The 144,179-nt window shown below is 43.3% G+C and overlaps 2 protein-coding genes and 2 pseudogenes across 3 annotated transcripts; 2 read left to right on the plus strand and 2 right to left on the minus strand.

Annotated features, from left to right (window-relative positions):
* Window positions 1–23,151: 23,151 nt before the first annotated feature.
* LOC139388140 (rho guanine nucleotide exchange factor 28-like) lies at window positions 23,152–102,530 on the minus strand. Its single transcript, XM_071134723.1, has 38 exons — window positions 102,330–102,530; window positions 98,232–98,312; window positions 97,923–98,095; window positions 95,720–95,813; window positions 94,476–94,626; window positions 93,670–94,080; window positions 89,177–89,360; window positions 88,791–88,965; window positions 84,736–84,820; window positions 82,319–82,365; window positions 78,983–79,046; window positions 68,908–69,017; window positions 68,357–68,619; window positions 64,998–65,169; window positions 64,657–64,780; window positions 61,555–61,597; window positions 60,484–60,585; window positions 59,187–59,310; window positions 57,787–57,934; window positions 57,112–57,167; window positions 56,899–56,935; window positions 56,473–56,602; window positions 56,238–56,353; window positions 55,987–56,127; window positions 55,370–55,620; window positions 54,906–55,031; window positions 53,416–53,533; window positions 52,845–53,099; window positions 52,606–52,682; window positions 52,135–52,313; window positions 51,932–52,023; window positions 51,490–51,675; window positions 51,068–51,318; window positions 48,088–48,135; window positions 43,091–43,279; window positions 42,560–42,862; window positions 37,777–38,131; window positions 23,152–25,299 (listed from the first exon to the last, which is right to left on the minus strand). The coding sequence occupies exons 1-38, from the start codon at window positions 102,528–102,530 to the stop codon at window positions 25,121–25,123; spliced, it is 5,841 nt and encodes a 1,946-aa protein (XP_070990824.1). The 3' UTR covers window positions 23,152–25,120.
* Window positions 102,531–116,554: 14,024 nt separating this feature from the next.
* Window positions 116,555–120,975, plus strand: LOC139388141 (piggyBac transposable element-derived protein 4-like; annotated as a pseudogene).
* Window positions 120,976–125,027: 4,052 nt separating this feature from the next.
* Window positions 125,028–129,803, plus strand: LOC139388351 (ankyrin repeat family A protein 2-like; annotated as a pseudogene).
* Window positions 129,804–130,712: 909 nt separating this feature from the next.
* On the minus strand, window positions 130,713–137,206 carry LOC139388350 (basic transcription factor 3). Of its 2 annotated transcripts, none has more exons than XM_071134965.1 (6): window positions 137,115–137,206; window positions 135,937–136,005; window positions 135,632–135,745; window positions 135,217–135,418; window positions 134,756–134,812; window positions 130,713–131,033 (listed from the first exon to the last, which is right to left on the minus strand). In XM_071134965.1, exons 2-6 carry the CDS (start codon window positions 136,003–136,005, stop codon window positions 130,987–130,989), a joined length of 489 nt encoding a protein of 162 aa, XP_070991066.1. In that variant the 5' UTR covers window positions 137,115–137,206; the 3' UTR covers window positions 130,713–130,986. The 2 variants fall into 2 exon arrangements, with proteins under 2 accessions (XP_070991066.1, XP_070991067.1); XM_071134966.1 differs by having other exon boundaries at window positions 137,050–137,162.
* Window positions 137,207–144,179: the final 6,973 nt, after the last annotated feature.

Here is a 144,179-nt window from a genome sequence, read left to right on the forward strand (position 1 = left end):
ATTGGCTGGCTTGCTAGCTACTTCCAGACACATAATGAGAGAACACCCAACTCTGACTATTTTACTCACCCTAGCAGAGCTGGCTAGGCTGTTTTATGTTATCCAGAGCATTGGTGACTAACTGTGCTGCTGGCAATTTAATTACGCTTTTTGCCGACGTTTACTGACACCGGCTATATTCAACGGGTTGAGCGTTCGTAAATTCATCAGTTATTTTGAGCTCTGGCACACTCAGAAGAGAGTGCTCTGAAATTGGAGTAGATGGCCAGACTGAATTTACGAACGCACCCAAAATGGTTACTTGCATAGTGGAGTCTTTTGTTAAGACATGTAGCTAGCTAGCTTGGTAAACAATGAACTCATGACGTTACTACCCTGCATGAATCGGCAGGTAGCTAATCAACCAGGTTCAATGTTAGCTAGCTAAGCAAATGGCTCTGAGATATGAATAATAAGGTCATACACGTAACGTTAGCTAGTGAGCCAGTCAGCTAACGTTAGCTAGCTAGCTAGGTAAACAATGAACCATAATCCCAACTCATGATGTTACTACCCTGCATGAATCTGCAGGTACCTAACCAACCAGGTTCAATGTTAGCTAGCTAACATTAGGCTATAGCTAGCTAAGCAAATGGCTCTGTCAAAATTAGAAACGTGTAATATCTGAAAATGTAGATGTATACAGTAAGATAGACTATCGTTCATTGATGGACGTTTCTCCTGTCGGATGTCATGTTTGCCCTTAGTTTGAAGAAGTAATCCGGAGACAGGTGTTTTCTCCATCACCTTAGCTATCATACTCGAATTCCACTGATTTCAAAACTCGGTCCTCCAGAAAGTGGAGAGCAACACTAATGCAGTTTTAATACACAATAAAAAAAATTAAAGCAGCGTTAGACAGGATTACCTAGACATACTGACCAGCTCAAATAGACAGATGCATGCTATATTGAAGACCAATCCAAACTCATCTCTCGGCACGCCCAGCCCACTCATTATCTCAGCCAATCATGGATAGCAGGAAGGTTGGTTTCTTTTTATATGGTTAAATCAACTAGTTTCATGATTTTGCAATGTTATTTGTATTTACAGATGGTTTGTTATTAACAAGTAGGTAACAACACATCTGCCACGCTCATCCTCAACACGGGGGCCCCTCAGGGGTGTGTACTCAGTCCCCTCCTATACTCCCTGTTCACTCATGACTGCATGGCCAGGCACGACTCCAACACCATCATCAAGTTTGCCAATGACACAAGCGGTAGGCCTGATCACCAACAAAGATGAGACAGCATATAGGGAGGAGGTCAAAGACCTGGCCGTGTAGTGCCAAGACAACAACCTCTCCCTCAACGTAATCAAGACAAATGAGATGATTGTGGACTATAGGAAAAGGAGGACCAAGCAAACCCCCATTCTCATCGATGAAGATGCAGTGGAGCAGGTTGAGAGCTTAAAGTTCCTTGGCGTCCACATCACCAACAAATTATTATGTTCCGAGCACACTAAGAACGTCATGAAGAGGGCATGACAAAGCTTCTTCCCCCACAAGTGACTCAAAAGATTTGGCATGGGTCCTCAGATCCTCAAAAAGTTCAAGAGCTGCACCATAGAGAGCATCCTAACTGGTTGCATCACTGCCTGACATGGCAACTACTCGGCCCCTGACCGCAAGGCACTACAGAGGGTCGTGCGTACGACCCAGTACATCACTGGGGACAAGCTTCCTGCCATCCAGGACCTCTATACCAGGCGGTGTCAAAGGAAAGCCCTAAAAATTGTCAGACTCCAGCCACCCTAGTCATGAACTTTTCTCTAAATAAATAAATATATATAAATTAATAACATGTATTAAAGTTTGAATAATTTGATAATACATAGGTAACTAAAGACAGATATGTAGCTAAAATTCATACATTTTTGTCATTATTTTTGTATTTCCTTGCTCATTATTTAATCATGTGTGGATTCCTTTATTTATTCATTTATTTATCAATTTATGTGTGCATTTATAAAAATAAAAACATCTAATTAATGGCAGGTTTGGTCCTTCCTACAGCTTGACCGGTTGTAAGGAAACAGAAAGATGTGAAAATGACCCAACATGATTATAATATTTCAGTTCGGCTTGGATGCATATTTTATGTGGTTGAAATACTTTCAGCTTTAATTATGCTGACAAAGATAGCATCTCTACAGATGTCCCTAACTGCGCATTGACATTCTCTCAAGATGCTGAAAGAAGGAAATCATATTTCTCAGTGTCCAGATTTCAGTTTCATGCCATAGGCCCTTTTGAAGTCTTTTCTTGTCACTGTCAAATTTGTCTTGCGCCTCACAATTATCACACATACTGTAGCATAGCCAGCACTGCTATCATCCTCTCTAACCTCTTCAACAAATCTTTCCCAAACATTACTTTTATGGCCGTCCCTTTCTTTTCAACCATCTATTTTGCAGCTTTTCTCTTAATAAATTAAACTCTGACATTGTCCTTTTTGCTTCAGTGGATCAGTGGACTTTTCTGCAAATTCCCAAAAGCATTTGGCGATTGGCATGTAGGCTATTTGGCGTGCATACACTTAGGCCCTAAAGCTTATAGGTTTACTCAGTAATTCCAGATACAGTGACGTGCATTCATGGATGCCAAGGGAAGCCTGTGTTTCATCAATTTCCTTCAATTCGCAAGAGGCTGAATGTATCTCACCGGAGAGAGCATCCAAGCGAGCAAAACAGTATCCCTCTGTCTCAGTATGTTCAGGCTATATATCTGATGCTGTCTGTGGTCAAAAAGAGTATTGCCACCCGTAGCATTGAATGCAAGGGAAGCCAGAGAGCATTTATAAAAATAAGAATAATAAAAAAATAGCCAATCAGCGTTGAGCTAAACCTAGTGAGCTCAACTGTGAATGATCCTGGTGCAACAACAAAAAGTGTCAAAGGCAGCCAGTTTCAATTTGGCTTCACCTCAATCACATCACATCTAAAGCACACGTCATTTAACAATTTAAAGGAAATGCTACCAAATACTAATTGAGTGTATGTAAACTTCTGACCCATTGGGAATGTGATGAAAGAAATAAAAGCTGAAATAAATAATTCTCTCTACTATTATTCTGACATTTCACATTCTTAAAATAAAGTGGGGGTCCTAACTGACCTAAGACAGGGAATGTTTACTAGGCTTGAATTTCAGGAATTGTGAAAAACTGAATTTAAATGTATTTGGCTAAGGTGAATGTAAACTTCTGACTTGAACTGTAGGTGTTTCCGTCTGAAACATTGGAGATTGGTGTGTTTGAGCTCAGATGAGAGGGGATCCAGGGTGTTCTATTGTGCAGGCAGAACAGAAAGACTAAATGTCAGCACAGTGTGTGACAGTGTGGTTGTGTGTGTGTGTGACAGAACTGGGTTCAAAAACTATTTGAAATCTTTCAAATCCATTGTACGTTTGCTTTAGCTTGCCTGAAGTGCCAGGTGGGCGGGGTTCATAATTTTGAGACTGTTCCATTGGTTCCATTTAAACAGGAAAGGTCAGTCAAGTCCAGATAGAGTATTTGGAATGATATCAAAATAGTATTTCAACCCAGGTCTGTTGTGTGACATGTCTGCCTGTAGCTGTGATGAGTGAGTATGTTTTTGAGAGAAGGAAGTTGGGTGGGGGGACACTTTAGGGGTGCTCTTCACTGTGTTCCTGCACTGTGACAGAGGGGTAATCCTTCTCAATAGACACACTCATTAGACCGACTCACCCACCTGCCTCTCTAAAGAGCCCTCATTTTGGAGCTTTGTCTCTGGTACATTACAGTGGGCGTGTGGGTGTGTGTGTGTGTGTGTGACGTTTTAGCTTTAGGTGTGTATGTATCTGTCCAGTACGCATGAACAGTTGTGTGTGTGTGATTGAGTACATGTATACACGTGTGACCTTACCCATTCAAGTGTGGGTTTCACAAGTTCCAGTGCTATCCCCCCTGGATTTCCTTCCTATTAGCAGGGTTGGGTCTCTACCAATAGCATCCCAGGTGTTGTCCGTCAACAGCTTGCGTGTCATGTAATAGTGCTAGCCCTCATAGCTTAGAGCTCACTCATTAAGGCTGGTGAAAACAAGGTCAGTCCACACCTCCATCCGCCTCAACACACACACACCTCCATCCACCTCAGAACACAGAGGAAGTGGCAATAACAGCTTTCAGGGGTCATCTACTGTTAGTCACGGCATAGCACAGCAGCCCTGCAGCACAACAGCTCTGTATTACTTGCAACTATAACACCGCTCTGTCATCACTGGGGAAGGTTAGGGTTTTTGTTAGGTTTAGGATTGGAATTTGGGTTAGGTTTATGTCTATGTAGGATTGGAGTTAGGTTTAGGTTTAGCGTTGGAGGGTTATTTTAACGTCTGTTAACTATCCATATGGGACTCTCCAAATTGATTAGTATTTCATATCAAGAAAAACACTTAAACACATCCATATATAATCCAACGAATAGAGGGAAATCAGACAAAGCTCACTCTTGTTTCTGACAGCATAATAAACAGTACCATATGGGAAGTCCATAATACTCCTAAATTATTTCCAGGAGAAACGGGCTATAGTTTATCCCCTAATAATCTCACATCAATAAACAGCTGTTAGCTTTGACCTGCTCTGCTCAGGGAAAAGGATACCCCTTGTTTGTTGTCTTTCCAACATCCAGTTCCCATCCTGAGGAAAGGAATCATATGAATGTGAATCGACAAACGTTATCGCATTCATTAACACTGTTCATGTAAGGTTGAGTGGCTCTCTCATTGGTTCTGAGATGCAGTATAGTAGAGGTGGGAATGTTTGAGCATGCTCAAAGTTGTGGTCAAACAATAAGAATGTAGACACACTTAGTTATTTAGAGTGCTGTTTGACTAGCTACTCTATTTTAGTCATAGTCTGGTCACAGAGTTAATAAGAAATTATTTGACAAGGTTATGGTAAACATAGTCACATTGTCAAAGACACAGAGTGACAACACACCAACATCGACAGGCAAACCTACTGAGGGAGTGGGCACTCAACTTTGATCTGTCAGCGAGGTAGACATGGACAACGTACATATTCACACTACTACATGGAGCATGTAGCATAGGTCATTCCACAAATAGAGTACATTTTGTGTAATGTAACTTGGTAAAAACAAAATATATATTAATTTCACATAATCACATTTTAATATTCTGTCATAAAGGGCACATGTGAAAACATGTTTTTTATGAAGTTGAACATCTCAAGCGGTTAAATAAATAAAAAAGTAACAGGGTTGACCGTAACAGGGTTGAGGATCTATTTCAAATATTTGTTTCGATGTCTCACATTGGGATTTGCTCAGCGGATCACTGGGCTCGAAGAATCAAATCATATCACTCCTCCATCCCGGCCCTACCCACCTATAGGCAGAAGCTAAAGCAGGACGTGCCCGTGACTAGAATATTCAACGCTGATCTAACCAATAGGAATCTATGCTTCAGGACTGTTTTGCTTCTGTGGACTGGGAAATGTTCCGAGTCGCCTCCAAGAATAACATCGACGAGTACAATATGACTGTCACTGCATTAACCAGGAAGTGCATAGAGGATGTTGTTCCAACGGCAAAGATTCAAAATGTTGTGTTTGTCCATTACATGAAATCCAAATAAAAATTGATTTAAATTACAGGTTGTAATGCAAAACAATAGGTAAAACGCCAAAGGGGGTGAATACTTTTGCAAGGCACTGTAAAGTAAGTGAACTAAATGACTGTCGCCCCATAGCACTCACTTCTGTCATCATGAAGTGCTTTGAGAGGCTAGTCAAGGACTTTATCACCTCCACCTGACACCCTAGACCCCCAACAATTTGCAAAATGCCCCAACAGATCCACGGACAATGCAATTGCCATTGCACTACACACTACCCTATCCCATCTGGACAAGAGGAATACCTACAGTATATGAGAATGCTGTTCATCGACTACTGCTCAGCATTCCACACCATAGTTCCCCACAATCTCGTCACTAAGCTCAGGGCCCTGGGTCTGAATTCATCCCTTTGCAACTGGGTGGTCCTGGTCTCCCTGTCGGCCGACCCCAGGTGGGGAGGCAAAAACATTTCCGTCACGCTGATACTCAACACGGGTGCCCCCCAGGGCTGTGTGCTCAGCCTCCTCTTGTACTCCATGTTCACCAAGGTGGTGCAGACCTGTTGCACCATATATAACCACTGATTATTATTTTAACATCTTGAAGGACGATCTGGCCTTAATGGCCATGTACTCTTATAATCTCCATGTGGCAGAGCCCCTCAGAGCCTAGGTTCCTGCCTATCTAGGGAGTTTTTCCTAGCCATCCTGCTTCTACATCTGCATTGCTTGCTATTTGGGGTTTTAGGCTGGATTTCTGTGATCTTCCTGTCTGGGTTGGCGCACCCCCTTGGGTTGTGCCGTGGCGGAGATCTTTGTGGGCTATACTCGGCCTTGTCTCAGGATGGTAAGTTGATGGTTGAAGATATTCCTCTAATGGTGTGGGGGCTGTGCTTTGGAAAAGTGGGTGGGGTTATATCCTGCCTGTTTGGCCCTGTCCGGGGGTATCATCAGGTGGGGCCACAGTGTCTCCCGACCCCTCCTGTCTCATCCTCCAGTATTTATGCTGCAGTAGTTTATGTGTCGGGGGGCTAGGGTCAGTTTGTTATATCTGGAGTACTTCTCCTGTCCTATTCGGTGTCCTGTGTGAATCTAGGTGTGCGTTCTCTAATTCTCTCCTTCTCTCTTTCTCTCTCTCGGAGGACCTGAGCCCTAGGACCATGCCCCAGGACTACCTGACATGATGACTCCTTGCTGTCCCCAGTCCACCTGGCTGTGCTGCTGCTCCAGTTTCAACTGTTCTGCCTTAATATTATTCGACCATGCTGGTCATTTATGAACATTTGAACATCTTGGCCATGTTCTGTTATAATCTCCACCCGGCACAGCCAGAAGAGGACTGGCCATCCCACATATGCTCTCTCTAATTCTCTCTTTCTTTCTCTCTCTCAGAGGACCTGAGCCCTAGGACCATGCCCCAGGAATACCTGACATGATGACTCCTTGCTGTCCCCAGTCCACCTGACTGTGCTGCTACTCCAGTTTCAACTGTTCTGCCTTATTATTATTCGACCATGCTGGTCATTTATGAACATTTGAACATCTTGACCATGTTTTGTTATAATCTCCACCCGGCACAGCCAGAAGAGGACTGGCCACCCACATAGCCTGGTTCCTCTCTAGGTTTCTTCCTAGGTTTTGGCCTTTCTAGGGAGTTTTTCCTAGCCACCGTGCTTCTACACCTGCATTGCTTGCTGTTTGGGGTTTTAGGCTGGGTTTCTGTACAGCACTTTGAGATATCAGCTGATGTACGAAGGGCTATATAAATACATTTGATTTGATGATTTGATTTGATTTGATGGCCACTCCAATACCTTGACTTTGTTGTCCTTAAGCCATTTTGTCCACATAATTTTCCTCCTCATGATGCCATCTATTTTGTGAAGTGCACCAGTCCCTCCTGCAGCAAAGCACCCCCACAACATGATGCTGCCACTCCCGTGCTTCACGGTTGGAATGATGTTCTTTGGCTTGCAAGCCTCCCCCTTTTTCCTCCAAACATTACGATGGTCATTCTGGCCAAACAGTTCTATTTTTGTTCCATCAGACCAGAGGACATTTCTCCAAAAAGTACGATCTTTGTCCCCGTGTGCAGTTGCAAACCGTAGACTGGCTTTTTTATGGCAGTTTTGGAGCAGTGACTTCTTCCTTGCTGAGCGGCCTTTCAGGTTATGTTGATATAGGACTCGTTTTACTGTGGATATAGATACTTTTGTACCCGTTTCTTCCAGCATCTTCACAAGGTCCTTTGCTGTTGTTCTGGGATTGATTTGCACCTTTTGCACCAAAGTAGGTTCATCTCTAGGAGACAGAACGTGTCTCCTTCCTGAGCGGTATGACAGCTGCATGGTCCCGTGGTGTTTATACTTGCGAACTATTGTTTGTACAGATGAACGTGGTACCTTCAGGCATTTGGAAATTTCTCCCAAGGATGAACCAGACTTGTGGAGGTCTACAATTTTTTTCTGAGGTCTTGGCTGATTTCTTTTGATTTCCCCATGATGTCAAGCAAAGTGGCACTGAGTTTGAAGGTAGGCCTTGAAATACATCCACAGGTACACCTCCAATTGACTCAAATTATGCCAATTAGCCTATCAGAAGCTTCTAAAGCCATAACATCATTTTCTGGAATTTTCCAAGCTGTTTAAAGGCACAGTCAACTTAGTGTATGTACACTTCTGACCCACTGAATTATATGTGAAATAATCTGTCTATAAACTATTGTTGGAAAAATGACTTGTGTCATGCACAAAGTAGATGTCCTGACCGACTTGCCAAAACTATAGTTTGTTAACAAGAAATGTGTGGAGTGGTTGAAAAACGAGTTTTAGTGTATGTTAACATCCGACTTCAACTGTATGTGCTGACACTCACAGGCACGCATGTATGGATGAAAGCAAGTATACACGTGCAATGGCACACACACGCACGCACTCTCTCTCTCTCTCTCTCTCTATGCTCCTGCCACCCCCATTTTCTGAGCTCTTTTAATAAACAAGTTGACCTTGATGCAGCCGATGCTCAAAGTCAATTTATACCACCACACACACTCAGAATCAGACACACAAAGACACCTCACCTACTGCCGCTAGCCATGGGCAGAAAAATTGTGTTGCAATGTACGCTCTCTCCTGGTCTGTCTCTCTCTTTCTTGCTCTTTCTCAAATGAACACACACACACAAAGATTTGGCATGGGACCATCCCTGGGGGCCGAGCTTCCTGCCACCCAAGACCTCTATTCCAGGTGGTCAGATGAAGGCCCTAAGAATTGTCAAAGACTCGAGCCACCCAAGCCATAGACTGTTCTCTCTGCTAACGCACGGAAGTGGTACCGGAGCGCCAAGTTTGGGACCAAAAGGCTCCTTAACAGCTTCTACCCCGAAGCCATTAGACTGCTGAACAGTAAATTAAATAATTAGTTATTAATAAATGATTATTCGTCTCTGAAAATTGACTATTTGAATTAACCTCCTTATTCTATTATGATTATTATTTGCACAGACACTTGCACAGATCAAAACAAATCAAGCTTTATTTATACAGCACATTTCAGACATTGGAATGCAATGCAATGTGCTTCACACTATTTAAAAAAAAAAAAAAACTGAAATATTTACTACACAACAAACATAAAAGGATTAAAAAATACAAGAATAACAAAAAAATGTCATGACTAAAAACCATCCCAAGTAAAAGCAAATAGAAAAAGGTATATTTTAAGATCTCAGTACATCCACTGTTTCAGCCCCCCTCAGGTTCTCTGGCAGGCTATTCCAGGGGCTGGGTGTATAATAACTAAAGGTTGCCTCTCAGTCCTGGGCTTTGGGATAGTTAGAAGACCAGTGCAAGAGGACCTGAGGGTTCCTACTGGGTACATAACTTAAAGGAATGTCTGACGTATTGGGGTACAAAATTGTGGATTGATTTAAAAACCATTAGAAGAAGTCATTTTAAAACTCACAGGGAGTCAGTGCAGAGACCTTAAAACCAGTGTAATGTGTGCCATCCATCTGGTCTTGGTCAGTATCCAATCTGCAGCATTCTGTATGTTTTGCAGTTGACCAATGGCTTTCTTGGGTAGACCAGACAAGAGAGCATTACAGTAGTCAAGCCTGCTTGTAATATAAGCATGGATGAGTCTCTCCGTATCAGCCTGAGAGAGAAACAGGCGCACCTTGGCAATGTTCCTCAGGTGCTAAAAAGCTATTTTGGTTCCATTCCTAATGTCAATCAATCAAATGTATTGAGAAAGCCCTTTTTACATCAGCCGATGTCACAATGTGCTCTACAGAAGCCCAGCCTAAAACATCAAACAGCAAGCAATACAGATGTAGAAGCACTGTGTCTAGGAAAAACTCCCTAGAAAGGCCGGAACCTAGGAAGAAACCTAGAGAGGAACCAGGCTCTGAGGGATGGCCAGTCCTCTTCTGGCTGTGCCGGGTGGAGATTATAACAGAAGATGGCCAAGATGTTCAAACGTTCATAGATTACCAGCGGGGTCAGATAATAATAATCACAGTGGTTGTAGAGGGTGCAACAGGTCAGCACCTCAGGAGTAAATGTGTGATTAGAAATTGGGTTCAGAATCTAAAATAACACTTAAGTTTTTTAACTGGTGTTTTATCTTTATTGGCCATGGTTCCAACAATAAATACCTGGGTCTGGTCTTGATTTAACTGGAGGAAGTTGTGATCCAGTCTAATAATTTATTGATGTACACTCGCTTGACCTTAAAACCTGTTACGGCTAGATGTTCCGCTAGCGGAACCACTCAACAACATCCGGTGAAATGGCAGCGCGCCAAATTCAAATTAATTTACTATAAATATTAAACTTTCATGAAATCACACATGCAATACACCAAATTAAAGCTACACTTGTTGTTAATCCTGCCAACGTGTCAGATTTCAAAAAGGCTTTACGGCGAAAGCAAACAATGCGATTATTGGAGGACAGCACCCCATCAAACAAACACAGACAATCATATTTCATCCCGCCAGGCATGACACAAAACTCAGAAATAACAATATAATTCATGCCTTACCTTTGAAGAACTTATTTTGTTGGCACTCCAAAATATCCCATAAACATATGGGAACATCATTTGTTCGATACATTCCGTCGTTATATCTCCAAAATGTCCATTTATTTGGCGAGTTTGAGTTCAGAAAAACACTGGTTCCAACTCGCGCAACATGACTACAAAATATCTAATAAGTTACCTGTAAACTTGTTCCAAACATTTCAAACAGCTATCCTAATACAACTTTAGGTATTTTTTTACGTAAATAATCACATTTCAGACGGGATATACTGTGTTCAATACCGGACGAAAACAAAGTGGAGCGAGCTTTCAGGTCGCGCGCCCCAACCACAACAGTACACTAGACTCGACCCTCGTTCTGAATATTTTTTTTTTATTTTTATTTTTATTTAACCTTTATTTAAAAACCTCTTCATCCTACCCCCTCCTTTTTCGAACATTCTGTTAAAAATCGCGCAACTTTTCAGCGTCCTGCTACTCATGCCAGGAATATAGTATATGCATATGATTAGTATGTGTGGATAGAAAACACTCTGAAGTTTCTAAAACTGGTTAAATCACGGCTGTGACTATAACAGATCGTGTGTTTCATCGAAAAGCGCAAGAAAAACTGCTCACTGAAAGCTAAAAATAATATCCATGCGTCACTTTCATGGGTTGTTAAAAGGGCACAAAATTAATTATGGACCTGCATGCAATTCCTACAGATTCCACACGATGTCGCCATTGTCGTCATTTTCCGGGGAGTTTTTTGTTGGTAAATCCAACTAACTGGATTCCATTTCTTCCGGTCTCCGCCAGGATGTTTTGAAGTGCACATGGTCAGCCATTGATTTGAAGACGAGGAGCTATTGAATACACATCGCCCTGTAATCATTTTGATAGATTATAAATGTTTACTAATACCTAAAGTTGGATTACAAAAGTATTTCGAAGTGTTTTGTGAAAGTTTATCGTCGACTTTTTTAATTTTAAAAAATGACGCTGCGTTTTAAAACAATGTTTTTTTCTGAATTACACAGCTTCCATAGATAGCTATTTTGGGTATATATGGACCGATTTAATCGAAAAAAAGACCCAATAGTGATGTTTATGGGGCATATAGGAGTGCCAAGAAAGAAGCTCGTCAAAGGTAATGAATGTTTTATATTTTATTTCTGCGTTTTGTGTAGCGCCGGCTACGCTAAATCTTTGTTTACGTCGCATTCAGGCATTTTGGGGTGTTGCATGCTATCAGATAATAGCTTCTCATGCTTTCGCCGAAAAGCATTTTAAAAATCTGACTTGTTGGCTAGATTCACAACGAGTGTAGCTTTAATTCAATACCCTGCATGTGTATTTTGATGAACGTTTGAGTTTTAACGAGTACATTTAGCATTTAGCGTAGTGCATTTGCATTTCCAGGTGCCTACTTGAGACATCTGCGTCTCAAGTAGGAGCAAGAAGTCAACTAGGCAAGTCAATTAAGAACAAATTCTTATTTTCAATGACGGCCTAGGAACAGTGGGTTAACTTCTTGAGCATACTTGACACGCAGACGTCCCAAGTATGCCCCTGGAAATGCAAATGCGCTACGCTAAATGCTAAATGTACTCGTTACAACTCAATCTTTGATCAAAATTCACAAGCAGGGTATTGAATTAAAGCTACACTCGTTGTGAACCTAGCCAACAAGTCAGATTTTTAAAATGCTTTTCGGCGAAAGCATGAGAAGCTATTATCTGATAGCATGCACCCCCCAAAATGCCAGCACGACACGTAAACAACAGATTTTGCGGTAGCCGGCACTACCCAAAACGCAGAAATAAAATATAAAACATTCATTACCTTTGACGAGCTTCTTTCTTGGCACTCCTATATGCCCCATAAACATCACTATTGGGTCTTTTTTTCGTTTAAATCGGTCCATATATACCCAAAATAGCTTTGTATGGAAGCTGTGTCATTCAGAAAAAATCATTGTTTTTAAACGCTGCGTAATTTTTTTAAATTAAAAAAGTTGACGATAAACTTTCACAAAACACTTCGAAATCCAACTTTAGGTATTAGTAAATGTTTATAATCTATCAAAATGATTACAGGGCGATGTCTTTTCAATAGGTCTTCACTTGCAAAAACAATGGCTTCTAATATCTCCCTCAACTGCATCCGGGTGAAGACTGGGAAACTGGAGGTCAGATAGAAGGATTTTCCAACAATTAATTCAATTGAAAATTAGGACAATGGCGCCATCGTGCGGAATTTGTATGAATTTCAGGCAGATCGCCATTAAATTCTGTTCTCTTTTAATAACTGGTGGAAGTGACTTATGGAAATTATTTTTAGCTTTCAGAGAGCAGTTTTTCTTGCGTTTTTCAATGAAACACACGATCTGTTATAGTCACAGCCGTGATTTAACCAGTTTTATAAACTTCAGAGTGTTTTCTATCCACACATACTAATCATATGCATATACTATATTCCTGGCATGAGTAGCAGGACGCTGAAAAGTTGCGCGATTTTTAACAGAATTTTCGAAAAAGGAAGGGGTAGAAGTAAGAGGTTTTAACTGCCTGTTCAGGGGCAGAACGACAGATTTGTACCTTGTCAGCTAGGGGGATATGAACTTGCAACCTTTCGGTTACTAGCCCAACGCTCTAACCACTAGGCTACCCTGCCGCCCCAATAGCCCTACTTCATCTCTCAAAGGAAAAACATCAACCAATTTCCAAAGACTGTTGACATCTAGTGGAAGCGAGAGGATCTGCAAGCAAGTGCCACAGAAATCTAGATCCACATAGAAAACCCATTGAAAAGAGTGACCTCAAATGTTCTTTTCCTGGATGGATGTTTCTCAGGTTTTGCCTGCCATATCAGTTCTGTTATACGCACAGACAATATTTTAAGTTTTAGAAAACACTCTAAATCTATATGCATATCCTAGCTTCTGGGCCTGAGTAGCAGGCAGTCTACTTTGGGCATGCTTTTCATCCGGACGTGAAAATACAGCGCCCTAGCCCGAAGAGGCTAACCAAACACTAACTACACTGACACTGCGACACATACTTACACACAAAACACATGCATATTGATGCCACACACACACACACACACACACATATTCCCTCACACTCTTCACATATGCTGCTGCTACTCTGTTTATTATCTATGCCTAGTCACTTTACCTCTACCTACATGTACATTTTACAACAATTACCTTGACTAACCCGTATCCCTGCATATTGACTCCGTTCCAGTACCCCTTGTATATAGCCCCGGTATTGTCATTTTATTGTGTTATTGTGATTTTTTGCACATTTTTCTTACTTACTTTTTTAAACTGCTTTATTGGTTAAGGACTCATAAGTAAGCATTTGACAGTAAGGTTGTATTCGGGCACGTGACAAATAAAACTTATTCTGTGAGACCATTGGCACAGAGCGGGTTGATGATAGGGCCGATGACAGCTGGGGGAATCGGGAGTGTGCTCCAATGGGAAAAACTACAGAAACACCACGTCATCAGCTCTATGGCTGAGTGTCCTAGCTTGTCCATCGGTCTATCTGACTGCATGCAAGCTGCTTGTTACACTGACAGAAATGTCTGGTGATGCCGAGGGCTTAAGAACACACGTTTTAAGTGTTAACAATGCTTAAAGGGATAGTTTGTGACTTTGGCAATGAAGCCCTTCAACTTCTTCCCCAGTCAGATGAACTCGTGGATACCATTTTTAAGTCTCTGTGTGCAGTTCGAAGGACGTTGCTAACCAGCGTCAGTGCAATTGCTAACTGGCATTAGCTCAATGACTAGAAGTACACTGAGTATACAAAACATTAAGAACACCTGCTCTTGACATGACATGCTGACCAGGTGAATCCAGGTGAAAGCTATGATCCCTTATTGATGTCACTTGAAAAATCCGCTTGAAATCAGTGTAGATTAATGAGAGACAGGTTAAAGAAGGATTTCTAGGCGTTGAGACAATTGAGATATTGTGTGTGTGCCATTCATAGGGTGAATGGGCAAGACAAAAGATTGAAATGCCTTTGAATGCGGTATGGTAGTAAGTGCCAGGCACAACGGTTTGTGTCAAGAACTGCAACGCTGCTGGGTTTTTCACACTCAACAGTTTCCCGTGTGTATCAAGAATATCAAGAAACTACCTCTTAACTTCCTTCATACTGAACGAAAAGACATAAAAATGGTATCCACAAGTTCATCTGACTCTCCAGAATCCCAAACGATCCCCATCTATTGCCTGTGGGGATGTCTGAAAACTAGCCAGCACGATCACAAAACCATATAATTATCATGATATTTTTAAGTGGTAAACGCACAGCCCGACCTCACCATTACTGAGACGCTTGCTTTTGAAGTCCACTGCAGACTGACATGCAGATAGCAGATAATCCCTCTCTTTCTGAGCGCCAGAATGTCAACCATTGGTTCATTACCTGGAGGGTAGGACATTGTTAAGGTTGAGAGTGATGTGACAGACAGGGTGCTGTTGGGAAAGATCACAGTTCTGACTGAGGTGGTGGTGATGAGGCTTCAGAGGATTAGAAAGTCTTAGAGCCTGGACACTCACAGGTGGAGAACAGGGGGACGGAGGATGATGGAGGGAGAGAGAGAGAGAAGGACAGGAAAAACAACAGAGAGCAGGAGAAAAAGGAGATGTGAGGATGGAGGATAAAGAGGCTGGGGGCATTTTTTTTAATTAATTAATTAATTGAACCTTTATTTTATCAGGGAGACATACTGAGACCAAGGTCTCTTTTGCAGATGAGCCCTGAATTACACACATTACAGAAAATACATAAATACAAAATAGAAACACAGTCATAAAAAACAAACTCATTCATCTGTAAAAAGGTCTTCAATCAGCTTTCTGAATTGGCCTAGAGGCACCAAAAGAACTCATTTAATTCCAGGAGCTGATTCAACAAATAAGGTGCAAAAAAAAATGTAGTAACTTGTTTGACATCAAAGAGGGCCAACCAACTTTCTGGTAGAGAATGAGGTGATGAGTACTAAAATTGTTGCCCGTAATAAAGCGCAGCGTGCTATGACACACTGCATCTAACGGCTTTAGTGAAGTGGCAGCTGCGTTCAGTCTAGGACCGATCAGAACATAGACTGAATAATGTACTTTCTACTATTTAGCGAGAGGCAGGACATATTTTTTTTATAGAAGCCCATTTGTATTCTCATCTTTTCATCTATCCAGATATGTTTATAAGAAGGGACACAATCAATATGGACACCATCCAAAGTACATATGCTTAAATCATATTTTTATGCACTCTAGAGAACATATACATAGTTTTACCTGCATTCAATACTAATTTCAGTTTAATACAGTTTTTCTGTAATACAATGAAGGCAGACTGTAGTTCAGACAGAGCCTGGTCAACCATGGGGGAAATAGCATACACAACAGTATCATTGGCATTCAAGTCCAGGTTACAATTCTTTCCAGACATGTAAGCAGTAAAACTTAAAAGTAAAAGGACAGAGAATCGACCCCTGCGGGACACCTTTCGTAATATCCAGGAAACCTGTTTTAACACCATCAGTAGATACACATTGAATTCCATCTGTCAAGTAATTTTAAAACCAGTTACATGCAGCCTGGTCTAGGCCAATTGAGTAAAGCCTCTGAATTTGCAATGAGTGGTCAACAGTATTGAAAGCATTTGACAGGTCTATGAAGAGAGCAGCATAATAACGCCTTTTATCCTTACAGTTAAGCACACAAGTTATAACTAGGGACACAGCAGAGACAGTGCTATAACCTGGTCTAAAACCCAACATTTAGAATACATTTCAAAAGATAAGAAAGATCTTAGCTGAGAATAAATAAAGGATTCTACTATAGCTAGGCAAGAAAGTTTAAAAATAGGCCGATAATTATTTAGGTCACAAGGGTCACCACCTTGGTGAAGGGGGGAGTACATGGGCCGCCTACCAAACCTTGGGGATAGTACCAGATATAATCATCAGGTTAAAAATATGTTCACAGGTACAGTATATGTCAGTCATTTGCGGTGACTCACGCCAAACCAAAGCGAACCCAGGGTATATCCTCTGGTGTTCCGCACCTCTGTGGATTATCCATGCGCTCAAAGCCTTTTCAGACATACTGTCATCTTAACCAATAAGAGGAATTAACAATCCTCTTCTTCTATTCAAAAAGGATCAACAACAAAAAATCTCCATTATGGTCTTTTGAAGGTGGAACTTTCTGTCAGAGAGCAGCGAGTGGGAACATGCTTTTGAGTGTGATCAAACATTAGGCTGTCACACGTGCAGCTCAGCACACAACATCTAACACAACACGGGGACACACCCTCTAACCCCTTCACATGACGCTCGATGGAGGAAGCTTTGGCAAATCATGTTTCCCCCTTTCAAACTAATTCCTGTGTGACAGCTTCTAAATGAATCCCCTGGTTCTGCCATGTAAACCTTAATGTTGTGATGACGTCGAACACAGGTCCATCACACAACGTTGAGAGTTGGGACAGGTCATCTGATATGAAAGAGGGGCGTCGGAAACAAAGGTGTGTGTTTGGGTATGTTTGTCTGTCTGTCTGTATATGTGTGTATGTGCGTGTGTGTGCGCGTGCGCGCGTGCGTGCGTGCATGCGTGGGTGAAAAGGGGGATCCCTCTGGGATCTGTTTCGCCACAGAATTTGTCGTTACATGCCATAGCTTTGAGAATTTCTTCCTTTATTTCATCAAAGCCACCAAATGTGTCTGTATTACAGTGTTTATGGATAAAGATTGCTGCACCTTGACACAGCTGGGGACAATATGTGTGTTAAAGGGGGCACATATGAGCCACTTTAAAGCCTATAGGTCCGAGGTCAAGATGAGAGGGTTGGTTAAAGGTCCATATGCAGATGTTTTCTCTCTCTCTATCAAATCATTTTTTGGGGAACAATTAAGTACCTTAAGTACCTTACTGTGATTGTTTTCAATTAAAATTGTGAAGAAGAAACAACATTTTGGTAAGACTGTCAGAGTAGTAATTTCAAACAGCTTTTACACTAAAAGGGCATTATCATATTTTTCACAATTTTCCAGTATTATTAAAACCTCAGTGTGGAAATGTATATAAAACACAGCATGTTTTGACATCACTGGGCCTTTAACATAACATCCCTCGCTTATTTGTCATATTACTTGATTTGCGATTAAAATAGAATTCAACAACTACAAATACTGACTGCTTGTCTGGAGGCATACATATACACTGAACAAAAATATAGATGTAAAGTGTTGGTCCCATGTTTCATGAGCTGAAATAAAATCCCAGAAATATTATTCACACATAAAAAGCGTATTTCTCTCACATTTTGTGCACAAATTTGTTTTCATCCACCTGACAGGTGTGGCATATCAAAAAGCTGATTAAACAGCATGATCACTTGTGCTGGACACAATAAAAGGCCACTTTAAAATGTGCAGTTTTGTCACACAACACAATGCAACACATGTCTCAAGTTTTGTTGGAGCGTGCAATTGGAATGCTGACTGCAGGAATATCCACCAGATCTGTTGCCAGAGAATTAAATGTTAATTTCTCTACCGTAAGCTGCCTCCAATGTCGTTTTATAGAATTTGGCAGTACGTCCCACCGGCCTCACAACTGCAACGTGTCACCACGCCAACCCAGGACCTCCACATCCGGATTCTTCAGCTTCGGGATCGTCTGGGGGGAGGAGTATTTCTGTCTGTAATAAAGTCATTTTGTGGGGAAAAACTCATTCTGATTGGCTGGACCTGGCTCCCCAGTGGATGGGCTTGGTTGCCAAGTGGGTGGGCCTATGCCCTCCAATGCCCACTCATGGCTGCAGCCATGCTCAGTAATGTGATATCCATAGATCTAAGCAATGGCAACTAATGTTCTCAAATTCCAAACCTTCATACTCCACTGCTATGACCATTCCTCATGTAACCCTGGCATGCCACCACAGCCCTACTGCCCGGGGAAAACTAGTTTATGGAAGTTGTAAAACGAAATAAAAAATAAATGAGAAAAAAATTGTTACACCTAAAGTTGATTTTCCTCCCATAAAGCTTGTTTTGATGCCAAACACACTAGACTGTAGTTATACCGAGGCTAGTGTGTCACCATATATCAGCCAGAGAGGAATCCAATAAGTTGCATAAATGCTGTATATTGTTGGTATCTCTAATAAAATCCCTCCTCAGCTGGATGTGTTTTAATGGTTGTTATTTATATTTGGTCTGGACAGTTTTATTCCGAACGCCCACAGAAATCATTACAGTTCCCCATGGGGAGGGCATAAGCACTCTGCATTCTCAACACTCCGCGGTTGTGAACACACACACACACACACACTCACACTCACACTCACACTCCACGTTCCTCTGGGGTAGATGACTCAGAAGTAGGGAGGTGACAAATGGATAATTTTTCTTAACGGACAATTTTATAGTTTTTCTGTTAAAACGATAAGAAAAATTTATAAAATTCCACGTGAATTCACAACACAGATGGTCTGCATCACACTTCCTGCAGAGAGAGAAAGAACATTTGATCATTTATGCTGCCGCTGCTCTTGCTTTCCACGAGAGTGGCGCGTGTAACTTGTTGTTGTCATCCACTCACAAAACATCAAAACGCATTAGGCTACAGTCATAGGAGCTAGAGACTCTGTGGCAAGTTATTAGGAGATATCTAGGCTAATCAATGGAAAATGGAATTAAAATTACAAAACTAAAAGTTCAATTTAAAAATGACAGGTTACAACACCAAGAGCCAACAGGCAAGCTGCTACTTAATAATCTGAATTGAGTTGTTGTTATTTACTGTAGGAAGGGGAGAAAGCACACAGTTAAAGTTATGTAGTCTCAATTAGCCTAGCTAACACTAGCTAGATAGCTTAACTAGCTTCTCTCGGTTTGATGCTGTCAAGACAGGTACTATGTGTAATTAGATGAGATGATAAATATCTAGCAATAAGTTAGCAGTGTTGTGTATTCATCGATGCCAAGGGAAGTCAGGCTTCCCCAAAAATGTACCAAGAAAATAAGAAAAATACATCACATATTGCATCTTTCGCCTCTGTGTTTCATAATTTTTTTCAAAATTCGTAAGAGGCTGAATGTATCTCACTAGAGTAAGCATCCCAGCGTGTGAAACAGCACCCCTCTGTCTCAGTATGTATAGCCCATCTATCTGATGTTGTCTGCTTAAAAAGAGTATGACATTGTTGCCGCCAGTAGCATTGAATGCATCGGGAGCCAGCGAGCATTTGGTCTCCCTTCATAAAAAAATGATAGACATTCAGCGTTGAGCTAAACTGAGTAAGCTATGAATGGTCCTGGAGCAAAACAACAAAAAAAACGTCAAGGGAAGCCATGTTGGATTTGGCTTCACAACAATCACATCAAAAGCAAAACGGAATTTACAGAAAAAACGTTAAATGTTGCATCTCGTTGGGTCATTGTCCTCCGGTGGCTAGCTAGCTAAAATCGTCCCTTTCCTAAATTAGCCATGGATGGAGATAGGAATGTGGACTTTTAATGAATTTTTTATTAAATCTCTGTACTGGCCAATGATTATAACAGTGATTCAGATCCAACAATTAACTCATACATTGTGTCCCTGGCAGGATGGAAGTTCAATATGTAGCTAGTTGTAGTAGGCTAATGTTAATTAGCTGTCCTGGCGCATCATTGCCCATAAAAGGAAGTTAGGCTAGCAAGCAAGCATTTTAGCCAGGTAGCCTTGGACAACAAAAACTAAAATCTTGTACTGTATGACATAGTCATAGACTGTTTCGTCAACATGAAAGAGAGGAGAATGGCATTGGCGTTTCTCTACAAGTAGGGTTAGTGAGTCAACATGTTTTTCTACTTGCTCGCACACACACACAAATCAGTATCATGGACAGTCACATCATATTAGCTTACTTTGATTGGACTAAATTGTTTTTGGTATATTTTAGGTGTCACTGTATTAGACTAAGCATAGGTGATTTGATGATGTTGAAGTTGAAATGGTGATGGAATAGTGGAGGCAACGCCTGTTTTCTTTGCAACTTGCGGTAACTCTCCGTGGTTCTAAATCATTAGTTGTTTAGTAGTCAGAAAATGTTGTAGGTCATGTAACTGTTTGTTAAATGCAATATGCTTTATGGACTTCACCAGACATATGTTGGTCTCCAGTTTTGTGATGAAACAACCTTTATTTTACTAGGCAAGTCAGTTAAGAAGAAATTCTTATTTACAATGATGGCCTTCCCCGGCCAAAGCCGGACGACGCTGGGCCAATTGTGCGCCTCCCTATAGGACTCCCAATCACGGCCGGATGTGATATAGCCTGGATTCGAACCAGGTACTGTAGTGACGCGACACCTCTTGCACTGAGATGCAGCGCCTTAGACCGCTGCCCCACTCGGGAGCCCAAAATATACCATGGTGGCAAGGCATACTTTTATTTAACTAGGCAAGTCACGGCCAGTTGTGTTACAGCCTGGATTCGAACCCAAGTGTAGCAGTAGTAGTGGAGTAGTGATGCCTCAAGAACTGAGATGCTGTGCCTTAGACCGCTGCACCACTCGAGAGCCCCAGGAAACAGTATGAACTAACAGATATAGCGCAAATACAAAGGTTGTTAATATGGATTTTATTCTGTCTTGGCTTCCCCACTGTTTGACACACGCACCGCTACTGTATGTTAGTCGACCAGCGCGAGTCGACTTGATTACTATCTCTCTCTCTCTCTCTCCCCTCCCTGCTCCCCTTATCACTCACATACACACACCACACTGCCCTTACCCCTCTCCATGCTTGAGCAGCTGCTTGGCTTCTCTCTCCCTCCTGCAATACAGGGAAAAAAAATTATGGTGATGGTGCAACGTTGAAAGTCACTGAGCTCTTCAGTAAGGCCATTCTGCTGCCAATGTTTGTCTATGGAGATAGCATAGCTATGTGCTCGATTTTATACACCTGTCATTAACGGGGGTTGCTGAAATAGCCGAATCCACTCATTTGAAGGGGTGTCCACATACTTTTGTATATATAGTGTATAAACAAACAAATGTAAACGATTTTACAATTACAGATCATATAAGGAAATCAGTCAATTGAAATAAATTCATTAGGCCCTAATCTATGGATTTCATATGACTGGCAATAAAGATATGCATCTGTTGGTCATAGATAAAAACATTTTTTTAAAGGTAGTGGCGTGAAACAGAAAACCGGTCAGTATTTGGTGTGACCACCATCTGATGTAAGGACTTAAGAAATACATTTGATTGATTGATACTGTATTGCCACTAGCAACTTTGGTCTCACCAGTTACCAGCCTAACAATGTTTTCCCTTAAATATCTCCATTGTATGTGTTTGTGTCAGTCCCCCATTGAGAGCTCATCTTTATTCAGACCTACATGCTGCTCTAGTGAACACACACACACACACACACACACACACACACACACACACACACACACCACACACACACACACTTACACAGTGCTCCAGACTCTCCTTCCGCTTCACTCCCTTTGGCAGCCCCTGCCAGGTTGCCATGGTAACATCCGGAAGCGAGTCCCTTTGTGAAGGTTCTGGAGAGTTAAACTAAAACAAAAGGAACATTTTCATTTTCATGCTACTCTCGCTTTCTGCTCCAGCTTCAACATACTGATACAGTACAACAATCCTATGCCGCACGCACCCACGCAAATCCAATTAGACTAGGTATGCCACCAGAGACTCAAAGCGCTGATATTGCAAAGACTAATCTCAGTTTGAGCTGCAGAGCTGGCTATTGGGAAATAAGGGTAATGGAAACAGTGGAAACACGAAAGAGGCTACCTGGAGAATAGAAGGAGATCAAACACTGGGACTAAACAAACCCATCAAGGTCAGCAAAAAGATAAGTCCTCTTCTACTACCCTCCAACTTCACTCCCAGGAGAGATTATAGGAGGAGAAAATAAGGGAGAGGGAGGGGTAGAGAGAGAGGGGAGAGGTGGGGGGGGGGGTTTGAGGTAAGAGGGCTGTTGTATATCTTATTCATGTTTAGGGAGACAGGCAGGCATGTCATACTAACCTTAGAGCCAGCGAGTGAAGTGATGCACCTGCTGGCTTGCCACCTGCCACCTCTGGCACCTGTGTGTCGATTCATCAAGGTGTCTGTGTTTGTACGTGTCTATATAGGGCGGATGACTGGGCCAGCTGAACACCATCTATCCCCACATAACATATTCCAATAACAGGCACGTTCAAACCACTAACTGGTATACAGAACTCTCTCAGTCAAGTCAACATGACTGAGGTAGTGTTACAGTGTACTGAACTGAAAGGGTTGTCAGTTTGGTGGTTTTACCCATAGAAGTTTAAATGAATTCTCAACCTATTCCTATGGTTTTACCCTCCTGTTACATTCGTGTTTCAGAAGAAGCCGTACAATAACAATACAAACATCAAACACATATAAATGATTTGCATTTATATTCCACGATATCTAATACAGAGTAATGTTGTAGACAAGATAATGTACATAACCATATCTCCGTGTTATGATGCACTACAGACCAATCCAACGTACAACATAACCCAACAAGGAGTACAAGCGATAAAGCTCATCGACTATAAATAAATGAAGGCAGTGAAATATACACATAAAATTAAATTGACTGTATCACATCGTATCGACAACAAAAATCTGAACATAACCATTGTGCTGTTTTATATGTACGTCGATGAAGCTACCTATTACAATACCCTCGTGTATAACTAGATACTACGGCCGACTTCCAAATGGCACAGTATTCTCTATATTTTTCACACTTTTGACCAGAGCCCCATGGGCCATGGTCAAACCTGGAGCACTATATAGGGAATAGTTAACCATTCAGGACACACCCTACAATGTCCTTTAGGTTTAACGCTTTATTTTTGTTTTTAATGGTGGCTGCAGGACAGCTAAAGGCTGACTTTCAGGACATCTCAATGGTCATTAAAAAACAAAACATATTGGCACTAAAGTAGAACATGAATATTCAAGTGCAATGGTACAGCTCTTAGTAAAAAAAAAAGCAAGGTCACCTCTTAAGTGCGTACAAGATTAATTTCATCAGTCACCCTTCAACCATAGCTTACTACCCCATTACAATATCATTGCCGTGCATCACATTGTGATGCTTTCGCTAAAAAGATGTGAGGCATCACAATGTGGTGCATATAAACTGATACCAGGCTGACTTTACTATATTAGCAACTATATGTCAGACAAAATCCTAAATGACTGAACACCAAGTACAAGAAACAACATGCTATGAAATATGTGCCTTGATGAAAACAATGTAAAAAAATGGACATATTTGGTATCATTCACATCCAAAGCATTGTTTACATATAGAGTGCACTCTGTCACAGATGTAATACTTCAAAGTTCATTGAACATACAGTATAGGAATGTTTCTGCCCTATGGTTTTTGACCCCGATATGCAGTTGACCCTAATAAAATCTGTACTTCATCATATAGGCGGTAGTAGCGCAGTGTACGCTACTGTATCATTGATGGATTGCTATTGTCACAACATTATTCCTTAAAATCACAAGTCCTTCAGATGAAAACAAAGGCGTAGCACACCAAATCCCTTCTGATCATGGCATTTCACCTCATCCTTCACATCTAATGTGTATGCCGCATCCCGCTCGCATTGTAAATAGAGCTTGTCTGATGAATGGGCGAGCAGCAGTTTATTCCGCCACTAGACAATCAACCACAGACCGACTGTAGAGATTCAGCCTTTCTAGTGATATCTGACCCTCTGCTCTCTCTTTTTCCCCTGTGGTAACAGAGTGGACACCATTTCATTTGGGGAGAGCCTAATAAATAGCGCTGGACGGATGGGGACTAAAGGACAAGGGAGGGACAGAGAGAGGTAGACTGAAGCAGACTTAGGGCAGTGTGGGCCAGGGAAACAGAGAGATGGAGACTGATACGGGGGTGAGGAAAAAGGGGGAAGGCACTGCAGTAGGGTTGGGCAGGGGAAACAGATAAATATATTATGTCAATGGAGGGCCTCAGTCACAAAGGCCCGGTGGTAGCCCTGGAGCTGAACTCTAAACAGAGACGGATACACACACACTGTACATTCATGGACAAGTATAAACATATAGCAGTATAAAAGTCTCTCTCACAGGCAACACTTGGAGACACATATGGAGGGCACCAGGCAAAGATCACGGAGGGCAGAGGGGCAAAGCATGATGGGGAAGGGAGATGACTTTATATGTGCCAGATCTGGTTCTTCTTAAAACCTGGCCTAGCTATTTACTGTCCAGTCTGAGCCATCAAAGTCAATCCAGTCTGTGATTCTGAGCCTTCCTAAATCCATATCAAGTCTTTTGAGTCCTGGATTTGAAGGAGAGGGTTTAAGGTCTGTCTGTCCAGCCTCAGAGGTACACAATGTTCTCCTCTCCCCCCTCCTCCCCATCCCCACTCTCCGTCTCCAGGGGGACCAAGGAGGAGAGGACCAGTTGGTGGTCGCCATGGTGAGGTGCACCCTGATACTGTCCAGCCACAGTTGCCGTCGAGGACCACGTCTCCCTCACATAGCTGTGTGTGTTTATATCTGTATGGGTATAAATACATTATGTTTATATTAATTCATATTAAAGAGATAGTTCACCCATAATACAAAATGACACATATTACAAAATGCCACAAAAGTATCTACAAGTGAAGCAAAACAAAATATTACTTATAGATGATTTGAACATACTGCGAAAAATGCTAATATCGGTCCCATGACTTGAATGGGATTTGTGCCACAAATGCTAAAACGTTAGCAAGTGGAAACAGTGCCAGGGAAACTAAACCAAAGCATGGATTGCTGTCATACCTTGTCAATAGGAAACCATTATGTAATTTGGATGAAGTATCCCTTTAAGCAATTAATCATAGATATTAATCATATATATTCAAACTTAACCAACCACCAGCATTAAAGGCCCAGTACATGATTTTCCTGTGTTTTATATATATTTCCACACTATGAGATTGGAATAATACTGTGATATCGTGAAAATTATGATAATGCCCTTTTAGTGTAAGAGCGGTTTGAAAAGACCGCCTGCAATTGGTGGGATGGAGTTTTGACCTGGCTGGTGACATCACCAGGTGGTAAATTAGTTAATAGACCGATAAAAAAAGAGAGTTCCAATAACAGCTAGTTTTCGGTTTTCCCCGCCAAACTCAGACCACTCCCAGCTAGTGCTGAGCGATTAGTGCTTTTTGAAGTTGGTTTCGGTTAGAATATTTTTTTGAATCATTAAATGCACTATGTATTATGTGGGTTGAATTCTGTAACGGCTCATCATTTATTAACCATTCAACGTACTTTACTTTTTTGTCGTTTTTTGTACTTTTACCCCTTTTTCATGATATCCAATTGGTAGTTAACAGTCTTATCCCATAGCTGCAACTCCCGTACGGACTCGGGAGAGGCGAAGGTCGAGAGCCATGTGTCCTCCGAAACACGACGCTGTGTGCCAAGAAGCAGACTTCGGTTGCCAGTTGTACGGTGTTTCCTCTGACACGTTGGTGCGGCTGGCTTCCGGGTTAAGCAAGCAGTGTGTCAAGAAGCAGTGTAGAACATTGACAATGACATGTCACACTGCTCGCTTAACCCGGAAGCCAGCCGCACCAATGTGTCGGAGGAAACACCATACAACTGGCAACCGAAGTCAGCTTGCAGGCGCCAGGCCCGCCACAAGGAATCGCTAGAGCGCGATGGGACAAGGACATCCCGTCAGGCGAAACCCTCCCCTAACCCGGATGACGCTGGGCCAATTATGCGCCGCCTCATGGGTCTCCCGGTTACGGCCGGCTAGCCTAGTACATCACCCCCAACGTAGCATTGCGGACTTCTCCATTGACAATGATTGACTTCCGCTGGAACCCAAAGAGTTTCATGCATCTGGTGGACATGAGGTGAAAGAAACACAGACCGGACAAGTAGCCACGTGATGGATCATGGTCATTTTAGTTCATTATAACGTTTTCTGCCATAAACTATGTAGAACGTTGTAGAACATCTGTTGGAAAATCCCTACTACATTGCACCGTTCGGGCATGATCTGATTTATCTCTAGAGAAAATGCAGTGCAAGGTGCACATTGAGCTCACAGAAAAAAACGGAAATAATTGAACCGACGTCGGTCAATTTGTTAAAAAAATAATCAACATTTTGGTTAATCGCGTAGCACTAGTCCTACTAAAATTGTTGCTTAAGCTTTTTTGTTTATTTTGTACCATTTTAATTGAAAACAATCAAAAGGTATTTAATTGTTACCCAGAAAGTATTGAGATAAACCTTTAACTATCTCTCTCACATACAACAGCCATACATGAACAATAATAATTTTAAACGAAACACACAGAGCCAGAGGAGAGAAGGGAAGGAGGGAACGACAAAGGAGAAAGTGGGATGAAGAGAAACCGAACAGGCAAGAAAATATAAAATAATAGAACAGCTAGCTAGATAAATAGCCCATCAGGATGGACCCGGCTGACTGCCCACTATAATGAGCTCATCCTAAAGTTGTTGAGCCTCATCCATCTCCTCTCTAACTACATACATCAACCACCGCAGCTGTGTGTAGGGGGGTGTGTGTGGGGGTGTGTGTGTCATACATCAACGACCGCAGCTGTGTGTGGATGTGTGTGTGTGTGTCATACATAAACCACTGCAGCTGCATGCAGTAGTGTCCTGTTTCCTCTCAGCACAAGAAATTCAATGAATAACACAGCCTCAGTTCAGCCATTGATAACATCTCTTTTCTCTTTTACTTAAAAAAGAGTTTCACTGACTGTTGTCATTTTGGCACTGTCATCATTATCATTAGGAACAAAAATGACACCTGCAGGCCCAGATGGGGCCCTCAGAATGAGGAAGGAGGGAGAGTGTGTGTCTCTGTGTTTGTGTTGATGTGTGCATCACAGGAGGCTTCTGAGGGGAGGACAGCTCATAATAATGTCTGGAACGGAGCAAATGTAATGACATCAAAGAAATGGAAACCAGGTGATCAATGTATGACACCATTCCACCTTTTCCGCTCCAGCCATTACCACAAGCCTGTCCTCCCCAATTAAGGTGCCACCAACAACCTGTGGCGTGCATGCAGTTGTGCATGTGTGTATGTACAGTGCCTTGCGAAAGTATTCGGCCCCCTTGAACTTTGCGACCTTTTGCCACATTTCAGGCTTCAAACATAAAGATATAAAACTGTATTTTTTTGTGAAGAATCAACAACAAGTGGGACACAATCATGAAGTGGAACAACACTTGGATATATAAAACTTTTTTAACAAATCAAAAACTGAAAAATTGGGCGTGCAAAATTATTCAGCCACTTTACTTTCAGTGCAGCAAACTCTCTCCAGAAGTTCAGTGAGGATCTCTGAATGATCCAATGTTGACCTAAATGACTAATGATGATAAATACAATCCACCTGTGTGTAATCAAGTCTCCGTATAAATGCACCTGCACTGTGATAGTCTCAGAGGTCCGTTAAAAGCGCAGAGAGCATCATGAAGAACAAGGAACACACCAGGCAGGTCCGAGATACTGTTGTGAAGAAGTTTAAAGCCGGATTTGGATACAAAAAGATTTCCCAAGCTTTAAACATCCCAAGGAGCACTGTGCAAGCGATAATATTGAAATGGAAGGAGTATCAGATCACTGCAAATCTACCAAGACCTGGCCGTCAATCTAAACTTTCAGCTCATACAAGGAGAAGACTGATCAGAGATGCAGCCAAGAGGCCCATGATCACTCTGGATGAACTGCAGAGATCTACAGCAGAGGTGGGAGACTCTGTCCATAGGACAACAATCAGTCGTATATTGCACAAATCTGGCCTTTATGGAAGAGTGGCAAGAAGAAAGCCATTTCTTAAAGATATCCATAAAAAGTGTTGTTTAAAGTTTGCCACAAGCCACCTGGGAGACACACCAAAACATGTGGAAGAAGGTGTTCTGGTCAGATGAAACCAAAATTGAACTTTTTGGCAACAATGCAAAACGTTATGTTTGGCGTAAAAGCAACACAGCTGAACACACCATCCCCACTGTCAAACATGGTGGTGGCAGCATCATGGTTTGGGCCTGCTTTTCTTCAGCGGGGACAGGGAAGATGGTTAAAATTTATGGGAAGATGGATGGAGCCAAATACAGGACCATTCTGGAAGAAAACCTGATGGAGTCTGCAAAAGACCTGAGACTGGGACGGAGATTTGTCTTCCAACAAGACAATGATCCAAAACATAAAGCAAAATCTACAATGGAATGGTTCAAAAATAAACATATCCAGGTGTTAGAAAGTCCAGACCTGAATCCAATCGAGAATCTGTGGAAAGAACTGAAAACTGCTGTTCACAAATGCTCTCCATCCAACCTCACTGAGCTCGAGCTGTTTTGCAAGGAGGAATGGGAAAACATGTCAGTCTCTCGATGTGCAAAACTGATAGAGACATACCCCAAGCGACTTACAGCTGTAATCGCAGCAAAAGGTGGCGCTACAAAGTATTAACTTAAGGGGGCTGAATAATTTTGCACGCCCAATTTTTCAGTTTTTAATTTGTTAAAAAAGTTTGAAATATCCAATAAATGTCGTTCCACTTCATGATTGTGTCCCACTTGTTGTTGATTCTTCACAAAAAAATACAGTTTTATATCTGTATGTTTGAAGCCTGAAATGTGGCAAAAGGTTGCAAAGTTCAAGGGGGCCGAATACTTTCGGAAGGCACTGTACGTGCACACACAAGTGTGTGCTTGTGTGTGTGTGCATGCGTAGGACAGGTGCATAGCCATGGCCTTGGAGTGAGTGAAGGGAGTGTTCGACCATTAGACCATTAGTTGGGGTGAGTTACGTCCAGAGGGGTGGATACTGTCTAGCAGTAGAGCTGGTGTGCTGTTGTGGCTGTGGTAAAAGATGGTGTAGTCTATAAAATCGCCTTATTGTGTTGCCACAGGAATTGTTTTATTTGAATTGAACCTTTATTTAACTTGGCAAGTCAGTTAAGAACAAATTCTTATTTTACAATGACAGCCTACCGGGGAACAGTGCCTTGTTCAGGTGCAGAACGACAGATTTTTACCTTGTCAGCTAAGGGATTTGATCCAGCAAACCTTTCAGTTACTGGCCCAACGCTCTAACCACTAGGCTACCTGCCGCCCCAGAATGTGTTTGACTGCTTGAATACCACTGGTGTGTGTGTGTGTGTGTGTGTGTGTGTGTGTGTGTGTGTGTGTGTGTGTGTGTGTGTGTGTGCCACTGTTAGCCATGATCTTAGGTTTTTCACTGGGTTCTGATAGACTGTAAAAGCATAGGACACAGACTTTCTTACTAGTCACTACACTCCTCACAGAGACGTGGGTCAGACTGATCGGAAGGCTACAAGAAATAAAATGCAATGGGATATTTTGAATGAATTTAACACCAAGTGTAATGTCAGGAGGCTTGTCAATTCATTAAAAGGCCAGTGAATCAGGATTATCTTCACACTAAGGGACACTCACAGAACTAGAATGAGATTCTATTTCTATGGGTCCAGGACAATAACTCACTACACCATCATACTGAGCACTCATCTTCATAGCTTTCATCATATCTTTAATTTCAGAAGCAAACTAGTATTCTGGTACATTACTTATTTTCAAAAGGCCATAATTATTCAACAGCTAGGCGAGATGAGAATATCTGATTGGAATCAGTGGATCAAAAGTCGTTTCAGGAAATTCAATCTTTCCAGTTTTTCCATTATCACTGTGCAGGAGTACATTATGGAAATCCTGAGAGAAGGAACAATCCCAAAGGCCCTGTGTGAGGGAGCAGAACAGTCCACACCTGGAGGAGAGGATGAGAAATAGAATCAAACTTCTGATAGCCCTGAGCAAGATATGGAGGATGGAGGATTTCCATCTGAAATAAGACCTTTTTTGAATCAAATACTAGTTAAATAAACGCTATATAAAAAAATATTCAAGGTGAGATATTGGTTTCCTGGAAGCTATTCTAGTTGTGTTGTGGGATGTGAGAGTTCTGTAATGTGGTATTGTATACAGACTCAGAGTGCACTAATACAGTATACCACCAAATAAAATGCATTAAATAGTAATGAATTATGCATTGTGGTTAGATCTTATACCGTCTATGAGATCAATAGAAGGTAAGAAGGTGAGATACACTGTATATACAAAAGTATGTGGACGGGATTCTGTTAGATGACTAATGTGGTGTAGATGGTCGACTTCACTGCTTCACTGTAAGTATAATGTATGTTTTATATGTGACCCATTTCAGGAAACAAGGCATATGTCGCAAGTTACTTGTCAAAATGCATTTTTAGGCAGAAATGCCTTCTGGAACATGTGAACTTTCATGTGCCTTAATAACAAACTTGTATGCAATCTGTAAATACAAATAAATAGTTAAATTACCAGCCATGTTGGTTAAGCCACAGAAACAGACACCAACCTTCCCACTAGCCATGATTGGCTGAGATAATGAGTGGGCTGAACATACCGAGAGAGGAGTTTGGAGTCTACCATATGGAGGAGTCTACCATATAGAAGGCATCTGTCTATTTGAGCTGTGTTGGTAATCCTGTTGAACGCAAATATAACACGTGTCTAATTTTGACAGAAAGTGGTTTCATTTCAAGCTAAAGTGTACTGTTAGCTAGCTAGCTCCCTAGCTAGCGTTACGTGTATGACATTATCATTCGTGTCCCAGAGCCGTTTGCTTTGCTAGTTAGAGCCTAATGTTAGCTAGCTAACATTGAACCTGGTTGGTTAGCTCCCAGTAGATTCATGCAGGGTAGTAATGACATGATTTGGCACTATGTTCATTGTTGTTTAACTAGCTAACGTTAGCTGGATGGCTCGTTAGCTAACATTACGTGACGTGTGTGAACTTACACATTGTTTACCTAGCTAGGTTCATTGTTTACCTAGCTAGCTAGCTACTTATTCTTAAGCTAAAGTATACAACACCCGTTGAATATGGCCGGGGTCAGTAAACGTCTAAACGTCGGCAAAAAAGAGTAATGAAATTGTTGCCAGCAGAGCTAGTTAGGCTGTTTTCATGTTATCCAGAGGTGAACAAATCATCGGCCAGATCGTCTAGTGTGCACTCTGAACGCTCCGAGAGCGAAGCGAGAAGGGTGGGGCTAAAGCTTAAGAGGGTGTGAACGATGTTGAATGGGTGTAGACAAAGAAGAGCTCTTCACTAAATACCAAAACATTCAAAAGGCCTTATTCTCAAAAGTAAGTTTACAAGTTTATCAACATTGAAAGCATAATTACTTTCCCATTATTCCTTAAAAATGCAGTGAATGATAAACCATTTTGTAGCTCTGGGTCTCTACTTTTGCTACATAAGACCCTTCAAATGACTGGATTTGGCTAATTTGGCTACCAGTTGCTCACAGGTGTATAAATTCAAGCACACAGCCATGCAATCTCTATAGAGAAACATTGGCAGTAAAATAGTCTTACTGAAGAGCTCAGTGACGTTCAACGTGGCACTGTCATAGAATGTCACCTTTCGACAAGTCAGTTTGTCTAATTTCTGTCCTGCAAGAGCTGCCCCAGTCAACTGTAAGTGCTGTTATTGTGATGTGGAAACGTCTAGGAACAACAATAGCTTAGCTGTGAAATGTTAGGCCACACAAGCTCACGGAAGGGGACAACCGAGTGCTGAAACGTGTAAAAAAAAAATAATCGGTCCTCGGTTGCAACAAACACTACCGAGGTCCAAACTGCCTCTGGAAGCAACATCAGCACAATAACTGTTTGTTGGAAGCTTCATGAAATGGGTTTCCATGGCCGAGCAGCCGCACACAAGCATAATATCACCATGCGCAATGCCAAGCGTCGGCTGAAGTGGTGTAAAGCTCACCGCTATTGTAATGGAAATGCGTTCTCTGGAGTGAGGAATCACGCTTCACCATCTGGCAGTCCGACGGACAAATCTGAGTTTGGAGGATGTTAAGAGAACGCTACCTGCCCCAATGCATAGTGCCAACTGTAACGTTTGGTGGAGGAGGAATAATGGTCTGGGGCTGTTTTTCATTGTTCGGGCTAGTCCTCTTAGTTCCAGTGAAGGGAAATCTTAACGCTACAGCATACTATTCTAGACATTCTAGATGACTCTGTGCTTCCAACTTTGTGGTAACAGTTTGGGGACTGGTCCTGTTTCAGAATGACAATGTCCCGATGCACAAAGCAAGGTCCATACAGAAATGTTTTGTCGAGATAGGTGTGGAGGAACTTGAGGTCAGGAACACCTTCAAAACCATAACGCCCTCCAAGATCATCACTAAGCTAAAAGTCCTGGGATTGAACACCTCCCTCTGCAACTGGACCCTGGATTTCCTGACAGGCTGGCCCCAGGTGGTGAGGGTAGGCAACAACACATCCGCCACGCTGACCCTCAACAGAGGGGCGCCTCCTGTACTCTCTGTTCACCCACGACTGCGTGGCTGACTCCAACACCATCATTTGGTATTTTATTAGGATCCCTATGACCTGTTGCAAAAGCAGCAGCTACTCTTCCTGGGGCCCACACAAAACATGAAACATGACAATACAGAACATTAATAGACAAGAACAGCTCAAGGACAGAAGTACATAAATTGAACAAATTACAAAAAAGGTACACGTAGCCTACATATTAATACATACACACAAACTATCTTGATCAAATAGGGGAGAGACGTTTTGCCATGAGGTGTTGCTTTTATCTGTTTTTTGAAACAAGGTTTGCCGTTCACTTGCAATTTGGGATTTTCAACACATTCATGTTTTTATAGAAAAGAAGAAGTAACGCAGTCAAGTCTCTCAACTCTTAGCCAAGAGAAACTGAGATGCATAATATTTATATCAGCCCTCTGATTACAACGAAGAGCAAGACGTACCGCTCTGTTCTGGGCCAGCTGCAGCTTAACTAGGTATTTTCTTGCAGCACTCGGCCACACGACTGGACAATATTCCAGATAAGACAAAACTAGAGCCTGCAGAACTTGCTTTTTGGAGTGTGGTGTCAAAAAAGCAGAGCATCTCTTTATTAGGGCCAGACCGCTCCCCATCTCTACCATTGGTAGCTATATGTTTTGACCATGACAGTTTACAATCTAAGGTAACATCAAGTAATTTAGTCCCCTCAATTTGTTCAACAGCCACACCATTCACTACCAGATTCAGCTGAAGTCTAGAATTTAGGGATTGATTTGTACCAAATAGAGTGCTCTTAGTTTAAGAGATGTTCAAGACCAGTTTATTTCTGGCCACCCATTCCAAAACAGACTGCAACTCTTTGTTAAGGGTTTCAGTGACTTCATTAGCTGTGGTTGCCGATGCGTATATGGTTGAATCATCAGCATACATGGACCCATATGCTTTGTTTAATGCCAGTGGCAGGTCATTGGTAAGTTTGCAGATGACACAGCGGTGGTAGGCCTGATCATCGAAAATGATAAGTGTGGTGCCAGGACAACAATCAATGTCAGCAAGACAAAGGAGCTGATTGTGGACTACACGAAATGGAGGGCCGAGCACACCCTCATTCCAAATCAAATCAAATGTTATTTGTCACATGCGTCGAATACAACAGGAGTAGACCTTAAAATATCTTAAGGATCCACCCCTTTTTTTCAATTTTCGCCTGAAATGACATACTCAAATCTACCTGCCTGTTGCTCAGGCCCTGAAGCAAGGATATGCATATTCTTGGTACCATTTGAACGGAAAGACTTTGAAGTTTGTATGGCAGCAGTGTATGTGCAAAGTTTTAGACTGATCCAATGAACCATTGCATTTCTGTTAAAAACTTTGTGTCAAGACTGCCCAAATATGCCTAATTTGTTAATTAATAACTTTTCATGTTCAAAATTGTGCACTCTCCTCAAACAATAGCATGGTGTTCTTTCACTGTAATAGCTACTGTAATAGCTATTGGACAGTGCAGGTAGATTAACAAGAATTTAAGCTTTCTGCCAATATCAGAAATGTCTATGTCCTGGGAAATGTTCTTGTTACTTACAACCTCATGCTAATCACATTAGCCTACATTAATGTCCCGTGGAAGGGACACTGATCCCAAAGAAGTTTTAATTTGAAGTACAAGCCCTTAAATTCTTATGGCTGCAGGGGCACTATTGAGTAGCTTGGATGAAAGGTGCCCAGAGGTGCCCAGAGTAAATGGCCTGCTCCTCGGTCTCAGCTGCTAATATATGCATATTATTATTAATATTGGATAGAAAACACTCTGAAGTTTCTAAAACTGTTTGAATGATGTCTGAGTATAACAGAACTCATATGGCAGGCAAAAACCTGAGAAGAAATTCAAACAGAAAGTGAGAAATCTGAGGTTGGTATATTTTCAACCCATGCCCTATTGAAATCACATTGGGATATGAATGAATATTCACTTCCTAGGGCTTCCACTAGATGTCAACCGTCTATAGAAACTTGAATGAGGCTTCTACTGTGTTGTGGAATTGAATAAGAGGGGAATGAGTCAGGCTGCTGGCAGAGAGACATTTCCTGGTCACGCGTATTCCACATGATATCGACTTGCGTTCCGTTCCTCCTCAAGACACACAGTAGTAAAATAACAAGCAAGGCTATATACGGGGGGTACCGGTACAGAGTCATGGTGAGGGGGCACCAGTTAGTCACATGGACAGGGCTGTAGTGGAGCAGGTCAAGAGCTTCAAGTTCCTCGGTGTTCAAATCACTAAGGACCTATACACACCAAACTAGTCGTGAAGAGGGCACGACAATGCCTCCTGCCCTCAGGATGCTGAAAATATTTGGCATGGGCCCTCAGATCCTCAAAACGTTCTACAGCTGCAGCATATTGACTGGCTGTATCACCCCTTGGTATGGCAACTGCTTGGCATCCGACCATAAGGTGCTACGGAAGGTAGTGAGCATGGCCCGGCCAAGTACATCACTGGGGCTGAGCTCCCTGCCATCCAAGACCTCTATACCAGGCAGTGTCAGAGGAAGGCCCTAAAAATGGTCAAAGACTCCAGCCAGTCATAGTATGCTCTCTCTGCTACCGCACGGCAACCGGTCCCGGAGCGCAAAGGCTGCTGAACAGCTTCTACCTCCAAGTCATAAGACAGCTAACCAGTTAATCAAATGGCTACCCTGATTATTTGCATTGACCCCGTTTTAATTTGCACCAACTCTCTTGCCCCGGCTCTATGCACATTCACTGGATTCTACCCCCTCCCCCACACACACACACACACACACATATTGACGCCACACACACTCCCAAATAGAATAGACACACTTTCACACCCTTCACATACTGTACACTGCTGCTACTCTGTTTATTATCTATCCTGACTACCTAGTCACTTTTATCCCTACCCACGTGTACAGTACATATTACCTACATTTTCTCGTTTTATTTGATTGATTTGAACACCCGTCAATCCTGCTGACCAGTCAGATAACATCCTGTACATCTCTAGCTGGACAGGAGCCGTGCATTATGGGGACTTTCTGGGGTCGCAGAGGGATGCATTGTGGGTAAGATGTCAGGTATGATCAGGCCCTGTGGTAGATGGGGTTAGAAGTATCCACACCTCTGTCTTCGTGACAAAAGACTGATTCTACGGTGGCTCATGTGTGGTCAATAACAGTAGGGGATAATAAGGCTATCGATGGAGAGAGAGATTGTGCTCTGGTCGCAATCTTTAGTAAACAATGCAGCAGCCTGTTTTGCTGATATTTACTATAGCGAAAACCATTAAACAGGCCATTAAAACAGTAGCATCCCTTCTAGTGTATATTCAACACGTGGCCCTCATTATAGATAGTAATACTTTCACCTCACTGGTGTAATGTACATGTCTACATGCACATTACACCAGTGAGGTATAACAGTTGAAACCTGTGAGACACAGACGCAGACAGATGTCAGCTGACACATCAGCAGTTAAATACAGATTAATATGTGTGTGCATCTCTCATCCCTTCCTCCCCTCCTCCTCCTGCGATGACAAATCGTGCTGTAATGAGTTTTGTAAAGATTTTTCAGATCAATGTTCCAACCCATCAGCCATGGGCTCTGAGCCGTGACTCACACGCTGTTGTCCGCCCCGGCCCCCGATGCGCGATAGATAGAGAAAACATAGATTTTTTTTCTCTCTCCTAGGCGAAAAGAGGCCGGGCTGGTGGGGTCAGGTTTGAGGGGGGTTTCTTTGCCAGGAGACACTGATTAACTGGGAAAGAAGGACAAACAAGGCCTCACATCTCTACGGAAACTGAGACAGGATGGGAGGTGTGTGTGTGTGTGTATGTCATACATCAACCACCACAGCTGCATGCAGTAGTGTGCTGAATTACATTTGCTTTCACGGGTGTGTGTGGTGGGTACAAAGGTTGTGTTTTCTCTCTCACAGGTAGCACTCATGATATCATGTGTTCGTTGACAGACAGACAGACAGACAGACAGACAGACAGACAGACAGACAGACAGACAGACAGACAGACAGACAGACAGACAGACAGACAGACAGACAGACAGACAGACAGACAGACAGACAGACAGACAGACAGACAGACAGACAGACAGACAGACAGACAGACAGACAGACAGACAGACAGACAGACAGACAGACAGACAGACAGACAGACAGACAGACAGACAGACAGACAGACAGACAGACAGACAGACAGACAGACAGACAGACAGACAGACAGACAGACAGACAGACAGACAGACAGACAGACAGACAGACAGACAGACAGACAGACAGACAGACAGACAGACAGACAGACAGACAGACAGACAGACAGACAGACAGACAGACAGACAGACAGACAGAGAAAAGAGCCTGTTATATTGCTGATGCCACATGTAGTGGTATTTAGCAGTCAATGATAGATCCCATCATATCATCCTGTGTGTTATCAGTCAAATTCAGCAGAGAAAGCCTGAATTCATCCTGTATTTAGGATTAGTGAATAAACAATCTCTTTAACAGACATGGATTCACACAACTTTACTGAGCTGGGTCTTACCGTTGGGTGTGTGCTCTGTCCCCTGTCCACCTGAGGTTGTGTAGAGGTACCTAGTGACACCGGCACCCCCAGCCCAGCACTGGGGTGTGTTTGTGTCAGGGTGGAGTGTGGGAGCCTTGGAGAGGGAGAGGGGTTGGAGCGTGTGTCTCTGGCTGGAGCGGGCCAGTATGGTGTTCAGGCTGTTGTGGGCTCGAGGGTCATCTCCGTACCCCAGGGTCCCACGTCTCTGGTGCTGCTGTATGTGGTGGTGCATGTGGCGGTTATTAAGCACCTTCGACGTGGTGAACGCTGCCTCGTTGACAAACATTGAGCCGGCGTTGTCAAGATGGAAGCCGGACTGACCAGGAAGTGAGTCCTATGGGAGAATAAAGGAGAAGAATTCCATGTTAACACAACTCTGACCATGATGACAGCACGAACATAAACATACAGGGAACATACAGGAAACCATTATGCAACACTATGTTATTGTGTACATAATGTTGCTGCTACCGTCTCTTATGACCGAAAATAACTTCTGGACATCAGAAAAGCGATTACTCACCGCGGACTGGAAGAAACGTTTTCCTTTAAGTCCAACAAGAAGGATATCTTGCTTTCACTGGAACAGGCCCAGATCCACGCTTTTTGCGTGAAGAAAAGACGCCGGAAAAGATTGAGGATCCTTTTGAGAATCCGTAGGCGAGCGAGTAAACTCCCAATGCCTGCCATTCTTCTTACTAACTTGCAATCGTTAGAAAATAAAATTGATGACCTATTATTAAGATTATCCTACCAACGGGACATTAAAAACTAACATCTTATGTTTCACCGAAATGTGGCTGAATGAAGAAACGGACAATATAGAGCTTGCGGGATTTTCCATGCACCGGCAGAACAGAGTGTGTCTGTTTGTCAATAACAGCTGGTACATGATGGTGCAAGAAGTTTCGAGGTATTTCTTGCCTGAGGTAGAGTACCTTATGATAAGCTGTCGACCACACAATTTATTATTTATTCGTAGCCGTCAATTTACCACCACAAAGCGAAGCTGTCACTAAGACCGCTCTCAACCAACTCTATAAGGCCATAAGCAAAGAAGAAAATGCTCACCCAGAAGCGGCGCTCCTAGTGGCCAGGGACTTTAATGCAGGCAAACTTAAATCAGTTTTACCCCATTTTTACCAGCATGTCACATGTGCAACCAACATTTTTGACATGTGTTTTTCTGGATTTTTTTGTTGTTATTCTGTCTCTCACTGTTCAAATAAACCTACCATTAAAATTATAGACTGATCATTTCTTTGTCAGTGGGCAAACGTACAAAATCAGCAGGGGATCAAATACTTTTTTCCCTCACTGTATCTTCAGAGTTCGTACCGTTACGAACCGTTAGGTGACATAAAATGGGATATGCTTAACACCCCGGCCATCCTACAATCTAAGCTAGATGCCCTCAATCTCACACAAATTATCAAGGAACCTACCAGGTACAACCCTAAATCCATACCCATGGGCACCCTCTTAGATATCATCCTGACCAATTTGCCCTCTAAATACACCTCTGCCGTCTTCAACCAGGATCTCAGCGATCACTGCCTGCGTCCATAATTGGTCCGCTGTCAAATTACCACCCCTCATCACTGTCAAACGCTCCTAAAACACTTCAGCGAGCAGGCCTTTCTAATCGACCTGGCCCAGGTATCCTGGAAGGATATTGACCTCATCCCGTCAGTAGAGGATGCCTGGTTGTTCTTTAAAAAGTGCTTTCCTCACCATCTTAATTAAGCATGCCCCATTCCAAAAATGTAGAACTAAGAACAGATATAGCCCTTGGTTAACCCCAGACATGACTGCCCTTGACCAGCACAAAAACACCCTGTGGCGTTCTGCATCAGCATGACTCTGTCAATCACTGCACTCTCATCGGCGATATGCAACTTTTCAGGGAAGTCAGGAAACAATATACACAGTCAGTTAGGAAATCAAAGACTAGCTTTTTCAAACAGAAATTTGTATCCTGTAGCACTAATTCCAAAAAGTTTACAGACACTGTAAAATCCATGGAGGATAAAAGCACCTCCTCCCAGCTGCCCACTGCATTGAGGCAACCAGGCATCCACTGTCACCACCGATAAATCTACAATAATCGCTCATTTCAATAAGCATTTTTCTACAGCTGTCCATGCTTTCCACCTGGCTACCCCTACCCTAGGTCAACTGCCCTGCACCTCTGCAGCATCTTGCCCAAGCCACCCTCCCCCGCTTCTCCTTCCCCCAAATCCAGACAGCTGATGTTCAGAAAGAGCTGTAAAATCTGGATCCCTAAAAATCAGCCGGGCTAAACAATCTGGACCCTCTCTTTCAAAAATCATCCGCCGAAATTGTTGCAACCCATATTACTAGCCTGTATCATCTGAAATCCCCAAAGCTTGGAAAGCTGCCACCGTCGTCCCCCTCTTCAAAGGGGGAGACACTCTAGACCCAAACTGTTATAGACCAATATCCATCCTTCTAAAAACCTTCGAATGCCAAGTTAACAAACAGATCACCGACCATTTCGAATCCCACCGTACCTTCTCCACTATGCAATCTGGTTTCCCAGCTGGTCATGGGTGCACCTCAGCCATGCTCAAAGTCCTAAATGATATCATAACCGCCATTGATAAAAGACAGTACTGTGCAACCATCTTCATCGACCTGGCCAAGGCTTTTGACTCTGTCAATCACTGCACTCTCATCGGCAGACTCAATAGCCTTGGTTTCTCAAATGACTGCCTCGCCTGGTTCACCAAATATTTATCAGATAGAGTTCTTTGTGTCAAATCGGAGGGCCTATTGTCCGGACCTCTGGCAGTCTCTATGGGGGTGCCACAGGGTTCAATTCTCGGGACGATTCTCTTCTCTGTAAACATCAATGATGTTGCTCTTGCTGCTGGCGATTCTCTGATCCACCTCTACGCAGACGACACCATTCTGTATACATCTGGCCCTTCTTTGGACACTGTGTTAACCTCCAAACGTGCTTCAATGCCATACAACACTCCTTCCAAGGCCTCCAACTGCTTTTAAATGCTAGTAAAACTAAATGCATGCTCTTCAACCGATTGCTGCCTGCACCCGCCCGCCCGCCTAGCATCACTACTGTGGACGGCTCTGACTTAGAATATGTGGACAACTACAAATACCTAGGTGTCTGGTTAGACTGTAAACTCTCCTTCCAGACTCACATTAAGCATCTCCAACCCAAAATTAAATCTAGAATCAGCTTCCTATTTCGCAACAAAGCCTCCTTCACTCATGCTGCCAAACATACTCTCGTAAAACTTACTAACCTACTGATCCTTGACTTCGGCGATGTCATTTACAAAATAAAAAAAATTAAACATTTTTAAATTAAAATGTATACAGTAAATCATATCCAGATCACTGCTGAGGTGGAGCTGGGTTCCCTCTTCTTGGCAAGGTGGTGTAAACACCCTCCTTCCAGAGGGGCCATCTCACCAGAGAGGATCTGAGGGAGGGAGGGTCGGTAGAAGTCACTGGATCGGTCTCTGACCCCCTGACCATCTCACCCACTGCCTGGGGCTAAATGTGAGCCCTGACTCCATACAGATCAGCAGGGAAACACTCAGACTGATCCCAAATTGCACCCTATTCCCTTCATAGTGCCCTACTTTTGACCAGGGACCATAGGGAATAGGTTGCTGTTTGGGATGTAGCCTGAGAGTGCACTGCTTCCATATAGATAAGCCTGCCGTGACTCCCTACTCCTATCACGCATGTTAGTGGTGGACTGCTAATTACGCCTGAGCTTTGAGACAGATCAAATGAATGGAGCAGGAGAACATCTTACCTAGCCTGGATATAGCATACAGAAGAGAAGTACGTAAATGAGAGAGAAAGAGGAGAGTGACACGCATATGAGACCCCCTCCATTCCACTCTCTACTCATTGAATCATAGCACCTGCTGAACATCACAACACAAGCTCAAGCCCACTGAGGCCTAGAGGGTAAATTCATGAGGTCATTGGTTTTAGCATACAAGGTCCTGTAGAGAGGCAGGCAGAGGGCCGGGTACAGGAACACTTCTCCTTATCTCTCCTCTCTCTCTCCCCTTTTCCCTCTCTTTCTGCCTCTCCTCTCAGCTCGGGGGCATATTTCACTGCAGGCACGCTCAACTTGCTTTTCAAACAAAGCATCGATATGAATAATTAAAGTTTTTCTGGAGAGGATTGATTGGTTTGCAGGGTTTGAGTGCCTCTGCTTTTAAATATTTTGTAATTGGAGCTTTTATTCACAGTGGTTTAATTATCATCAATCATTAAGATGTTTATTAGCGAACGGACCTGCTGAGCTCCGAGACGGATGCCGCTAAAATTCCTCTCATTACCACAGGTCGTATATCAACGGCTGGATTGAATTGTCTGTTTGACTGAGTAGGCCACCGTAGCTCTGGCTGCTGGCAATACTTTGTCCTGGGAGAAAGGCACTTCTCATTAATGCACTACTTACCCAGGGTGAAACATGCCCTTGGTTCACACACACATATACACACACTTACAGTATACGTACACCAGAGGAGGCTGTTGGGAGGAGCTATAGGAGGACGGGCTCATTGTAATGGCTGGAATGGAATGAATGGAACGGTATAAAACACATGGAAACCACATGCTCAGGATCTCTCATTCACACTCTCATGCAGTGGTTAGTAGCTACAGGCTAGTGGGCCTTTTGTGAGATACCTGAAGCCATCATCACACACACATACACACACATACACACTAACCCCCTCACACACACCTGATGACCATCCAGCGGTATGACCATGACAGGCAGGCTCCTCTGTCGGCTGTGTCTCCAGCTCTGCAGCAGCTTCTGCTGGGTCTCCAGCCTCTCCCTCTCCTTCCCCACGCTTCTCTGGCCCTCCCTCAGCCTCTCCAGGCTATGCTGGTACTCCCCCAGCTGATCTTCGAGCTCTTCCCACTCCTGCTTCAGCCTCTCAGCCTCCAGGTGACACTGTCTCTCCCTCTCCTCTAGCCTGCTCTCCAGCTCCCCCTGTTGGCTGTGGCGCAGCTGGCACTCCCTCTCCCACCGCTGCCTCTCCTGGAGAGCAGTAATATATTTGTTTTTCAGAATCAACTGGTTGATAGTTGCTAGGGCCAATTAATGGATCAATAGTCCAAATATGGTTATTTTTCACAAATCAGTCTGAGTTTTCCAAGAAAAATATAATAAGTGGTATGAGTGCATACTAGATGGATGCTTGCTTACTTATCCATTTCAAGGACAAAAACGCAAATCAAAAAGCTAATCGGAGCTAGCCACCCCTACCTGGCGCAGCTGACCCTGTAACCGCACCGCCGCCGCCACCTCCTCACGGCGCTTCTCCTGGTTACGATGCTTTTCCTGCTCCTGGAGACACGGGGGGTGTGGTCTCGGCGGGCAGGGGCCGGAGCGGTCACTTTCACGGAGGAGGAGCTTCTGTACCTCGTAGAAACTGTCTTGGATGGTTACCGCTGCCTGTTGACGGGAGACGAAAATGTGACGACAACGTGACTGAATAGCTGACTGGCTGGCTGACTGAACGAGTCCAAACTGGTCCAACTGTGGCTGACTACGAGATGCTCCAAGCCAAGGTGAATGGGGGCAATAGGAGCAGGTGATTTGAATGCCAAATCGGTTAGTCAACACTGTTTAACATTGATCATTAGTGTACTTACTTGAAAGGCTTAGCTACATGTTAGATCAACACACACACACACCCACTTCACATTAACCTACTAATACAAACACATACTATAACAGAATACCAAACAGAATAGACTCCATTTACATATCACATGCTCCCATGTGCAGTTCAAGATAAAAGCCTTTCCTCTGTTCTTACTTCCACTTAGGATAGGATAATTTGGGTCCTCTCTCTAGCCGCTTATTTACTGTCTGGCGGTTCAAGATTCAGACAATCCAGCTGATTTTTCTATCTGTTTATAGAAGCTGTTGTGCAGCCAAACGCGCGCACGCACACACACAAGCACACATGCAGTAGCACCTACTAGCACGCACACACGCAGTAGCACATAGTAGCATGCATAAACACACACACACAGTAGCACATAGCAAGCACGCACACACACACAATATAGGACGAAGGTGGAATCCTATTACACCGGCGCCGACGCTCGTCGCAGTGCTTGCAGACAATAACAGATTACAAAAAGAAACCCAGCCATGATTTGCCCAGCGATCCAGAACTCCCAAACGAGCTAAATGCCTTTTATGCTAACTTGAAGCAATATAAAATGCTGACCAGACCGGCCATGCGCGTACATGTTGATTTTGTCCCCGCACACCGGATGCAATCAGGGCACGCAGGTTGAAATATCAAAACGAACCAACTATATTAATTTGGGGATAGGTCGAGAAGCATTAAACATTTATGGCAATTTATCTAGTTAGCTTGCTGTTGCTAGCTAATTTGTCCTGGGATATAAACATTGGGTTGTTATTTTACCTGAAATGCACAAGGTCCTCTACTCCGACAATGAATCCACAGATAAAAGGGTAAACCGAGTTTGTTTCTAGTAATCTCTCTTCCTTCAGTCTTCTTCTTCTTTTTTGGACATTATATGGTGGTTGGCAACCAACTATAAGGTGCATTACCACCAACAACTGGATTGGAGTGTGGACCTTAGTTCATCTTTCAATCACCCACGTGGGTATATGCTCCTGGCAAGTGTCTTCACTGACATTTTCAACTTCATCCTGGCCGAGTCTGTAATACCAACGTTTCAAACAAACCACCATTTTTCCTGTGCCCAAGAAAGCAAAGGTAACCTGTCTAAATTATTACCACCCCATAGCACTCACGTCAGTAGCCATGAAGTGCTTTGAAATTCTGGTCATGGCTCACATCAACATCATCATGCCAGAAACCCTAGACCCACAGACCCACTCCAATTCGCATACCGCCCCAAGAGATCCACAGATGACCCAATCTCAATCGCACACCACACTGCCCTTTCCCATCTGGACAAAAGGAACACCGAAGTGAGAATGCTATTCATTGACTACAGCTCAGCGTTCAACACCATAGCGCTCACAAAGCTCATCACTAAGCTAAGGATCCTGGGACTGAACACCTCCCTCTGCAACTGGATCCTGGACTTCCTGACAGGCCGCCCCCAGGTGTTACAAGTAGGCAACAACACATCTGCGCCGCTGATCCTCAATACTGGGGCCCCTCAGGTGTGCATGGTTAGTCCGCACCTGTACTCCCTGTTCACCCACGACTGGGTGACCAAGTGTGACTCCAACACCATTATCAAGTTTGCTGACGACGGTGATGAGTCCGCCTATAGGTCAGAGACTTAGCAGTGTGGTACCAGGACAACAACCTCACCCTGAGCATGCCCCCATCCACATCAATGAGGCTGTTGTGGACCGGGTCGAGAGCTTTAAGTTCCTTGGCGTCCACATCACTAAGGACCTAACTTGGTACACTCATACCCGCACAGTTGTCAAGAGGGCACGGCAGCGCCTCATCCCCCTCACGAGGTTGAAAAGATTTGGCATGGGCTCTCGGATCCTCAAAAAGTTCTACAGCTGCACCGTCGAGGGCATCTTGACTTGGTACATCACCACATGGTATGGCAAATGCACCGCCCTTGACTGCAAAGTTCTACACAGGGTGGTGTGGACAGCTCAGTACATCACTTGGGATGAGCTCCCTGCCATCCAGGACCTTTATATCAGGCGGTGTCAGAGGAAGGCCCGTAAAGACTCCAGCCACCTAAGCCATAGACTGTTCACTCTGCTCCTGTCCGGCAACCGGTACTGCAGCATCGGCTCTCGGACCAACAGCTTCTACTTCCAAGCCATAAGACTGCTAAATAGCCAGACTGCTAAATAGCCAGACTGCTAAATAGTCAAGCAATGGCACCCAAACTATCTGCACTGATTCTATCTTGCACAGCACACACTCACTAGACTAAACTCAGCAAAAAAAGAAATGTCCTCTCACTGCAAACTGTGTTCATTTTCAGCAAACCTAACATGTGTAACTATTTGTATGAACATAACAAGATTCAACAACTGAGACAAAAACTGAACAAGTTCCACAGACATGTGACTAACAGAAATTGAATAATGTGTCCCTGAACAAAGGGGGTGTCAAAATCAGTGCATCTCCTCCTCATGGACTGCACCAGATTTGCCAGTTCTTGCTGTGAGATGTTACCCTCCGTTACTCTTCTACCAAGGCACCTGCAAGTTCCCGGACATTTCTGGGGGGAATGGCCCTAGCCCTCACCCTTCAATGGGATTGAGATCGGGGCTCTTCGCTGGCCATGGCAGAAAACTGACATTCCTGTCTTGCAGGAAATCATGCACAGAACGAGCAGTATGGCTGGTTGCTGGTCATGCTGGAGGGTCATGTCAGGATGAGCCTGCAGGAAGGTTACCACATAAGGGAGGATAATGTCTTCCCTGTAACGCATAGCGTTGAGATTTCCTGCAATGACAACAAGCTCAGTCCGATGATGCTGTGACACACCGCCCCAGACCACAACGGACTCCACCTCCAAATTGATCCCGCTCCAGAGTACAGGCCTCGGTGTAATGCTCATTCCTTTGGCGATAAGCACGAATCCGACCATCACCCCTGGTGAGAAAAAGCAGCAACTCGCCAGAGAAGAGCACTTTTTGCCAGTCCTGTCTGGTCCAGCGACGATGGGTTTGTGCCCATAGGCGACGTTGTTGCCAGTGATGTCTGGTAAGGAGCTGCCTTACTACAACAGGCCTACATTTACAATCCCTCAGTCCAGCCTCCCTCGGCCTATTGTGGACAGTCTGAGCACTGATGGAGGGATTGTGCGTTCCTGGTGTAACTCGAGCAGTTGTTGTTGCCATCCTGTACCTGCCCTACAGGTGTGATGTTTAGATGTACCGATCATGTGCAGGTGTTGTTACACGTGGTCTGCCACTGCGAGGACGATCAGCTGTCCGCCCTGTTTATTGCCCTGGCCACATCTGCAGTCCTCATGCCTCCTTGCAGCATGCCTAAGGCACGTTAACACAGAAGAGCAGGGAACCTGTGCATCTTTCTTTTGGGGGTTTTCAGAGTCAGTAGAAAGGCCTCTTTAGTGTCCTAAGTTTTCATAACTGTGACCTTAATTGCCTACCATCCGTAAGCTGTTAATGTCTTAATGACCTTTCCACAGGTGCATGTTCATTAATTGTTTATGGCTCATTGAACAAGCATGGGAAACAGTATTTAAACCATTTACCATGAAGATTTGTGAAGTTATTTGGATTTTTACGAATTATCTTTGAAAGACAGGGTCCTAAAAAAGGGATGTTTCTTTTTTTGCTGAATTTATATACACTGAGTATACAAACATTAGGAACACCTGCCCTTTCCATGACAAAGACTGACCAGGTGAATCCAGGTGAAGGCTATGATCCATTATTGATATAACTTGTTAAATCCACTTTAAATCAGTGTAGATGAAGGGGAGGAGACAGGTTAAAGAAGGATTTTTAAGCCTGGAGACAATTGAGACTTAGATTGTGTATGTGTGCCATCCAGAGGGTGAATAGACAAGACACAATATTTAAGTGCCTTTAACGGGGTATGGTAGTAGGTGCCAGGCTCACCGGCTTGTGTCAAGAACTGCTACGCTGATGGATTTTTCATGCTCAACAGTTTCCCGTGTGTATCAATAATGGTCCACCACCTAAAGGCCGTCCAGCCAACTTGACACAACTGTGGGAAGCTTTGGAGTCAACATGGCCAGCATCCTTGTGGAACGCTTTCGACACCCTGTAAAGTCCATGCCCCGACGAATTGGGGTAAAAAGGGGTGTGTGGGGGGGGGGGGGTTGCAACCCACACACATACACTACTTACACAAACACATGCACACTCACACACACACTTTTGTTGCTACTCTGTTCTTTATTATTATCTATGCGGAAGCCAAGTCACTTTACCCTGCCTTCATGTAGATAAATACCTCATACATTAATCTGGTACTGGTGCTCCCTGTACTGTATTTTATTTCTCTGGTGTTACTATTTTATTTTTTTAACTCTGCATTGTTGGGAAGGGCTCGTAACCAAGCATTTCACGGTAAAGTCTACACCAGTTCGGTACATGTAACAAATACAATTAGATTATATTTTATTTGAGAACACAATTGGTCTTTGTGGGAAATGGAAATGAGTGACTGAGATAGATACATAGATACAAAGTGTGTGTGTGTGTGTGTGTGTGCGTGCGTGCGTGCGTGTGTATGAGAGAGTTTGTGTGTTTGTGTGGGATGAGCTCACCTGCAGACTGCAGAGTAACTGGGTCAAGCTCTGGACACTCTGAGCCACCTGTTATTGAAGAAGACATCAAACAGTCAGTCTCCCATGTTGGTACAGTGCCTTGCAAAAGTATTCATCCCCCTTTGCATTTTTCCTATTATGTTGCATTACATGTAACGGACATACACAAAATAGTCGAAATTGGTGAAGTGAAATTTAAAAAATAACTTGATTCAAAAAATTATAAAAATAAATTTAAAAAATGAAAAGGGGTGCGTGCGTATGTATTCACCCCCTTTTCTATGAAGCCCCTAAATAAGATCTGAAGCAACCAATTACCTAAACATAATTAGTTAAATAAAGTCCACTTGTGTGCAATCTAAGTGTCACATGATCGGTCACATGATCTCAGTATATGTACCTGTTCTGAAAGGCCCACCACTAAGCAAGGGGCACCACCAAGCAAGCAGCACAATGAAGACCAAGTAGCTCTCCAAACAGGTCAGGGACAAAGTTGTGGAGAAGTACAGATATCATAAACTTTGAACATCCAATGAAGCACCATTAAATCCATTATTAAAAAATGGAAAGAATATGGTACTACAACAAACCTGCCAAGAGACGGCCGCCCACCAAAACTCACAGATCAGGCATGGAGGGCATTAATCAGAGAGGCAACAAAGAGACCAAATATCACCCTGAAGAAGCTGCAAAGCTCCACAGCAGAGATTGGAGTATCTGTCCATAGGACCACTTTAAGCCGTACACTCCACAGAGCTGGGCTTTACGGAAGAGTGGTCAGACAAAAGCAATTTCTTAAAGAAAAAAATAAGCAAACACGTTTGGTGTTCGCCAAAAGGCATGTGGGAGACTCCCCAAACATACGGAAGAAAGTACTCTGGTCAGATGAGACTAAAATTGAGCTTTTTGGCACCAAGGAAAACTCTATGTCTGACGCATACCCAACACCTCTCATCACCCTGAGAACACCATCCCTGGTGCTGTGGGGATGTTTTTCATCGACAGGGACTGAGAAACTGGTCAGAATTGAAGGAATGATGGATGGCACTAAATACAGGGACATTTTTGAGGGAAACCTGTTTCAGTCTTCCAGAGATTTGAGACTGGGACAGAGGTTCACCTTCCAGCAGGACCATGACCCTAAGCATAATTCTAAAGCAACACTCTAATGGTTTAATGGGAAACATTTAAATGTCTTGGAATAGCCTAGTCAAAGCCCAGACCTCATTCCAATTGTGAATCTGTGGTATGACTTTAAAGATTGCTGTACACCAGTGGAACCCATCCAACTTGAAGGAGCTGGAGCAGTTTTGCCTTGAAGAATAGGCAGAAATCCCAGTGGCTAGATGTGCCAAGTTTATAGAGACATACCCCAAGAGACTTGCAGATGTAATTGCTGCAAAAGGTACCTCTACACAATATTGACTTTGGGGGGGTGAATAGTTATGCACGCTTGTTTGTTTCACAATAAAAAAATATTTTGTATCTTCAAAGTGGTAGGCATGTCTTGTAAATCAAATAATACAAACCCTCCCAAAATCTATTTTAATTCCAGGTTGTAAGGCAACAAAATAAGAAAAATGCCAAGTGGGATGAGTACTTTCGCAAGCCACTGTAGATGACTTAATCACGTCACAAATGATATTCCTTCTATGAAAAACTGTTAAGGAGTACATGTCCTGGTTCTATTTCAGTGTGTTGGTATCTGAAGATGAACAACTTCTACAGTAGATGGCAAGGGAGTTTTAGTCTCCTAATACTACTGTTTATCAGTTGAAGCCAGCCAATACGGTCTTACACCCGGACTAGACTAGACTAGAGTGTAGTGGTGAGAGTATAGTATCTTCTCCTCTTATCACGTGGCACATTTTCTAAAGAGATTTGTCTGAGAAGTCTATGTGGTCATGTAAGTATATAGCGCCACTTTGTGGTCTGGTAGTGTCTGTGCACAGAATCTGTACACCAGGGGTGTCAAACTCATTCCATGGAGGCCCTATTGTCTGCTGGTTTTTGTTTTTTCCTTTCAGTTAAGACCTAGACAACCAGGTGAGGGGTGTTCCTTACTAATCAGTGACCTTAATTCATCAATCAAGTCCAAGGGAGGAGCGAAAACCTGCAGACACTAAACCCTCGGTGGAATGAGATTGACACGTGCTGTTTATTGAATTGCTCTATACCAGCGGTATTCAAGTCTTACCCTATGCGGTCTGGAGGTCTACTGGTTTTCTGTTTTACCTGTTAATTAATTGCGCACACCTGGTGTCCCAGCAGGTCTAAAGCAGTGCCTGATTAGAGGGGAAGACAACAAAGAAAAAGTGGAACTGGCCTCAAGGTCCAGATTTGAATTTGAAGGTTCTATACCTCGCAAACTCAACTCTGGACCTTTTTAATCAGGGACTGATTTAGACCTGGGACACCAGGTGTGTGCAAGTAATTATCAGGTAGAACAGAAAACCAGCAGGCTCCGGACCTTGTCGGGTAAAAGTTGAGTACCCCTGCTCTATACACTACATTACATTACATTCAGTCAATATTGCTCTATTTTATCATAGTCATTCACCTCACAGCCAAGACAAGATGCTAACGGTAGCACAAATGTGGCCGAGGAAATTGGGATATTATTATCCATCTATTTTTAATGAGACGGTACATTTGAGAGCTAAATTGACTTTCCCTGTATTAAGATATTAATAATTTAGCACATTAAGGCTGAAATGAAATTCTAATAGATGGTGTTAAATTATTTAAACAATGTTGCACCACCATAAGAAGGTGGGGGAAGGTGAGAAGCCAAGGCCAATATGAACACAGACTGACGTACACCTCAGCAGCTAAAGACTACAATAAGCTTATGGCTACAACTACAAATCCCATTTGTATTTGAGCCACTTGGTGTTATGGCTAACGTGTTAGACTGACAGTTACAGGGACCGAGTTCAATATCTATGGTAGAAAACACAACCTTGTATAGAAGACCTACCTTAAGGTTGATATTATTAGTGTCCCCGGTGTGGGGTTGAGTCAGGGACTGTAGTACGAGGCACTGGGAGGCTGACCACTCCCCGTCCCTGGTATCAGGGTCCCCAGGTGAGGCTTCGCCGTCCGTGGGGTTGTCCATGGGGGTAGGAGGGTTGGCTAAGGACACAGGGTGGGACAGGGGGTCCCTGTGAGGGCTGCAGAGGCTGGAGGGAGAACAGATCCTGGAGGACAGAGTGGTCCTCAGGTTCTCAGCTGGAGAAGGAGAGAGGAGATGGGTGGTTAGAGAGGGAGGAAGAGAATTTACTGTAGACAAAAGACCCACAGACAGACAAAGACATTGGACACTCTACAACAGGAAATGGACAACATGTACATGATGCTAACAATGGTCAGTGAGGCTAAAAGTGTGATGTATCGTCTGACCCTCTCGGAGCGCGGCAGTGAGCAGTACTGCAGCCCGGGGCACCTCCTCTGGGTGTGGCTGGACCAGTAAGCGTGGCTCAGGGTGCTGTTCCTGGGTGCTGCCCCTCAGGGCAGACAGATCAGCATAGATCTGTAGCTTCTCCTCCAGAGTAGAACATATCTGATGGTCCTGACTGGACAGGTTCTCTGATAGATAAACGCAACATAAAGCCATTTGTGTACAATCGACACACAGAATCAAGCAGTCAGTGATACACAAATAGCACTTTACAGTCAGTATTACACAATCAACATAGAAATGATACACAAAGTAATGTGCAGTTTCTTTACGCACCCACAATCCACAAACACACACTACTTGACAACACTATAGGGAATGTGGGCTAATCAAAGTGAAAGGATCAAGCTATTTGAAAGCTATGAATATACGGTAGCATATTACCCTGTAGTCTTTGTATCTTCTGGGCTCTGGCTTCAGATGCTCTTCTCTCCTTCTCTGATTCGCTAGTGTTCTCCTCCTCATCTTCTGGACAGCTGGATAGAGACAGACAGACAAGCAGACAGCGATAAGCATACACACACTCACTCACTCATACACACGTATGCACACACACACTTACACCCTTCCCACACCCCCTTACTGACCTCTCCACAGCCTCTCGGATGTGTCTCATCCAGGTGTTGCGTTCGTCTTTCGAGGAGGTGTGGACCTCGTACATCTCTGGACCCGCGGCCGATGCACTGATCAGAAACATCCCTCTCTCCTCATTGGCTACCTCCCTGACAATCAGCTTCTGCAGGGAGATCACTGGGGGCTTCTGGTCCTGAGGAGCACAGACAGTATGGGAGGATGAGAGAGCATTAGTAAATTGAATGAATACTCACTGATGTAGACGTTGACATGTCTTTTTGAGTCTCAATCCCCCATATATGATCCGATATACTTTATTAGTTCATCCAGGATGCATTTTTTCCCCAACCCCTCCGATATAATAAAATGGAGAGCAGCAGCCCAAAGCTATCAGACCGAGTCCAAAGGAACTGAATTGAACGGTAGAGTTTATTTTGTCTTACTCCATAAACAGCAAATGTGACGAGACCATTTCACAGACATACCACAGCAGCGAATATGAACTTCTGGTCTTTCTCCTGTAGGAAGATCAGTGTGTCGGTGAGAAGGAGAGCCAGGACATCTGCAGAGATCAGAGACAGCAAACCAATTGTGAACAATGCAATCCCTAATCAATATTATCATTAGTGTGAAACTGATTGATTGACTGATTCATGTATTGCTTGATCGGTTGATTGATTGACTGATTGGTTGATTGATTGATTGATTGATCAGTGCCTCGGACCTTTGAGTCGTCCGGTGGCGGTCTTCCACAGTAACAGGCCCTGGTGTTTGAGGGTCCGGCCTGGCACCAGAACATCCTGCTTCCTAAAGGTGTGTCCATTCTTCAGCTTGGCAGCACTACGGTTGTCCATCCGGTTTAGGACGTCCTGTAACCTCTGACCCTGCTCAAACTCACTGACCCTCAGGTCTACAGCCGCGATCACCTCCTTGATCAAAACCAGAGCTCTGGAGAGGTCCCTGTGCTCCTCACTGTCCTCTGAAAGAGGGAGAGGGGGGATCGAGGGAGGAGAGAGAGAGAGAGAGAAAATATTCAGGCACATTGGAGTAGTAGGATCAAAACTATACATCCGATTACCAGCCCCATATCAGTACGGAAGTTACATTTCAAATACAACAAATGTTTCATGGAATATCTTACTGTAACTGCTGTATATTATCACTGATAGCTGAGCTGTATGATAAGACCACCTGTCCACCAAAAACGAGCCTGGTCATGTTATCACGATTTGATTTGATTTATCTGATCCTAACAGCAGTGGGCAGCACAGCAGAAAAAAGGCAGACAGACCGACCCTGGGTGTACTGTAGAATCCTCTCCAACAGAACAGGGTACTTAGTTATCCTCTGGGTCACCAACAAGATGCATTCTGGGATCTCTCTCCTCCGCACCAAATAGTTATTACTTTGTTGCTATAGAAACACACAATCAACAGTGAATAATTAGTCACAAGTGGAATATTTAAGACAATTTAACTTGTTAGGACAGATCATTTCTCCAGATATCTTCTCAAGATACACTACATGGCCAGAAGTATGTGGACACTTGCTCGGAAAACATTTTATTCCAAAATCATCGGCACTAATATGGAGTTGGTCCCCCCTTTGCTGCCACAACAGCCTCCACTCTTCTGGGAAGGCTTTCCACTAGATGTTGGAACATTGCTGCGGGGACCTGCTTCCATTCAGCCAAAAGAGCATTAGCGAGATCAGGCACTGATGTTATGCGATTAGGCCTGGCTTGCAGTCGGCGTTCCAATTCATCCCAAAGGTGTTCAGTGGGGTTGAGGTCAGGGCTCTGTGCAGGCCAGTCAAGTTCTTCCACACCGATCTCAACAAACCATTTCTGTATGGACCTCGCTTTGTGCATGGGGGGATTGTCATGCTGAAACAGGAAAGGGCCTTCCCCAAACTGTTACCACAAAGTTGGAAGCACAGAATCGTCTAGAATGTTATTATATGCTGTAGCGTTAAGATTTCCCTTCACTGGAACTAAGAGGCCTAGCCCGAACCATGAAAAACAGACCCAGAAAATGATTCCTCCTCCACCAGACTTTACAGTTTGCACTATGCATTGGGGCAGGTAGTGTTCTCTTGGCATCCGCCAAACTCAGATTTGTCCGTCGGACTGCCAGATGGTGAAGAGTGATTCATCACTCCCGAGAATGTGTTTCCACTGCTCCAGAGTCCAATGGCGGCGAGCTTTGCACCACTCCAGCCAACACTTTGCGATTGGTGATCTTAGGCTTGTGTGCGGCTGCTCGGCCATGGAAACCCATTTCATGAAGCACCCGACAAACAGTTATTGTATTGACGTTGCTTCCAGAGGCAGTTTGGAACTCGTGAGTGTTACATCCAAGGACAGACGATTTTTACGTGCTACGCGCTTCAGCACTCGACGGTCCCATTCTGTGAGCTTGTGTGGCCTACCACTTCATGGCTGAGCCGTTGTTGCTCCTACATGTGTTCTCTTCACAATAACAGCACTAACAGTTGACCGGGGCAGCTTTAGCAAGCCAGAAATATGACTAACTGACTTGTTGGAAAGGTGGCATCCTATGACGGTGCCACGTTGAAAGTCACCTAGCTCTTCAGTACGAGCCATTCTAATGCCAATGTTTTGTCTATAGAGTTTGCATGGCTGTGTGCTCAATTGTATACACTTGTCAGCAACGGTGTGACTGAAATAGCCAAATCCAGTCATTTAAAGGCGTGTCCACATACTTTGGCCATGTAGTGTAACTCTTGAGGCTTATAGAGGTGTCATAAACAGACAAGCCCGTACCTTGATGAAGGTCTGAAATCGTTTGTTGTGTTGCTGTAGCTCTTTGAAGAAGGTGACTGCCTCAGTGTGATGGCTGCAAAAGTCTCCATACACCTGTTTCATCCTCTCTGCGTTCTCTTCAGAAAACTGCACCCAAAATTATACAGAAGTTATACAGGCACTCATGCTGAGCCAACGTACTCAATCAGTCACAGTTTAATACCACAGTCATGTCTATTGAGGTTGAATTACAGGAGAGAGTGAGTGGATGTTGGCAATGTTTCAGACACACAAAAACATATCTGTATTTATCCATGTTTTGTGGTGGAATCAGCACTTCCATGTAATTTTAGGGGTTGTAAGTTAATTCTGTCTCCACAGATTCCTGACCGTATGACAGAAAGTACAATACTGTTCCGCCCCGACCCCACTCCAGAAAATCTAAGGTTTGTTGTTGTTACAAGCACTTCATTTTAACAGTGCACCTGTAGCAGCAGAACGTCTCCGATGCGTTCTATGACGTAGTTCCTGTTCCCGTATGGCCGGGCGGAGCTGTGGCGGCGTTCCCTCATGGGGTTGAAGAGGTCGTGGTGGAGGAGGAGGAGTTCGTCCAAACAGGGGAAGACACGTCCCACGGCGCCCGCGTCCAGCTGGACCTCCTCCCTCATCCCTCGCCGGAAGACCTCAGCCATGATGCACAGAGTCTGGAGGTGGTGCATCTCTGTCTGCATCAACTCTGAGAGGACGGACACACACAAAAACAGTGCGTGTTTGAGATCTACTACATTGCAGCTGGACTGCGCAGGATCGCAGATCTACAAATCATCTCGCATCCCAAACAACCATGCATTACGTGTACATTTTTGCAATTTCGCGTCTCGTCTTGCTCAAACCAACTACCCACATTTCAAAGATGACAAAGGTCCCTCTAGACAAACATATCCCTTGGGCATAGCATAATAACAAACCATAAACATTCCTGTGCTACGGCCCATAACATTTCATAAGTCATAACTCATTCATAACTCAAAACTGTACTACAAAACAGCAGGGTTAGGTTACATATGGTGGTTCAACTGTTCTGAGTACATCGTTAGCTCACCGTAGATGACGTCCTGTCTCTTGACCACCCGTTTGTCCTGCTTCTTACAAAACTTGTGTTCCACTGTCAGACTCCAAGACTCAGCCTCGTAGTCCAGAGCATCAGCAGCCAGGTCGCTGTGGAGACCGGTGTCCACACAGTCTACAGGACGAGAGGGGGGACGAAAATAACATGATGGTGACTTTTCCCTTTTAACCGTTAAGATGATCCCTTTTCCAATTGTCCCTTCTGGGTTCCCGTCCCTCAAGTACCTTCTCCGAGGGAGGAGTCAGTGGAGGAGGATGACTCCGTGGTCTGTAGGAGCTCCTCTGATCGGCCAGGACTCCATCTCCTGTCAGACACCACTTCCGGACTCTCGCTAAGCCTGCTGGGAGAGTGACAATATGTCAATGACATAAGCATCATCGCAAAAAAAATCTTCATCACAAGCTTACTGTAATATACTGAGAGTGGGTGAGTGTGTGAGTGAGCGGATGCTTAGCTGACCTGTCAGTGGAAGAGGGGACGCTACTGGAGAGGGGGTTGGGGAGGGAGGCTGTTTCCCTCCTGTCCCTCTGGCTCATCATAGGTAGAGAGGCTGAGGTGGCGATCAGACATGAAGAGGGACTGTCTCGCACTGTGAAGTATGAAGGAGGGAGGGTTATTGTTTCAGCATTCCTTCCTGTGTGCTTCACATGATGACAACAAAGAGCTGTGACATTTTATTTTATTTACCCTTTATTTTATCAGGGAGTCATACTGAGACCAAGGTCTCTTTAACAGATTAATTGAATTACAGAAAATACACACACCGAATATAAATACAAAATGCAAGCAGAAAGAACGAAAAACACAGTCATAAACAACAAAACACATTCATCAGTAATAAGGTCCTTAGTCAGTGACCTTTGAACTCTGCAATGTAACACTCACTCTGCGGGAGGGATGCCGTTCGGTTCTTCACAAGTTTCTATAGATTTAAAATTGTAAAAAAAGATTAACAAAAGGAAGGATAGTAAGGATACCAGACAACCCAAACATTCCAACTAGATCACTTTGTTCAACAGAGAGAGATGAGGAGTAGATGTGTCTATGTTTGTGTGTGTGGTTGTGGGTCGGGGCAGAAGTATCCAGGCTGAAACTCACCTTTAGACACGGGGGAGCAAAGTCATTACAACCCTTATGGACCATGAGTGTACAACCTTAGGGAGAGAGGGATAGGTTCATAAAGAGAAAAAATTAAAGACTGGAAATAGAATAGGATCGTATATTAATTCAGTCCTATAATTGTCCAGCAAAAAAATTGCGAATTAAAGTTAATTTATTTTAAACTTTCTTTAACTAGGCAAGTCAGTTAAGAACAAATTCTTATTTACAATGACGGCCTACAAGGGAACAGTGGGTTAACTACCTTGTTCAGGGGCAGAATGACAGATTTTTACCTTGTCAGCTCGGGGATTCGATCCAGCAACCTTTCGGTTACTGGCCCAACGCTCTAACCTCTGGGCTACCTGCCGCCCCATCATTGTCAATTATATTATCATTGTCGAATGCAACAAAAAAAAGCCTATACAGTATATTTTTCTTGATACAATATGTATTGGTATACTGTATTAACCATAAATATGTGATATCTTTCAATTCATTTACATTGTTCAGAAGTGTACAGATCACTGAGATATGCTTGTATGTTTGTAACATTGAGCGACAAATTGTTGTTTGTTTTGACTGATCAGGTGATGTACTACTGGTTAATTGTTGTGGTACAAAGGCTGTTATTAATACATTTTGATTGACAGATTGAGTAACTGTGTTACTTACTGGAGCAGTGCAGAAGTTCCTTGCCAGTAGCAGGTTTGTCACAGACCAGACAGACCGTGGGTCCAGCACAGGACCCCGTGGAGAAGCGATGTCCATTCTGCTGTCTGTCCTTGTCTCTCTCCTCCTTCTCCCTTTCCTTCTCCTTCCCCTTGGAAAACCAGGGTAGATTCACAGGGGTGAACATCAGAGGTATGGATAGGCGGGTTATTGCACACCCATATACTGTAACTACATCAAAACCCTTCAGCCACAATCCATCAAAGCATATCATGTAATTGTAACACTAACACCATAGGCTAGACTCGACTTAAAGCAATATCAGTCAGGTTACTTGTACTATGAAGTAGCCACAAATAGCCACACGTGCACTGACTCCAATTGAGGCAGTTTGAGTGAGAAGGATCCCCGCCTTATTTTAGCCCATTTTAAAGTCCACTGTGAAGGAGACGGAGCATTGCATTAACACATTGGGGGAGGTTTTGTAAATGCGGATCCACCAACAAAGGGTTTTTGATGAAAAGGAAAGAAGCTACAAGGGTTTGGAGTGGTGTTTTGGGTTACAGTTATTACCCAAAACATTTCCTGCTTCTTGTCATCTGTCACGATCGTTATAATGAGCGGACCAAGATGCAGAATGGTATGTTTCCATCTTTTTATTTGGAGGAGAAACTTAAAGAACAAAAACAATAACGCGAACAAACTAAATGTGACGCTAATATAATGCTCACAGGAAACTATACCTAGACAAGATCCCACAAAGCACAATGGGGAAATGGCTGCCTAAATATGATCTCCAATCAGAGACAACGATAAACAGCTGCCTCTGATTGGGAACCATACCAGGCCACCATAGACATATATATTCACCTAGATAACCCACCCTTAGTCACACCCCGACCTAACCAACATAGAGAATAAAAAGCTCTCTATGGTCAGGGCGTGACGTCATCATGTGAAGCACAGATCCTGATGTGAATACTACAGTATAAGGAGAAGGGTTGGGATGATGATAATAATTATATTCATCATCATCATTATTATTATTACAATACATGGTATTTATGTAGCGCTTTTCAACAACCCAGTCGCTTGAAAATAGGCTTTTGTATCCGATAATTAAGTGATAATAGCAGCACAACTTTTTTTTTGTGATAATAGACGGTCAATTATATTGTATTTATAGCCCTTTATGGGTATGTCATGCAGTCCTTATAGCTGTAGATCGTTAGATTTAGACTGAGTGGTAGATTACATGCGAGTCAGTCGGTGTGTACATTCTGTCTTTGATTATTTAGTCTACTGGAGTACGTCTCCGAACATGGCATATGCTCTAAATGTAAAGTCTGGTGGCAAGATTAGTGCTGACCTAGTCTCACGATTAGTGTTAAAATAGTGTTTACCTTGTTCTTGTTGCGTGTGCTCGACATCCGGCTCTTGAGGAAGCTGAAGGTACGAATCACTTTGTATTTCTCTGACGCCACCTTGGAAGGGATGTTGTACTTGTCCCACTCCTCTTCTTCAATTCTGTTCAGACGCAATGGGGTCAGCATCATATGTGACTTTCCATATGTTGGTTTTATAAACGGTATCCATACCAGTCTTATTTGCTGATCTTTATTTCTGCCTGGTCATCTCAAATTCATTTTTACTCAGTCATTTCTGCGAGTAGTAATCTTCTGACTTAGTATTTCATCTATAACCAGGTTTCCATCCAACCTTTTTTACTACAGATGAAATAAGTTATGATGAACTTCACAGGGTGGTGAAAGTGTACGGTTTATGAGCTTGATGTTGCTTTCAATAAATACCGAGGGTCTTATTCTGGTGACATGATAGATTATTTTCTTCCCTTTGACAATTAAAATGTATCTCACTCTTTTGCCCATAACAGGAATCTCATCTTATATCTGCGAGTAGTTTGCTTGAGTGCATGTGCAAAGACCAAAATGGGCACATACGCTACATAACTCAACATGTTTTGGGTCAAAACGTTCAGTAGAGTTGAAATTTTTAGTATTCAAATGAAAATCGGCCGCCAATTGGATGGAAACCTAGCTAATGAGGCCACGTGGAAACAAAAACGTTTTAACTCCGCACACACCTTGTGAAAGCACAAACCTTATAGTAAACATGGTACTTGGTTAGTAGTTCAATCAGCCTGTGATGGTCATACCAGGCTGGATCGAGTGTACAGTTGGAGCACATGCACCACACAAAGCCAACCATCGATGTTTATTACAGAATTAAGACAAGCAAAAAGTCCGGTCAAAACTCCATCATTAAGGTGTCGTCTACTTAAAGTTGGTGGCAGCTTGTTTGCCACAAGTTTTAGTGTTACAAAGCAATTAATTTTCACCCTGAGTCAGTGGTAGAGCACTATGGGTTAAGGGTTACACAGTAGTAGTTACAGACACATGCAGCACACGTATGGTAATCAAAATGGTTCATTCATTGACATCAACAGCATACAAGTGCAATCTCGAAAGGTTATTTTTGATGCCATGCTAGGCAGAGAGCATTGTGGGCACAAACATAGACGTTAAATGTCACGATGCACACAGGGGAGTTCTAGGGTTAAAATGGTTGACTTAAAAGGGGTTAGAGGCTGAAGCTAGGGACTAGATGGCTGGCTTCCAGATCAGGGGAGTTACTGTAGGGTTAAAAGCTATGGGCCAGAAGGGGGCGATGCCCACATACTCTTTGAGGAACTCTGAGAGGGTGAGGTGTTGGAGGGACTCTGCCAGCTCAACGCTGCCCTCGTCGTCGGCAGACTGGGCACGCTTACGGAACTTTAACTCCCTAGGGGACACACACACACACATTACACACACAGCTCTGATACATACAGTACATGAACACACACACACTAACATGCGCACACATACACTAACATGCGCACAGGTACAGGAAACATACTCTAGAGGGCGCTATAGTGCTGTGACCGTGTGCATTCAGGACATTTTAACTCCTGAATGGAGGGAGGACAAAGGCAGTTGGCATGGTTCCCGGCAGCATCTCATCACAATGAAGGACATAGTGAAGCAGGAAACAAAGAGGATGCCTTTTCTTTGGTCGTCCCACTTTTACTGGAGCCATTTACTCAAAGGATACTTATACAGTGAATCCTACTACACTCACTGTGTCACAAAGTTACAGTGCATTAGCCTAACTTCATCTGAGCACAGTACTTGTATTTGAAATTTGCATTGGACAACATTTGCATTGCTAAATAAACACTGTCTGAGCACAATGGGCTTACAGTTTAGTCTACAAAAACAGTTTGGGTACTGATTTTTAAAAAAGTGTCATATCTCTACGCCACTACCTGTGACACAGGGTTAAAACAGCCCTACAAGCTGTGGCACACTAACACAGTTATACAATCAAAGCCTGGAGTTAAACAAAGAGCTGTTATTGTGGGGGTTTTACGTGCCTTGCTCAAGGGCACAACGGCATGTAGGATTTGATATCAGCAACCATCCGGTTGCCAGCTCACTTCCCGCCAGACTTAACAAGTCAGATCCGGAATTTGAATTGGCAACCCCTCCGGTTGCTGGCTAGCCTCTCTAAGTGCTAGGCTACCTGCCACCCCTTTTCTTGATATGAACACAACCAGGAACTCCATGACAGAGACAGCCCTCGGTCGCCCAGCAACCAACCAAGTAGTCTTGGTGAAGGCTGGAGAGCCTGGGAATTAGGGGAAAACTGTATGGAACTGTAAAAATGTCACACTCACTTTGGACAAACACTATGTCAGTGGATACATACCTTTTTTCTTGAGGTTGCTTTGATAGGCTGAACTCTCTCCGCTCTGTGGAGGACAAGACAGAACATGAACCCTCTGTGTGAAATGAAACAGCATGAGCAACATTATGGATGACCCCTGCCTACCCAGTAATGTTGAGCTTACACTGTGATTTGGCAGGATAGCCTAGCCAGCCAATGCACTTACCTATGCCCTCACCCTACATAAATACTGACATACAAGCACACCTACAGTACCAGTCAAAAGTTTGGACACACCTACTCATTCAAGGGTTTTTCTTTCTTTTTCCTATTTTCTATATTGGTCAAATAGCCCTTACACAGCCTGGTGGTGTGTTTTGAATTATTGTCCTGTTGAAAAACAAATGATTAGTCCCACTAAGAGCAAAACAGATGGGATGGCATATCGTTGCAGAATGCTAAATAAATCACAGACAAGTGTCACCAGCAAAGCACCCCCACACCATCACACCTCCATGCTTCACGGTGGAAACCACATCCGTTCATCCGTTCACCTACTCTGCGTCTCACAAAGACACGGCAGTTGGAACCAAAAATCTCAAATTTGGACACATCAGACCAAAGGACAGATTTCCACTGGTCTAATTGCTCATGGTTCTTGGCCCAAGCAAGTCTCTTCTTCTTATTGGTGTCCTTTAGTAGTGGTTTCTTTGCAGCAATTCAATTCAACCGTCTCCTCTGAACAGTTGATGTTGAGATGTCTGTTACTTGAACTGTGCGAAGCATGTATTTGGGCAGCAATCTGACATGCAGTTAACTGTATTTAACCTATCCTCTGCAGCAGAGGTAACTCTGGGTCTTCCTTTCCTGGGGCGGTCTTCATGAGAGCCATTCTCATCATAGCGCTTGATGGGAAAGGAAAGGAAAGTTCTGGAAAAAAAATCCAGATTGACTGACCTTCATGTCTTAAAGTAATTATGAACTGTCGTTTCTCTTTGCTTATTTGAGCTATTCTTGCCCTAATATGGACTTGGTCTTTTACCAAATAGAACTATCTTCTGTACACCACCCCTACACAGCTGATTGGCTCAAACACATTAACCTATCTAGCGCAGGAGTTCCGCTAGCGGAACCCATCGACAACATTCTGCTGAAAAGGCAGCGCACGAAATTCAAAAATATATTTTTTAAATATGTAACTTTCACACATTAACAAGTCCAATACAGCAAATGAAAGATAAACTTCTTGTTAATCTACCCATCGTGTCTGATTTCAAAAATGCTTTACAGCGAAAGCACAACATATGATTATGTTAGATCACCGCCAAGTAAAAAAAACCTGCAATTTTTCCAGCCAAAGATAGGAGTCACAAACAGCATAAATATAGATTAAATTAATCACTAACCTTTGTTCTTCATCAGATGACACTCATAGGACATCATGTTACACAATACATGTATGTTTTGTTCGATAATGTGCATATTTATATCCAAAAATCTCAGTTTACATTGGCGCGTTACGTGCAGTAATGTTTTGATTCCAAAACATCCGGTGATTTTGCAGAAATGACGGTGACGCATGGTGGTGGCAACATCATGCTATGGGGATGTTTTTCAGCGGCAGGGACTGTGAGACTAGTCAGGATTGAGGAAGAGAGGAACGGGGTAAAGTACAGATAGATCCTCGATGAAAACCTGCTCCAGAGTGCTCAGGACCTCAGATTGGGGCGGAAGTTCACCTACAGGACAACGTCCCTAAGCACACAGCTAAGACAATGTAGGAGTGGCTTCGGGACAAGTCTCTGAATGTTCTTGAGTGGCCCAGCCAGAGCCTAGACTTGAACCCGATCTCTGGAGAGACCTGAAAATAGCTGTGCAGCGGAGCAAAGTACAGAGAGATCCTCGACTGGGGCGACAGTTCACCTTCCAACAAGAACACAACCCTAAGCACACAGACAAGACAACACTGGATTGGCTTCAGGATAAGTCTCTGAATGACCTTGAGTGGCCCAGCCAGAGGCTGGACTTGAACCCGATCAAACATTTCTGGAGAGACCTGCAAATAGCTGTGCAGCAATGCTCCCCATCCAACCTGACAGAGCTTGAGAGAATCTGCAGAGAAGAATGGGAGAAACTCCCCAAATACAGGTGTGCCAAGCTTGTAGCGTCATACTCAAGAAGACTCGATGAGGTAATCAATGCAAAAGGTGCTTCAACAAGGTACTGAGTAAAGGGTCTGAATACTTATGTAAATGTGATACTTCAGTTTTGTATTTGTAATAAATGAGCTATTATTTCTAAAAGCTGTTTTTCTTTGTCATTATGGGGTAATGTATGTAGATTGATAAGGGAAAAAACAATGCAATACATTTTTAGAATAAGGCTGTAACGTAACACAATGTGGAAAAAGTCAAGGGGTCTGAATATTTTCCTGAAGGCACTGTATACTTGACATTCCATTGAATTCCTGAAGTCACACCAAAATATCTGGATTCCATAGATTTTGTCTCTCTCATTATACAATTTTTTATGTGCTATAATTCAATCAATATTTTTTTTATAAAAAAAGAGTTGAGTGTCTTACTCCATTATCAGAGCTGTATTTTTGACCTTTTATCCATTTTGAAGACCGTTACTACATATAGAAGGACAGGACCAAACATACAAAGACGAACAAGGCATTGGAAGTGATGGGACCATCAATATCATCATGTTCTCAGAAAACCCTGTCACCTTTATTCCAATCAAAGTAATAACCCACTGGGCACAGACGTCAACACAACATCTATTCGGGGCGGCAGAGTAGCCTAGGGTAGCCTAGTGGTTAGAGCGTTGGACTAGTAACCGGAAGGTTGCAAGTTCAAATCCCCGAGCTGACAAGGTACAAATCTGTCGTTCTGCCCCTGAACAGGCAGTTAACTCAAATTTGTTCTTAACTGACTTGCCTAGTTAAATAAAGGTATATATATATATATATATATATATATATATATATATATATATATATAGTTTAATGTATAAAAAAATAACTAAATGACATGGAAACAATGTTGATTCAACCATTGTGTGCCTAGTGGGAAAGTTCTCAGGAAGGGTTTCTCAATGGGGGGGTTAATAACTGTAAAAGGTCCCATGGACGCTAACCTGGGCTGAGGTCAGATGTCGCAGGCTGGGCTGAGGTGTCACGGGAGAAGCGGGAGGGCAGCAGGCTGATCTTGGGGGAGGAGTAGGAGTAGGAGCGGTGTCTGATCTTCTGGTCGCCCATATCCTGGAAAAATACAACACAACATAAACACTTAGGTCAACACAATGGTGAGGAACTATATACATTTTAGATTTACAGTTGGCCCTAATATATATGTCCTTACAACCTCCTTTGGAGTGGAATAGTCAGTAGATTGTCAAAGGAGGAGGAGAGAAACGATGACATTTCTTTATGTGAGTCTCTGTGTGTGAGGGTGGACAAGAAAGCTTCTGCATGGTACCTTTGTGGGGGTGGGGTCACCGGCTGAGGAGGCAGAGTGTGTGCGTGTGCAGGTGAGGTCTGGGGCGGTGTCGTCCCTGCTGCTACGAGGGTCAAAGGTAAGAGAAGAGAAGGGAGACTTCTCCAGAACCCCCTCCTCCTCACTGTCAATCACTAGAGCTACCAGACTGGGGCTGTCAGGGAGAGAGAGGAGGGAACTTCAACAAAAAGGCTCATCTGATGAACTGGTGGTCCTCTGTAGCTTAATTGGTAGAGCATGGCACTCGCAACGCCAGGATAGTGGGTTCGATTCTCAGGACCACCCATACATAAAAATCTGTACACGCATGACTGTAAGTCGCTTTGGATAAAAGTGTCTGCTAAATGGCATATATTATATTATTACTACAGCCTCCTCATATCCATACTCTAAGTGCTGAAACCAACCGCTGGCGCAAGGTAAAAGTAAATTAATTGGCTTCAGCACATACAGTATGGGATTGCACATACAGTATCCACATAGAGAAAGCCTCACACTATGAGAAAATACTGAATATATTTGTTCAGGTAAGAACAAACAATATATGTAATCATACATGACATGTAATCTTTAGTTTATTATCGCAGTACAGTATCACAGAACTGTGATACAGAACTTTTGGTTTCTTTCAGTCAACAATGCAGATATGATATCTCAAAGCTCTTGAACTACCTTTATCTTACCTTTTAAGCTGTTTCCCCGTCTGGTACAGGTACCCCCACCACACTCCCCCCTCTCTCCCGAGCTTTCGCTCGCCTCCAACACACGCACTGTTGGGGCGAGTGACTCTGAACTTACAAGTTGCTATATTTTTTTTTCTGGTGCTTTATGCTATTTGCCTCATGACTCTTGTTTGCTTTGTTGACTATGAATTTGCTTGTTTATCTGACCGTGGGACAGACTATGTTTGTTTCCACACTTGGGACTCTGACACTCTATTGGTTACACGGACTCTTGGCCTCCTATCCTATTCTAACCAACTCTCGCTGGCTTTATATTAATGTTACCTGATGAAATTGCTGTACAATATGATCTTGTTGCCATCTAAAGCACATTCAAATGTCATAAATCAACACTGCAGAGCTCTCACTGTCCTCTGCCATGCCCTGATTGTATTGCTGCTGATGATATCTGGAAATGTGCTTGTACACCCTGGCCCATCTATTATTGCATGCCCTAATTTTGACTTATGCTCTGATATCTGCTTCACTGATTTCGTAAAAGCCTGGGTTTTCTGCACGTTATCACTAGAAGCTTATTAGCTAAAATCTATCAATTGAAAGTGTGGGTTCACAGCTCCAATCCAGATGTGTGGTAATTACTGAGATGTGGTTAAGAGTGTTTTGAACACTGATATTAACCTTTCTTGTTATACCCCTTTTCAGCAAGACAGATCTTCCAAAGGTGGTGGAGTGGCAATCTTTACCAAGGAACACATTCAGTGCTAGGTTGTCTCCACCAAGTCTGTCCCCAAATAATTTTATTTGCTGGTTTTAAGCATTAAACTTTTAAATAGCTATTTTTTGACTGTTGCTGGGTGTTATCGTCCACCATCAGCACCGACCTGTACCCTAAATGCCCTAAGCTCTCTCCTTTCCCCTTACACTAAGTCTGAATTTGTCCTGATCATTTGTCCTGCTAAACTGGGACATGCTTAAACCATCTGACCAAGTCCTAAAGCAATGGGACTCCCTAAATCTTTCTCTGATTTTTACCAATCTAACAAGGTATGACTCCAACCACCCAGAAAAGGCTACTCTCCTTGATGTTATCCTCACAAATAATCCTGATAGGTATCAGTCTGGTGTTTTCTGTAATGACCTTAGTGATCACTGTTTGTAATGGCTGCTCAGTGAAACGACCGATCCTGATTTGTCATAGACGCTTGCAAAATATGTTTTAATGAGCAAGCCTTTCTTCATGACCTGGCCTCTGTAAATTGGTATAGAATCAGCTCGATGAAGATGCTTGGACCTTATTTTTTTATATTTTCAGTGGTATTGTTAACAAACACGCCCCCATAAAGAAAATTATAATTAAAAACAGGTTCAGTCCTTGGTATGACCGTGATCTGGCAAATTTACTCCACCTCAAGAATTCCATTTGGCGAAAGGCTCGGCATACGCATACTCAAGCTGACGGGCTCTCGTTCAGACAAATTAGAAATAAGTGCACTCAGGCTATCCGGAAGGCCAAAGTTAGTTACTTTAAGGAGCAGTAGTCTCTCTGTGGGTCAACCCCAAGAAGTTCTGGAAAACGGTTAAAGACCTGGGCCCAGATTCACAAATCCTTCTTAAGAATGCATTTCGTAACTGCCATTTTTTCTTTAACTGTCGACTTAAGAAGAAAGTTAAGCAAAGTTGCTATTCCTCAAAAAGTTGTTGGAAATTTTCTTGTTGTATTTCTTATGTTTTTCCTTAAGCAAAAAGTTAAGAAGAAATTAGATTATTGAAAATAAAGTTATTGGAAATGTTCTTAATTCCAAGATAGCTAAACTCGTGTCTTAAACTCAGGGCAGTGAGAGAAAAAGCTCATGAAAGCACTCAAACTTCATCTGAAAGTTTCAGTTTTGATTATTTTAAACCCAAGAACATGTTTTAGAACAGTAATCGAAGTACCAAATATAATAACATGATGCCATTGCTAGCTAGATAGCTAACTAAATTGGTTGCAAAACAACAAACATGTTGAAGAGTTCATAAGAAAAGCATTCAATCGTAAGATATTGTTGAGGAATTGCACTTACGAACTCTTAAGAAGCTTCTTAAGAAGCTTCTTAAATGTTTGTTTAAGAAGTGTTTTGTGAATCCTGCCCCTGGAGAATAAACCCTCCTCCTCACAGCTGCCCATGTCCCTTAATGTTGATGATGTGGTTGTTACTGACAAGGAGCACATGGCTGAGCCCTTTAATCACCACTTCATCAGGATTCCTATTTGACTCAGCCATGCCTCCTTGCCCAGCCAAAATGTCCTCATCTCCTACCCCTTCTAATGCGACGAGTCCCGATGCTCCTCCCTCTTTTTCCCCTGCCCCGCTACAAAGTTTCTCCCTGCAGGTGGTCACTGAGTCTGAAGTGCTAAAGGAGTTCCTTAAACTTGACTCAAAAAATACATCTGGGTCAGATAGTTTAGACCCTTTCCTCTTTAAGGTCATAGTTTTGGGGCCTATGAGGGTTTATATGTTGACACTACCTGGCTTCGGAGAGCATGTTTGGAATACGGGAGTTGGCCATATCCCACATGTGAGATATCGAAACAATTAATTGAAAGAGAACTTCTCTTGATCTAAAAAGAAACCCAATGGCTTGAGTAACAGGGGGTTGCATGAATGAGCTTGATACCTGAGGTTAGGTGACTCCAGAGGTGGGCTCCCTCTCTGATTGGTTAGGTATGAGTGGGAAAGGCTGTTCAGTCGGGCGAGGGCTCGGTCAGCAGGGGAGGACAAGGGAGAAGAAGAGACGAAGGGGGACTGTTGCTCCTCTAGTCCGTAGGGAGGAGGGGTGACGGTGGCCTGTTGGAGGAGGACCTCTGAGTCCACTGTGTCCCACACCCTGCTGTCAGTCACAGAGCTGTCCCTCATTACCCCGGCAACACTAACCTTGGTCTTGAGGTCATCCACCAGAGAGAGAGAGAGAGAGAGAGAGAGAGAGAGAGAGAGAGAGAGAGAGCGAGAGAGAGCGAGAGAGAGCGAGAGAGAGCGAGAGAGAGCGAGAGAGAGCGAGAGAGAGAGAGAGAGAGAGAGAGAGAGAGAGAGAGAGAGAGAGAGAGAGAGAGAGAGAGAGAGAGAGAGAGAGAGAGAGAGAGAGAGAAAAAACACCAGATAAAAAGATCAATAAAGTATTTGCTCAAATACCATATCATCAATCGTGTGAGTTATGGTAAAGTGGTGTACCTCTGTGGAGAGCTGACTCCTGCCATTGATGATGGAGGCTGATTTGTCTGCCACAGCAGAGTGGGAGAACTGTCTCTGGGTTCGTCTGGGGTGGGCCGTCTGGGACTTCACTGGAGAAAACAACACAACAAGGAGAATGAATGATAATGATAAATGTTGCTAAATTACGTATTGACTGCTGCTGCTTTCTTGGCCAGGTCTCCCTTGCAAAAGAGACTCTGTGTCTCAATGGGCTTTTCCTGGTTAAACAAAGTTGAATAAAAAGAAAGAAAAGAAAAATGAGACTAACTACAGCCAAGAGTGTGGGGTGAGAGCCATCAGTCAATCAGAGGGCTAAGACCACCACAAAATAATGAGTGCTATGTAAGAACACAGCATAATGTTAAAATATACTAATAGATGTTTATCAAAACACAAACAGACCAACAGGCTGATGATGGCTTAGCAAAGATTAATGTATGTTCCAATCACTCACAATCATCAAAACAACATTCCATTAGCCAATACCAGTTGAGAGAAGAATAACATAATTGGGCCTTTATGGCAATGGAATGCTAAAAAACATCAATTTCTGTTGACTTTGTAGTTCTAGAATACATGATGGAAAAGATTCCTTCCTATTCCCCATATATCAGCTGCTTGGTTGCTCTTACAGAAAAAACACGTGATCTTGTGTGATCACATGTGTTTTAATGTTAAGTTAGTGTGATAACATGTGACATCATGTGAAGCTACATGCAATAAATTAAAATTACACGTGATAATATGTAAGCACGTTGAGTGCATGATCTCATGAAATTCATGTTAAAAAAAATGACAACATGGGGATTTAACATGAAACTACACATGACAACATGTGAGCAAATGAAAACACGATCTCATGTTAAATATTTATTTGTATTTGTACAGCTAAATTCAGGTGTTAAAGGACAGTATGCTGCTGTAAGCTGATTCAGCCTCACAACCTCTTGGTTGCTAGCTACTTGAAGTTCCTGCTGCACCACCAGGTCTGTGGACATAATGGAAACTGGCAAGAATACATTTCTGTACTTTGCCTAAAGTTGCAGTAAAAATAAAGTAAATATAACAACTTGTTATGTGTTATTTCCATTAAATGACAGTATGCTGCTGAATTCGAATTTGAATTAGTGTAAGGAATCTTGTATAATTTCATACTGTGACCACACTCAGCCTTAAACAGGACTCAGCCTTAAACAAGATTTTAACTAACAATCTAATAATCTCTAGCAACCTGAAATGTCCTGCGAGGGTGCAATGACACCACCAGATCTGCGAGCGGGAAAGAGATATGGCCATAGACTTATTGGCAAGAATAGATTTCTGCACTTTGCTAAAAGCTGCCCAGAATAAAGTAAATAATTGTCAAATAATCACAACCAACATAACATCAATGTAAAACTAGCAGTGCCCAAGGACACTTGACGTAGAGTTCATTCTTTGAGGATTTGAACTTGCAAACTCTTGGTTACTTATTAATTTTATATATATAAAAAAAAACAATGATTGGGGTACCACGTTGTTACCTGGGGTACAAAATGGTTAGGGTACCACGTTGTTACCTGGGGTACAAAAAGGTCAACGGTACACTGCCTTCCGAAATAATTCATACCCCTTGACTTATTCGACAGCTGTGAGTCTTTCTGGGTAAGTCTGTAAGAACTTTGCCAACCTGGATTATACAAAATTTGCAATTTATTCTTTTAAAAAAAATTCTTCAAGCTCTTTCAAATTGGTTTCAATCAGATTTAAGGCAAAACTGTAACTAGACCACTCAGGAACATTCAATGTCATCTTGTCCTGCTGAAAGGTGAATTTGTCTCCCAGTGTAAGTTGGAAGCCTAAACAAACTCTCTAGTCTTTGCCGATGACAAGCATACCCATAACATGATCCAGCCCCCACCATGCTTTAAAATGGTTGCGTTGGATTTGTAGCAAACATAACACTTTGTATCCAGGACATAAAGTTAATTTCTTTGCTATATTTTCTGCAGTTTTACTTTAGTGCCTAGTTGCAAACAGGATACATGTTTTAATTCTGTATATACTTCCTTCTTTTTACACTGTCATTTAGATTAGTATTGTGGAGTAACTACAATGTTGTTGATACATCCTTCATTTTCTCCTATCACAGCCATTAAACTGTAACTGTTTTAAAAAGTCACCATTGGCTTCATGGTGAAATCCTTGAGCGGTTTCCTTCCTCTCCGGCAACTGAGTTAGGAAGAACACCTGTATCTTTGTAGTGACTGGGTGTATTGACACATCATCCAAAGTGCAATTAATAACTTCACCATGCTCAAAGGGATATTCAAAATGTGGAAAAAGTCAATGGGTGTGAATACCTTCTGAAGGCACTGTACACTTCACTGGTACACATATGAAATCAAATGGTACAGTTCAGTACCTTGTAGGTATAATGAGACATTTTTCTACCCAATATTTTTTATATAAGGTGTGATCATCACTGCACTTGTACTGGTGGACCTCATTAGCATATTTGGTGGCATGATGAAATAATAGTATTTATGCCAAACGTCAGTGGAACTGTTTGATGGTTATGCCGATGCAAGTATAGCACCTCCTTTGACACTGTCTGTTCGGCAAACTCGGTAAGAGAATGTGTCAGTAATGAGCTTCACTGTGAAGAGGTTATTGTGCATTTCCCAGTAAATTAATGGCAACTTGTTCCCAAAAGTTGCTGTGAATTTGTAATTTCTTTAACTGGAAACTAAAAGTCACAAAACTTACTGGAATAATGTTGCCAGTAACCTACAGGACAAGTGCTGCCACTAGCAACCTTGCCAATAACTTGGCAAGCGTGGCTTCACTGACTCTTCTGTTGACAACATACACATCACTTGCTGAAAGGCAGAATACTATAACAGTGTCAGCCTATCAGCAGATTGCAGGCATGGCATATTCTAGGCATGGCTTTCAGCTAGCTCTTTTTGGTGTCCCAGAAGAGTGAATGTCATCCCAGTTAATGTGCTATGTATTCACACCCTTTCCCTTTTTCCACATTTTGTTATACATTTCAGCCTTATTCTAAAATGTATTAAATTATCCTTTTTTTTCAATAATTAGGACATTGTGAAAATTGTTTAGACATGTTTGCAAATGTATATAAAATATAAAACAGAAATACGTTATTTACATACAAACCCTTTGCTATGAGACGCAAAATTGAGCTCAGGTGCATCGTGTTTCCATTGATCATCCTTGATGTTTCTGCAACTTGATTGGAGTCCACCTGTTCAGTTGATTGGACATAATTTGGAAAGGCACACACCTGTCAATATAAAAGGTCCCACAGTTGACAGTGCATGTCAGATCAAAAACTAAGACATGACGTTGAAGGTAATGTCCGTAGAGCTCCGAGACAGGATTGTGTAAAGGCAAAGATCTGGGGAAGGGTACCGAAACATTTCTCCAGCACTGAAGGTCCCCAAGAACACAGTGGCCTTCATCATTCTTAAATGGAACAAGTTTGGAACCACCAATACCCTCCCTAGAGATGGTCGCCCGGCCAAACTGAGAAATCGGGGGACAGGGGCCTTGCTCAGGGAGGTGTTCCTCTGTGGAGATCAGAGAACCTTCCAGAAGAACAATCGTCTCTGCAGCACTCCACCAATCAGGTCTTTATGGTAGAGTCGTCCAACGGAAGCCACTACTCAGAAAAAGGCACGTGACAGCCCGTTTGGAGTTTGCCCAAAGGCACATAAAAGACTCTCAGAACATGAGAAACAAGATTCTCTGGTCTGATGAAACCAAGATTGAACTCTTTGGCCTGAATGCCAAGCGTCACATCAGGACGAGACCTGGCACCATCCCTTACGGTGAAGCATGGTGGTGGCAGCATCATGCTGTGGCGAAGTTTGTCAGTGGCAAGGACTGGGAGACTAGTCCAGATCGAGAGAAAGATGAAAGGAGTAAAGTACAGAGAGATCCTTGATGAAAACCTGCTCCAGAGCACTCAGTACCTCAGGTTGGGGCGAAGTTTCACCTTCCAGGAGGTCAACGACCCTAAGCACAAAGCCAAGACAACGAGGAGTGGCTTCGGGACAAATCTCTGAATGTCCTTGAGGGGCTCAGCCAGAGCCCGGACTTGAACATCTCTGGAGAGACCTGAAAATAGCTGTTTAGCGACGCTCCCCATCCATCCTGACAGAGATTGAGAGTATCTGCAGAGAAGAATGGGAGGAACTTCCCAAATACAGGTGTGCCAAGCATGTAGCATCATACCTAAGAAGACTGGAGGCTGTAATTGCTGCCAAAGGTGATTCAACAAAGTTCAACAATTTGACAGCTCTAACGCAGTTACACCTGCGACTCTGCCAAAACACCAGCTATGCAGGTATCGGCTATCACGTGTTTAGGCTTGATCTGATTGAATCTTGTCCTTAATGTCAAGTGTCCCTGAGCAATGCTACTTTTTAGTTGGAGTTGTCAAATGTTTGCACAATTATTGACATGATTCCAGGCAACGTTTAGCAAAGTGCATAAATGTATTCTTGTCAATAAATATGTGGCCGATTTCTGTCATGGCCACAGACCTGGTGGCGAAGCAGGAAATTGAGGTTATTGTCACCTAAGAGGTGATGAGTTCAATTCCCAGGTGTAGTAGCATCCCAAGTGTGCTAATCAATGTTGAGTTCAATTCCATTTAAGTTAAAGTCAATTCAGAAAGTAAACCCAATTCCTAAATGTCCAGGAATGGAAAAAAAAATATTGGAATTTCTGTGTACTTCCTGAATATATAAAGTTATTTCCACAGTAGCAGGTAACTTACTACAAAAATGGAAGGATTTTTTTTTAACAGTTTGTGCCATAAGCGCATCTAAAGTATCCTATTACTTTAAATGCAATTGCAAGTGAGGCATGCCAGGTTGAGTTGCAGAATGGGCCAAAAAGTACCCAAGTGCATTGTGATTGATAGTAAATAGATAGCAAAACACTAATACAAATCAAATGTATTTATATAGCCCTTCGTACATCAGCTGATATCTCAAAGTGCTGTACAGAAACCCAGCCTAAAACCGCAAACAGCAAGCAATGCAGGTGTTGAAGCACGTTGGCTAGGAAAAACTCCCTGAAAGGCCAAAACCTAGCATGAAACCTAGAGAGGAACCAGGCTATGAGGGGTGTTCAGTCCTCTTCTGGCTGTGCCGGGTGGAGATTATAACAGAACATGGCCAAGATGTTAAAATGTTCATAAATGACCAGCATGTTCAAATAAAATGTCTGGGACAGGTAGCACGTTCGGTGAACAGGTCAGGATTTCATAGCCGCAGAACAGTTGAAACTGGAGTACAGTATCCTATTAGCACAGACTGGAATATGTTATGGGATTCATCCAATGGCACTGAGGAGTATGCCACCTCAGTCATTGGCTTCATCAATAAGTGCATCAACGACGACATCCCCACAGTGACCGTTTCCCAACCAAAAGCCATGGATTACAGGCAACATCCGCTCCGAGCTAAAGGACGCTTATAAGAAATCCCGCTATGGTGGTAAGGGTAGGAAACAACACGTATGCCACGCTGATCCTTAACACTGGGGCCCCTCAGGGGAGCGTGCTCAGTCCCCTCCTGTACACCCACGACTGCGTTGCCAAGCACAACTCCAACACCATCATTAAGTTTGCTGATGACAGTGGTAGGCTTGATCACTGACAACGATGAGACATCCTATTGGGAGGAGATCAGAGACCTGGCAGTGTGGTGCCAGGACAACAACCTCTCCCTCAATGTGAGCAAGACAAAGGAGCTGATCATAGACTATAGGAAAAGGAGGGCCGAACAGGCCCCCATTAACATCGACAGGGCTGAAGTGGAGCGGTTCGAGAGTTTCAAGTTCCTTGGTGTCCACATCACCAACAAACTATCATGGTCCAAACACACCAAGACAGTCTTGAAGAGGGCACAACAACACCTTTTTCCACTCAAGTTTTGGCATGGGTCTTCAGATCTTCAAAAAGTTCTACAGCTGTGGCAAATGCTAAACTGTACCCCCGCACATTGACTCGGTACCGGTACACCCTGTATATTGTAATGTAAATATTTTTGTTTTACTTTAGTTTATTTAGTAAATATTTTCTTAACAAACAATGCAGTTCAAGAAATAGAGTTAAGGTATTGTAAGTAAGCATATCACCTTTTGTATTCGGCACATTTAACAAATAAAATGTGATTTATTACTGTAGAAATGTACCGTAAATGACAAAATTAACAGCAATGGCTAACAGTGTAGTTTCATGTTATCACATTTTGAACCACATGATTTCAAACTTCACATATGAAATGATGTGAAAACATGCAGCTTTGGGACACTACACATGATGATGTCACATGTGAAAACATTTGTTTTTAGAACACTTTACATGTGACATTTCACATGTGCAATTCCAAAAAGTGCAATTCCACATGTTATCCCTGTTCAGCTAAAATATGAGCCCACCTGGGATTTGAACTCACATCCTCTGGATTTGAGGTACACTGATCTTTCTGTTGTGCCACAAAGTCAAAGTCTGTAGTGTTCCCCTAAACATTCATCACCTATAATACATCTCTACATTGCTATTTTAGTCATTAGTTATTATGATTATTCTCTCATCATTTAATTAATTCATTTCATTTGACTCATTTCAGCAATTTGAGGGTTTTCTGTAAGGTTGTGTAATGTTGGTGGGGTATAATATTCTGTTTTATGTTACTCCTGAAATTACATAATCAATTTTCTTGATTTTATTTTTTAACAAAGCTGAGATTTACCTTGGTCCATAGTGTAGGAATTAGGGCTGAACCAATTTAGTCGACTGGTCGGTCAAAAACAATATAATTTTATAACAAATTAGCTTTCTCCCTCGTTGGATAGCGGTCGCTGTCCGCTGTTCTGAAACATCAGTGCACTGTTGAGTTGGTGCCCTTTCCGAGCGGTTAGAGCGTTGGGCCAGTAACCGAAAGGTTGCTGGATTAAATCCCCGAGCTGACAATGTAAAACTATGTTGTTCTGCCCCTGAACAAGGCAGTTAACCCACTGTTCCCAGGTAGGCCGTCATTGTAAATAAGAATTTGTTCTTAACTGACTTGCCTAGTAAAATAAAGGTTAAATAAATTGTAATTCTTTTTAAACCATGTTGCTATAGGTATAATAGCAATGTTAACCAGCATATTGGTGTTGAAAACAATGTGAAGGAGCCAGCAGCAGAGTGAGGAGATGAGCCCTTGCATTAATTGTCTAAAAAAGTGATCTCATACAACAATGTGTACTACTACTCCCTTCACAGAACAGCGTAAACTGGCCCTAACCAGAATGGAAAGAGGAGTGGGAGGCCCCGGTGCACAACTGAGCAAGAGGTCAAGTACAATAGAGTATCTAGTTTGAGAAACAGACACTTCACAAGTCCTCAACTGGCAGCTTCATTAAATAGTACCCGCACAACACCAGTCTCAACGTCAACAGTGAAGAAGCGACTCCGGGATGCTTGCCTTCTAGGCAGAGTTGCAAAGAAAAAGACATATCTCAGATATGGCCAATAAAAAATAAAAGATTAAGATGGGCAAAAGAACACAGAAACTGGACAGAGGAACTCTGCCTAGAAGGCCAGCATCCCGGAGTAACACATCGGTTGCTTTTACTTGCATTGCATTCCTTACTCACAACAGAGAACTCCTGAGAGCATCAAAATCTGCTCTCTCACCTTCTCACTTACACACTAACCGTCTTTACTTCGAGAGAGAGAGAGAGAGAGAGAGGATAAATCACTTCTCCAATCTTTTTGGCCCTATAACAAAGAACAAACAGCAAAAACATATACATGATCAAATTAAAATCTTAGAATCAACTGTTGAAGACTACCAGAAGCCATTGGATTCTCCAATTACATTGAATGAACTACAGGACAAAATACAAACCCCTCCAACCCAAAAAGTCCTGTTGATGGTATCCTAAATTAAATAATAAAATATACAGACCACAAATTCCAATTCGCTATACTTTAACATCATCCTCCGCTCTGGCATCTTCTCCAATATTTGGAACCAAAGACTGATCACCCCAATCCACAAAAGTGGAGACAAATTTGACCCCAATAACTACCATGGGATATGCATCAACAGCATGCTTGGGAAAATCCTCTGCATTATCATTAACAGCAGACTCGTACATTTCCTCAGTGAAAACAATGTAATGAGAAAATGTCAAATTGGCTTTTTACCAAATTACTGTATGACAAACAAACAATACACAGGCAAAGTATTCTCATGCTTGGTTGATTTTGACTCAATTTGGCATGAGGGTCTGCTATACAAATTGACGGAAAGCGGTGTTGCATGGGAAAATGCATACAACAACAAGTGTGCGGTTAAAATTGGCAAAAAACGCATTTCTTTCCACGGGGCCGTGGGGTGAGACAGGGATGCAGCTTAAGCTCCACCGTCAACATATATATCAACGAATTGGTGAGGGCACTAGAACAGTCTGCAGTACCCGGCCTCACCCTACTAGAATCTGAAGTCAAATGTCTACTGATGATCTGGTGCTTCTGCCCCCAACCAAGGAGGGCCTACAGTAGCACCTAGATTCTGTCCGACCTGGGCCTTGACAGTAAACCTGAGTAAAACAAAAATAATGGTGTTCCAAAAAAGGTCCAGTTGCCAGGACCACAAATACAAAATGACATCTACACACAAAAAAACTAAACGGCCTAAACATCAGCGCCACAGATAACTTCCACAAAGCTGTGAAGGACCTGAGAGACAAGGCAAGAAGGCCTTCAATGCCATCAAAGGGAACATAAAATGTGATATGCTAATTAGGATCTGGCTAAAAATACTTGAATCAGTTATAGAACCCATTGCCCTTTATGGTTGAGAGGTCTGGGGTCCGCTCACCAACCAATAAATCACAAAATGGGAGAAACAACGAACTGAGACTCAGTGTCCAATATCCTCAGTGTCCAACATAAAACACCAAATAATGCATGCAGAGCAGAATTAAGCCAATACCCACTAATTATCAAGATCCGGAAAAGAGCCATTACATTCTACAACCACCTAAAAGGAAGCGAGTCCCAAACTTTCATAACAAGTTTGGTCCCTTAAGCAAGCTGGTCCTCTGTTCACAAACACACCCCACAGAGCCCTAAGACAACAACACAATTAGACCCAACCAAATCAGGAGAAAAAAAGATAATTACTTGACACATTGGAAATAATTTACAAAAAAACAGTGCAAACTAGAATACTATTTGGCCCTAAACAGAGAGTACACAGTGGCAGAATACCTGACCACTGTGACTGACCAAAAATGAAGGAAAGCTTAGACTATGTACAGACTCAGTGAGCATAGCTTCGCTATTGAGAAAGGCTGCTGTAGGCAGACCTGGCTCTCAAGAGAAGACAGGGTTCCCGAGTGGCGCAGCAGTCTAAGGCACTGCATCTAAGTGCTAGAGGCGTCACAACAGACACACTGGTTCGAATCCAGGCTGTATCACAACCGGCTGTGATTGGGAGTCTCATAGGGCAATGTTGTCTTGGTCTGGCAGGTATAGGCCGTCATTGTAAATAAGAATTTGTTCTTAACTGACTTGCCAAGTAAAATAAAGGTTCAATAATATAAAATAAACACAAAAATGTGCACACTACCCAGAAAATGAGGTGGAAACAGAGTTGCACTTCCTAACCTCCTTCCAAATGTATGACCATATTAGAGACACATATTTCTCTCAGATTACACAGACCCACAAAGAATTCAAAAACAAATCAAAATTGATAAACTATCTGTTGGGTGAAATACCACAGCAGCAAGATGTGACCTGTCGCCACAGGAAAAGGCCAACCAGTGAAGAACAAACACAATTGTAAATACAACCCGTTTATTTATTTTCCATTTTGTACTTTAACTTTATTCTTTTGGAACTTATGTGAGTGTAACATTTACTGTTTATTTCGCTTGCTTGGGCAACGTAAACATATGTTTCCCAAGCCAATAAAGCCCTTTAAATTGAAATTAAATTGAGATAGAGAGAGATAAACAGATAAATATATCTTACCTGTTTGTAATGTTGGAAGTTCCTCATCATCATCCAGAGAGAGAACAAGCTGCTCTTCAAGAACCTATTCGGATTTGAAATTATACAATATCAATGAGGTTCATTTGAGGGTACATATCAGGTGAACCGTTAAGACATTATAGCATCTTTTGTACATTGTCCCTCCATTTTAGGGGACCAAAGGTATTGGCAAACTCACTTACATGTGTATTAAAAAAGTCAAAAGTTTAGTATTTGGTCCCATATTCCTAGCACACAATGACTACGTTAAGCTTGTGACATTTGCTGCTTGTTTTGGTTGTGTTTCAGATTATTTTGTGCCCAATAGAAATGAATGGTAAATTGTGTAGAGTGTCATTTTGGAGTCACATTTATTGTAAATAAGACACTTCGACATTATTGTGAATGCTACCATGATTACGGATAGTCCTGAATGAATCGTGAATAATGATTCTAATGTTCCAGTGAGGCACAGTGTTCATTGACCTTGTCAGGCGTGATTCTAATGAGTGAGGAAGTTAGATGCACAAATATCATACCCCCCCCCAAAAAAATACTAACCCCCCCGTTATTGTAATTGTGAGAGGTTAGCATGTCTTGGAGGTATGATTTGTGCATCTGTAACTTTCTCAGTCATTACAATCAGTAATTCCTGCCTTATGCCAGAGCAATAGCCTCCACAATCCAGTGGGAGAGACACTGCTTAGAAAGCACTCTACCACAAGCAGGATTAGCAAAACAGACAAAAAGTTGGTCACACAAATGGACACCCCTGGACCGCTCAATGTACATGCGTAACGCTCGTACTGGACATGGCATGTAACCTCCACTGCTCCTCAGAAGCAAACGAAGGAGGTGAAAAGGGGGAAAAGCTAAAGAGCTAGAGACCTGTAGGACATAGTCATGACCTTGCGGGCAAATGTTGCATTAGGATGAAACGTCCCCTTCGCCAAAGGCGAACTTCGTATAGGACGGGTTGAACGGAAAACACGTGGATCTCTAACGCCTTTAGCCAAGGCCAAAGCCACGAGTAGGGCATTCTTATATGAGAGGATCTTCAGATCCCCAGACATTATCAGTTCAAAGGGGGCCTCACACGGCACATCCAAATCCCAAGTGGGCGCAATAGAAAACCGGCCTGAGACGGTGCACACCTGTTAAAACTGCACCGCGAGGAGAAGAGCCCCTGGAATCGCACCATCAATTTCCACATAACACGCTGAAGTAGCGGCCATATACACTGCATTCGGAAAGTATTCCCCTTTCCCACATTTTATTACTTTACAGCCTTATTCTAAAATGGATTAAATATTTTTTTCCCCTCATTAATCTACACACAATACCCTTTAATGACAAAGCGAAAACAGGTTTTTAGAAATGTCTCCTAGAGCTGGCCGCCCGGCCAAACTGAGCAATCAGGGGAGAAGGGCCTTGGTCAGGGGGGTGACCAAGAACCTGACGGAAGCCACTCCTCAGTAAAAGGCACGACAGCCTACATGGTGTTTGTCAAAAGGCATCTAAAGAAATCTCAGACCAAGAGAAACAAGATTCTCTGGTCTGATGAAACCAAGATTGAACTCTTTGGCCTGATGCCAAGTGTCATGTCTGGAAGAATCCTGGCACCATCCCTACGGTGAAGCATGGTGGTGGCAGCTTCATTCTGGGGGGATGTTTTTCGGTGGTAGGGACTGGTAGACTAATCAGATTCGAGGGAAAGATGAATGGAGCAAAGTACAGAGACACTGTTCCTAGGCCGTCATTAAAAATAAGAATTTGTTCTTAACTGACTTGCCTAGTCAAAAATAAATAAATGCATTAAAAAAAATGTTTTTATAAAAAATGGAATCTAATTTCCAGGAACAAAATACGTTTAGCAGGAGACCAACTTCTTGGAGTTCATATGAACCACAGAGACTGTGTGTGGGATAATAGCATGATTGCCAATCGCATACCGAGTCCATAACCTGTATCAGTAAGCACCTCATAGGGACCAGTGAGCTACAGGGAGGAATCAGCAATGAATACCAGTAACATACAACCAATGAGGGAGGTAAACCACGTGATGCATTCCTAGAGAACCTCTCTGACCACAGCATTTAGAATAACCAAGCAACTGAGCGTGACGTATGCGTTCCACAAGGGCACATCAACAGATTTTCCACTTAGTCAGCTCAGGGATTAGAACCAGCAACCTTTTGGTAACTGGCCCAACGCTCTTAACCGTTAAGATACCTGCCTTAACGAGTCAACTTAACGAGTCAGGCTATACAGCGCTGTTACACTAGTATGATCCCGTCCACATAAGACCGGATCATCGAGTCTGGGAAGAGAGGTAAACGGTGCTTGACTGAGGCAGGCCAAGGCGGCAGGGAGTGCTCACTGAACGGGCCGCCCTCTCCCTTCAAGTTGCCTCCCTTAGTCAGTGACAGAGCGCACAGCAACATGGTTGAGCAACGGCATGCCTCAGCCTAGGCAGCCCCCAATTCACCCCTGGGTTCCATAACTCAGACCCAACCAAGGTATGGGCACCCGTGAGGGGAAGCCATAAGAAACAGCATTTGTAGGGAAGAACAGACAAGCAGCAGGTGCTTCTAATCAGGGTTGCCACTCATCTGTCAACCAGGGATGTGGCTTTTCTGGTAAGCTATCTGGTAAGCTAATGTGTCCAAGTGAGCAGACACGTAAGTCAATTGATTCATGAATTGCCCTTCGTGGCCGCTCGCATACCATTTTAATTATGTATTTGTTTGTGACTAACTTGTATACAGGTAGACCAGAAAAAGCCACATCCCTGATTGGCAGATGAATGGCAACCGTGATTAGAAGCACCTGCTGGTTTTTATATTAAATTGCACCTACACACTGAAGAAGGCTGCAGCGCCAAAACGTCTCCTATTCCTAACGTCTGCTATCCCTGATGCAGTGAAAAGAATACCAAAAAAAATACAAAATTAAGTAAGCTTTATTTGACATCTTTTAGAGTGCGGACCCATTACACCTTATGTTGTTCTGAATTTGCGGGTGTTGCGCACCAGCCCAGCTTCTTGGAGAGCACGATGGTCCCCTTTTTGATTAAAATGAATCAGATAGCCATGCACGCACGCACACACCTATGAGCAGAGGATGAGGTGAATACATGTGGGCAGTCCATTAGCGAAGCACTGCTCAGAATGGTCTTAACGAAACACACACAATAAGGCAAAAAGCTCTCTCACCAGCCTCACAAAAGCACACACGCACACACACACACACAAAAACAGATCCACACATGCACACCAAACTCATTGATGTACCAGGTAATTTAATTTGAAAAGAAAAGCAGAAAAATATACTTACTCTAACCACCAGTGTAAGGTCTTCTACTGGCAGCCCCCTGCCTAGACCTGCAGAAGAGGAGAAAGACACTTAACGACACCCATTAACACCCTAAGCAGTGATTGGTCACAAGAAGAGACAGGTGACCTCTCCACTAAATATGCTGGAATCACTGCTTGACTTCTAGAACCAATGTTCTGCAGGAACTAAGAAGTCTAGAGCAGCGGAGCTAAAGCAACAGGGGGAAAAAATGGTAGAGAGTGGTTGTTATGTACAGGTCTATAGATCTATAGTGCTTCCTTCCAGTCTGGCTGGGGCTGCTGAGGGGTGAGGTCGATACTGAGATAAGACTTCCTGTCCTGTCTCTCTAAGTATGCATCGATATCAAGCCTGCCGTCACTACGGTTACCAGAAACAAGAGAGAGAGAGAGAGGCAGCGTGTGTCTGAGGCGATGTGTGTGTGTGTGTGTGTGTGTGGCTGCACCACCGCAGCCCACCCAGAAGAGAGAGGGAATGAGTTCCAACCTAACCTCTCACCTACACCCCTGATGTTTTCACAAAGGGCTTTCTGTGTGTGTGTGTGTGTGTGTGTGTGTGTGTGTGTGTGTGTGTGTGTGTGTGTGTGTGTGTGTGCGTCCCAAAAAGACTTGGTAAATTAAACTAATTACAGGAAGAGAGAGAAACAGTTGGAATTTAAATCAGGATGTTGAAGTAAAAGAAACGCTGCTTTATCCAAGCAGCTGTGTAGCTTTACTTACAGTCTTTCACAGAGTCACTGTGACATACAGAATGAGAGACAGTAAATATGGACAGCTTCTAGACGGAGAGGCCACCAAAGCTCTGACACACACTCGCACCATGTCCAACACCTCATCTGTCTAGTGTGTGTGTGTGTGTGTGTATGGCAATTATTTTATGCCAAGTCATATTAGGTCATCCAAAACCTGCTCCATGAAGCTGTATTTACTGAAGGAGGCATCTAGACACACACCAGACAGGACCTTTTCCCCCAGAAGCACACACGCAAACCCCAGACACACACATTCCACACACTTAGCATCGTAAGACAGTGTCTTCATCTTTTTCATCATCTCGAATGGTTCTTAGAAGGGGTCTCAGGCCAACTGAATGTGAGGCCAACCACTGCTCTCTCTCTCTCCCTTCCTCTCTCTCTCCCTTCCTCCTCCCTCTGCCTTATTAATCTCTCTCATACAGACCATGGTTAGAAATTAACCCACGCCAAATGCGGGTAGATTTTGTCATTGGCGGGTAAGAATGTATATTTCACCAGACACGTTGGCGGAGCATTTGGAAAAAGTATTTTTTTATCCAAAGCCCAGATGTAGAAGTTGGTCGAATAGACAAAGAAAGACTCATAAAGTGTGACTTTGTCCTCGTGTTTCTTGGCCAGTTACATCGTTTTGTTCACAAGCTAAGTTGTTTTTCAATGTTAGTTTGAGTTTGCTGCAACTGTCTGCTGCGAAGACGACATTACAGTGTGAGATTTTTTTTTCATCACAGATAAGCAAGTGCCCAAGTTAACACTGTAACAGCCCGTCCCTTAAAGGGCCGGCTGCAAATGTTTGTCTCACCTAATGACTGCGCTTGATTGAGCATGGACTTTTATTCATTCACTTTCAGTCATTGTTCAGCTAGATTTATTTGTGTGCTTCTACATTTCTACTTAGGAGCACATCATGTACTCCTTGTAAAAAAAATGTCAGCGTAGAGCCCTGAACTATAATAATAAATAAACCACATTACTCTGCATTTTTTGGCAAAGCAGGCACTTTGTTGATTATTGATGTTCTGCTGTAGAACCTTATCTGTTTTTAGGATCTAAAAACTGTACATTGGTTAAAAGACGCAGGTCACAAAAATGAAATTAGGCAAGTGATATACTATATTACTAGTAATATATTTATAGTTTTTTTTATATTATATCTGTTTTTTGTGCAATTATGGATAAACAAAATATTTTGGCTGGTATTTTTTTTTTACATTTCCCACCCTGATACAGACTCCCTCTCCTTATCCCTGTGCAGTGTGTATCCTGTATAGCATGCGACTTGCTGACATCTGTGTAGTGAGTGTGTATCGTCTGTTTAGTTCATTTAAACACGCTCATGTACATGCCACGTGTGTGCTGGCTGGGTGGTGTGTGTGGCATCATGGAGGCACATACACACAGGTCAGCGTGGTGTATGTGTGCGCGTGCGTGCGGACTGGGCTGTGCCCTTCTCTCTGTGTGTCTCATGTGCAAACACTGTTCATGGCCTGGTCTTCCTGTTCTATTTGTGGTAACTAAGACTGTCCACTGGTAAATAGTGCTGTTTGGGGACCCGAGGAATGCACCATGACTCTCTGAACAGAGTTTGATTTGAAAGACTCATCACTAAGTTAAAGCTACAATCCTGAGTTTGGTGTTTCACCCTCACCTCCGTCACTGGTATCACTTGCATGGACATCCACTCTGCCACTGTCCTCCATCTGAACATCAACATCACCTCTCAGTGCTGAGATCTGTGCCAAAAACAGGAGTTCTGTGACAACATGCTCTTAAAAATAATAATTATAATATATACTGTAGGTAAACTGTACTATACACCGCCTATGAATTCCAATGTAAATGCATTCATTATATTATAAAGGTTTTATTACAGTAAAATAGTCACTTAATTACATTTTCACTTAAATATGTTTTGAAGTAGCAGCTATATACACTGATTAGCCAGTTTATTAGGTACACCAATCTAGTAATGGGTCAGACCCTCCTTTGCCTACAGAACAGCCTGAATTGTTTGGGTAGTGGAAACATTGCTCAATTGGTAACAATGGACCTAATGTGTGTCAGGAAAACATTCCCCAAACAAATAAACCACCGTCACCAGCCTGTACCGTTAACACCAGACAGGATTGGGCCGTGGAGCGCATATGCCAAATCCTGACCCCACTGTTGGTTGAATGCGTGTCTACTGGAGCCGCTTCTTGTTTTTAGCTGATAAGAATAGAACCTGGTGTGGTCAACTGCTGCAATAGCCCATCCATCACAAGGACCGATGAGTTGTGCGTTCCAAGATGCCGTTCTGCACACCACGGTTGTACTGCGTCATTATTTGCCTGTTTGTGGCCCGCCTGTTGGCTTACACGATTCTTGCCATTATCCTTCAACCTCTCATCAATTAGCTGTTTTGGCCCACAGGACTGCCACTGACTTGATTTTTTTGTTTGTTGCACCATTCTCGGTAAACCCTAGATTCTGTCGTGCGTGGAATGCCCAGGAAACTGGCAGTTTCTGAGATACTGAAACCGGAGCGCCTGGCACCAATAATCATACCACGCTCAAAGTCGCTTTGGTCACTCGTTTTTCCCATTCTGATGTTCAATCGAACAGTAAGTGAATACCTCGGTGCCTGTCTGCCTACTTAATATAGCAAGCCACTGTATGTGACTAGAGCTGTGGCGGTCATGAAATTTTGTCAGCCGGTGATTGTCAAGCAAATAACTGCCGGTCTCAAGGTAATTGACTGTTAATTAACATACACATTTAGCATCTCCTGTATAGCCTACAAACCACTGGTGCAGACCTTTGGAAAATCTAGATTTTAATAAATCCATGTAATTTAGCCTACAGCATCACAATAAATCCAAAATTCACTTTTTAACTGGTCTAAAGAAACATGATATGAAGAAAATATAGTACATTTCAGAAGAACATAATAGCATACTCTACATTGTCCTTATATAAGGCCCAGATCTGGCTATGCAATATGGCTGTGGGCTACACTAGTTCATTTAGCAGACAATATTAGCTTAGAATTCAGTGCCATTATTTTTATATTATTTTATAGTATGAAGAATGTGGGGTTTTTTTATATAATTTTTTTACCCCGTTTTCTCCCCAATTTTGTGGTATCAAATTTATTTTTAGTAGCTACTATCTTGTCTCATCGCTACAACTCCCGTACGGGCTCGGGAGAGACGAAGGTTGAACGTTTTCTACAAATTATTTGAAGGAGTGTGCACATGCGGCTATTCTGTGTTGAGCAGTTAACAAAGAAACAGGTACTCTTAAATGCTTAATTTAGAGTTATTAATGTAACTTTAGTTGTGATACAAATGTTGGGAAATGTGTTTTGATTTGTAATACATTCTAAGGCTGCATGATGCGACTAATGATGATTTGAAAAAAGTCGCACGAAAGGCATGAGCTCTGCTTTGTTTCTTGCACAGGCTGTACACACTTCATCAGTCTCTCATTCACAATTCAACAAGCTCTTGACAATGCCTTGAATTTCTCGGCTGCATCCCCTTTGTGTGGCCATGATGCCCCCTAAATAAAATCCATGCCTTTTGCGGCAGGTGGCCATTGAGCCCTTGGGCTGAATATAATAATTATAATTCCTTTCTCCCTGCTGCGTGCCGAAGGACCTCTCACTCACATGACTCTCCATCACGTGATCGGGTCTTTCTCACAGGCTACAAGTGAAGACAGACACATTGGGTACACAACTGCGCACGTCCTTATCCAATTCCAAGGGGCATATTGCAGATATGGGAAGAACTGTCCACATTTACTTTTCGTCAGCCAACCAGATGAGTAGGCCTAACGAACAGCAAAAGCATTAGCCTATGTCAATCTACTATCTACCATAGTACCAAAGTTGACCTATTCCATTTTGTATGATAAATAAATATTACAAACATGGTCCGGGACAGTTGTGAGATGCGATCGATCACAAATTAATACAACCACTAGCATAAAAAAACTGTTTTAAGCAATGAGCCTGACGCAACAGATGAGAAAGTTTAGCTTGTTGATAAATGTTGATAAACTGTTGAGTTATTTCTTCCCATTATAAGTGCAGCAATGCGCACACGTCAGTAGGTTATAAGCGGGAATGTTACATTAGCAGGAAAACACTATTCTCAAAAGTGACCACAAATGTGTTTATGCACGTAATTATTTTATTATAAAAGGTGAACATTTATGGTGAAAATGATCTTCCTCAAACTCACGTGCTGTACATGTATGCCAAGTTAGGCTCTAAACCCATTGTAAAGCAGATTAATGCGCTTCATTTTAAGAAGTTATTTGGCCACGTTAGCTGTAATACAAACCTTATCAAAACATATAGGCCTATGTGCTAGGCTACATGAGATGTGCGACTATGATTTGAAAAGTCGCAAAAAAAAGCATGCGCTGTTTGCCTTAAGCTGGGCATCATTCACAAGCAATAGGCTAATATTGTCACCACTATTCTTGATTTAATCTTCGTCTTTACATATACTAAATAATATATGTGTGAAATTTGCTTTGATTTAGAATGGACCATTAATCATGCACCTGTATCAAAACAGGGGCAGTGGAAAAATAATACATGTAATCTATGCACTTAAATAGCGAATGGAGGACGCTTTTGTCGTGGTTAATTTTCATGCCAGCCAGGTAGGCTATACTCCTGTTGTAAAGAAAAGCAATGTGCTTAATATTCTGAAAGTTGAGAAATAAATATAGCAGGCCTAGCCTATAGAAAGCTGATGGGATTCCCCACTTTTTAATAGAGGCCATCACTCTGTTTTCTCGCACAATTGCATAGCCTATAGAAATGTTGCGCAACATGAGCTCATGGGCTCTCATAAAGTGTTTGATTAGATTTTCAATTACATTTGCATTGATGTCAGAGTGATTAGAGGGACAATAGAGTGCAGAGGACCAGGCAGTTAGCAAGTTTGGTAGGCTACTAATAACCATAAGCAGCATTAGAGCTGGAAACCTAATTACCGTAACTAAACAGTCACATGGAATCTGACTGCCATCATGACTCGTAACCGCCGGTGTGGCGGTAGTACGGTCACCATAATAGCCATAATACCATGTGACTCACTGTGGTGTACCTAATAAATTGTTACAGTTACAATTTGCCTATGAATGTTCCCAGTTATTTTATAATCTAGCAGCAGCAATTGGTGGCTACAACAACATTATGTAACTTAATATTTTAATAGATGTATTAATGTCACTATGTGGTATCTATGTCATTCAACAATTAAATGATCACATTTCCTGTGATCATGTTTACGACTCAGTGTGTGTAACATCCACATTACAAACTGTAATTATAGCCATTTTACTGCCTAAGTAAGATCCACTGGTATGCACAAGTCCAAAAACTAGACAAATCATGTGTGGATTAGTTATAACATGTATTAGACAGATCAAACACCAATAGTTTGTTTTGGAGTTTGTTTAAGTCAGCTTTAGTTTTTCCTTCAATTCTTCACGATGTTTTCCTCTCTAATCCACTGGACTCACCTGAAGGGAAAAACACATTGAGCTAAACTGAACAATTCTGGGCCCGTATCCACAAAGCATTCTAGCAGAGCTAGGATCTGTCCATATAAACATATTCATTATGATCCAAAAGGCAAAAGTATCCTAGATCAGCACTCCTACTCTGAGACGCTTTGTGGATACGAGCCCTGATCTCACCTGTCTGAGGATATTGTGGTCCGTCAGTTTCTCTCTGAGAACCAGGATGTTGTCCATAACACTGCTCTCAGGGCCCCCCAGGAAGGTAAGGTTAAGGGTGCCAGACCCAGGACATACCCTTAGAACACAAGTCCTATCTGCCCACACAGTGCACACCCCGACAGGGGCAGGGGGGCTGTATGGAAGTGAAGTAGGAAGGTATGTGTTAGTTATCTGATTGAGTTGGCCATTTTTTTATGACAATCATCACTCACACAAATCATTGCTCTTGGGTCATTATGGTAAGAGAGACCGTGTCCTCAATTACTTACCTGGTAAAATAAAGGCAATAAATGAACAAACATGATGATGGTATAATCTTTTGTGATGCAGAGGCGGAGACTCACGTGGTAAGCGCCATAAAGAGGGTGTGGTCTCCTCCGTTCTGAGCCAGCTGGAGGGGTGTGGCCCCTTCCTCATTTGGCAGGGTCAGTGCCCTCTGACCCCTGGGCTGGCCAATCAGGAAGCGGGAGAGCCTGAGCAAACCCAGGCGCACGGAGAGGTGGAGGAGAGTGTCCCTGGACTGGTGCTCTGCAGAGAGAGAGGGAGAGACAGAGAGTGACAGAGTTTATTTATTTCTTTTCCCCTGATATTCATACTTCAACTATGTGCACATTGTTCAAAAACTGTACATAGCTAAAAAATATAACATTTGAAATGCCTTTATACCTTTGAAACTTTTGTGAGTGTAATGTTTACTGATTATTTTCACGTTTATTGTTTTAATATTAGTTTTGGCAATGTAAACATGTTTTCCATGCCAATAAAGCCCCTTTCACTTGAATTGAGAAGGTAATAGGGGGTAAAATAACATGGTAGCCAATGTTAATAACATTGCAGACACAGACAACACTGTGTTCCATAAAATAGATGAATACAGACAGTATTTAGGCCAGAGGTGACCAGCCCTCTGTATAAGAACATTGTGAACTCTTACATCTCCACTATAGATCACTCAACCTGTTATCCTTCACACGATACCTTCACCGTCCACACTATTGTATATACTCCACTCTCTAGACCTAAACACACATATCCTGGCTCCAGGTCAGGTGTGAATGCCGAAATACACTCGGTGACTGCGCACACACACAGTAATACATGGTATGCACATAGATGGTATGCACTGTAGCTAGAACACATACATTTGTGTCCACACGAAACATGAAACATGACACAATACAGAACATTAATAGACAAGAGCAGAACTACATGTAGGCCTACTGTAGCTAACACACAATCCAGATGGGTGTCATGCTGTGTGAAGTCTATCTAGACTATAAAACTGTATGGAGAATGCATACCAACAAAGCAGGTCAGGTATGTTACACTGGTGTTAGTTATTATACTGGCTTGTATTTTAAGGCTGTGGTATTGAGAGAAAAAATTAAGTACCACGTTAGCTACAAGTCCTTGGGAAAATTCACCCGTTTGATTCAGGCAGCATATCAAATGGCACCCTGTTCCCTATCTAGTGCACTACTAATGACCAGAAATCGGGTGACATTTTGAGAGGCAACTTCAGTAACTCTTCCTCGTAATGAAGAGATGAGACATTGAGAGTGACAGGGATTCCCACGCTGAAAATGACATTGACATGAAAATGACACAGAAGCCAGCAAGAGAGCATCAGAAGAGCCCAGACACACACACAAATATGGTAACTCTCTAAACCTGCTTAGCATGTGTTAATGAAGCCAGTGTGTTGGAGGGTCCAGGTGGCTGCGGCCCAGAGCAGGGCACACACACATTCTTGTTGTGTTTGATTACACACACTGAATGACATTTTTTAGGGGGGGAATAGGTCAGTCAATGGTCATTGAACCTCTATTCTTTCCAGCAAGACTAAGAAAGAAAGCTATAGTTGCTATGGAGATATCTCTTCATTCTGAATCGCTGTCCTAAACTTGAACTTTCTCCCCATATTATTCTCACACTGTGTTCGTTCCCACAGTTACCCATACTGTACCACAAATGCTTAACAATGTACCATGTAACCATGACCCAATTACTTGACCAAGAACTGTAAATGAGGGAAAAATACTGTACCTTCCACGTCAAAGTTCAGTCAACTAAGAAAATGTATTGACAAATGTCCTTAGAGACATTATTGTAACAAACCTAATGCAATGGTAAATCTTAGCACTAGCGCTATAGGTTCGGGGGTGTGCCAGAAATATTTGAGCTATTTTCACAACCGGAATTATGGCCGCAGTAGCTGGCGGTGGTGCGAAAAGGCTGGGTTTTAATGAATAAACAAGTTGTAGATGTGTCAAGACTTGACCCCTCACTGGCCAATCAGAGCATGCTCCATGGCTAAACATGTGGTTGCTTAAAATTGTATATTTACGGTCTTTTATGTATTGCGTTGTCATCAACTCCAGTTTGAATGTTAATCCGTTATAGGCTAGTTTGTTAAATAGCCTACAGAAACAAAATAACAAAATGTATGTAGGCCTTGAAGTCCAAATTGCAGTCCTAATTGCATGGCTTTCAATATGGAAATGTATTGTTAAAATTAACATTCGCACTGATATAAGGGCGAGGCCTACTGTACATTCCATTATGTCTGCCATGTCAGAGGCATGGACTATCAGAACATTGTCAATAAGCAAGATTAAATTCACAATTCATAAGGCTTAAAAAAAAAAGAGTGAATAATTCTAATCAAAACAACTTGTTTTAAATAGCCTACAGTATGTCTAAAGACAGGTACCATAACTGCTCCCCATGGGCATATAATATTAAGGTCGACTTGAGGCTTTTACGCACATCCAAAATTAGAACGGGAGCTAGCTAAAATAATGATTAAAAAATCATGTCAGCTCACTGTTTTCATGCTCCCAAACTTGATCTTTGAATAAAGATTTGGTGGTTAATATTTGACTTTCAAAGAAGTCAAATGAGCCAAACTTTTTATTGATGGGCTGCTATTTGGCGAATGCATTGGACAGGACAAAAGAAAACAGCCTTCATTGAGGGGAGGGGAGGCTATGCTTGTTTTGTTGTCAAATGAAATGGAAAAACAAGCAATCTGTTTATTAAAATAACAGCAACATTTCTAAATAGGACGGGGTCGGAAACATGATATCATAAATCACATCTTTGTCGCACTGCGTGCACACGCAGGCCTACATGTCTTTACGCATAATATTTGCACGTCTACACAAAATACTAGACTCCTGTCAATTCTATCGTCAATTGTACCGTTGAGGCACATTCAAAAAACAATCTGCCGTTGATATGGCATTACAGGAGGACTGAATAGTTTGGAAGAACGTGTCTTTGGTAATCGGACCAGAGGCGCTCTTCGAAAATGGGGACGAACAGCTTAAGTGGAATGAAGTACGCAAGTATGTGAATTGTGAATCATTAAAAAGCATGAGGGCAAAAACCTCTCAGTAGACCATTTTAAACCACTTTATTTATAGGCTGCTTGGCTAATGCATTGCCAGAATAAAATAAAAAAAGCACTTATGTGAAGCTACTAAGCCAGCCTTGATTAAGGCTATGGTTGTTTTTAATCTAATTAAACGAAATGGGGGGGAAACCTATCATTTTTTATGTTTATAAATACGAGATTCACCGGCACAAAAGGCACATCTCTCATTCCATGGGCATTGTGTGTCATGGCAGGATAGGCTGCAACATTATCAACTGCGGGAACATTAAAACCTGCTAAAACTTCCCATTAGCGCTGCATGAAAGTGTCACTTTTGCGCTTGTTTTTAAGGACACCTCAAATATTCCCAACCCTCCTACCTCAGCGCCAGCGAGTTGATGCTAGTCAGGTAAAGTGCCCAACCTGGCGTAAAGGGCTGGAAAATGACCGTTTTTACATGACAAAATTGCAAACTAACATGTTTGACATTTGCGCCTCCTTGGCGGAAGCGAAAATAGAGCCCAAGATGTATGTCTCATTTCCAAAAGCTTCAAATTATATTTATATAGAGAGAGAGAGAGACAGAGACAAAGAGAATGTGAAAAGGAGAAAGACAGAGCGTACTGAGATTCCTGTCCCGTAGTGGAGACCGACACTCAGGCACACAGACAATACGCGACCTTTCCGATGAGACGGGCAAGCATTGAAGAGAACAATTTACAAAACACAACCCCCCCTTACGTAAGAAGCTGTGGGTGAATTTGGCCTGTGGCTAAAATGGAGTGCTTTTCTCTATCCCCTTCACTCTTCCCTTCTCAGTATGACATTCACAGTCCAAACTAATGTCACCACGATCCTTGTGCTTTCACTAGCTTGATCGAGTTAAATAACGAGTTTTGATAATGAGTTTTGTGTGCATGTAGGCTTTCGTTTGAATCTGGCCATTGTGGTGCCAGTCTGTCTCTGCCAGATGGTTGTTCTGTTGGCCTGATTGGCAAGGTATCCATGTGGCATTGTTGTTGTGTTGCATGCAGAAACAGGCTGGCACCAGAGATGGTGTTTGTCTATAGCATTTCCTCCATAAAATGCACATGTGACAATGAACATGACATAAGCACATTGAAAAAGAGTATGTGTAGTCTGCATTATTGCCCTTACCATGGTTCCATGGCACCAGCTACAGTAAGTACAAGTTGAGTTAAGTGAGTGTTGTTCTGTGTGTGTGTGAAATGTTATGACTGAAAAATTATGGTAATCATCTGAATACGTCTGTGTAGCCAATACAGAAGCTATTGTTTTCATTGTTTTATTTCAATAATTATTTATCTTTCTGAACAGGGATAACTGTCTTGGGGCATATCTTCCTTACCGGTTACTAATTGTAATCTATATGACATAGGCCTATTGGCTAAGTGGATAACGTTGTTTTATATTGTATTGTATAGGATAGCTAGTTACCTTCTCTAGGTTGGCTGGCCTTGCCGCTCCACTCCAGAGGGTAGTCCAGGTTGGCCATGGCCTGGGTTATCCTCTCATCCATCTCCCTGAGACGACACTCCACCTCTGGATCAGGTCTGGGTCTCCCACCTCCATACCCATCCTCCTGGTCTGTCTTCCCCAGATAGTTCTCTCCTGAGCCAGCACTCCTGTCACCCTCCTTGTTCCCCTCCCCTGGAGCTGCTGAAACCCTCCTCAGGACCTCCAGGTGGCTCTGGGGACTCAGACAGTCACTATTGGCTAGCAGGTGCTCGGCCACTTCCTGTGGCAAATCACTGACGTAGTCCAGCGAGGCCCCGCCTCCACATGGCTGGGCTCTGCCCTCTGTGTGGCAATAAGCTGTGACAGAGACAGTCTCCTGAAGGTCATGACCTGTGGAGGAGAGGAGACGAACAGACGACTGATGATGGAATGTGACAACAATACGGTCTGAGAGTCCTGCTGACACCGAGGCTGTCCTAATATGGACACAATAAGACAAGAATAGTTTTCTGCTCCCAAACATGAAGATTGTGATCTAGCAACAATGTTTGGACCAACATGGTCTTCATTAAGTTAGGCAAACTACTGCTATGAATACATCTACTGGCTTTATTAGAATCCATGTTATTTATGACCTAAAATTTGAATAAAAGGGGAACTAATGATAACTGGAGGCAATGACCCTGTATCAAACTAAGGGTTCTGTTTTAACCTCAGTCAGTAGCCCTGTGTGTGACTGTCAGACTGATCTGGGATCAATGGGCACCAGGAATTGTGGGACTCACCTGGAACAGTGAAGCACATAGACTTTCCATCCTCTGTTCTCTTCCCTACTGTAACATGGGCTAGTCTGGAACCTTCTAAAACCACATAGAACTCTGTCTGTTCTGGTTCTAGATCTGGAACCTGCAGAAGAGCACACACTTCCAATTGGCCCTGAGAAGAGATATCGACAGAGAGAGAACGACAGAGAGAGAACAAGAGAAAGACAAAGAGAGAGAAAGGGGGTGGGGATAAAAAGGGTTTTACTGTGTGATATCACGATATGGTTTCATTGGTTTTCTATCTAGAGAGAAGAAAGACAGCTCATCAACACATTCCTGTGACTGTTAATCAAGGACACCATTCATAACGTTACATTATGGACTATAACTACTGTTCTCTGAAGGAATGTAACAAGGTACAATACCACTATAGGGAGTCGTACTCTCGCGACTTCGATTGAAGAACTAGAATCACACCTGACAAGGCCAATGAAACTATGGGGAATGGAGTCCCGCCTCAACGGATACTAGATGAAATGGCCCATGGCAGACCTCCCAAACCTCAACCCCGCAAGATCCAATAGACTGGGTATGAGCATCCTGCGCGCTGCTTCATGACCCTTTCCTGGCCCAGCTGTAAGCATCACCACTTGTGTGGTGATGCCCAACTCAACGCAGCATAAATATCCCCTGCAGTCAACCCTTTAAATAGCTGCCAGACCCCTGGTGGAGTGGGCCCGCACGCCGCTAGGTAACCTTTGCCCCTTCCTGCTCTATGCCACCTTAGTCTCCAGGGGCAAACTGAGTACAGGAAGGGTGTACGGATAATGTGTGGAGGTCCCCAACACATTTAACCCGAGGCCAAAGTCATGAGCAGGGAGGTCTTGTGGGAGAGGATCTTCAGATCCGACTCCAGAGTCTCAAAGGGGGCCGCACTCAGTGCCTCCAAAACCAGAGCCAAAACGCATGTAGGTGTAATAGGTTTAGAGACCAGTCAGACTGTGCACACCTTTCTGGAACAGCACAGGGGGTGGCCACCCAGTGTGGCTCTGTCAATTCCCACATGACGCCCTGAAATAACGGCCATGTACACTTGGAGAATGCCCGACCCTGCTATAAAAGCTCCTGTGGGAACATAAGGATGTCCCTCCCAGACCTCAAACGCCTACCTCTTTCACGCATACAGTTGTGGAATGAATGGTAACAATAACGTTCAGAGGTAAACCTCTAGCAAATCAGAAAATCTACGGCTTAGCGCGCCAAACCTGCCTATGTGCCTGGGACAACAGGTCCCTGCGCAACGGGAGTTGCCACGGGACCCCGCCCAACAGGTTAATGATCTCCGTGAACCAAGGCCGCCTGGGCCAATGGGGAGCCAAAAGAATCAATGATAAGCCCTCCTGGCGCAACCCTCTCCAATGTGGGCTGAATCAGCTCCACGGGAGGAAATACATAAAGGAGGCTCCGAGGCAACTGGAGCGCCAGGGGGTCCGTTCCCAATGGAGAGCTCGGGTCCCTCTGACACTGCATGTTTTCTCACGATGTGGAAAGGTCTAGGTTGGCCCTGCCCGAACCTCTCCCATATCTGGGTAACCACCCAGGTGTCTAGCCACCTAGGGCCACCCTGGATAGCAGATCCGGACCCGAGCAAAAGCAAGTGTGCCCCACTCCACAGCAACAGGGAGCGCACCAAAGCGAGGACAGCGAGACCGAGTCCCCCCCTGCTTGTTGATGTAAGCTACTGTCGTCCTGTTTTCAGGTCTGACCAGCACATGCCAGCCCAACGAGGGAGGAGAAGCCTGAGTGCCAAATACACTGTCAGAAGCTCCAGGTAATTGATATGCCAGGTGCTCTGTGCCACAGTCCATACCCCCAGAATCGAGTAGCCATTGCACAGCACGCCCCACCCTTGGAGGGGGGTGTGTGTGTGTCGTGACCACCTTGCAGAATAACACCTGACCCATGAGAACCGCTTGAGACAGTACCTGGGGGTCTCCCCACTGGGCCAGTGCTCGAAGGCATGCCAGGGACACCTGAATCGCCCGATTTAGATGAAATGTGTCCAATCCAATGGCTAGCACCCAGCGCTGGAAAGGCTGCATTAATAATAGCCCCAGGTGAACGACTACTATCATAGAAGCCATCATCCCCAGTAGGCGCAGGAATTGACGAAAACACACTGTACGCCACATCCGAACTTGGGCCAAGCAGAGCCGGAAACCAGTGCTGCCCGTGGGAATCAGCTATATCCGAATAGGTCGATCCCCAGTGTGGATCCATTGGCCTTTGCCCTGCTCCAACCTCCAGGCCTGCCACATCCTGATTATAACCTATTTTTCTAAAGCCTATAACCAACATGACTTTTAACTTAACGCTCTCATGATGGTGATGAAAAGAACCACAGCCGGGTCACGCTAACCCATCTGTGGTCTCTTGGGGATCAGGAGTCATTAGAGCAGGGCTCTGTAGCGGGATCTTTCTGAGTGACACACACACACACACACACACACACACACACACACACACACACACACACACACACACACACACACACACACACACACACACACACACACACACACACACACACACACACACACAACGTCAGGGGAGCCAGCCCTGAGCTACTGCAACAACAAGTTCAACAGCAAGTGGCCTGAATAAATAGCCTAGTAGCCTCAAAACAAGAATGACTTCGAAAAACAGAAGACGCATCTGATATGCTGGCAGGACTCACCTACACTTACAAGTGCACGCATGCACACACACAAACAAGCACATGAACACGCACACAATACCGCCTAGTTTAACTTCCCTGGTCTTTGAATAATGTACAATAGCAACTATTGGAGCTGTGTTCTGCTATTCACTGAAGTGCAAAGTAGATCCGAAGTAGAGAAACAGGTTCTAATCCTCTTACAGAATCATAATAGGACTGATAATAGGCCCTTATTAAAAACAAATGACTTCATGGATCAGCTTTGATCAAATCAAATCAAATTGTATTAGTCACATGCGCCAAATACAAGCTTACAGTGAAATGCTTACTTACGAGCCCCTAACCAACAATGCAGTTTAAAAAAAATAAGGATAAGAAATAAAAGAAACAAACAATTAAAGAGCAGCAGTAAAATAAAAATAGCGAGACTATATACAGGGGGTTCTGGTACAGAGTCAATGAGCGGGGGCACCGGTTAGTTGAGGTAATATGTACATGTAGGTAGAGTTATTAAAGTGACAATGCACAGACGATAACAACAGAGAGTAGCAGGGTTGTAAAAGGGGGGGATGCAAATAGTCTGGGTAGACATTTGATTCAGGAGTCTTATTGCTTGGGGGTAGAATCTGTTTAGAAGCCTCAGACTTAGACTTGGCGCTCCGGTACTGCTTGCCGTGCGGTAGCAGAGAGAACAGTCTATGACTAGGGTGGCTGGAGTCTTTGACAATTTTAGGGCCTTCCTCGGACACCGTCTGGTATAGAGATCCTGGATGGCAGAAAACTTGGCCCCAGGGATGTACTTGGCAGTTTGCACTATCCTCTGTAGTGCCTTGCGGTCGGAGGCCGAGCAGTTACCATACCAGGCAGTGATGCAACTGGTCAGTATGCTCTCAATAGTGCAGCTGTAGAACCTTTTGATGATCTGAGGACCCAGGCCAAAGCTTTTCAGTCTCCTGACGGGGAATAGGTTGTCATGCCCTCTTCAAGACTGTCTTGGTGTGCTTGGTACATGTTAGTTTGTTGCTGATGTGGACACCAAGGAACTTGAAACTCTCTACCTGCTCCACTGCAGCCCCTTTGATGAGAATGGGGGCGTGCTCGGTCCTATTTTTCCTGTACTTCTCAATCATCTCCTTTGTCTTGATCACATTGAGGGAGAGGTTGTTGTCCTGGCACCACACGGCCAGGTCTCTGACCTCCTCCCTATAGGCTCTCGTTGTTGTCGGTGATCAGGCCTACCACTTGTGTCATCGGCAAAATTAATTATGATGTTGGTGTCGTGCCTGGCCATGCAGTCATGAGTGAACCGGGAATACAGGAGGGGACTGAGCACACACCCCTGAGGGGCCCCCGTGTTGAGGATCAGCGTGGCAGATGTGTGTTACCTATCCTTACCACCTGGGGGCGGCCCATCAGGAAGTCCAGGATCCAGTTGCAGAGGGAGGTGTTTAGTCCCAGGTTCCTTAGCTTATTGATTAGCTTTGAGGGCACTATGGTGTTGAACGCTGAGCTGTCATCAATGAATAGCATTCTCACATAGGTGTTCCTTTTGTCCAGGTGGGAAAGGACAGTGTGGAGTGCAATAGAGATTGCATCATCTGTGGATCTGTTGGGGCGGTGTGCAAATTGGAGTGGGTCTAGGGTTTCTGGGATAATGGTGTTAATGTGAGCCATGACCAGCCTTTCAAAGCACTTCATGGCTACAGATGTAAGTGCTACGGGTTGGTAGTCATTTAGGCAGGTTACCTTAGTGTTTTTGGGCACAGGCACTATGGTGGTCTGCTTAAAACATGTTGGTATTACAGTCTCGGACAGGGAGAGGTTGATAATGTCAGTGAAAACACTTGCCAGTTGGTCAGCGCATGCTCGCAGTACACGTCCTGGTAATCCGTCTGGCCCTGCGGCCTTGTGATTATTGACCTGTTTAAAGGTCTTACTCACATCGGCTGCGGAGAGCATGATCACACAGTCTTCCGGAACAGCTAATGCTCTCATGCATGTTTCAGTGTTATTTGCCTCGAAGCGAGCTTAGAAGTAATTTAGCTTGTCTGGTAGGCTCGTGTCACTGGGCAGCTCTCGGCTGTGCTTCTCTTTGTAGTCTATAATGGTTTGCAAGCCCTGCCACATACGACGAGCATCAGAGCCGGTATAGTACGATTCGATCTTAGTCCTGTATTGACGCTTTGCCTGTTTGATGGTTCATCGGAGGGCATGGTGGGCTTTCTTATAAGCGTCCAGGTTAGAGTACCGCTCCTTGAAAGTGGAAGCTCTAGCCTTTAGCTCAGTGCGGATGTTGCCTGTAATCCCTGACTTTCTGGTTTGGGTATGTACTCACAGTCACTGTGGGGACGATGTCATCGATGCACTTATTAATGAAGCCAATGACTGATGTGGTGTACTCCTCAATGCCATCGGAGGAATCCCGGAACATATTCAAGTCTGTGCTAGCAAAACAGTCCTGTAGTTTAGCATCTGCTTCATCTGACCACTTTTTCATTTATCTAGTCACTGGTGCTTCCTGCTTTCATTTTTGCTTGTAAGCAGGAATCAGGAGGATATAATTATGGTCAGATTTGCCAAATGGAGGGCGACCTTTGTATGCGTCTCTGCGTGTGGAGTAAAGGTGGTCCAGAGTTTTTTTTCCCTCTGGTTGCACATTTAACATGCTGATAGAAATGTGGTAAAACAGATTTAAGTTTCCCTGCATTAAAGTCCCCGGCTGCCAGGAGCACCGCCTCTGGGTGAGCGTTTTCTTATTTGCTTATGGTGGAATACAGCTCATCTGTCTTAGTGATAGCCTCAGTCTGTGGTTGTATGTAAACAGCTACGAAAAATACAGATAAACTCTCTAGGTAGATAGTGTGGTCTACAGCTTATCATGAGATACTCTACCTCAGGCAAGCAATAGCTCAAGATTTCCTTAGATATCGTGCACCAGCTGTTATTTAGAAAAATACATAGTCCCCCGCCCCTTGTCTTACCAGATGCCACTGTTCTATCCTGCCGGTGCAGCGTATAACCAGCCAGCTGTATGTTGATAGTGTCGTCGTTCAGCCACGACTCTATGAAGCATAAGATATTACATTTTTGAAAGTCCCGTTGGTAGTTTAATCTTCCGCGTAGGTCATTGATTTTATTCTCCAAAGATTGCACGTTTGCTAACAGAATGGAAGGAAGTGGGGGTTTATTCGATCGTCTACGAATTCTCAGAAGGCAGCCGCCCTCTAGCCCCTTTTCTCTGCCTCTTCTTCACGCAAATCATGGGGATCTGGCCTGTTCCCGAGAAAGTCGTATATCATTCGCGTCGGGCTCATCAGACTCGTTAAATGAAAAAAAGGATTCTGCCAGTCCGTGGTGAGTAAGCGCAGTCCTGATGTCCAGAAGCTATTTTCGGTCATAAGAGACGGTAGCGGCAAAATTATGTACAAAATAAGTAAAAAAATAAGTTGCAAATAAACAAAAAAAAAACACAATCGGTTGGGGACACGTAAAACATCAGCCTTCTTCTCCGGCGCCATTGTTACATCAAAGATCATCTGAGGCCATAGTGCTTAGAACTCTGCCATTCCAACATAGAACTCTGATATTTCAACTGCCATACCAACTTTCAGCACCTATACAGCAGGCTACCTTTGGGATGGCAGGTAGCCCAGTGGTTAGAGCGTTGGACTAGTAACCGAAAGATCGAAGAATCCCCGAGCTGACAAGGTAAAAAACTGTATTTCTGCCCTGAACAAGGCAGATAATTCACTGTTCCTAGGCTGTCATTGAAAATAAGAATTTGTTCTTAACTGACTTGCCTAGTTAAATTAAAGGTAAAAATAAAAAATAAGTTGTTTTATACCTATGCACATGACAAGGCAAAGGGAACATTGATGTACATTCCAGAATGTGAATCACACGGAGGTCTTCAGGGTGGCTTTGTGTGTGTGCGCGCACATCGGAACAGAGAAATGTTACAGTACACTGCCTGAGCCACATACCTCTGAACAAATCTAGCACACTAATGACACATTAATGTAAAAGTCAAAATGACAGACACTCAAACTCGCATGGCATCATAAGCATTATAGGGACTTATTTGTAAAAGTAACCTGAATTTTTTGTGCAAACCTACTGATACCATGTATGAAGAACGATACACAAAATTGAAAGTTATCATCATGTCTAAATGTAAGTCTTTAAAAACCATGTCCCAAGGCTATTGCACTGAATGATTTTGCAGTAGATTATACTTGTATTAGTGGGTCTTCTGTGCAATATAGCCACACACATTATGTGGTAGACTTAATGTGTTTTATCATAGTTGCTTGCATCCAAAAGGCCCCATTATAACGTTTCAGGTAAGACCCAAGTGCAGACTGTGTTGAAGAAACAATGTTTATTGCAGCAATAGGGGCACGCAAACGACAGGTCAAGGCAGGCAGGGGTCAATAATCCAGAGCGGTGGGGCCAAGGTACAGGACGGCTGGCAGGGTCAAGGGCAGGCAGAGTGGTCAGGCAGGCGGGCTCAGAGTCCAGGCAGACAAGGATCAAAACCAGGAGGGCGAGAGAAAGAGAGACTGGGGAAAAACGCTGGTTGACTTGACAAACAAGACAAACAGAGAACATGGGATACACAGGGGATAATGGGGAAGATGGGCGACACCTGGAGGGGGGTGGAGACAATCACAAGGACAGGTGAAACAGATCAGGGCATGACAGTACCCACCCTCTAGAGACGCCACCTGGCAAAGGGCTGTGAGACATGGGTTTAGACACCTGAAAAGTAGGAAGTATACGGAGGGTACGGGGCAAAAGAAGATGAACAGCAGAGGGGCTAATTATCTTGGAGCGGGGGGGAAAGGTCTCGGCTTCCGGGGGGGTGTAGCAGCGGGGCTATAGTGGCGTGTCAGAGCTTCTGGCTTAACATCCTTGTTTACTGGTTGGAGTTGCGAAGTGGCCCGGGCCTTACTGAACCCCTCCCGGAGGTCCTGGTACTCCACGGGAATGGCGGAGAGATCCAGGGCAATTTCCAAGCACCCAGGAAGACGTCCCGGGGCAGGCAGAGGTGATTTCAGGCAATGAGTGTGGCAGAACGGGCTTCAGCTGACGATGGCACCAGTAGACCAGTCAATCGAGGGATTGTGTCGCTGGAGCCAAGAGAATCCCAATACCACAGGAACCAGCTGAGACTCAATTAGCAGAAATTGGATCATCTCGTTGTGGTTCCCTGACACTTGTAGGTTGATGGGGGTGGTATGGTGGGTGACCCAGCCTATAGAACGCCCGTCCAGCGCTCTAACATTCATGGGAAAGGAGAGGGGTTGAGTGGGGATGCCCAGCTCGGACGGCAGGGCAACGTCCATAAGACTCATATCGGCCCCCGAGTAAATGAGTACCTGGAGAGACTTGGACTGGTCGCCCCACAGCAGTGTGGCATGGAGATGTGGCGAGTAGGGGGGGAAGCTAAATTGTCATTAGGACAATTTCATTGCTACCAATGAGTTAGGTCTCTTGAAGTGACATAATGACCGGCAGTACCGCAATACAGACAACTCTGGCTGTTAAGTCTGCGTACCTGTTCGGCTGGAGACAGCCTAGCCCTACCGAGCTGCATCAGCTCGGGAAGAGATAAATCGGCAGTCTTCGGAGGCTCTTGGAGGAACTCGGGTAAGCTCAGATCCTCTCTGGGACGTAGACACCGGGGACTTCTGGAGTCCATCAGATGCAAGATGGGATCCTTGAATGAGCGATTGGGACCACAATCAAACCTCTTCTCCCTTCTGCGTTCCCATAGCCGTCCATCGATCCATGAGTCGAGATCCGTCGGTAGTTCCGGGGCTGCAAGCTCGTCCTTTACTTCCTCCGATACTCCGTGGCAAACAGCGCTTCAGGCTTCCAGGCACCCTCCACTGCTATCGTGCAGAATTCCACTGCATAGTCTGCAACACTGAGGGAGTCCTGCCGTAGCTGGAGTAACCTCCAGGCAGTCTCTCTCCCGGACCCTGAACGAAACGAAGTGCAGCTAGTTTGCAGTCTTTCCAGCTTCAGGTTGAAGTTTTTGCGTTAGCTGTGTTGTTGGCTAACTCCTGTGAACAACAGTGTCCTGGCGAGAGAGCCAGGTGAAATCGTTTGACATGACTGTAAGTTAGCCGTAGTTGGCTAGCTAGTAAGCAAGGGATAAGAACGTTGTCAACCAGTATGGCAATAGAACCTTTAGGACAAACGACTGGGTTGCATCCATAGATACAAAACAAAAAGACTTAACGACCGGGTCGTGTCTCTGGCAACCGAACCGATAGAACGAACAACCAGCCGGCTTGGGTAGCAACCCAAGATTTGTGTAGGGACTATATCTTGTGAAAGGATGAAATGGCATGAATAAATTCATCAAAATAAAGTTTTTAATTCAAATATGTTGTATAAAAGTGCTAATGCCCTTGAAGCCGGTGTTTGGAAGATATATTGGCTCGACTTCATCTCGGGCCGCACAACACCCGTGGCAATATATCCACCCAACACCGGCTTCTCTGGCATTATAACTTAAATAGAATCCCTCACATTCTCCTCTTCTAATGCAAATCACCAGCGGCCTGCCAGTCGTCTACCAGGTAATCTCTCATAGCCAGCCAACAAAACTGCCAGATCACCTCACACATACCACACACACACACACACACTTCCTCTCATTCAAACTCAGTAAATCGCAGTCTGAAGGTTCCACACACAGCACAAACCACAAACCACCCCTTCAGACCAGACACAGGCAGTTACACAGTGAGAACTTCTATCAATACTACCGTTTGTTCATTGTACTGATTGTGGACTTTCTGGTGTGGTGAGAGGAAAGGCTCCATGTTGTCTTTGTGCAGGACTGCTACACCATAAAACTTTTACAGGCCAGTTACAATAACAGTCTTTAAATGAGTGAAATATAGCACAGCTTACATCCACAAAGCAGAGCATTTAAGTCTGGCTCTCATTCAGAGGTGAGAGGAGCCGTGCTGCAGAGGCAGAGCTATGACCTTAGGGTGGAGACTACACTTCATCTTGTAACACAGATGTATTAGTTCAACCTTTATGGTACATTTTTGGCCATACAGACATATACCAGTGAGAGTTAAACTGAAACATGGTAAAAACCTAGTAAACTCTAGTAAGAGTAAGTGAGTATCTGTGAGTACTTTCAAAGTAACAGCGAGCACTGTACCGTTTTAAAAATGTCACGGCTCACTAGAGAATTTAAGTTCTGCAACCAGAGATAATGGTCTAAACAACAAGAGAAAACTAGGATATGAATCATGAATGTTACGTGTTCCATGTGACCCAGTCGCTTATTGCGGCCAGATTTACAGACCAAAGAGGCGACTAGGCTCTCAATAACAGAAAGAAAACGTCTTCAGGTCAACTCTGAAACACTGGTAAACTAGTAAAAACAAACTGATACTCTACTCTCATTCTGTCCTCCAGAAATCTGGCAAAACTTTAGCGACTGGCCGGCCCGGCTGGCTGGCTGGCCCACCCAGGATTCTACCACACAAAAGAAGAGAGGAAGAGAAAAAAAGGGCAGTGGGAGAGTGAGGGGAAGAGAGATAGAGGGAGAGAGTAAGAGAGACAGTAATAGAGAGAGAGAGAGAGAGAGAGAGAGAGAGAGTAAGAGAGAGACAGTGAGAGAGAGTGAGCGAGAGAGAGAGAGTAAGAGAGAGTAAGAGAGAGTAAGAGAGAGTAAGAGAGAGTAAGAGAGAGTAAGAGAGATAGAGAGAGAGAGAGAGAGAGAGAGAGAGAGAGAGTGAGTAAGAGAGCGAGTCATTACACATTTAATGAAAATAAATGAGAAGCTTTAAAAATGACCTTCTGAAAACCCACTCCTAATTCACCTCTAATAGAAAACACATGTACTGACCTTTAGAATAAACATATAGCCACTCAGGTCTGGGCCTACCTGCTCAGAACCAATAAACAATACATTCATCTTTTATAGTTCTCATTCTCTCTTTTACTGGGCCCTATTTCCTTACCACTTGAGCACACTATTTATCAAACACACACATGCTGTCTCTCTCACACACACACACACACACGTATGTATAAAATAATGGGCTTTTAGTGGTCTCAGTAGGCCTTGTCCATCTGGAGAACAGGCCGGATGTAAAGGTTTCTATCCCAGGGGAGTGTAACACACCAGGGTTAGATTTCACCTGCAGCCCAACCTCAACACAACGCCAGTCAGTCAACCACCAACCGGAGGGAGAAACAGGGAACGGAGAGAGAGGAAACGGAGAGAGGGAAAACGAAAGGGCATCGAGAGAGAGGTAGCTGAGGAGAAACATTACAGGTAGTCACACACACACACACAGAGAGAGAATGAACAACAGTATAGCAGCACTTACATATAGAGGCACTTCTCCTCTGTTCAACTCCATGTTCTGAGCATCTGATGAAACAATAAGAAGAAAAGTGACACGGTCATATATATTATTACCACCATAGTACAACTGTAATAACCAATATGTACCAACAACCCTGCATATATCTGATTAACAACACACTGGTATCATCAAAACAATGATCAGCACGCCATGAAATTATATCCCAGATTTTGTCCAAACTCCTACTCTACAGTAATTCCAGTACTGAAGCAGTTTATTAAATTGGGCAGTCAGGGCTATAGCATCACAAGGCTCTGCTCTACGTGCGAGACACAGCCTAATCTCTTCGTCCTGGTATGTCGGAACATGAGGTCTTCTATGAAACACCGTTATCCTTTCATTATTATCCCATCTCTCCTTCCATTCCCTCCATCCCTCCATATTTCTCTTTTTTTACTCCATGGGAAAGAGCGATCCAATCTGTCTGTCGGCGTCTAGACTACGTGTATTTTACCTGAACTTTCCCAGAATTAGAGAATCAGCTCAAATTGGAAGGCTTTAGTGTGCAGTCTGTCTTTGCAGGGTATGTTATTTGCCGTGTTTCTCTCTCTATTTTGTGGCAGGTTGCAGGAATGGAGGACACTGTGCTGAAAGTGTAACTTTAGCCACCTGCATACACCTGATCCGGTCTGAATTTACTCTCAGCTGTTTGTGCGTGTGAATACTGCATGACTTCAAAGTGAAAGAGAGATGCTGTCAGCCCTATAGAGGTATAGCTCAGTCTAGACAAGGGAATGATGAGAAACAACTATCAAAGAGGAAAGCAACCAATAAATCTTACTTGTCTTGTGAGTTACATTTTCCACTGTCGTTACATGATAAAAGTCCCTCAAATTACATCAAAACCCAGAGATTTTGACAGGTGATACTCAGTGGTGTGCTGGAGGGATGTCGCAGGAAATGAATATCACTGTCCTTTTCACTGACGGTTGCTAATGTAGTCAGAGGATACCCTTGTCAATAGATAAGGTGCCTGATGCCACGGGCTGGTGCGTGATTTTCATGATCCTGTAACAGGTATTGCTATTACCTGGTATTGTCACTCATGATATTATCATTCTATAATGGTGTTATCACTCTCATGGCTGCGGGGTCAGAAAGAAACTTTGGAACTATGGATATAAAACAAAACTTTCGTAATATGGGTGCAGCGTAACAGTTTGTGTGTGTAGGGTCGCTGTTTATGTGTGTCACTGTCTGATATAGAATAACCTGCATGTTCTCTTTCAAATATTTGTTTCGGTATCTCACTATGGGATATCGTTGGACAAGCCTATCACTACGGAAGGTCCAATCACACAACATCTTTCAAAGTCAGACAGGTCGAGTGGCGAATGAGGAGAGACCCTACTCATTATCAGTCCCCACGCCCGCGCTCTGGTCATTCTTGCTCTCTATAAGCTTTCCTCAGCACGACTTGGTCCTTGTCTTCCTGCTTCACTGTTCTCAGGCGAACTGCAAGGCATAACGCTACCAAACGTGAGTACTGACCGAACGGAAATATTTGCTTTGAGTAGAATTTGCTTCGTAGATACCCATAGACTTCCAGTCATTGCGCTAACGGTAGTTAGCATTGGCTCGTGAAACTACCTCTAACTTCCTTCATACTGGACACAGAGACACAAAAATCTGACTCTGGGGAAGTAGATGAAAGGCCTCATTACCAAAATCCCAAAGTATCCCTTTAATTCGAGGATAAAACCATTGTGTGTCTCTCAGAGTTATGGAACCTGCTACCCCTACTCAAGGAGAACCGAGCACAGCACCTGCCACAGCACCGGCACACCCCGGCACCGGCTAGCCATGTGGGGCTATGATAGCAGGCAAGGATACACACTTTGTGTATCACCTGCTTGGGGGAAGAACATGCACTGACGGCTCTCGCTCACCTGGTGTCCTGCATGCATTGTAAGGAGTTGCCGAGGACCGGCCTCAAACGGAGACTGCGTAAAGCAGCCCCTCCTCGAGGCTCCTCTTCCTCATAGCCTTCGGGCGAGGAGGAAACTCCACACCCCCAACCCCAGACCTCCTGAGCTCCCTCCCTCAACTTCCACCCGCTGTTTGACTAACACACAGCGGGGGAGGGGGAGCTCATTATCGAAGAGGATGACGATGACAGCATTAGTCATCTCTTCCCTGACGAAGACAATCGGGAAGAGGAACTCCAAGCCCAGGGCTCAAGGCCCTCCAGTGCCCTAAGCGGAGCATTGAAACCCAAGAAGAAGTACTGGCTTATTGATGTTTACAAGCGGGCTGCAGCCAAACTCAATATTGGGTGGAATGCACCTGAGGGGGCGGCAATGCCGAGAGGGACTGGTTCGATGAGAAGAGAATCCCTTCTCGCACAATCCCGGGGAAGCAACTCCTCCCGACGGTCCCAGCCTGTTTGGCGGAAGCCAAACGTAACAAGGAAAAGCTCCTGTACAGCAATGCCCTGACTAGGGAGTTTGCAGCTTTGGACATGCAGGGCATGGAGGTGCTGGGTTTCAGCATGCCTCCGGTTGGGGAGCAATCCTTGGCCAACCACCACAACCCCAGCTGTGTCTCCTCTCTGACCAGCATTTCCCTTCCTGGAAAGATGGAGAGCTTCTCAGTCTCAATCCTCCAGAAGGTCTAAGAGTCGGTGGCACTTTCAGTATGGACTCTTGAGTTTGCCAATGACACTGCTTTACTAATTTCATATGTATATACTGGTTTCTACTCTACTGTATTTTAGTCAATACCACTCCGCCATTGCTCGTCGTAATACTGATATATTAACTCCATTCTTTTACTTTTAGATTTGTGTGTATTGTTGTGAATTATTAGACATTACTGCACTGTTGGAGCTAGGAACACAAGCATTTTGCTACATCCACAATAAATATATGTATGTGACCAATAAAATGTGATTTAATAACACATCCCTACTGATGGCCTACCAGGTCGGAGCTGTTACAGGAGATGGGCAACCTCCTATGCATCGGGAGGGCTAACCGTGATCCCAGGGAGGAAATCTGCGTTGTCGCACATACAGTTGAAGTCGGAAGTTTACATACACTTAGGTTGGAGTCATTAAATCTCAATTTTCAACCACTCCACAAATTTCTTGTTAACAAAATATAGTTTTGGCAAGTCGGCTAGGACATCTACTTTGTGCGTGACAAGTAAGTTTTCCAACAATTGTTTACAGAGATTATTTCACTTATAATTCACTGTATCACAATTCCTGTGGGTCAGAAGTTTACATACACTAAGTTGACTGTGCCTTTAAACTCCAGAAAATGATGTCATGGCTTTAGAAGCTTCTGATAGGCTAATATGTGCGAACTTCACAAGAAGGAGGGCAAAGCCTTCAACTTCACCTTGCCTCACATACCTGGGAACCGTGGAACCCCAGCAAGAAGAATGCATGGCTTCGGGGTATGGAGAGGGCAGTACACTGGCGCTAGGGCCACTAAAACCCCTGTGACGCTGCAGACTGCGAGCCCCCAGTCAAGACCCAATAACAGAGGCAGCCAGTGGGGGAAGCGGTCCTTTGTTGCACCTGCAACGAGGCCCAGCCCCATTGATTCCCTTGGAGCGAAGAAGAGGTCAGTCCCCAGCGGCAGAGAGGGGCAGTCAACAGTTCACACCATATTCTAGCCTGTCCCCTCTTGGGCTGAGCGCAGACTTTCGTCCCCCAACACAACGGGGGAGAGGCACATTTGCGCTCCATGAGCCCTATCCCCGTGCAGCGGCTCATTCCTATATGTCCAGCCACAGGGAAGATGGAGGGAGTTCACTCAACTCTAGATCTGGGATGATAAACCGAAAATAGATTGACACAGACCATACCGATCACTTCATACCATATCGATCAGCATTTTGCTGATATCGTTCATTACGGTAGTAGCCTATACTAGAGAAATGTGAAGCAGCAAATAAAATAAGTTTGAAAAATTACTTGTGGGCAACTCGCTACAAGAGCAGTGAACTGGCACACATGCACAGTCCAGCCCTGGGTCCTGTCCACAGTCACAAAGGGGTAGACACTGCAGTGTTATGAAACCACCCGCTTTCAACGCTCCATTTTGGACCTACGGGTCCTCAACAGCTATGTGAGGAAGTTCATATTCCGTATGCTCAACGTGCTGTCTCGCTCTATTCGTCGAGGTGACTGGTTCACCACAGTTTACCTCACATTAGCATTCTGCCAGGTTTCTCGGGTTCACCTTTCAGGGCACGGCCTACGAGTACCTTGCTGTCTCCTTCGGGCTTGCATTAGCCACCCAGATGTTCAGCAAGTGTGTTAAAGCGGCTCTGGCATCCTGGTTCAAGATCAACCAGAAAAATAGCTTAGTTTGGTGCACACTCAGAGACTAGAAAGAATACCTGGGCGTCAGACTGGATTCTATCTCTTCTGGACCACACTATCGGTCAGCCGCATCAAGCCGTTCCATCAGTGTATTGCCCTGTTCAGAATATATCTCAGAGTGCTGGGGTTGATGGCTTCCACCATTTCAGTAGTACTACTGGGACTACTGAGGATGAGAGACTCCCAGCATTGGGTCTCTGCCCAGTGCCTGTGTACTTCGTCACCTAAATCGAAAGGTAAAAGGTGACCACAGTCTGTCTCTCGGTCCTCCGCCACTGGAGGAGCCCCTTCATCTTCGTTACAGGCATTCTCCTAGGGGTAGTGTCAGTGAGGTGTTGACGACAGAAGCATCACTCACAGGTAAAACTACAGTAAAGTGGTAAAACTACCTTGACCTACTGACAGTATTCCTATCTCCAAAACACTTTTTGCTCTTCTTCTGGAATTGTCACATCCTGGTCACGATAGACAATACGACTGTGATAGCATACATCAACCGCCAGGGTGGCACTCATTCTCGTCATCTACGTAGACTGGCTGTCAAGATTATTCTGTGGAACAGAGCACAACTCCTCTCATTACGCGTGACTGATGTCCCGGGAGTACTGAACGTAGGAGCGGACTTGTTGTCCAGAGGGAATCCCATTCATGGGGATTGGAGGCTCAATCCCCAAGTGCTGAACCAGATCTGGGATAGATACGGTTGAGTATCTTCACATAATACAAAGACGCACACTGCCCGCTGTTCTTTGCCCTGGCAGGAGATGCACCACTAGGGGTGGACACTCTGGCACACCCTTGGCCAAGGGTGCTGCTCTATGCTTTTCCTCCTTTCTGCCTAATACTCCCTACTCAAGCTTTGTTCCCTCACACTGGTTAATCTTGATAGCCCCTCAAGGTTAAATGCACACAATAATATCATTATTGTTGATAGTCAGATCAATATAAGTTTGTTTAAAACGTTTGCATGCTTTGCAAGAAGAATGATTTTCCCTAATAATCCTGTTTTTATGGACACTTGTGGTGATCGGGTCAGCTGTTTGTTCACTTGCAAGAAATGGGTAATTCGGCAGGAATTTATAAGGCTATGTGAGATGTTATAGACCTAGAGTCAGTGTCCAGATTTTAGTTTCTATTTAACCCATCTGACCAGTAGGCTACAGTTCAAGCCTATTTGAAATCCATCTTGTGACTGTCGAAATGGTATCACAATCATCACACATAACACTGCTATAATCCTCTTTTACCACTTCACCAAATCTTTCCAAAACATTTCTTTTCTGGCCGTCCCTTCTCTTTTACTCTCCATTTCGCAGCTCTTCTCTGACTGTTCTGCCCATCATCGTCAATAAGAATTTGTTCTTAACTTAAATCGCCAATCTAAATAAATGTTTGCAAAGCCTATTTGATTCTGAGATCGTACATATTAAGTCTGTGAAAACTTAATTTTCCCACACTTTCTTCACTCACAAAAAAAAGGAGGGAGGCTTGCACTACCATTGCTGGCACATGCACATAAAGAAATACACTGCCAGAACACAGATTAAGCTGTTTACATGTCCAAATAATTAAAAAGATTGAAACGACTGCTTTTCTGGGCAATCAGTATATGCTTACTTTGATTTTGAATTTACACCGATTAAGATTAGCAGAGTAAAGTGTTCACATGACAAATGCCACACACGGCCTACTGCCATAATCAGTTTAAAATCAGATTATTAGTGCTCATGTAAACATACTCAGTGTGACTTTGTCTTCGTGTTTCTGGGATATTTACATTGTTTTGTTCACATGCTAGGTTGTTAGTTTGAGTTGGAAAGAACTGCTAGCGAAGAGACATTGAAGATTCTCATCTTTTCTATTATTTTTTTCAGACACCATGGGAGGGCCCCGTTACCCCGGTAACTGCATACCATTAACTGCAAAGCAGGATACCCTGGCAGAATGATATAATATCATGTGGAATTGTATCAAATCGGGTGGTCTTTTGTTTTGCAATCTCTGCTATTGTGCATTCAGTACAGAAAAAACTCCATGCAAAAAAACTGTCTCTAGAGCTACGCAAATTAAATTAAAGAGCAACTATACAATCCAAAATTGTCACGCCCTGGCCATAGAGAGGCTTTTATTCTCTATTTTGTTTAGGCCAGGGTGTGACTACGGTGGGCATTCTATGGTCCTTTTTCTATGTTTTTGTATTTCTTTGTTTTTGGATGGGTATGGTTCTCAATCAGGAACAGCTGTCTATCGTTGTCTCTGATTGAGAACCATACTTAGGTAGCTCTTGCCCACATGGGTTTTGTGGGTAGTTATTTTCTCTTTAGTGTGTTTTTCACCTGACGGAGCTGTTTCGGTTGTTTATTTTGGTCCTTGTTGAATTTAGTGTTCAGTTTATTATAATAACGATGAACACTTACCACACTGCGCATTGGTCCTTCTCACGACGAATATCGTTACAGAACTACCCAAAAGGAGGAATGGACATGGGAGGACATCTTGAACGGCAAGGGATCCTACAAATGGGAGGAGATCCTGGCTGGAAGGGATCGCCTCCCATGGGAACAGGTGGAGGGAGCCAGGAGAGCGGAGGCAGCAAGAAAAGGGAACCAGCGATATGAGGGAACACGACTGGCAAGGAAGCCCCCAAAATTTCTTGGGGGGGGGGGCACACGGGGAGTGTGGCAGAGTCAGGAGTCAGGCCAGCCCCACGCACCAGGCCTCCTGTGCGCCTCCCTAGCCCTGCACGTCCTGTGCCAGCTTGGCGCTACAGCTCTCCAAGACGTGCTTACCATGGCGGGGATCGTACTGGTCAGGCACCGTGTTATGCAGTGGAGCGCAGTGTCTCCAGTACGCGTTCTTAGCCCGGTGCGCAACATCCCAGCTCCCCGCATCTGCCGGGCTAGGGTGAGGATCCAGCCAGGACGGATGGTGCCAGCCCTGCTCTCCAGACCTCCAGTGCGTCTCCTCGGGCCAAGATATCCTGCGCCGGCGCACTGTGTCTCCCGTGTGTCTGCACAGCCCAGTGCGTCCTGTGCCTGCGCCCCGCACATGCCGGGCTAGAATCACCATCCAGCCAGGAAGGGTTGTGCAGGCCCTTAGTTCGAGACCTCCAGTGCGCTTCCACGGCCCGGTCTATCCTGTGCCTCCTCCAAGGACCAGGCTGTCTCTCCGTCTCCTTCCTGCATCTTGGTCCTCACCTTCTCCTTCCAACAGCCGTTACAAAAATGTTTTTTTATTTTCTTCCCAGACCTCAAAAGTCATCTCCTGATGTGGTTTAAGGATTGTTGTGGACTTGGAAAAACAACCAAATCGGATGTTCTATTAAAATAAGTGATTTTTTTTTGAAAACGTGAAGAAAATCTGGGGAAAATCCGAAATCTGCAAAAACAAAGCCGAGAAACCGTACTTGTTGTTGATGTTATTATGGCAAATAAATGCATTGGCTGGTAATAATTATAAGTGTCAGGTAATGAGTAGCTGGTAGATTTTTTTAATCTACCTGCCACAATGGCTGGTGGACCAAAAAGTTAGTTTTTAGGCCCTGTTCATAAACCATGTCGTGGGTTGCTCCAAAACCACTCAGGCATTTGTTTACACCTTGTTCAGTCATGTTACCTCATTAGCTAGCTAGCTAACAACCTGGTTACTTTACCAGTATATCTAGACATTTGGGGGCACAGAAAGAAAGGAAATAGCTTTTTCAAAAGATCAATGATCATAGAAATTAATGACTGATCTCTTACTATATCTCAATCATTTAAAAATATCCTAGATTGTATGTTGTGCTTTTAACTTTTTTTTACGTTGGGAAAATATTAATTTAGAGCCCTGCATACACCACTCGCCTTGAAAAAGCCTCAGGTGTTGTGACGTCCTCCTAACCCTGACCGCTCTACTCTTTAGTGCGTCTGTGTGTAAGAAACCTGATTTTGGCCCCTAGCCAGACACTGGGCCTGAGGAGACTAACTGATGTGAACAATGACTAACCAGTCACTCTCTACACAATAGAGAACAAACATGTCAAAACCAGAAGGAACACAAGTTTTGACATCTGGTCATGTACCCAAATATTTTCAAATGTCAACATCCTGAGAGGTCAAGTGGCAATGAATCTGGTTACTGTCACATGACAACACCTACGTCAACTGTACATTACCTGAACTGGTGAATCTTGATTTCACCATATCGTTTGGTAATTCCAAAATGTAGCAGCTCATTGTCTTTGGTGCATTTGGCACAGGTGTGGTTGTGAGATAGAAATGATTCTCAGGAACATCTAGCTAAATGCTCATTGATGTGTTGATTCATGGCCCCTGAGAACGGGATGCAAGCTGGAATGATGACAATGTAACACAGCTGCCAAGACAAGCACAGTGTGAGTCCTCAGTCTAGGAAACAAAACCATTCTGCTTCAGGAAGGGCTGATATGCAGGTGAACTAAGATAGGAAAACCACTAGACACGTCTTTTTCAACCTGATTTATGATGCTATTAAAGTTGCAGACAGTATAATATATTAAAACTATGTCAACCTGACACGTGCTCCCTTATAAGAAAAAAACGATTTGGTTCCACTTCCAGGTAGAAAGAACCCTATTTGGGTTCCATGTAGAACCTTCTGTGAAAAGTGTTTTTTTACATTGAACCTAAAAGGGAACCAAAAAGTGTTCTTCAAAGGGTTATCCTATGGGGACAGACAAAGAACTCGTTTAGGTTCTTGATAGCACCTTTTTTTCCTACGTGTACAAGAACGTGAAACAGCTCTATACACAATGCATTATCAACACTCACTGGAGTCCAAAACATAGATCCTTATCCAAGATCCAAGAACAAATTACCTCCCTCTAACAATACATTAGGAACTAACACTGCGGCACATTTTGTCATTGTATTGCATTTGTCAAAAAGTGTTTAACAAAAACCTTGCTGGACCCAAGTGTCTAGAAAGAAAATCTCAGGGTGTCAGTGGCAAATAATTGCAAAGGTATGGAAGAAACCTTGAGGAACTGTACTCTAGAGAGCCCAACCTCAGCAGTACACCGTGATATACGTATTTATAACGCATTGTAACATCCTCATCTGCCTGTAGTCAGCTAGCCTATGCACTATTGAAGAGCGTTGACATACAACTGCTTGCATTTTGAATGGGGTTATATATTACAAATTGTCTGTCTATATTTTTTTTGCTAGACTAGATGCAAAGCGCAACATTGTGTTGTCGGATTTAACTTTACCTGAGTCGTCCGCGCTCTGTTCGCTAGACCTGTTGAAAGCGCTTCATGTGTAGAAAGTTGAGCGATCACTTTCCAACGTCCTATCTATCTCCTAAAAGTCTCAACGTTTACTAATTCCCCCCAATAGGTAATAGTAAAAACGATCAATAACACGACAGTCTGCGAATCGATTTCGTGAAGTCTTCAGTTCGGTACGAAGAGTGTAGGCAAACTTTATTTTTGGAGAACTGGGTTTCCCTAAGCACCGCTGCCAAGCTCGTTCTGCCGGCCCTCTCCTCCACCGTGCGTGGCGGTCCAGCCCCTCCTTCATCAGTGACAACCCAGTCCCTCATTAATGATGTACTATATGTAGAAATAAGCACAATGTTTTTATGTGCTAATAACACAAAAATAATGGCGCATCGAACTCTATCAATGTCACGCCACTTCTGAATCCTTAACGCGCTGCGCTCTCGGATTTTGCTGATGATATTTGGAGCTATTTTACAGTGACATTCTCGGCTAAGAAATTAACAATAATCTAGTATTTTCTGTGTTGACAGGGTTGATCAGTGAAGCTGCAGGTCTCCCCTCTACGGGTCAATTATACCGTTACGTGTCCACGGACCTGGATGAGATGGGAGACATGACGCCACTTGATTTCCACTTTTAATTCACAGGTGAGGTCCTGGTGAGTGGGACTCGGTTTACTATGTACGTACAGTGCCTTCAGAAAGTATTCATGCCCCTTGACCACATTTTGTTGTGTTACAGCCTGATTTCAAAATATATGACATCGTTTTTTTGTTGTTGTAAAACACACCCTTAATGACAAAGTGAAAACATGTTTTTAGACATTTTTGCTAATTTGTTGAAAATGAAATATATAAATATCTCATTTAACCCTTGTGTTGTCTTAAGGGTAAAACAATGATCCGCCACTATGTTTAACAGCAGAGAAAACCCCCTAAATGACATTTTTTCAACTTGAATTTTGATTACATTTCCTAGAATGACCCCAACATTAGATAAAGTGAAACATCGTCTTTGTTCATATTTCCAATGAAGCTGTACACCACCAGGGTACAAAGATTGTCTTAAGGGTCATTTTTGACCCGGCAGTTATAAAACCATTTACACACCACAAAAACCACAAAGACACACACACACACAATGATAAATTGAGATTGTGTGCTAATAGTTGAACTTTCTTGTGCATGTGCAGCATCTCCCCTCCACGACCCCACACATGACCCAAGTTCACAGACAAAATAAACATTTCTTGAAAGCATTGTTTACTAATGGGGAATGCAGTCAGAGGCTATAAAGGTGCTGCAGATGACAGTCCCCCCAGTTCTCTCTTTGCTGAAGCCATGAGTGCACGTTTCAGTGCCCAACAGGTCGTAGACCTGATTTATTAAGATGTCCAGGAGGAATAAGGAAACAAATTATTTAGAAGAGGAGGTATCTGAAGAAGATGGGGAAGAATACAACCCAGAGCACAATGCATCATCTTCAGATGAAGAAATCCCCCAAGCTGAAAGAGAGACATTTCTGTCAAAGAACAGCAAAATAACATGGTCCTTGTCACCATATGACAACCAGGGCAGGATGGCAGCACAACATGTCATAAGGATGACCCCAGGGCCCACAAGACATGCGGTTGCCCATGCCCAGGACATCGCCTCAACATTCTACAGGTTCATCACACCAGCTTTTGAAAAAATCATCCTGGAGATGACAAATTTGCAGGGTTTCCGTAAATATGGAGACAACTGGAAAAAGATGGATGAGATTGACCTGCGTGCCTACATAGGGCTGCTAATCTTAGCGGGTGTGTATAGGTCCCAAGGCGAGGCTACATGTAGTCTCTGGAATGCTGAGAGTGGAAGGGCGATTTTCAGTGCCACGATGCCACGGAGTCTTTCACACGTTCTCAAGAATGCTACGGTCTCTCACCTGCAAGACGTGTGAGAGACAAACGAACGACATAAGAGAGGTCTGGGAGAAGTGGATTGAGCGTCTGCCAATCCTCTACAACCCTGGGCCTGAAGTAACAGTGGATAAGCAACTGGTTCCATTCAGAGGTACATTTTTATTGTCATATCTGTAATGTAAGTGATTTTCACTGTTCATTTTATTATGTATTGCTGTAATAGCCTTGATTTATGTGATTGTTTTCTGTGACACTGATACTAATTCCTGATAGTAATCTCTTTTGTCAAAAGGTCGCTGTTCTTTCCGGCAGTATATGCCCAGCAAGCCAGCAAAGTATGGCATCCAGATATGAGTGGCCTGTGACGCACAATCCAGCTACGCTTGGAAGATGCAAGTCTACACAGGGAAGCCGACCAGTGGAGGCCCGGAGAAGAACCAGGGGATGCGGGTTGTGCTTGATGTGACAGATGGACTGAGGGGGCACAATGTCACGTGTGACAATTTCTTCACCTCTTATGAGCTCAACCAGCAGCTCCTGAAGAGAAAGATTACCATGGTTGGTACAGTTAGAAAGAACAAGCCTAAGCTTCCCCCTGCACTCTTCGCAACAAGAGGGAGAGAGGCCTTCTCATCAAAGTTTGCCTTCACCCCCACCACCACTCTAGTTTCTTACCTCCCCACAAGAATGTGGTCCTCCTGAGCACACTGCAAAAAACAGCTGAGATCAGTGATCGTGAGGACAGGAAGCCAGCCATCATCCTGGACTACAACCACAACAAAGGAGGCGTAGACAACCTGGACAAGGGGATTGTAACTTACAGCTGCAGGAGGATGACTGCCCGCTGGCCCCTGGTCATCTTCCATAACATCATAGATGTATCCTCATACAATTCCTGCATGATATGGAACAAGATAAACCCTACCTGGATCCCTGATAAGCAGAACAAGAGGAGGGTGTTCCTGGAGCAGCTGGGAAAGGCACTTCAAAGAAGGGAGTGCCTCCCCCGCACAGCAGCCTCTGCAGTGCTTGTGAAAGCTGTTCAGGGGGCTGAATCTTGTCCTGATCCACCTGAGGCTGCAGCTGGGGCAGGCAAGAGGAGGAGATGCCAATTCTGCCCCCCAAAGAAGGACTGTAACACAAATACTATGTGCTGCACATGGTAAAAATACATCTGCAAAGTCCATGCACACACACTTGCATACTGTCCTACATGTGCTAATTAAAGTTGATTGATTTATGTTCTTCATGTTTTTGTTTTGTATCTATTATCTTATTTTATTCTTACTTATTGTTGTTGTTTTTACACCTTGTGGATGGGGCAATGGTTTAAAAAAATGGGAGAATACTAGTATTTTGTAGTTGAATTTCTCATTGTACAGTATATAAGAATATATCACTATGTTGCCAAAAAAGTATGACTCGTTTCCTTTCTATAAAATGCATTCAAAACTACTTTCTGCACATTTTTTCTACTTTCTTAGGCTATACAAGTGCTATCTCTTGCTAAATACAAATGTATGTTTACACCTATGCAGTACCTTTAGCAATAATAATAAAGTAAAGAAAACAATTATGACAGGTATGTTGTAGTAAAAACGAGTGATGTCCACTGATTAAATGCGGTCTTTTTGCATTTTGAAAATGGGAAACCCAGATATTCACAAAGTTTGTGATGAATGACAAGTTGTTTCTTCATGCAAAACAGATTTGGGGTTTACAATTCAATTAAGCTACTTTATTTTAGGGGTTTAGTGAAGGCAGGTCATTTTTTACCCTTAGGATAAGGTAGTAAACAAAATGTTAAGACTACACAAGGGTTAAATAAGTATTAGCACCCCTGAGTCAATACTTTGTAGAAGCACATAGCAAAGGGGTGTGAATACTTATTTACATGATATATCTGTATTTCAATTTCAATACATTTGCAAACCTTTCTCAAAACATGTTTTCACTTTGCCATTATGGGGTATTGTGTGTAGATGGGTGAGAGAGAAAAAAACGATTTAATCAATTTTGAATTCAGGCTGTAACACAACAAAATGTGGAATAAGTCAGAGTACGAATAGTTTCTGAAGGAAATGTAGAAAATAATAGAAAATAAAATATGTTCCCTTATCAGTGCCTCCTGAAGAGACTAGTCTTGAAAATGTTTCCAACATTTATTTTTTATTTTTACAGTAGCCCATTACATGGTAGAAAGGTAGCCTAATTACAAACGAACAACATAAGAATGAATCCGTACAGAACTATTTATTTCCATGGGGAGTTATATTTGTATGCCATCCAAAACACTTAATTTGCATGGGAAGGCTAGTGAGTGTTGCACTTTCTATTTCACTGCTTGCCCTCCCATATGGTCCACCATAAGTGAGCCCAACCCCCTCCCATACTGAAAACATATCTTGCTGTTCTCCACTAACTTATTGCTGCACTCATGTATACAAGGTCATTACTCATACTAGTGCCCATAGCAACGGGAGGAAATGAGAGGGAGTCCAAATGGAGTTACCGCCCTTCCTGCTTAACCCATTAACTAAAATTGAGCAAACATTGACTGGAGAATCAGTTTAGGCTACAGCTCATTGGCAGCAACAACAGCAGTAGCAGCAGTACAACCATAAACAAATATAAAGCTATGAGTAGGCCTATAATGTGTGCAGGTTCTGGGGAAACAGTTGAATACCAGGCAGAGACCACTACAGTTGTACCATTGAGTGCAGCTTGTAACCCAAATTGCCTGCAGCAATTATTGAATGAATGGAGAAATGTGTGAGATGTAGACCAGGGGACTCAGCCCCGCGGATGACAACACTTCATTCATCAAGGTTATTGGACTGAACCAGTTCTGCCATCTGCTGTCAAAATCACTAATCCCACATGTGCAACTGGACACAATAGATGACATGAGAGTACATGACTGCATATACTGTATGACACGTTGTTTTCTAAAATGCATCTCTTATACTCAGTACATGAAAAATACACTTAAATATTATTTTATAAAGACAATAAAAAACGCTGACGCTTTAAGTACAATCAGACTCGCCAACTCATTGTTTGATGTCACATTCAATAGCAACAATTTCAGCTCAGTTACTCATCGTGAACTTGATTCGTTGCAAGCCAAGTGCCGGTGTGTCAGATTGGTCGATACTGCCCCCATGTGTTCATTAGATTTTATCACATACTGGGGGAAAATTATAACAAGATTGGGGTAAGGTGGCCCCTAGGTGCAGATCTAGTCCCAGTTACCAAACACCAATTGAGTAAAGAGCTTGGGTAAAACCTGAAACGTAGATCTGTTTACCCTCCTCTTACACATCCATTGACATTTATGTTATATGTTAGCAACATATATTTGTCATACAAGCACAGTTTAGGTTCTCTATTAGCCCGGTTGCCAGTCTGTTTCAGCAATATTTTGGAACTGGTTGCCACATCCAATTTTTGGTATAAAGTGAAGAATGTATGATGGATGATATATTATTATTCGGATTACATTTACTCACATAGATTACATGTGAAAGACATTAGAATAAATTGTGGTTGTGGCATTTTCCAGACATAAATGAGTATGCACCAATAATCAGATTTAACATAGTTCAGCCTGCTAGAGGGTTGAGGTCAGCTCAGCATCATTGTTTCAATAGCTGAGTGTTAGTTGAGTTAACAGTCAACTCAGTAGGCTATCCTGTAGATGCCGTGAGGAGTAGGAGTTATGGTCACAGCAAGAGCGCAGACTTATCACGCGAGTGCCCTTCACATGCTGGGGGAACAAGGCAACTGAGGCCGGAGTTGCGTGTGATAACTGACAGAGATATTAGAGCGAGGCGATTTGCTCCATGCTATTGACCTGGAAGCTTTTTATTCTCCAGACCCCCTGGTGTCCCTACTGCGGCAGTGACGGACCACAACTCGAGGCCTTCTTCATTAGAAACTCTGAAAACAAACAAACTAAACAACAGCACAAAAGAGGGTCCCGGGACAAAACCCCCTCTCTTTCTGCCGTGGCTGGTTGTGTTGTGTGAAATCACGTCATGGGCTACAGTCGTCCAGCACAAAACAGCAGGAGGCAGAGGACCAGGCACGGGAGGCACAAAGGACCCAGGCGCTGTGAGTAGGCCTGTTGGTGCTGCTGGCAACAAGGCCCCAGAGAAGCCTGCTCATAAGGTTTTATGGACTGGAAGAAGCAGGTGTACCAACCAGCAGCATCCCAGATCATTCCATGCACCATTGCATGGTCTATGACTAGTTTCAAGTTTTATTAGTCGTATGTATGGTATACGCATGGTAAACTTCTAACCTGTACACTCGCACATTGACTCAGTACCTGTATATAGCCTCATTATTATTTTGTGTAACTTTTATCAATAATTTTTTACTTTAGTTTATTTAGTAAATATTTTACTAACTCTATTTTCTTAAAAATGCACTGTTGGTTAAGGGCTTGTAAGTAAACATTTCACTGTTGTATTCGGCACATGTGATAAATAAAATTTGATACATCGTCCAACAAAATGATTACTTGCAGGTGCCTTCTCGACAATGCAACAAAAATTAGAAAAGATAAGAGTACCATGGTCACCCCTTGTTCCTGCCTGTTCACTCCCTTGTTGTTACCCACCCTACTCCAGCCCCCTCTCCAACCCCGTTATAAGCTAAAAGCCCCCTTTACCACCCCAGCTAGGCTAGCCCCTGAACGACCCCCATACCTCTGCCTCTCTCCTCGATATCACTGCAAGGACATCATTACCTTTGCCTTCCAAGAACAACAGCTTATGGTTAGTTTTACTTGAGCAAATTCAGTTCCTAAAGCTCTACTTAACCTCTCAAAAACACATGGCTGGAAAGTCACAAAACGTGTTTGGTTTGAGATGGTGGTGTACTATTTAAGTTGATTCATTACCTCAACTAAAAGACTGTATAAGCCATCCCTGTCGCTCTTGGGGTGCTGTACATTTCTATTAATAGAAGAAGGAAAATAAAACATTTCCCTTACTCAACTTTTCTTGTTCAGACTTATTGACCTATAAGGCTTTTCTCTTTGATCAGACAGCATGATATAAGTGAATGAAATATATTGATGGCAACCAGTTGACTTCTAACCTAAAGGGCACGTGTTTCATTCATGCCCCTCAATTGGTGTTAATCCCAACTGTAGACATGCACGATATGCCTTGGCTGAATAGTGTTATTCACTTTGACACACAATGATACATCATTATGAAAACATTTGCTTTATTTGTGTGTAAGCATGCAGAGAGAGAGAGAGAGATTATGCACACACAGCAAACAGGTTAGAGGTTATTTAGGCTGCATTCACACAGGCAGCCTATTCTGATATTTGTTCCACTAATTGGTCTTTTGACCAATCACATCATATCTTTTTCAGAGCTGATCTGATTGGTCAAAAGATCAATTAGTGAAAAAAAGATGCGAATTGGGCTGCCTGTCTAAAATGCTGCCAAAGTGTATGTCACTAGCGGAGGTTATGGGACTGATGAACTGCATAAATACGACAGGGCAGGGGCTGAAAAACTGTTTTCATCCAGACAACATAAGCCTAAACACGTAGTTAGGAAATCCCCACTTTGCAGCAGATTTGTAGACATGCCTCACAGTCACCTCAAAATAAACAAACTTTGAAAGCCAAGGCCACGTAAGAAAGTAAAGTCAACCAACACACAATAGGTGAAACGGATCTATTAAATCTACCAACTCCACAGTCATGGGTTACTTTCCTACAGGGGATCTTCTGGTAAGGAGGAACTTACCTAGCATAATGAATGTGACATTCACATGTCTTATGGTTTGCATTGCATAGTTAGTTTCAGGAAGGCGTAATTCCCAGAAATAGTTGTGATGTCACGAAAGACCTGACTGGAATGGGTCGCTGTTGACAAACTATTGCCACCTATTCAAAAACAAACTATTTACCATGACCATACAAAAAAAGTCCCTGTTACTCAGGTATAAACAACCAAAAGAAAGAAAGCTGTGGTGAGACAAATGTTGATAGCAGGTTGATTTAGCTTTTGATCCTTTGTACCAGATCAGAAATCCACAGAAAGAAATCAAATAATATCTGTTGCTTGGCCAATTGATCCCTAACCAAAATATAAAGTTGTGTTTTATGAGCTAAATTAGCAGCATTTGAAAATAGCCACATAAATATTAGCGGTTAAGATAGAGAGGTGGCCCCTAATTTCCTGATCTGGACAGGGGTTCAGCTATAAAAACTCAGACAAAAACAAAAGCGAATGGCGCTTAATTTAGGACTACACTCCTCTATGGCAGGACTTGACAGATTAGGGAGAAATATTTGGCATATCCCCCTAAATCAGATTAGCATGTTGCAACTTCGACCAGTGAAGGGGAAAACCTCTGACCGCTCAAACGAATGAGTAATTCCAGATTATTCAAGCAGAAGTAACATGCTTCAAATGGTGACATGTAGAGACTTTGCAGCACAAAGGAAACACTTAAGATAGCTAGCTGGGTCAATAAATGTTTTTAATTTGATCTGAATGGTACCATATACATTTCTACAAACCTACATACTCTACTGCTCTATTACTTTAAGTTGAGAATGAAAAGAGTAACTTGAAACATGCTTATGAGAGAAAATCAAAGATTGGATAAACACCTGGCACACTTCTAATATGCCTGTTTCCATCTTCTGTGATTCAAATAAATTCACATTTATTTGTCACATGCGCTGAGTGCAAAAGGTGTAGACCTTACCGTGAAATGCTTATTTACAAGCCCTTAACTCTATTCCTTGAACTGCGTTATTGGTTAAAAAAATAAAACAAAAGTAAAAATGTTTTAATTAAAAGTAACAATAAAATAACACTAATGTGTGGGGTTACAGGTTAGTCAAGGTAATTTCAACCTGTAGGTAGGTGTAAGGTTACTATGTATAGATAAGAAACAGCGAGTAGCAGTGTAAAAACAAGGGGGGTCATTTGATTAATTGTTCAGCAGTCTTATGGCTTCAGGGGTAGAAGCTGCTAAGGAGCCTTTTGGATCTACTTGGCATTCCTGTACTGCTTGTCGTGTGGTAGCAGAGAGAACAGTTTATTATGACTTGGGTGACTTGGCCCTTCCTCTGACACCGCCTAGTATATAGGTCCTGGATGGCAGGAAGTTTGGCCCCCGTGATGTACTGGGGCGTACGCACTACCCTCTGTAGTGCCTTACAGTCGGCTGGCTAACAGTGGCCATACCAGGCGGTGATGCAACCGGTCAGGATGGTGCAGCTGTAGAACTTTGAGGATCTGGAGACGCATGCCAAATCTTTTCAGTCTCCTGAGGGGGACCCGCTCCACTACAGCCCAGTCGATGTTAATGGGGGCCTGTTCGGCCCTCTTTTTCCCGTAGACAACGATCAGCTCCTTTGTCTTTGGTTTATAATGAGCCATTTCATTCAAGGAAAATATTCAAGGAAAATTGAGAAATTGTTCTAATGAACGTGTGGTCCAAAAAAAATTTGCATCGCATAAACCAATTTTTAGCATTTGACCAAAACTGTGATCTTTGTGCTTCAGATGGTAATCTCACAGCAGAGTAACCAGTGTAGCCTAATCTATTATCCAAGCTTTCGTATTAAAATGGATTAACAAAAACATTGCAAAATGTCATGGTAAAACTTTAATTCACCCAGGTTAGGTTTTTGGAGCTGACACACAAGTAAAACACAGGTCCCCAAGGCCTCAAAGATTTGTAAGCGGATAGGCCTCCGCAACCAGAATATTGACAACTAAAAAACAAAAACAAAAAAAGAGGCTTGGTTATTAAGTGTCATTCATTGTCAAATTTGCTAAAATACAAAATATTTTTCTGTATGTTTTCAATAATTGTAAGTGTCGCGCTAGAATAAAGCATGTTTTCGAATGTTTTATTGTTCACATACCTGGTTTTACAGTTTGGCACATTATGAAGAGAAAAAAACTTTAGTGCTCATGCGCGAGAAACAAGTGGAATGCCTGCTATCAACTCCTTGCACCATCGGTGGACATTACACAAAATGTGTTAGCTACTTAGTAAGAAATTATTATTAATAAATGTAAATCACTAACAACGGTGTAAGTTGTGCTTCTAATCAGTACGTTAGGTTGCTTGCAATGGATGATACTGGGTCTGTTAGCTAGCTTGCTAACACTTAGCTAGCTACGTCTCGTTCAACGAGTTGGCCAATCTTGGGCTAACTAACACTAGTCGGTCTGTTTGGTCTCGTCTTTATTATTTATTTCAAAATATTACCTAACTACCAGTAATGGTAAGTCAGACAGCATTTGGTTGTAGCTAGCTAGGCCCTAAAATTGAACGATGTAAGCCTCTGGACTTGATTTGATCCTATATTGTTAATTAGGTCTGTTCTCTTGCAACCACTCTCTCCTGTGGGTTTATGCATATTAGCACTAACCCTTGGCCTACCCAATGCTGATGTTACGTTTAAATTTATTCTAGGCTTTCACTGACTTATCTTATGGCACACTCGATGTGGTAAACAAAGTCTTCGTTAACCAAGACAGTCGCCATCACATCCACCCAGCACTGAGTCGACCCCTTGACTCTAACTACTCAGTCATGGACAAAGGTTTGGTACCAGGCAGGACCAGTTCGGTCTCAGAGGAGATGGAGGGGATATGTGTGATGCCAGATATGAGTGGCATCAAGTCGGAGCACCCGGGTGGAAGTGCGGACAACACAGGTGCACAGAACGTGGCTATGGGGATCAAGTTCATTCTGCCCAACCGCTTCGATATGAACGTATGCTCAAGATTCGTCAAGTCACTCAACGAGGAGGACAGCAAAAACATCCAGGACCAGGTCAACTCCGATTTGGAGGTGGCTTCTGTTTTATTTAAAGGTACCAACTAACTACCAACTGACGCACTCATCGGTATTACAATGCAATTCGCATGTTTTACCCTATCCCCCAGTACTCTTATTAAAGGTGCTTACCGTTACTCCCTCAGTCAAGGGTCGAAGGACCTTGTTATTTTCAGAGGTAGACTGGCAGCACAAAATATCAAAATTAAACGTGAATCGACTCAATCACGAAACGGTTCTAGAAACAAAGCCCTTTACTTCTCATATCACATGCAAATAATTTTCACAAACGCTAAATATAACCGGCTTTCTCACAGTTGCAAGCCGACAGTTTTCACTGACATGTTTCTGGCGGCCTTCTACCGTTAGCGTTACAATACAGGTGTTCGGAGCACGCTAGATACCGAATTAGAACAGGTGGTCCTTCGGTCTTGCTTAAAACACGAGCTGTAACATTGAGAAATGGCTACGTAGGAACACTAACCCTATAAAAAGGTGTATAAATGTTACAAAATATATACATTCTCACTGATATGCGTGTAAATGTTCAGGCCGAGCGTTGGGGGTCTTAAAACTACCCCGTAGAAGATGCCTTCGTTCAATGACTTCGTTGTGTAATTTAGTGGAACTGAGAGCCATGATTTTAGGCTAATTTGATCCCAGATTAATCAGGAGGTATTTTGCTGCTCAATTGAACGAAGCTAATGTTTGATGATGCTGCTGCCTCTTTTCCCTTTCAGCCGAGTGTAATATTCAGACTTCACCCTCACCGGGGATACAAGTGCGTCATGTTTATACCCCGTCCACCACCAAACACTTCTCTCCCATCAAACAGTCGACAACACTCACCAACAAGCACCGTGGTAACGAAGTGTCCTCCACTCCTCTTCTGGTCCACTGTAAGTACCTGAGCTCATCTTAAACTAAAGGTGGTTTCTTTGTCCACAGACTTCCAATTTAGAGGTCGGCGCTATATGACGGCGTTTATCCTAGATTTGTCACATCACTTAGCCTCAAACATGACAACACAAACCATACCTGAATCTAACGTTGAACGATGGCTACTTGACCTCTGAACTATGTCTTTCCAGCTCTGTCCATTCACCAGCTAGCAGCACAGGGTGAAATGGTTTTCCTAGCCAGCATTGAACAAGATGAGGATGTCCTCAAGGTGGAGTTCTATTTGTTTTGTTATATTGATGTTGTCGGGCTCCTTAGAACCATGCAGTCACATAATTAAGTTGGTAAGAACAATATGCACTCAAGAACGTCTATAATATGGCTCTCACTGGTTGACTTGAAAGATGTGGAACGTGTTACTGATTGCTTTGGTGTTTGTATGGCTGTAGAGACTGTGATTAACCTGCAGGATGAGGAAGGCTTCACCCCTTCTGATGTGGGCTGCAGCACATGGACAGATTGCAGTCATAGAATTCCTGCTTCAGAATGTAAGCACAATGACATGTTGAGACGAATAACTCAGCAAATTACTAAATTAATTTGAACAACATGGTACAGAAATATAGTCAGACATTGTTATAAAATGCACATAACAGCAAAACACCACATTGTTGAAATCATGTTTTGACTAAATGGGCCGCTTAGACCTGACTATTTTCTCACTTATGGTCTGTCTCCATGTTCTCTTCCTTTAGGGAGCGGACCCCAACCTGTTGGCTAAAGGCAGAGAGAGTGCTCTGTCTCTGGCATGCAGTAAGGGATATACAGACATCGTGAAGATGCTCATCGATTGTGGGGTGGACGTCAATGAATGACTGGGTAGGAAAGTTAGCTGATTCAGGATTTTAAACTGTATTCTTGTGTATGGCTTATGTAGACAAATGGATATGCATCCCCCAAATCAGTGATGTGAATGTGGTGAGCTTACCTTTCTGGAGGCTGCCCAAGGTGATGCAGTGTTTGTGGGTTGGTTTCAGAACGGCGGGGCTCCTGTGCTCTACGCTGTCCATGGGAACCATGTACCCTGTGTGGAAATCCTCCTGGGTAAGGACTGACTGGCTGGCTGACTGACCTTCCACTCAGCAGACATACTGTACTTATCAACAGCAGTGGCGGTTATCTGAAACTGACTTAATGTTTAGGTAAATTGTTTAGATGTAGGCTGTATTTGTGTAGACAGGTCTGTCATCTGATTAATTCAAACCTTTCCTGTCACAGAAAGTGGAGCCGACCCCACCATTGAGTCCGACTCTGGCTTCAACGCTATGGATATGGCTGTGGCAATGGGCCATAGGAATGGTATACAAATATGCATTTCATATCATTTATAGGCTATATACTTATCATGAACAGGTTGAAATATCATGAATCTTTTCACGAAAGAGGTATTGTACTCTATGCATACATAAAGCAGAAATATAGCAGTTCATTACTTGTCTTTTGCCAGGTCTACTTTCATAAAGATACATATGGTGCAGACAGACAACTCTTAACTACATATTAGAATATTTTGAAAGAAACAAGGGTATTTGGTGAAAGTTCCTTCTAGTCAGTGTATAACAATAGGCAGGTTTCCATTGACCCAGGTTTATTTGACAAAAGCAATGTCGCCAAAAAAGACGCAATGGCAACGACAGCTATAGGAGAAATATTCTAAAGCGACATGGATTTGTTCGACGGGTGGATTTTGAATGTCAAACTTCTTTTTTATAGAAACAAATCAACTTAAATGCTGATTGCAGAATAATTTAGAAGGTACGTGATGTCATCACATAACTACGAAGCTCCACACATTTCATTCTTAATTAAATGCATACTGCTTGCTAAATAAATGTAACTACTGAAAAAAAAAACATGTCAAGTGTTGGTTTCATGAGCTGAAATAAGATCCCAAAAACGTTCCATATGCACAAACGGCTTCTCTCATTTTGCTCACAAATTTGTTTACATCCCTGTTAGTGAGCATTTATTATTTGCCAAGCTAGTCCATCCACCTGACCGGAGTGGCATGTTAAAAAGCTGATAAAACAACATGATCATTACAGGTGCACATGAGAATTAGAATGTCAATTCTTGCATTCTATTCATGCTGGCTTTCCCAGTGTACCTGAGAATGCCTGTATGCCCTCCCACACCACCTGTAGGCAATTTAATGCACAATTTGCCAAAATGGATCATGGAAACACTCCAACCACTTTATTAGACTAGGTTTTTGCAAGTGTTATTTTTGGCGTGACATTACATCCAGCTGTTTTGTGTGGCACAAGACCACTCAATGGAAATGCACCGTATCAGGCAATTGTCGCATCTATTTTCTATGTCAATTTCTCTAACAATTAAAATTGCTGGACAAGTTAGCAAGGTGCAGTGTATGCCAAGGCTAGACATGTCATTTATGGAAACATATCCCAATCAAACCATGCTCAAACTAACCCAGTAGCTGTTACAATTTCATGACTTGGATATTTGTACTCTGGGAATAAGAGACGTAATGTTTAAAATGGCTGCCTTTTGGAGCTCTGCTCTGTTTGAGGATAGCATTCTTATGTCCTTTTCTTTGTCAGTTCAGGTTAAGCAACCTAGCTTTCCTATTTACCTTTAACCAACTCCACCGGATACTTGCCTTTTTGATTTCGTACAATACTCAAACTTTCATGAAACTTCTCTATTCTCTGATCAGTTCAACAGGTGGCCCATCTACTGAAGCTGCTGATGGGGATGCAAGAGTGACCAGAGCCCAGGGAAAAGCCACTAACCTGGGGGGACATGAGGAAGGATTGCCTGGGAATGGAAATGCAGTATACAGCAGACGCCATAATGAAGAAAGAAATGTCTGAGGACAATCGTGAAGCACGTCTGAGGCTCATGTGTGAAACGTTTAGGAAGCATGTGAGAGTATTTAGGCACCCCATGTATCTGTTTTGGGTAGACGTCCTATTGAGTTTTGTAACAATGTAAGAAACTAGTGCATAAACCCAAACATCTGCACAAATCATGCATTAATAATGGGGGATGTTGAAAGTTAATTGCACACGTCATTTGAGAATTCTGCCCCTTATGAAAAGGGTATTGGCATGAAAGTAAAACAGCCTAGTGGGTCAACTGCCGCAACGACTAAGAGCATCGACTTCTATGCTGTTTTGGTGCCCTAGCTCCCACGTAACGGCATTCAGCGAACCTGTGCACATACGGTGTGTGACGGAACAAAGTCTTGCATCTCAATATCTACAGTGCTGCTCGTGGCAATGTCATTTCGCGGGCTACTCAACACAAGTTGTGGTGAAATTAAGTACATCGAACAATAAATAGTAATAAAATTGGTCCCATGTTACATGAGCTGAAATATACAAAATAAAAACATTTTCCATAGCAACAAAAAGCTTCTCAAATTGTGTCCAGAAAAAATAAACACGCACACTGCTCTTGGTAGTATCACTGCTCTTTATTGAGCTTTACGTATCGGCCTCAGAGCTTTTTCAAATATATGTAAAGCTTAATAAAAGAGCAGTGTTCCAGGGAGGGGGGGGGGTCCTGCTGTAGGTAGGTTGTAGTTTAATGTATATTTATCTGCCCGACTTCATTGGAAGATATGGTTGAAATGCCTTCCTAGGGTACATTAGTGTTGTAGAATGTTCCTTCAGATTTTTGCTGGTGCTGCTTTATTGTAAATAAACACCTTGTAAACCATCTTCACCAAATTTAGTGCACAGATCATGTCCCATTTATCTGTACAAGTCATTTATTCAAAGTAAACGCATTGTTGGCAGTCCAGCGCACTACTCTGTACCATGCCTTAGTTGACCATGGGGTGCAATTAAAACATTTAAGTAATCAGAGAAAATATAAATTGACAATAGCAAAATGTTTATTCCAGATATGGTTTCAGCCAGACTGCAAAGAAATCAGGTTCAGTAACATGGAAGAAACAGATGAAGAGAATATGAAGAGCACGAACCTCAATCTCTCACTGACTCAAACTGGACACGGACACCACAGTGCACAAAAAAGCATTTGAGTCGGGTGGCAAGAAACAAAAAAACAAAGAAAAATAACGCCTAGTGCCCCTATCCAACCCAATCAAGTCCTGTTGAGACTCCTGAAGGTCTGTTTTTTTTCTTTAGTTTGCCTCATCCTTGGAAGCCTCATCGAAATTCTCCACCAGATCTAAAAACAACACAAGAGCCAACGGTGGGTAAGTGACGTGTCAGTAAGGTTAAACAGGCCTAAATACAAACATACATGCCTCTTTCTACTAATCTCAGACCACTTAAGGAAAAAAAGGAGTGTTTATCTGAAACATGATCCCAGGTACAATCCCCCCCCCCCCCCAAATCAGCTCTCCCTTTACACTCAGAACGAGTCTCGCTCTGTAAGGGGAAGGTACACAGAACTCCAGATAACAGATGTAAAAATCATGGCACTGAAGATCAAAAAGGCACTGAGGATCTCAAGGAGGGTCCTATTTTTTCAATGAAGACTGAAATCTGTCAAGTCCATATGTCTCAGAGGGGTTGAGGGTTCAAATGGAAACAATTCAGACTGTCTTTGGGGGGAACACAAAGGGAAACTAAACTCCAGTAATAACATGATGGCATAGACATGGACTGTCATCGGGATTCAACCATTCCTCACGCTGAACGGGAGTGTAATCGTTTGAGAAGACTTTGGGTTACGGGAAAAGGATAGCCCTGGGAAAAGCTGTGGGTAATTGTAATGGCAACCTCATGTGTTTGGACCCATTTTCTCCAACAAAGAAAAGCAAACTGCTTTCAGAACTCCTAAACAACGAACAACGTTTCAAACACTAAGCCCACCACCCCGACTCCCACCCATCACCAATTACTCTAGTCATTGTTGGATCCCCTGAGCATGACCCCCTTCAATTCCCAAAAGTAAGCAAACCCTGGCAAGGTTTTATTAATTGGAGGGAAAGTAAAAGCCCAGATGTAACTTATTCTGGAAGCAGACTTCAGAGAAAGTATAACATGTATACTAACTAGACATGTGGGTGATGATGAGACAAAGGAGCACGTCACTGAGCAAATTCACAAGAGGCCAAGAACCATGTCCATTATTGACGATACCTACACAATCCCTATGGTCAAGTAGAAATAAGCAGAGAGGAAAAATAACCAATAGCTAGAGATGTGTCCATCCATGCCAAAAGGGTGGGAGTGGGACAGCGTCAAATGTACTGCCAGAGGCTGGTGTGATTCTCACACGGATGCCTCCATTGCTACACTTCCACCTAAAGTGCTCCACACAGTATGCAACAGATCTGACATTGCTTTGTTTCCGTAGTTCCACGTACTTTTGCGCAGCTGAAATTTTGGGATCGCTCTGTTTGCAGAGACTGAAATCACTGGAGAGCTCTTAAAAGGAATGATTCACCAATTTTGAATGTTTTGTTTTTGTGCATCTGAGTGATGTTCTATCAATTCCCTGGGTCAGTTCATGTTTCTGAGTTATTGGCATTACAAGCAGGCAGAAATCCAGCCGGTATGACTTAGCACTGCGATAGTTGCTCTCGCTACACTGGAAGGTAATAGGAACACGACTTTTAGATTGCAAAAATGACAGACATTTTAGCAATATTCCTACCTCGAGATGTGTAATTTAACAGAGAATTTTCCTATGTCTGCCTCAGTCCAGGGTGCATATCATGATGCAGTTGCCAAAGATATCAGAAAGGCGATAAGAATCAAATGAAGGAAGGAGCGTAAATTCAACAAAAAAAAGAAACGTCCAGGACCCTGTCTTTCAAAGAATTTGTAAAAATCCAAATAACTTCATAGATCTTCATTGTAAAGGATTTAAACACCGTTTCCCATGCTTGTTCAATGAACATGCAACCTGTGGAACGGTCGTTAAGAAACTAACAGCTTAAAGACCGTAGGCAATTATGGTCACTGTTATGAAAACTTAGGACATCAGGAACGCACAATCCCTCCATCAGTGCTCAGACTGTCCGCAATAGGCTGGACTGAGGGCTTGTAGGCCTGTTGTAAAGGCAGGTCCTCACCAGACATCACCGGCAACAACTTTACCTACGGGCACAAACCCGTCGCTGGACCAGACAGGACTGGCAAAAAGTGCTCTTCACTGACGAGTCGCGGTTTTGTTTCACCAGGGGTGATTGTTGGATTCACGCTCATTTCTTCGACAATAAACGTTACACCGAGGCCTGTACTCTGGAGCGGCATCGATTTGGAGTTGGAGGGTCCGTCATGGTCTAGGGCGGTGTGTCACAGCATCATCGGACTGAGCTGGTTGTCATTGCAGGCAATCTCAACGCTGTGCGTTACACAGAAGACATCCTCCTCCCTCATGTGGTACCCTTCCTGCAGGATCATCCTGACATGACCCTCCAGCATGACAATGCCACCAGCCATACTGCTTGTTCTGTGCGTGATTTCCTGCAAGACAGGAATGTCAGTGTTCTGCCATGGCCAGCAAAGAGCCTGGATCTCAATCCCATTTAGCATGTCTGAGACCTGTTGGATCAGGGAGGGTGAGGGCTATTCCCCCCAGAAATGTCCAGGAACTTACCGGTGCCTTGGTGGAAGAGTGGGGTAACATCTGGCACAGTCCACGAGGAGAAGATGCACTGCAGTACTTAATGCAGCTGGTGGCCACACCAGATACTGACTGTTACTTTTAATTTTGACCCCCTTTGTTCAGGGACACATTATTCAATTTCTGTTACATCTGTGGAACTTGTTCAGTTTATGTCTGTTGAATCTTATGTTCATGCCAATATTTACACAAGTTTGCTGAAAATAAACGCAGTTGACAGAGGACATAACGCCCCACCAATTGCGTTCACGTTGTCATGCTGCGTCCCGCAGTTGCTAAGCTCATAGTCCGTTTGAGAAGGGATTACGTGACTGTTGAGAAACGTGCCCATTTTCCTCAAGTACGCAACTACACAAATCCAAAGTTACACGATATTACAGATAGCAAGTTCATTCTCACATCTTGGACAAGATTTGTAATGTTGTACTTCTTGAAATTGGTGACAATGTTGGGTTTTTGAGCTAGCGCCTAATAGACTCCCATTCACTCCTTGAAGAGCGCTTGTCCCAGAATTGCTCAGAAAGCACCGCTCGGTCCATTGACGTAGCATGGGCAACGTTTCCCCATCTCCTCAAAAGTATATCTGCTGTTGCGAATGTCCGACTCCACTGAGGCACATCGATCTGCAGGTTGAACATGGTGAGATTGTAGTGATAGCTGTAAAATCGCCTAAACCAACTGCACTAACTAGCTCCTTCACATGCTGATATTGTCTTTGATATTATTGTGTGTAGCTACATTTGCTAGCTAGCTAGCCCATAGAGAGCATTGTATTGTGGATTTTGTAGTTGACCTGAGCTGCAACAGACTTCCACAACGATTTCCCATGTTGCTACCAACCTTATTACAACGCCAAAATAAAACATTTGTTCACAAACATATTGTTCTCAGTGTTACTTAACACTGTAAATTAAAGGAATGAGTGGTTTTAGGGGGATTTTTCCTCTAAGACTTAGCCCACACCAGTGTGTCACTAGTGCTTTTTGTTAATGAAAGCTAGTGTAAATGTGTTTCCATCAGGAGTGTGACTAAAGACTTGGGGTGAGCAGAATCAACTACTTTTACATCAAGACAGTTGCTTTGTGAGAAAGTGTTAAAGTTCAGCTAGCCATTTTTTATGTAAATGCCAGCGGGAAAGTACCAGTGGCCTGACTTTGGCCCAAAGTCAGAGCAGGTTTGCCGGAGCCACGGGCTAGTGAGAAACAGGTGCCGGCCCACATGGATGGAAACAGAAGTCTGAGTTAATTCTCAGATTGTGATTGTTTGAGTTTCAACCTCAGCACGTTGAGACTGCTCTTTATATAACTCACCTGGAACATCATCATCCTCTTCCTCTATGGGGGCAATTGGTGCTTTTCCATCTCCAGCTGTGAGGAAGAAATAAGAAATGTTAAACTACTTGCAGAGCAATGTACAAATGCCTCACGTCTTCAGGAAGATGTATCCAATCATGAAGAATAAGTCAAACAAATGGCATTTCTATTACAATGTCAGTGCCTGCACAGTGCTCAAGATCCATCGAAGAACCTCCAGCCCTACTTCAAATTCCAAACATTCCAATTACAAGTGCAAAAAGGTTCAAATTATTACTGTCTGTTTCGTTTACCAATCCACCTCCTCACATACACTAACACTACAGAAGTCTGTGGCCAAATCAAACAGATGAGGTGAAGACTATTTTGAAATGTCCCCCAGACACATGTACCCTGTTTGGGCAGCGCCTCAGCCAGTATCCCCTCACCATCCAGCTACCTCCCCCAGGAACACGTACCCTGTTTGGGTAGAGCCTCAGCCAGTCTCCGGAGGCTTGTCAGGCTGTCTGCTCCCAGCTGGTTGAGGATGCTGGGCAGCATCTCTGTCAGCTGCTTGGTTTCGGCGTGGCCAGTGATTGTGAAGGTGTTGGCTGCCAGGGAGGCCTGCACTTTGGGGTTGTTGAAGTGGATCACGGTCCCCTGGTTTGTAAACATGTTCACCTGCGAGGAATGAGAATGGTTATGCCATGTTACTTGCAGTCACACTAGACATCTCCATTTCTGAAAACTCACAGACCGCAGCTAGCTAAGTTGTGCCTTGAAAAGAACCCTCTGCTTTCAAAGAGATCAACGCATACATTTAAAAAGCATACATTTAAAAAGAGATGGCTACAGAGAGCGAATGGGTCAGTCTAACCATTGACCAGACCTTACCTCTTCGATACCAGAGATGTTGTTGACACCTAGTTTCTTTAGGGAGAACTGAAGTTTCTTGTCATCTGCTGTTGCGGTTCTGTGCACGACCTTCTTCTTTCTGCGAGCGGTGCCCTGTATAACAGAAGACAGATTCAAGTGCATGCTCTTTTAACACCAGGTGCAAGATGAACTTTACAATTATGTTTTTTTTTTTTTTTTTTACATATCGACTGTTTTAAATAGTGTCTGTGTTACTAGGTGGAAAAACATGATCGGAGCATAATAGGAAGATATTAGTGTGTGTTAATGGCTTATTTTCTTACCTTGCCGCCAATGCGGACTTGTGCCTGAAGTTTGGCAAGTTTTTCTTGATTCATAATTATTTCTTTCATCTGAAATAGACAGCATTTGGGTTACTGGTATTATATAATTAGGATTATGTGTTTCTGGTTAACTAACGTTACATTTGTAATACCTTTGTAAGCCCCGCCTCACTTAAGCCTGTATTTTTCTTACCGAAATTATTTTCGACTAACATCGGACTACGGCATCTCTCAGATTCAGAAGGGTTGTGTTAAATGCGTCAGACACATTCCAGTTGAAGGCATTCAGCTGTTCAACTGACTAGGTATCCCCCTTTCCCCTTCCTTACACTAGTAACGTTACATGTAGCCTAAATTAATTTGAGCATGAAAATACAAGTTGAAGGCACACCCCCACACGTGAGTGTACTGTTGATGTACAGTAATTTAGCAAAAATCCCCAGAACAGTAAATCAATATTGTGGTTGAGAAGTTTGAAAGGCAACACTACGATATGTCACGTTAGCAACCAAACTGCCTAGCAGTATCAGCTGGCTAGTTGATCACATATCAGCTAGCAAACGTTATAGAACATTTGCCAAAGTCGTTAAGACGCAGACCTGCAACCAAAAAAAAGCAGACGCCACCCACGGCTTAAATTAATGAACTGTAGCTAGCTAACAACGTTAGCTACATGTTGTCTAAGTCTAGCAGACAAACTATCAACCAACTTACCAGTACTTAGTTGGTAAGTTATTTATGTTTAGATAGGAGAGCTAACGTTAGCTAGCTGGATAATAATAGGCACTGATGTAGCTAACTATGCTAATAGGCCGTTGTAACTGTTGATGTCCAAAGAACTGGAACATTTCGAGAAAATGAAAAAACACTGCCAGCTAAATATCTACATACATTTGACATGTCGACGATGACCACTGAAAAGTAAAAGCAAGATAAACGATGTATCGGGCTTTTTGCCTCTGGCTAGCTACCAAGTTGCTAAATTCGATTAGCGCCAACGGTATTGGGCCTGTCACTCAAACCTCACCTCCCAGCTCTAAACTTCATTACCAAGCCCACTTGTGCTCAAACTCCACGATTTTTACCGGTCTGATAACCGAGGATATTGTTTACCGTGTGCAGTTGGAGAAGAGCAGAAACAGTGCAGGAAATAAGGTATTTTAGAGCTCCTCACTGACCTGCACACTAGCAGCGAACACACGCGGGGAGCAAGATGGAAGCGAGAGAGGCTGGAGGAAGTGACGTGCGGGCAGACGTGCAACCGCAAAAGTGCCTGATGTCATTCATATACCTCAGTGGCTGATGGGCCAGTTCATTTATGGGAATGAGGGATGGCCCTATATGTAATAATCCATGGAACTCTTTATGCCTTTGAATAAATAAGGGAGTAGCTCTATATAAACGGATTATTTTATTATTAACCCGGAGCATGGTGTAAAAAGTGCCTGATGTCATTCATATACCTCAGTGGCTGATGGGCCAGTTCATTTATGGGAATGAGGGATGGCCCTATATGTAATAATCCATGGAACTCTTTATGCCTTAGAATAAATAAGGGAGTAGCTCTATATAAACGGATTATTTTATTATTAACCCGGAGCATGGTGTAAAAGGCAGACAGTCGCAGATGCACTCAACGTGTGTATTGGTGCGCCCCAATACTCTAACAACGATTACACGTACTCATCTTAAGTGCTACACGACCTGGTGGCGTGTATGTGTAATGACGTGTTAATACCACATTACCACATTCCTCCTCCCTTATTAAGATTTCAATATAAAATCTTCCCCCAAAAATACATTTTTTTAGGATATACAACATAAGAAGACATTCCCTATGCTATTTTATTGCATTAAAATGAACTAATGCTGAAATAACGTTCCTTTAACTGAAACAGCATTATTTTTAACTTGTTCTGTACTCTACTGAACTAAACAAGTCAGTGTAAACAATAAGCATGACAATAGACATTACATTTCACATGCTCACAAGCATTTTAGTTTACCCTGTTCACAGTTCAAAGTCCTTTAAGCAGCTTTGAAGCTTTGTGACTAACACTAGGGATAGCGTCCATTCTCAACAGAGGAGGAGCCATCAGCTGTTTCTGAGCTGGGCTCAGTATCTGACTCTGAAACTGGGTTCTCCTCTTCTTGAACTGTTTCCTTTGTTACGATCTCTATCTGTGGAATGTGCACCATAGAAACAACTGGATAGCTAGAGACCAGCCTGTCCTCTGCCATCACAACTAGTAACTCACTTGTTGTTCCCTCATGTCTGGAAAGAATCTGATCAACATGTCTGCGAACCACTTTACCATCTCCCAACATTACCTTGTTGGAGACAGGACCAGTCACTGAGTCTATGAATCCAGGAATAAATTTTGGCCCATGACTGACATTTCTGGTAAGGATAGGGTCCCCCTCTCCAAAACTTTGGCCCTTGGTACGTTTGTCATGGTTCTCTTTCTGTCTGTTTTGCTTGCGTTCAACTTTCCATTTCAGATCTGAACGGACTAGGTCCAGTGTGGAGCGTAGTCTACAACCTAACAACAACTCAGCAGGAGAAAGCATTGTTGTGGATTGAGGTGTTATTCTGTAGCTGAACAGAACAGGTGACACTTTTGTTGCTATGCTCCCTTCTGCACTTTTTTTCATAATTTCTTTGAATGTCTGTACTGCGCATTCCGCCAGACTATTTGAAGATGGTTGATATGCAGCTGATGTCACATGCACAATACCATTGTTTCTGGAGAATTCTTGTGCTTCAGTGCTCACAAAACAGGTTGTGTTGTCACTCACTCCTTTGGTTACTGAAGCTCTGTCATAGGCAATCTATAATAGTGGTGGATGAAGCAGAACAGGATACACATTCACCCATTTAGAATGCGCATCAATCAAAATCAGAAATAATTTCCCCATGAATGGTCCTGCGTAATCTATAGTTGAAGCCAGACATACACTTAGGTTGGAGTCATTAAAACTCCTGTTCAACCACTCCACAAATTTCTTGTTAATAAACTAAAGTTTTGGCAAGTCGGTTAGGACATCTACTTTGTGCATGACACAAGTCATTTTTCAAACAATTGTTTACAGACAGATTATTTCACACTGTATCACAATTCCAGTTGGTCAGACATTTACATACACGAAGTTGACTGTGCCTTTAAACAGCTTGGAAAATTAGAGAAATTGATGGCATAGCTTTAGAAACTTCTGATGAGTCAAAAAAGTGTTTTTCTACATTTCATTTCACCTTTATTTAACCAGGATGGCTAGTTGAGAACAAGTTCTCATTTGCAACTGCGACCTGGCCAAGATAAAGCATAGCAGTTCGACATATACAACAACACAGAGTTATACATGGAATAAACAAAACATACAGTCAATAAATAATACAGTAGAAAAAAAATAAAACAAAAAGTCTATATACAGTGAGTGCAAATGAGGTAAGATAAGGGAGTTAAGGCAATAAATATGCCATGGTGGCGAAGTAATTACAATATAGCAATTAAACACTGGAATGGTAGATGTACAGAAGATGAATGTGCAAGTAGAGATACTGGGGTGCAAAGGAGCAAGATAAATAAATAAATACAGTATGGGGATGAGGTAGTTGGATGGGCTATTTACAGACTGGCTATGTACAGGTGCAGTGATCTGTGAGCTGCTCTGACAGCTGGTGCTTAAAGCTAGTGAGGGAGATATGAGTCTCCAGCTTCAGTGATTATTGCAGTTAGTTCCAGTCATTGGCAGCAGAGAATTGGAAGGAGAGGTGGTCAAAGGATGAATTGGCTTTGGGGGTGACCAGTGAGATATACCTGCTGGAGCGCGTGCTACGAGTGGGTGCTGCTATGGTGACCAGTGAGCTGAGGTAAGTAAGGGCTTTACCTAGCAGAGACTTGTAGATGACCTGGAGCCAGTGGGTTTGGCGACGAGAGTGAAGCGAGGGCCAGCCAACGAGAGCGTACAGGTCGCAGTGGTGGGTAGAATATGGGGATTTGGTGACAAAACGGATGGCACTGTGATAGACGGCATCCAATTTGTTGAGTAGAGTGTTGGAGGCTATTTTATTTTTTAAATGACATCGCCAAAGTCGAGGATCGGTAGGATGGTCAGTTTTACAAGGGTATGTTTGGCAGCATGAAGGATGCTTTGTTGCGAAATAAGAAGCCGATTCTAGATTTAATTTTGGATTGGAGATGCTAAATGTGAGTCTGGAAGGAGAGTTTACAGTCTAACCAGACACCTAGGTATTTGTAGTTATCCACATACTCTAAATCAGAGCCGTCCAGAGTAGTGATGCTGGATGGGCGGGCAGGTGCGGGCAGTGATCGGTTGAAGAGCATGCATTTAGTTTTACTTGCAGTTGGAGGCCACGGAAGGAGAGTTGTATGGCATTGAAGCTCGTCTGGAGGTTAATTAACACAGTGTCCAACGAAGGGCCAGAAGTATACAGAATGGTGTCGTCTGCGTAGAGGTGGATCAGAGAATCTCCAGCAGCAAGAGCAACATCATTGATGTATACAGAGAAGAGAGTCGGCCCGAGAATAAAACCCTGTGGCACCCCCATAGAGACTGACAGAGGTCCGGACAACAGGCCCTCCGATTAGACACACAGAACTCTATCGGAGAAGTAGTTGGTAAAGCAGGTGAGGCAATCATTTGAGAACCCAAGGCTGTTGAGTCTGCCAATAAGAATGTGGTGATTGACAGAGTCGAAAGCCTTGGCCAGGTCAATGAATACGGCTGCACAGTAATGTCTCTTATCGATGGCGGTTATGATATCTTTTAGGAACTTGAGCGTTGCTAAGGTGCACCGATGACCAGCTCTGAAACCAGATTGCATAGCGGAGAAGGTACGGTGGGATTCGGAATGGTAGGTGATCTGTTTGTTAACTTGGCTTTTGAAGACCTTAGAAAGGCAGGGTAGGATAGATATAGGTCTGTAGCAGTTTTGGTATAGAGTGTCTCCCCCTTTGATGAGGGGGATGACCGCGGCAGCTTTCCAATCTTTGGGAATCTCAGACGATACGAAAGAGAGGTTGAACAGGCTACTGATAGGGGTTGCAACAATTTCGGCAGATAATTTTAGAAAGAGAAGGTCCAGATTGTCCAGCCCGGCTGATTTGTAGGGGTCCAGATTTAGGCGCTCTTTCCGAACATCAGCTATCTGGATTTCGGTGAAGGAGAAATCGAGGAGGCTTGGGCGAGATGCTGTGGGTAGTGCAGGGCTGTTGACCGGGGTAGGGGTAGCCAGGTGGAAAGCATGGCCAGCCGTAGAAAAATGCTGATTGAAATTCTCAAATATAGTGGATTTATCGGTGGTGACAGTGTTTCCTAGCCTCAGTGCAGTGGGCAGCTGGGAGGAGGTGCTCTTACTCTCCATGAACTTTACAGTGTCCCAGAACTTTTTTGAGTTTGTGCTACAGGATGCAGATTTCTGCTTGAAAAAGCTAGCCTTAGCTTTCCTAACTGCCTGTGTAGATTTGTTCCTAACTTCTCTGAAAAGTTGCATATCACGGGGGCTATTCGATGCTAATGCAGAAAGCCACAGGATATTTTTTGTGCTGGGCAAAAGCAGTCAGGTCTGGAGAGAACCAAGGGCTATATATGTTCCTGGTTCTACATTTTTTGAAAGGGGCATGCTTATTTAAGATGGTGAAGAAGGCACTTTTAAAGAATGACCAGGCATCCTCTACTGACGGGATGAGGTCAATATCCTTCCAGGATACCCGGGCCAGGTTGATTAGAAAGGCCTGCTCGCTGAATTGTTTTAGGGAGGGTTTCACAGTGATGAGGGGTGGTTGTTTGACCGCGGACCCATTACAGATGCAGTCAATGAGGCAGTGATCGCTGAGATCTTGGTTGAAAACAGCAGAGGTGTATTTTGAGGGCAAGTTGGTTAGGATGATATCTATGAGGGTGCCAGTGTTTATAGGTTTGGGGTTGTACCTGGTAGGTTCATTGATAATTTGTGTGAGATTGAGGGCATCAAGCTTAGATTGTAGGATGGCCAGGGTGTTAAGCATGTCACAGTTTAGGTCACCTATCAGCACGAGCTCTGAAGATAGATGGGGGGCAATCAGTTCACATATGGTGTCCAGGGCACAGCTGGGGGCAGAGGGTGGCCTATGGCAAGCGGCAACGGTGAGAGACTTGTTTCTGGGAAGGTGGATTTTTAAAAGTAGATGCTCGAATTGTTTGGGAACAGACCTGGATAGTAAGACAGAACTCTGCACGCTATCTCTGCAACTCCGCCCCCTTTGGCAGTTCTATCTTGTCGTAAAATGTTATAGTTAGGGATGGAAATGTCAGGATTTTGGGTAATCTTCCTGAGCCAGGATTCAGACATGGCTAAGGCATCTGGGTTGGCAGGGTGTGCTAGGGGAGTGAATAAAACAAACAAAAAGAATCAAGGCATAATGTACAGACAAAGGTATGGTAGGATGTGAATACAGTGGGGTTAAACCTGTGCATAGCGTGACCATGAAAGAGATATTGTCTCTAGGAATATCATTTAAACCAGGTGATGTCACCGAATGTGTTGGAGGTGGAATTAAAGTGTTCACTAAGGCGTATTGAGCAGGGCTAGAAGCTCTACAGTGAAATAAGGCAATAAATACTAACCAAAATAGCAATGGACAAGGCATATTGACGTTAGGGAGAGGCATGCGTAGCCGAGTAATCATGGGAGTCCAGTGAGTGGCTTCAGGCACTGTGGATGTATTGTGGATGTATTTCAAGGCCTACCTTCAAATTCAGTGCCTCTTTGCTTGACATCATGGTCAAATCAAAAGAAATCAGCCAAAACTAAATTTAAAAAATCTCCTAGAGATGAACGCACTTTGGTGCAAAAAGTGCAAATCAATCCCAGAACAACAGCAAAGGACCTTGTGAAGATGCTGGAGGAAACAGGTACAAAAGTATCTATATCCACAGTAAAACGAGTCCTATATCGACATAATCTGAAAGGCCGCTCAGCAAGGAAGAAGCCACTGCTCCAAAACCACCACAAAAAAAGCCAGACTACGGTTTGCAACTGCACATGGGGACAAAGATCATACTTTTTAGAGAAATGGCCTCTGGTCTGATGTAACAAAAATATAACTGTTTGGCCATAATGACCATTGTTATGTTTGGAGGAAAAAGGGGAGGCTTGCAAACTGAAGAACACCATCCCAACCGCGAAGCACAGGGGTGGCAGCATCATGTTGTGGGGGTGCTTTGCTGCAGGAGGGACTGGTGCACTTCACAAAATAGATGGCATCATGAGGAATTGAAAATTATGTGGATATATTGAAGCAACATCTCAAGACATCAGTCAGGAAGTTAAAGCTTGGTCGCAAATGGGTCTTCCAAATGGACAATAACCCCAAGCATACTTCCAAAGTTGCGGCAAAAATGCTTAAGGACAACAAAGTCAAGGTATTGGAGTGGCCATCACAAAGCCCTGACCTCAATCCTATAGAAAATTTGTGGGCAGAACTGAAAAAACGTGTGTGGGAGGAGGCCTACAATCCTGACTCAGTTACATCAGCTCTGTAAGGAGGAATGGGCCAAAATTCACCCAACTTATTGTGGGAAGCTTGTGGAAGGCTACCCAAAACGTTTGACCCAGGTTAAACAATTTAAAGGCAATGCTACCAAATACTAATTGAGTGTATGTAAACTTCTGACCCACTGTGAATGTGACGACAGAAATAAAAGCTGAAATAAATAATTATCTCTACTATTATTCTGACATTTCACATTCTTAAAATAAAGTGGTGATCCTACCTGACCTAAGACGGGGAATTTTTACTAGGATTAAATGTCAAGAATTGTGAAAAACTGAGTTTAAATGTATTTGGCTGAGGTGTATATAAACTTCTGACTTCAACTGTATGTGCAATCATCTCCAGCATTTCTCTGGGAACTCCCAGGTGTGGAACGGGGCTGCCCGTCTCGGTGAGTGTCCTACCCTCACCAAGACAGAGCTTGTTTCAGTAAAATGATATTATTCTTATGACTAGATTGAATAGCAAGCCTTTCTAACGGGTAGGTAGCCTAGGGGTTAGAGAAGGTTGCCAGTTTAAATCCCAAATCTAGTGGGAAGTGAGCTGGCAACTGGAGCGTTGCTGTTGTGCCCTTGAGCAAGGCACAACAGCGCCCAGTGTGGCAGCCCCCCACACGTCTCCAAAAAATCTGTATATAGGTCTATGTGTCTTTCGGATGGGTTGGCTTAAAAGCGAAAGTCACATTTT

This window comes from Oncorhynchus clarkii, chromosome 29 (genome assembly GCF_045791955.1).
Source record: "Oncorhynchus clarkii lewisi isolate Uvic-CL-2024 chromosome 29, UVic_Ocla_1.0, whole genome shotgun sequence".
Classification (NCBI taxonomy): Eukaryota; Metazoa; Chordata; class Actinopteri; order Salmoniformes; family Salmonidae; genus Oncorhynchus; species Oncorhynchus clarkii.

Bases quoted from the DNA above. Each gene is read 5' to 3' on its own strand.
- LOC139388350 (XM_071134965.1), bottom strand. From the start codon at position 136,005: ATGAAAGAAATAATTATGAATCAAGAAAAACTTGCCAAACTTCAGGCA. The intron at 135,419-135,631 runs GTAAGGTCTGGT...CATTCCTCGCAG, and splicing joins ACATCTCTGGTATCGAAGAG to GTGAACATGTTTACAAACCA. The intron at 131,034-134,755 runs GTGAGTTATATA...TGTTGTTTTTAG, and splicing joins AGAGGATGATGATGTTCCAG to ATCTGGTGGAGAATTTCGAT.
- LOC139388140 (XM_071134723.1), bottom strand. From the start codon at position 102,530: ATGAGTCTTATGGACGTTGCCCTGCCGTCCGAGCTGGGCATCCCCACT. The intron at 94,081-94,475 runs GTGAGTCCCACA...TCTCCTCCACAG, and splicing joins TATGTGCTTCACTGTTCCAG to GTCATGACCTTCAGGAGACT. The intron at 52,683-52,844 runs GTCCGAGGCACT...TGATCTCTGCAG, and splicing joins CGCCACCGGACGACTCAAAG to ATGTCCTGGCTCTCCTTCTC.